Here is a 144,179-nt window from a genome sequence, read left to right as displayed (position 1 = left end):
TGGTGAACGTCATCTCGGGATATGCTCCGCAGGTTGGTCGAAGCGATGAAGAGAAGGACAAGTTCTGGTGTGCGATGGAGAAGCTGATTGAAAACATGAAAGATGAGGAAGTTGTTGTGGTAGGAGAAGACCTAAATGGACATGTGGGAAGGAGTATGGATGGTTTTGAGGGAGTTCATGGGGGTTACGGATATGGTGTGAGAAATGGAGAAGGTGAAAGGATTTTGGAGTTTGCTGATGGAGCTGATTTGTTGATTTGTAATACCCAGTTCCAGAAAGAGGATAATAAGCTTGTTACATACACGTCAGGTGGGTCGACGACAACCGTTGACTACCTGATGGTGCGTAGGCGAGATAGGGGGCACCTCCGGGACACAAAGGTGATCCCGGGGGAGGAGGCTGTTTCACAGCACCACTTGGTTGTCTGCGACATAAGGGTGAAAGGTGCGAGGAGAGCTCGGCGGGTGAAGTACCAACCGAGAATGAAGGTGTGGAGGTTGAAAGAGGTGACAGTAAGGGAGGAATTAAAAGAGAGGCTGAGTACGGTCGAGGATGATGTGGTTGAGCTTGAAAGTGGTTGGATGTCAATGAAAGCTAGTCTGTTGGGAGCCGTTGGTGCGGTATGTGGCTGGACAAAAGGACCACCGAGGCACTCGGAAACATGGTGGTGGGATGATGAAGTTGGAAAGAGGATTGACGAGAAGAGGAAGAAGTTCAAGGAGTCGCAGAAGGCGAAGGGTACAGGAGCAGAAACAGCAGAGCATGAAAGTTATAAGGCAGCCAGGAAGGCTGCAAAGAAAGAGGTAGCAAAGGCGCAGGAGGCATGTAGGAAAATGTTCGGAGAACGCTTGGATTCGGAAGAGGGTCAGAAAGCAGTATTCAGGATTGCAAAGCAGATAGCGGAAAAGAGGTGTGATGTGATGGGGGTGAGTTGCTTGAAGGATGAAGTGGGACAAATCGTTGTCAACCAAGATGGAATTAAAGGAAGATGGAAAAGATATATGGAAATGCTGTTGAATACAGAGAATGAATGGGATGGCAACATAGAGAGTAACCCAGTTTTAGGACCGGCAGAGAAGATAACTGAGAAGGAAGTTGAGGAAGCGATAAAAGCAATGAAGAGGAGAAAAGCGGGAGGGCCGACGGGAGTTGTGGGAGATATGTTGAAGGCAGCAGGAAGTTGGGGTGTGAAGAGAATGACAGAGATCTGTAATCTGGTGGTGAAAGAAGGCCGCATTCAAGTGGATTGGGAACTGAGTACCATCGTCCCTCTATACAAGGGGAAAGGTGACCCTCTGGAGTGTGGCTCGTACCGAGCGATAAAGTTATTGGAGCATGGAATGAAGGTATTGGAAAGGGTGTTGGAGAGGAGGATAAGGAAGAAAGTGAAGATCGACGAAATGCAGTTTGGATTTATGCCAGGAAGAGGAACGATAGATGCGCTTTTCATTGTGAGGCAGTTGCAGGAGAAGTACATGGAGAAGAGGAAGAAGTTGTTTCTTGGGTTTGTTGACCTGGAGAAAGCATTCGATAGGGTTTCACGCAAAGTATTGACATGGGCATTGAGGAAGTTTAGGAGTGGAGGAATTGTTGATCAGAGTAGTGATGGCAATGTACAAAAGAGCGTGCACAGCTGTAAGGACGAAGGACGGGAACAGTGGTGAGTTTGAGGTGAAGGTGGGAGTGCATCAGGGGTCGGTACTAAGTCCACTACTATTTGTAGCTGTGATGGAGGTGCTGGCTCAGAACGTAAAGGAGGGTTTACCGTGGGAGTTGTTGTATGCAGATGATCTGGTGTTGATTGCGGAAAGTATGGATGGACTGAAGGAAAAGATGAACAAGTGGAAGGAATGTATGGATACAAAAGGTCTGAAGGTGAATATCGGAAAGACGAAGGTGATGGCAAGTGGTAAAGCATGTGGTGAGGTGGAAAGTACTGGGAAGTGGCCCTGTGCTGTGTGTAGAAAGGGTGTCGGAGTGAACTCCATTCAATGTACAATGTGCGCTGAGTGGGTTCATCAAAAATGTAGTGGTCTGAGAGGGTCATTAACCAGTGTGGCAGCTTTTCTTTCTTTTTTTTCTTCTTTTTTTTTGTATACAGAATCGAGGCTCGTGAAAGAGCTAAAAGAGCTTCTTCTTTTTTTTGTATACTGAATCGAGGCTCGTGAAAGTGCTGACATTTACTTCACAAACAAATCAACCAGACAAACAAAATATATAAAAAGAGGGAGCGGAAGACAAGAGAATGGGAAGCACACAAACACTTGAGAGCACACAACATTTAAGAGCAGGGAGATGTGTGGGAGGGAGAGGGCTTGGGGGGAGGAGGCGTGGGAAGGGGGAGGGGGGGGGTGGGAGAAGTATAAACACAAGGACACCAAGGACTTCCAGGACAGAAGTTGGTATTTCAAAAAGTGGAATTGGGGTGAAATTATCGGGGATAGAAAAGATCAAGGTTTTTGTTTTATTTTTGGGGAACAACAAAATGTTGTTTTTTTATTGTTGTGTAATGAATTGTTGTAAAATGTCACCCTCCGTCCTGCATTTGTTGTTGTATAAAAGTCAAAGGGCGTTCCCGTAGTTAATTCCATAAAGCATACACGCAGGACACCATATCTCCCTGTTCAGTAGTTATATCCTTATTATGTGTATTAGTGTAAGGCTGTGTCTTCCATTAATATAAATACTCCATTGCACCAAGTGAAATAAGAGTAGATTCCCTTCACCTTCCCCTTCCAACAATTGCCAACTGTTCCCTCCGCGACTCCATTCGCCACGAGGTCGGCTCGGAGAAGAAGGGGGAGGAGCTGCCGAATCCTGGGCGTGCCCGCCCATCGTCATCAAGGGCGGAGCCAGAGGGCCGTGCCGACCAATCAGGGCCGAGGCGAACTCACCGATGGGCGTGTTCTAGAGGCCGGGGGCTTGATTTGCCCGCGGGGTTATAAAGAGCGCGCGCGGAAGCCGTGGAAAAGAAGTGCGCACGAGGGCGAAGCAAGAGAGGAACGTCCTGAGAGAGATACGTCCTAAGATATACGTCCAAAGAGATACATGCAGAGATACGTGCGACGATCAAGTGCAAGCGAGTCAGAGCGGCAAAGTGCGAAGTGCCAAGTAGGGCAAGTGCTGAGTGTGCAGTGCCAAGCGCAAGAGAGTTCTAAGGAGGAGCTTTGGAGAGCGCACGGTGCACCGGAGGGGCTTCACCGTGCAGTTTGGAACCGCGGCTGTTTGGCGATCCCAGCTCGGGTATTGACGGCGGCTATCCGCTCCCGGCCCGACCGATCCCCGCTGAACCTTCCTCCCCCGCCAAGCCATTCCTCCTTCCGATCCTTCCTGCCTGCAAATTCCCAATTCGTGTGAGTCCGTCTTTCGTTTGTTCTGTCCAGGGTTCTAAGTAAGACTGCCATAGATAAGCTAAGGTTCACTGTGTCCGCTTCTTCTTCTTCTGTTTTTATTTTATTATCCTTCCTTCTCCTTGGTTTCTTTGATTGTGTAAATAGTAGGAATAAATTTAGTAGCATTTCCAACCTTTTTGCTTTGGTGTTCTTCTTCTTCACATCCTTCGCTTTAGTCTTTTCCCCATTGAATATCTGTGGCGCGATTCGGCCAACGTTCAGGAATCTGGTTAGTCGGGGTAACTGTTCGGGCGCGGCGGCCATCCGCTCGGCAAACAACATCCTCGCCGCGGTCCCGTAACAATATATATATATATATATATATATATATTGTTACGGACGCGGTTTAGATGTTATTTACCGAGCGGTGGTATTGCCGCGACCGAACAGTTATTCCCCGACTAGACCCCGATTCCACCCAGACGTTGACCAAATCGCGCTATGCCAAATCAATGATAGAAAGGACACGACGACTGGGAAAGAGGAAACGACGCAAGGGGTACAGTTCTCAAGACCTCCGGAGGAGGGTATAATTACAGTGGTGGAGAAAAGGGGTAGATTACAAGGCAGTGAGGTAAAGACACAGAAGAGATGGGCACTTAATTACCGTCTTATCTTAACCCAGACAGACCACAGACAAACGGAACAAGGCGGACTTACACAGGGATTGATGGCAGGAAGGGACAGGTAGGTCGATAGCACAAGGTGCACCTTGGCTCGGGGACAGGATAAAGCACGGTCCAGAAGATGCGGGGAGGCCTCACAGCGCTCGGAGGTGACGTCTTTCTTTCTCCAAGCTCGGCGTGCATCTGACGTCACCTCCCTCTCCCTGCGCATGCTCAGCGGGGAGTGACACGCCCTCGGCTGGTTGGCTCCGCCCCACTGGGGCCGGTCCGCCGCTTCCATTGGGTGCGGGGGTTACCGGGCTCCGCCCTTGACGAGGAGCTGACAGGGAGCCCCTATTTGGTAACCCCGTCGAGCACATGTTCGATGGCGGCTCGTTGGGAAGGCCTGATGCCCTCCCAACACCCCCTACCAACCAAGCCGGAGTGAGGACGCGCACTCCCTGCGCTCGTTGTCGTTGTTGTTGTTGAACTGTGAGGAAGAGCTGCGGGGAGGTATTGGGAGGTCCTAAACTTCCTAACGGTGCCATACAATCACATTCTGGTGCAACGAAGGGTCAGAATTAATGGAAACGAGTCCTTAACTGACATAGACTAAGAATAACTAGCAAGATGTCCTATAGTTGTCTTACATGAGATGCGGTGAACCTGGGCACGACATTTAATGGGGGAAATAGGGGGAGGTCGGGTCTACAGAGTGTTGTTTACAGAAAATGGGACTAGGGAATGGGGGATTGGGGATAGTTGGGAAGTATTGAGGAAATAGGGGAATATTTACAAGTGGATATGGATGGATGCAAATCCCATATCCGCAACAATATGTATATATATATATATATATATATATATATATATATATATATATATATATATATATGTATATATACATATATATATATATATATATATTGTTGCGGATATGAGGACTGTATTTTTTTGATTGTGTGCTTTATTATTATTATTATTGTTTATTCTGCGCCCCCCTGCCTCCGGAGCTGTGTAAAGGTGAAAGGGCATCCCATAATTAGTCCACAAGCATACACGTCAGCCAATAATAGAATACCCCTGTTCGATAGTTATATCTTATTCTGTGTTTTAGAGTAAGGCTGTGTCTCCCATTAATTGAAGTACTCCATTGCACCAGTGAAAGAGAATAGATCCCCTTTCATTCCCATCCCCAAAATCTCCTTTCCTTTCACATCCCCTTTCGTCATTGCCGAGCCTCGATTGCCAATTACCTCCCCTCCAAAACCACCATTGAACAAGGGCTCGGGTCGGGGAAGAGGGGCGTGCCCGCCCGTCGTCATCAAGGGCGGAGCCAGAGGGTCGCATGACCAACCAGGGCCGAGGTGAGCACACCGATGGGCGTGTCCTGAAGGCCGGCGGCTTGATCGTTAGAGGCGCTATAAAGGCGCGCGCGCAAGTGGCGTGAGAGAGTCAGTCAGTGGAGTCGGTGGTCAGTTGGTTGCGTTGGTTGCGGTGAGGAGTCGGTGGTGGTGGTCAGTGGTTGCGTTGGTTGCGGTGAGGAGTCGGTGGTAAAGAGTGAGTGGACCAAGAAAGAGTTGAGGGTTTGGACCGGACGAGTCGGACAAGTCCTGGGAAAGCACGCGACGTCCACAGCAGCCACAACAGCAGCTTGGGGCCTGAACGGCGGTTTTGAGCAGGGCCGCAAAGGAACGGCGGCTGCTAAACGCGCCGATCGTGCTGCAGGACCCCCTTGGACCTTCCTCTCCCTCCAGCCATCCACCTCCTGCCTTTCCACCCTTCTTGTGTACGTGAGTTTGTTTTGTTTGTTCTGTCCCTGGGTTAATTAAGTCTGTATAAGCTAGTATTTGCACTGTGTCACCTGCGTCTTATGTGTTGTAAATAAACTTGATTGCTCCTTTTTGCTTGTGTGTGTACAATAAATCCAATTACTCTTCTGTCCGTCTTCTCGTCTTATTCCTTTTCCTCTTTGCATTTCGTCGTTTTAGTCTTTTCCCAGATTGGGCAGCTGCGGTGCGATACGGCCAAAGTTCTGGGTGAATCGGGTGAGTCGGGGAACAACTGTTCGGTCGCGGAGCCTTCGCTCGGCAAGTAACATCTAAACCGCGATCAGTAACAATATATATATATATATATATATATATATATATATATATATATATATGTGTGTGTGTGTGTGTGTGTGTGTGTGTGTGTATATATATGTGTATATGTGTGTGGATGTACATGTGTGTGTGTGCGTGTGTGTGTGTGTGTGTGTTAGTGTATATGTCTGTATATATATACACCAACCCCTAGCACCTAGCACCCCTAGCTAGGGGTTGGAGAGTGAGGGCCGATTGGAGCGGAGAGTGAGGGCCGATTGGACCGGAGAGGAGTGTGAGGATGTATTGGAGAGGAGTGTGAGGAGGTATTGGAGAGGAGTGTGAGGCTGTATTGGAGAGGAGTGTGAGGAGGTATTGGAGAGGAGTGTGAGGAGGTATTGGAGAGGAGTGTGAGGAGGTATTGGAGGGGAGTGTGAGGAGGAGTGGGATTGGAGAGGCGTGAGGGTGGACAGAGCAGAGTGTCAGGTGGAGAGGAGTGAGGGGTCACATATTTTGTGAAATAAATAAATTGTGTTCATTGCACCATTTCTGGATCTGATGAATTGCCAGTATAGTCAGGTTCACTATGTTAACAAATATAATTTCGTTCAAAATTTTGCGAGATTAGCAAACTTGTACATTTTTGGAATCATCAGAGCATGGAGAATCCGAAAATCAATGTTGGCATTTGCACAGACACCTGCATGGCCGCCATTTTTGATTTTCAAAATGGCCGCCATAAAATACATATTTTGCGCTATCTCGGCTTCTAGTCAACCTAGAAACTTAATTAAATATGCTAATCCTATGTTTTCTGGGTTAAGGAATCCAATAAAGGCCTCAAAATAGTGCTCAGGATTATAGAAAAGCAACAAACAAAGGTAATTGAAAACCATTGTCTTTATATTTGTGATATAACTGTATTACATAATACATTATATTGCAAGTCCTTTGAAGTTATAGGTATGGGTTTATAATAAAGCAAGAAAGCAGCCTTGTTAGTATCAGATTGAACTATAAGTCCTATACACAGGATCTACTAGGTCTACACCGTTCAGGATTATGCTTTTACAGATCTTCATCACTGTTCTGAGGGTCATTTTCGCAAAGGTGTCTATGCAAATGCAAACATTAATTTTTGGATTCCTCATGCTCTGAGTATTCCAGAAATGTATAGTTTTGCTAATCTACCAAAATTTTGAACGAAAAAACATAGTGAACCTGACTAGTAATCATTTTGTAAAATTTAATGTGCAGCATCTAAATCAAGATGTCCAAATGTCACACATGTCCACATGTCCATGACGTCCATGACACACACGTCCATGACGATTCCCACGGGTGACCCCACTGCACTGGCCTGAAAAAGGCCTGTAAAATAAAGCCCATTCATTGAGTCACCCTCACGATTTTATCAAATTCACCATCTGATTTAATTTTTATCGATGGTTTTAGACTCGGTGTCAGAAATAATTCAGAACATTCACGCACACACGGGAAAATGCAGAGATATATTTTTTTAAATCGTGCCATGATGATAAACGAAAATACACCGCCTAAAATAACAGTCGGGGAAAATGTCGACATATATTAAAAATTCGCTTTTTCTTTTCCGTTAAGATATAATACTTTTGATGACAGTCGTCACAAAAACGACATATATTTCTTCGTTCTTATTTCATTCAACATTATTATCCGGAAGTAAAATATGTTTCAGGAAATTACCGAGATATTTCTTTGTTTTTTTTATTTATTAGTTATTTGCGCATACACTTTAAATAGGTTTATTTGAAATCTTTAATTTTCACAATGTAATTTATTTGTCATTTGATGATGACGAGACACTTCCTCTTGAGGATCGTGACAATTCATGCGTTGCGTGGAAACTTCCATTTCCAAAATGAATGAGACGGTCGATGAAGAACGCAGACTTGAACAGGATGCAGCAAGAAAACGAATGAGACGGGCGAACGAGTCCGTCGACGAACGTGAACACAGACTCGCACAGGATGCTGCTGCAACAACGATGAGGTGTGAGAACGAGACCGTCGATGAACGTCAACACAGACTCGCATGGCATGCTGAGCAACAAAGACGTTGGAGGGCTCAGCAAACATATACAACCGCAGCCATAATGAATCCGGCCGTAGTATCCGATAATATTGTTCAAGAGCATAATTGTGGTCCAATGACGTCACCATGTGTGTACTATTCTGCACACCATTTCACAAATGAATCAACAGGACAAGGGGATGGATTTACACTGTGTTGTTCCAAGGGAAAAGTTAAATTGCCTCCACTATTTGCCGTACCTGCTCGACTGCAACAACTTTATCTTGGTGACGATGGAAAATGTCGCAACTTCCGAGACAATATCCGGAATTACAATTCAGCATTAGCTTTTGCATCAATGGGTGCTCAGATCTCATCTCCTCCAGGAAATGGACCGTACTGTTTCAAAATCCACGGTCAAATTTACCATCGCTGTGGTCCATTACATCCATCACATGTACATGAACAAGCACACTTTGCACAATTATTTATTTTGGATACAGCTCAAGCTACAAAGGAACGTATGAATCGACCTGAGAATCGCAGATGTTTGCAAGAATTGATGGCAGAACTGCACAACATACTATCTGATGTTAATCCTTATGTCACATGTTACAAGACTATGTTCGAGCGTGAACAGGAAGAAATCAGGAAAGCTGTCCTTGAAGATCGCCTCCCTTCTACCTTGGAAATGCATTTTCGTCGACTGTGTGCAGACGACCAAAGACGTTACAACATACCAACTGCTGATGAAATTGCTGCTGTCTTCGTTAGTGGGCAAGATGGTGAACCACCTGCAAACAGGGATTTCCAGGTTCATTTGCATGACCAGGGCTTACACAATCTCTCTCCACTTTCCTCTCACATTGATCCCATGACATATCCCATTCTCTTTCCACATGGCGAGCCTGCATGGATGATAAACATGCCTCACCAGCGACAGACTGCGGTTCGAAACAAGGTAACTCATCGTGAATTCTATGCCTACCGACTGGCTATTCGAAATGAATTCAGCACTATCCATTCTTCGGGGAAATTGTTCCAGCAGTATGTTGTCGACGGATATTGCAAGGCAGAAGCAAATCGACTGCAATACTTCAAACAAAATCAGGAAACCCTTAGAGCCATGGAATACAGAGGACTACTGGACCACGTCCAGAACGTTGCTGCTGATAACCAACGTCCTGTCGGTCGTATCGTCATTTTGCCGTCGAGTTTTGCAGGGAGTCCAAGAGCTATGCAGCAGAACTACCAAGATGCTATGGCCATTGTTCGCAAATTCGGAAAACCAGATCTTTTCATCACGTTCACGTGTAATCCAAAATGGACAGAGATACAAGAAAACATCGGACAACACCAACGAGCTGAAGGCAGACCAGATTTAGTGGCACGCGTGTTTCATCTGAAATTAAAAGAGTTAATCGACGATATAACGAAGAAGCACGTGTTGGGCAAAGTACGTGCATTTCTCTACGTCGTCGAGTATCAGAAGCGTGGTCTACCGCATGCCCACATACTACTCATGCTGTGCCAAGAAGATAAAATTTGTACCGCCGAAGACATTGACAGAATTGTTTCCGCACAAATTCCTAATTCAAATGAATCACCAGAGATCCATTCCTTGGTGAAGTCTCACATGATACATGGTCCGTGTGGCACTTTAAATCGCCATTCGATTTGTGTGAAAGATGGAGTGTGCAGTAAAGGCTTTCCAAAAGCGTATGCTGCAGAGACACTTGCGAACATAGATGGCTATGCCCTTTACAAGGGTCCCCCAAATGGACCCACCATAACCGTTCATGGAACCGATGTTGATTGCCAATTTGTGGTCCCATTCAATGCTTATTTACTGAAGAAGTACAGAGCACACATAAACATTGAGGTTTGCGCAAGCATAAGGAGTATAAAGTACTTATTTAAATATGTGTACAAGGGACATGACTGTGCCAGCATCGAAATTCGAGAGCGCGGGAGAGTGGAGGTGGATGAAATAAAGACCTATTTGGACTGCAGATATGTCAGTGCCCCAGAGGCAGCATGGAGATTGATGGAATTTGAAATGCACAAACAGTCCCATTCCATCACCAGACTTGCGGTACACTTACCTGAATTGCAGACTGTTGTGTTCAGGGATGGTAACGAGGAAGAAGCCATTGTACGACATAGGGGTACAACACTTACAGCTTGGTTTCAGTTAAACCAGAGAGACCCTGAGGAACGAAGTTATCTGTACCATGACATTCCAAAATATTACGTATTTGAAGATGGACGAAAGACATGGAAACTTCGACACCGGGGCGGCAACAAGGTTATCGGACGCATGGTTTTGGCAAGCCCTATGGACATTGAGCGCTTTCATCTTCGTGTACTCCTGCTGCACTGCCCTGGTAAAACATCATTTGAAGATCTCAGAACCGTAGATGGAGCAGTTTGTGAAACATACAAGGATGCAGCCAGGAAATTACATTTAACAGAAGATGATACAGAATGGGACAGGTCCTTAGCTGATGCAGTTATCTTTGCCATGCCACAACAATTGAGATCTCTTTTTGCAACCCTATGCATATTCTGCACACCAACAGATACGTCGGCACTGTGGGAAAAATATAAAAACGACCTTTGCGAATATTTTGTGCACAGCGGCCATATCTTGGAACAGAGTATTTTCATGGCATTGCGAGAAATACAGTCCTTCTTCTTGAGACATAGACAGACCTTGGAAGCATTTCAGTTACCAGTACCTCCAGACACTGTTGAAGATCATTCGAGCGATGATTATCAGTATGTACCGGGAGATGAACATGAAAAAGGTGAAAACAACAGACAACTACTAAATGATGACCAAATCCAAATTGTAGCTGAGGTCCTACAGGCCGTTCATTGTAGGGACCAGTACACAGGCAACCGGTTGTTTTTCGTTGATGGACCGAGCAGAAGTGGCAAGACCTTTCTCTATTATACGCTTCTGCACATCTTGCGAGGCCAGTGTCATTTGGTTCTTCCAATGGCGTACTCTGGCATTGCAGCAACATTGCTAGCAGGGGGCCGTACATCGCACCATCGATTTAAATTGCCAGTGCCCATTTTGGAAAATTCCACATGCAACATATCACCTATGAGTAAAGATGCAGATGCTCTAAGGAAGGCCAACCTATTCATTTGGGATGAAGCACCTATGGCTCCAGCATATGCTTTAGCGGCTGTTGATAGATGTCTCCGGGATGTAACCAGCAACAACATTCCTTTTGGTGGAAAGGTCTTACTTCTTGGTGGGGACTTCAGGCAGGTTTTGCCCGTTGTACCTCGCGCTGCACCTGCATCAATCATCGCCACATGCATCAAGCGTAGCAAGTTGTGGCCAAAGTTCAAACAGCTGAACTTAACATCAAACATGAGAGCTAATGATGACGAAGAATTCTCAAAATGGTTACTGTCGGTTGGAAATGGGACTGTGGAAACAATTCCTGACTCAGATTTAATACGACTGCCTGATCGTATCTGTGTAGAAGACAACATTTCTTTAGCAGAGGCTGTTTTCGGTAATTTGAACGAAATCCATTCAAACTATGATGCGCTGGCACAACGAGCCGTGTTGTGTCCAAAGAATGAATCCACATTTGTGATCAACGATGAGATACTGGATGCATTTCCTGGGGAAGAAAAGATGTACTTCAGCGCTGATTCCATTGTCTGTGATGACCATGAAGAGGCACTAAATTATCCTATGGAATTCCTAAATCAATTGACTCCTTCTGGAATGCCATTGCACAAACTTCGTCTCAAAGATGGTGCTGTCATCATGTTACTCCGTAACTTTGATCCGAAACAGGTACTGTGCAATGGTGCAAGATTGGATGTTAAAAGATTGTTGCCAAACATAATAGATGGAGAAATAATTTCTGGCAGTCACAAAGGAACACGCACATTTATACCCAGGATTAGTATTGCACCTTCCGATACAACACTACCATTCGTACTCAAACGCCATCAATTTCCAGTTCGTGTGGCATTCTCTTTCTCAATAAACAAGAGTCAAGGTCAAACATTACACAAAGTTGGGATTTACTTACCAGAAATCCTAGCAGGGGGCCGCACATCGCACCTGCCCTATCAGCGATGTACGGCCCCTATCAGCCATGGCCAATTATATGTTGCATTGTCGCATGCTAAACGATTTGAGGATGTCAAGGTAAAGGTAGTCAGTAATGGCCAACAGGGAAAAATTGATGTCCACAGTGGAATCTTCACCCGTAATGTTGTTTACCCGGAGGTCCTGCAGTGACACCATTCAGGCAACAAAAGGAAGGCACGAAGGAAAATAGTTAATTACTCAGACACATTTAGCTGCGTTGGTTGAAAAATCACCGGACCATTGTTGCTGTTTTGATGCTTTTTACTGCTGTTTTGATGCGTTTACATTGCTGTTTTGATGCTTTTTCACTGGCGTTTTGATGTTTTTCACTGCTGTTCTGATGCTTTTTCACTGCTGTTTTGATGCTTTTTCACTGCTGTTTTGACGCTTTCCACTGTTGTTTTGATAGTGTTTTGATGTTTTTTCACTGCTGTTTTGATGCTTTCCACTGTTGTTTTGATGCTTTTTCACTGCTGTTTTGATGATGTTTCACAGCTGTTCTGATGCTTTTTTGCCGTTTTTTTAAATATAAAAATCTCATTTCAAAAAAAAAAATCCAAAAAATCTCACAATGATGACATATAATTCACCGAAAACGTTGAAGCAACCGCGTAATATTACGGTGATGTTTAACTCTGAGTGAGAATAGTTCTAAATTTTAAACACTTTCATCTGATATTTGTGATTTATTTCAAACAAACTGTATTTCCCATCTACACGGGCATGTATTCCTATTAACGTTATGTAAAGTACATAAATTGTGTGGATTACATCATTTGTGGATGTGATCAATTGCCAGTAACCATTTTATATAACTGAATGTGTAGGTGCAGCATCTAAATCCAAATGAAGATGTCCAAATGTCACACACGTCCGTATATATATATATATATATGTATATACAGTATATATATATATATATATATATATATATATATATATATATATATATATATATATATATATATATATATATACATATATATATACATATATATACATATATATATATATATATATATATATATATATATATATATATATATATGTATATATATACAGTGGAACCTTGACTTACGAGTTTAATTCGTTCTGTGACCGAGCTCGTAACTCAAATTGCTCGTTTCTCAAATCAAATTTCCCCATTAAAATGCATTGAAATGCTATTAATCCGTTCCAGCCCGCCAAAAACCACACCAATTTTTTTTTAAATATGCAGTATAAATAAAAATATCTCGCGCTTTATATTTCACCTGTATGCAGCATACAAGTTGGCAGGATGGCCTGGACTGGAGGTACGCACACTTGACTCTAAAGTCTAAACTGTCCAGCCTGGGTTTGAATTCCGACCCAGCTATAACCTGTCATGGGTTAATCACAGGCAGGGTGATTCATCAATGTGTGTACCGCTAAACTGGGCGCCCCGTTTGCGTCCCATTAGTTGTTGGATGTTAAGGATCTCACCGTGTTTTCCACAAAGAGAAGGCGAGCTATCGCCGGCACTCTGAACAAGTTGTGGCCTGGCATGGCATGAACATGAAAACATGAACATGAACATGAAATGTTCGATATGAACATGAAATTTTCCAAAATAACCAAAATGCGAAAACAAAAATGCAGCGCTATACGACAGAGATACTGTACGTGCACGGCAAGATAACCACGTGACCGGAACCCACCTGGCGGCGTAAACTCAAAATAACCAACATGCGAAAACAAAAATGCAGCGCTATACGACAGAGATACTGTACGTGCACGGCAAGATAACCACGTGACCGGGTGGCGAAAGCTCGTAACTCAGATCTCGGCTCGCATCTCAAAGCAATAAACCGCCCGAGCGACGGCTCGTATCTCGAAAAACTCGTAAGTTGGGGCACTCGTAAGTCAAGGTTCCACTGTATATATATATATATATATGTATATATATATATATATATATATATATATATATATATATATATATATATATATATATATATATATATATATATATGTTGGAACCCATCTGTGGATCGGTCCCCCATCGGCCGATGGGTCTGACCCATCTGTGGATGCACGAGAAATGACAATGCAGACCTATCGGCCGATGGGTCTGCGCCATCTGCGGATGTGTTGTTCACCTTGAAGGTGAACCCATCTGTGTTTCCTATGCATCAATGGTGGATGAGTATGTTTATTTGAACCTAAAAATAAGCAATTGATGTCATAAATGTTTATAAAGCAGTCCGTGACATGTGGTTTAATCTGTTAAACATTTAAAAATCATCTCTGTTAAATTCCTGCCACATGTAATTCCAATGACTGTGTACCTGATTGAAGAGCACCATTCTGTCAACACATTCCTTCAAGGTGAACAACACATCCGCAGATGGCGCAGACCCATCGGCCGATGGGTCTGCATTGTCATTTCTCGTGCATCCACAGATGGGTCAGACCCATCGGCCGATGGGACCGATCCACAGATGGGTTCCAACATATATATATATATATATATATATATATATATATATATATATATATATATATATATATATATATATATATATATATATATATATATATATATACAGTCATCCCTCGTTTATCGCGGGGGTTACGTTCCAGAACCCCCCGTGATAGGTGAAAATCCACGAAGTAGAAACCATATATTAATTTTATTATTTTAATATATTTTAAGCCTTTAAAAACCCTCCCCATACTCTTATAAACCTTTCCCACGCTCTTATGAACCCTTTCTACACTCTTAAACACACTTTTGAGACCCATCCTTAGTCCTTACGTATTAGAAAAATATTTGTACGTGTATATATAGCTGTACAGTACATTGATGCAAGTTCTTTTATAATTGCAATTAATTAACAAACAAACATACACATATGATCATGGAACTACACAAGTACAGTACAACAAAGTATTTACATTGATGCAAGTTGTGTTTTTGAAAACAAAAGGCAATAATTGACAAAAGTGCCTTTAATCAAACCTGAGGCCTAAGCATAAAGAAGTCTTCATGAGCTATTCAAAATAGAGATGATGATTAATTTTGAAAATTAATAAGAAATGCATTAGCTTCCTCTTGCATATGCAGCAGCTTCCTGATGGTTAATTTGTAGGAAGCAGTGGGGGGTGGAGAGGAGGTGAGGGTGGTTATTCCTGATCTGATGCAGTGATGAAGCAGATATCTCATCTGTATCAAAAGGTAATGACCGAAAAATCCCATCCTCCACAACCTCGGTCATTCATGTTACTCAGCGACTTAATTTAATTGCAGCTTTAGACAACATCATCGAAATCGTCATCATGATCATGTGTCTCTAAGTTGTAAACATAAGTTATTGTAAATTAGAGGTTACCCAAAGTATGATGACTCTTAAAACCATATTGATCATTAAACTGCAGGACACAGTTTGGCATCAACCTTGCAAATTACTTAAAGTAGCGAAGAACCGTCCAAGAACCCTCCTTACGGATGGGTTAATTACCCCCAGAATCATGGACAAGTTAATTACCCCCAGAATACGGGACTTTCAAAATGTGCGATTCTTTGTCTACTCATTTATAATGCGTATTTTATTTCGATTTACTGTAATATTCTTTTAATATAGGTTTTAATTAATGTGTTATATTTTTATTTGTATTATTATTAATTTTTTAGGCTAGAAAATGCTTATTTTACCGCAAAAATATTTAAAATCTAAAAAAATAAAAATACCTATAGGCCGCAGAATCCCGCGATATAATGAAAAATCCGATATATAATTTTACATATACTAGCGAGAAAAACCCGCGATGTACCGAAGCTGAGAAAAGTGAAGCGCGATATAGCGAGGGATGACTGTATATATATATATATATATATATATATATATATATGTGTGTGTGTGTGTGTGTGTGTGTGTGTGTGTGTGTGTATGTGTGTGTGTATACATATATGTGTGTGTGTATACATATATGTGTGTGTGTATACATATATGTGTGTGTGTGTGTGTGTGTATATACATATATGTGTGTGTGTGTGTGTGCGTGTCTGTGAATAAGAGAGAGACCGAATTGTGAGGTACAGAAATGAAAAAACGAGGTGTGTGTGTGTGTGTGTGTGTGTGTGTGTGTGTGTGTGTGTGCGTGTGTGTTATTGTGAAACTGCATGTGCAGATGCAGCATCTAACTCAATATGTCGAAATGTCATACACGTCCATGCCCGTGGGATTCCCACGGGTGACCCCACTAGTAAATATATAATTCCTGAGCGCAGTGGGCTGTCGCCGCGAAAGTGATGGAGGCCCTTGGTTTGAGTCCTGTGTTGAGTCAGAGTTTTTCACACTTAACCCCACGCAGGAATTCAATTCCTGTTTATAAAATTATATATATATACTAGCCGAAAGCACCCGGCATTGACCGGGTTCTTTTTGAATGAATTTACAACTATAATTCAGCTTTTACTCGTGGCCGTAGAAGATTGACTACTATAATTCAGCTCACCTTTTAATTGTGAAATGGGCCCAGCTCGAACGAGGTGGGCCTCGACCGGCCTCGCCACCTAGCCTATAACCTTCCCGGGGCCTGTCCCGACATTTTTGGTTCTTTTTGAATGAATTTACGACTATAATTCAGCTTTTACTCGCGGCCGTAGACGATTAACTACTATAATTCAGCTCACCTTTTAATTGTGAAATGGGCCCAGCTCGAACGAGGTGGGCCTCGACCGGCCTCGCCACCTAGCCTATAACCTTCCCGGGGCCTGTCCCGACATTTTTGGTTCTTTTTGAATGCATTTACTACCATAATTCAACTTTTACTTGCGGCCGTAGACGATTAACTACTATAATTCAGCTCACCTTTTAATTGTGAAATGGCCCCAGCTCGAACGAGGTGGGCCTCGACCGGCCTCGACCGGCCTCGCCACCTAGCCTAAAACCTTCCCGGGGCCAGTCCCGACATTTTTTGTATTAGAGGTTTCCTCCTATCTTTCACCGTTCAGGAGATTAGCTTGCGCAGACAAACAAAAACTTTCTTTTATAATATAGAGAGAAGAGATAAATAATAATATATAAATATAAATAAATAAATAATAAAATAGAATATATAGTATATATAAAAATAAAATAAAAATAATAATAATAATAATAATATATATATTGTTACGGAATCCAACGTCGGCCTCTCTCCCCTTACCGAGGGGGGATTAATCCCCTCGTTTATGACTGACCGACGTGGTCCCGGGGGTATGATGCCATGCCCGGTCGGCGCTGGGTAGGGTATTAGGCCCAACCGTCCTATGACCTAAATACCAGCGCTTCCCGGTACGCGAGGAAATACTCCCCCGCTCACGGCCGCAGCGTAATGGATGGATAACGCCGAGCGAAGCGAACTGCGGCGTGAGCCGGTTACCAAAGACTAGACCCGATTTATGTGTGTCGGCCGAATCGCGCCACGTACCCTCAATCTGGAAATCACTAAAGCGACCGAATGTGAAGAAGAGAAGAAGAAGAAGTAGGAAGAACAAATATGATTTATTGCGAACTATTAACAAGACCAAAAATAACCAAGGAGAATGGAAAGGATAAGAAAATAACTGAACAGAAAGGAGCAAGGAGACACAGTGCAATATTAGCTTATATTAAACAGTCTTACTGATAAACCCAGGGACAAGACAAAAGACAGACTACGAGCACACTTACACGGGGGATGATGGCAGGAACGAATGCTGGAGGTGGATAGCTGGAGGGAGAGGAAGGTCCATGGGAACTGGGTCACGGCCGGGCCGCCGTCAACGCCCAAGCTGCGGTCGTGCGAGCCGCCGTGGTACGAGCTCCGCCGATTCAAGATATTGCTGCTGTTCGAGCTCCGCTGGTTCAAGCTGCTCCTGCGTACCGCTGCGCGCGTGCTCTCCAACGGCTTTGGTTCTCTCGTTTCCCTCTGTCCAGGACTCATCTCCTTTGGGGGCATCCCACCGCGGGTTATATATGCCACGCCCTCAAACCTTCGCGAACCTCCTCGACGGTTCTCTCCGTGCTCTCTCAAAGCCAAACCCCTCATCCTTGGTTGGTCGGCAAGGGCTGGCTCACTCCTCCCCTCTATGACGAGGTGGAGACACGCCTTTCTTCTCCGAGGTTACCTCGTGGTCAATGGAGGCAATTGCAGCAGACCTGGCAAACCTGGCACTTTGAAGATGCTTTACCTCATGGTCAATGGAGGCAATTGCAGCAAACCTGGCAGACCTGGCACTTTGAAGATGCTTTACCTCGTGGTCAATGGAGGCAATTGCAACAAACCTGGCAAACCTGGCACTTTGAAGATGCCATGGGGCGTCGGAGGGACCTGTCTTATTTAATTGATGCAACGTAATGAACTAGTGGATCACAGAACCTTATACTGACATTCATTAAGGACATAACTAGAGGGGAACTTAGGATTGGCTACGTGTGTGCGATGGCTTAACTAAGGACGACTTTTGATCTTTCTTTACACTACGGAGGGTGATATTTACACAACAAAACAACCACAATTCTCAAATCCGTTACAATATATATATATATATATATATATATATATATATATATAAATGTCGAGATCATGCATTTAGTTATGCCTTTTGACCTATGTAATCATTGTTTGCATTTAATTAGTGTTTGCTTTATAAAAGAAAATATAGAATTAAGCTTCCTATGATCCCTCATTGCTTCAAATGTGCTTTAAAACCAACTCACTGGCCTCATGGTTGAGAAATGTAAGTTAATTACACTTTCCCGAAACTGCTTGCTCTGTCAAACTCCCTCGTGAAAACACACCTCTCTGCCCTTGAAAGAAGGCCTGGTTTATATCTGCATCATGAGAAGATAAGTCTTGGGAATGTCTCTATGCTCTTCTCCTACATCTTTCCCTTGGCTCATGCCAAATAAGATAGGACAAAGTCGGAGGCTGTTAAGGCCCACTCTGTCCCTTTATTTCAGAACACATCTTTAGCGGAGACTTTTTCTATTTTCAAATGTATATAAGGACTGTCTTTTCCAAGCCATTTTCAGGAGTGTCTGGGTCTATGCTGTTCAGTTGAATTGTATATCCCTTTCACCCTCCACAGCGGCTGTGTAATTGGTTTTTCAATAAATGCTTGTTATTCCTTGAACTCAAGTTGTGGAACCTGGTTCGATTCCCGACATATCTGGTGTCAGAAGTGGGATCCAACTCGGAGCGATATTTGGGAGGCAGACCCTGTGGAGAGGCTGGCCAGCACTGATTTGATTAAGGTGAGGTTTCATGATGAGGGGTCATTCCAAATTGAGCTCCGTTCACTCACCCAGGTTGTCTGTCTCCCCTTTCGTCACTCCATGCTTGGATCACGAACAAATTGTAAGTGCAGGCCTATTTGGCTTGGAGTAACGAGTTGTTTTATTGATCTACCAAGGATAGGGGTCAGTTAGCAGGAAGGGGGAAGTGAGGCTAAGGCTGCCACAGGGCATCGCCGGTAAAGCCAAGAACTTCCCAGGCAGGGCAGTCTAGAGACAAGATGGGGTATGCCATTGCATACCAGGGAAAGTATAGGCTGCGGGCTAACGAAGAAGACCCAAGGAACATGGCCAGGAAAAAAGGAAGAGCGCAGGTACCAGGTAGGCTTGGCAGGAGGGATATTGGCAACTACAAAGTCAAGCCAGGAAGCTCTAGACAAAGCTCTAGACAAGAGAAACCTTCCCATCCGACTATTGGAAACTGCTCGGAGTGGTGGAAAGAGGAAGCGAGGAAGAGCCAGGCAGCGGTGAAACAGGCTAGCCTGGCAGGAGAAGTGCTGAAACTTCAAGGGCAGAGGAAGCAAGCAGATAAAGCACAGGAAAACAGAAATCCAGGTAGAAACAAACAGGACAGGTGAACCTGAAGAGAAAATAAATAGGCTCAAAGCAAGGGGCCAGGTAAAAGCACAGGTAGGAAGGATTGGAGTGGTTCTTGAAATATTGAAAATTGAAGCATTAAAGCTGTCGTATTGAAGCTACAAGGACAGAGGACAATTAAGTAAATAGTCAAGCAAGCGAACCAGTGACTGATGCCGCTGGCTCTGGATCAAGACCCTGTGGTAGGGGAGGTAGTTACCAGACGCCTACCCTCCCAAGACCTGGGCCCTGTCCCCGGGCTCCAGGCACCACCCTCCCTACCCCCACCCTTTCCACCCTGTCCTCAAATCCCCTTTCCTTTGAATGGTGTGAGAGGAACATGAATGAATGAATGAATGAATGTATATGTGGATATTAAAACTTGTATGGAAGCACGAAAGTGCGCACTGAATCAAAGACGGCATGATGTCATCGCGTTGAATTGCTTGTGTCAGGCTGATTGGCGATCTCATATTTGAATTTAAATCGAGTTTTTGGTTGGACGGCAAGGATGTATGTCATTGACGTGTGTATATGGCCGACTTATGGACGTCTGAATGATTGACAAAGGGCTTCTTGTATTGCCTGCATAAATTATGCAATGTCGATGAGTACTGGCTACTTGTGTATTGTATGTGTGTATTGGATGAGTATATCTCTGAGGCAGCTCACCCTAATGATGATGTTATGTCACGTGGGATGTCATTGGTTGCATTTTTGGGTCAGAGGTCAAGGGTCAGATATCCTGTTTTTTGTTTTTTGTTTTTTTTTTGTATACAAGATCGAGGCTCGTGAAAGAGTGAACATTAATCACACAGAAAGACAAACAGACACACGAAACAAATAACATCGGGAGCGGTAGACAAGATGGGGAGAGAGGGGGAAGGACACAAACACAACATTTGAGAGCAGGGACCGAGAGACATGGAGACATCGAGACATTGTTGCGATAATTTGCGAACTAGTGATGAGATTCTGACCAAATTGGGTATGATGAAATGATATTATATGATGTTATGGAATGATGTAAAGGTAAAAATTAAATTGAGTAAATTTGGGGCTAAGAAATAGATGGTGTCTGCGGTGTCTGTTATGGTGTCAAATGTCATTCCCTCTGTGTCTGCAGATGTGACTGAGTGTGACTATGATGGGGTGGTGTGTCCCTGCGGGAAGAATCATGGCAGCCTACAGTGTGGATCGAATGGGCCTCTGTGAGACCTTTCTGTTAGTACATTGGGGGTTCGTTTATCCATCTGTCTGTCTGTCTGCTTGATTGTCGGGTCACCTGTTGGTCAAATGGGTACCAGGTGGACGAGTTGTTGTGGTCACCTGCTGTGTATGGTTGTGGAGTCCCTGATTAGTGACGGGACGCAGTGAGTGGTAGGACTGGCAAGGTCCGGATTTGGATCCGGCCTATTGGTGAGCTTGTGCCCTCTGTCATACTGCCCCCCCCTTATTACACCTCCCGCTCCTATTGCCCCCACCCCCACTTTTTCCACTGGATGTGTTGACTGGTGTGCAGTCGAATCAGTCGCGATAGTTCCAGCCGTTAGGTCATGGTGACCCTGTGGGTGGATGGGGCCGCGTGAAGGGGGATGAGAGAGTGATAAGGGATGAATGTTGACAATATATTAATTGTTTGATTTATGGGAGTTTGTTGGGTTTAATCCCCACCAAATGTGAATGAAGGATATGGTTTCACCTGTTTGTCTGTCTGTAAACAAGACGTCTCATAGGGTTTGAAAATAATTGTTTCTTTAATATCACTTGAGTGAGATATGTGATTGGATGAGATGTGGAGGCGAGTTATGACTGCTCCAGGGAGCAGTCCTGGTGTTAAGTCTCATATAATCGTGGTTAAAGTACATGTGCAGACAAAAGTGTGCTTTGGTTTATATGACTCGAAAAGAAGAGACAACATGGGTTTGTTTTTTGGGAATGCTAGCTTGGTGGGGGTAGTGAAGGTCACGGCATGCTGGGATATCTTTGTGTACAGTTGCTGGCTTGGACTGGCTTGTGTGTGAGGAAAAAGAAAACAATTGGAGCTGTTTCGGAGAAGCGGTGACTGGGTTGGAGGTTAGAATCCAGTATTATACAATCCCGAGCAGAGTGGATTGCCAGTTGGGCATGTTAATGATTTTAACAGAATGGTGGCTCCTGAGCAGGGGAATGAGTTGTGGGGAAATGAATTCACTGTTTGAATGTTGTTGAATCTGTTTGTTTAAGAGCATTGGGATGCCGCCCAATGCCAAAAGGTAACGGGGGAAGTGAAATACTGATGTTTGCATGAGGATGGCAGAATTGGCCTTCGAGGGACAAATGATTTTGTTGACAAGCTAGTTGTTTGCATGTAGTTCGTGAAAGCGAGCGGACCAAGAGACTACACCAGTCTAATAAAGTAATGTCCTTCGGATGGAAATTGAAGCCTTGTGTATGGCCTCGATTGTCTGTCTGTCTGTCTGTGAATGGAAACTCAGAGAATTGGACTGGACTTGGACAGAAGGCAGGTAGAGTGATACTGCTCTTGCCTCTTGCTTGGCAGAAGGGAGTGGTGGTTGTGGCTGAGTCCACTCAACCCCCTGTTTGCCTGTCCGATGTGTGTTCATGAGGTCCATGGAGCGAGCTCATGGGCCAAAATTGAGCTCTCGGGAGCTGAAGTGTGAAAGATGGGGACGTTGTCTTGTGGACAATCCGTGAATGGCTAGACAGATGCGCCTGGAAGGGGAAATTGTATTTACAACTCATGTGGGTTGTGTCTGAAGGCAAGGTTCGGGAGGAAGTGTGAAGAAGGTTGTGGAAAGTGCGAAGATGATAAAGGAAAGTCGAATCAGATGGACCATTTGTCAGTGACAAGTGAATTTGCAAGGTTTGCTGAGAAGTGTGAAAAAGGTTTTAAAAAGGCTGATGGTAAAGGCAGGAAATAAAGGAAAATGGTTATGGACTGTTGTTTTTGAAGTGATAAAAGTGGTTAGTTTGCACTGGGGAAAAGTGCACCAATGGATGGAAAGTGGATTTGGTTTAACAAAATTGTGCTAGGTTTCTACATGCAGGTAGATCCCGATCAAAGAGGTGATTGGGTGTTGGTGAAGATCGGATCACAGCTCTGCAGACTAGGTGAGCAGGACTCCACCAGGTATTTTGGCATCACATCAATTAAATTATTGCTCATAAGGGGAGTGTATAGGGCAATTTCCCCTAGGAAAATGTGTAAAGAAATGTTTTACTTTACATGGTTGACTCTAGGTTATAGAACCTAGGGCAAAATGCACAGGAGGGTGGAGTTGGTGATTGCGGACGGAGATTAGCTAGAGAACTTGGAGACGATTTTGTAATTTTCAGATAATTTTCCAGCGATTTATACTGGTGTGAAATTTGCTTATCCAGGTATTGAAAAGGTCCGTGCAATGTCATTTTGGGGGGTAACCACGCTTCAGGTGGAGGAGCAGCCGGGATTCAAATGGGGGTCGCCTAATTTAAGGATACGGACGCGCACACACCTGGAACAAGGCATGTTCCTGGAGCTTAGGTGTAAAGGTTGGTTGAAAAGGGGAATGATAGATGGCCCATTGAAAGCAAACTTCGAAATCATACTCAAACCATACCCCGGGATAAAGCTCAAATGAGAAACGTGGAGAACACATTGGAAATTTGCAAGAGAGGTGGCGGCCATCCAGAATAGGACTCATTGCTGGTCATGCATGCACTTTCCCCAAGCAGGCACCACTGGGATACAGATGATAGTACTACCTTTGTCCCTTAACCATCTTTGCTCACAACCTATCGATTCCCCATGTTTAGTCACCATTCTGGAAAGAGAGGGGGATGGCAACGGCAAGAGTTGTAATCGGCAGTTTAATTATCGCCCTTCAATGATTGCCCATGTGGCCGAGAGGCCTGCCCCCCGTCTGGGTCAAACCACAGAAAGGGATGGTCTGCCTCCAGGGCTCCGGCCACTTTCTTATGGGGGAATCAGAATGTACCTACACTCTCCCCGGTAAGTTGGAAAAGGGAAGCACCGGGATTATTTTACCAAATAATTGGGGTGGCACACGTTATCTTGGCTCGGTTCTTCCCGACGTCGAGATAATGGACGATTTAGATTCAAAGTCTCTGAATACGCGAATCTTGTACGTGAGAAAGTATTTTTCAGGATGGACGACGAAGAAACCGCCGACGAAGACCATGATCTTGACCGCCGAGGCCGTCGACCTGAACGAGCCCTTGGGCGATGCTGATGTGTTCGTTGCTTCTGAAGATGGTCACGATTTTGCTGCTAAAACTGTGATGATTATGTTGTAAATCCCCTGCGGGAAATTGGCTAATGCTTCTTATGTATTACAAGCTCAAAGCTGCACAACCCTGATTGATCCAACTCTGGATTTGATTGCGACGCTGGGTCTGGCTGCCAAAGGACCTGACACTGATACTCTGGACCCTGACGCTGAGTACGCATCCATGGACGACTTTGACACAAAGGAAGTTTCCCTCTTTACTTTGAATTGTAATGCTCTGTACTCTGACCAGGAACACGTGACACAAGATACTGACAACATTATGTATTCCTCAGAACAACAGCATGGACCTCGATTAACTTCGAAGATCTGCAAGGACTGCGTTTGTGCGAGGACGGGGAGCCCTTCGATTGGGGGGAATTTCAGCTGCACCTACGCCGCTGCAAGGGTGGGTTGGGAGACCCCCGGGCACACATCCCCAGCCGGACCAGGCGCCTTCGTTGTGGATCTGAAACGTCAATGGATCTTCATATTCTGGCCCTTCATGTTCCAAAGCACGCACAATCATGACACACCTTTCAAGCGTGCATGCGTGGCGCTATGAGCGCGTGGCATGCCCTTGGAAGGACACACATATAACACTCAATAAAGCCCGATGTGGCCACATACAACACTATTCTCTTTTGCTTGCAAATAAAGCCCGATGTGGCCTTGTCTCTGTGATACGTAGTCTCGTTAGAGACAAAATGGGGGAAATGTCGAGATCATGCATTTAGTTATGCCTTTTGACTTATGTAATCATTGTTTGCATTTAATTAGTGTTTGCTTTATAAAAGAAAATATAGAATTAAGCTTCCTATGATCCCTCATTGCTTCAAATGTGCTTTAAAACCAACTCACTGGCCTCATGGTTGAGAAATGTAAGTTAATTACACTTTCCCGAAACTGCTTGCTCTGTTAAACTCCCTCGTGAAAACACACCTCTCTGCCCTTGAAAGAAGGCCTGGTTTATATCTGCATGAGAAGATAAGTCTTGGGAATGTCTTTATGCTCTTCTCCTACATCTTTCCCTTGGCTCATGCCAAATAAGATAGGACAAAGGTGAGGGCTGTTATGGCCCACTCTGTCCCTTTGTTTCAGAACACATCTTTAGCGGAGACTTTTTCTATTTTCAAATGTATATAAGGACTGTCTTTTCTAAGCCATTTTCAGGAGTGTCTGGGTCTCTGCTTCAATTGAATTGTATATCCCTTTCACCCTCCACAGCGGCTGTGTAATTGGTTTTTCAATAAATGCTTGTTATTCCTTGAACTCAAGTTGTGGAACCTGGTTCGATTCCCGACACATATACCGACTTGGCATTTAATATGGATTTTTTTTTTTCTTGACTTGGGTTTACTTTCTTAACTCAGTCTATCAATCTGGTGATTTTCTTTTACACTTTGGTGATTTATTTGTTAAAAGAACCATGTCACTGATTGTCTGTCGCAGCAAGAAGTCAACAACAGGATTATATCACAGGTGGCGTGGCAAAATGTACGGACAGGTGCATTTGATGATTGGCTTCACAGTTGGGTATACAAGGGTTGTTGCATTCTGTATTAGTGGAAAACAACTGCTGCACGTCTCCAAAAGTTATTGCCGCTTCCTCTGGAGATGGTCCGTCAACTCGACAATGCTGTTTGTCATGCAGTGGTGGCTTTACGAAATTACGGCATGAAACAGCGTGCTATTGCTCGGCAGTATGGCATCACTCAAGGTCAGGTGTCAAAGATCCTGAAACGAAATGCTCAGAGGGGTGTCCCTACTCCAATACCGAGGCCAGGACGTCCCCGCAGAACCACAAGGAGGGATGATCGCCAGCTGCACCGGTTAGTCCGCAATGGCCGTGCCAAGTCAGCTAATCGGCTTAGGGCTGAGTGGCAGCAACTGACAAATGTGCCTGTATCCAGAAGGCTAGTCAACCAACGACTGCTTCAAGCAGGCTATCGTGCCAGGCATCCCCTGAGAAAGCCACGCCTGACCAGACAACACCACCAGCGTCGACTGCAGTGGGCCAGAGAGCACCGTCAATGGCAGCCAGGACACTGGAATCACGTGATCTTGAGTGACGAGTCTAGATTTCTGGTCTATCGTCAAGATGGCCGCGTCCAAGTGCGCAGACAAGTGCATGAAGCCTACAACAAAGATTGTATAGTGCCAAGAGTCCAAGCTGGAGCTGGTGGGGTGACAGTTTGGGCTGCTTTTCATGCAGGGGGCAAAACTGACCTGGTTGTTCTGAATGGAAACCTGAACCAGTTCAAGTACAGGGCCATTCTGGAAGAAACATTGCTTCCATTTGCTCGTGCAGCCTTTCGAGGAAACTTTGTCTTCCAAGATGACAATGCACGGCCTCATTATGCTCACATGATCCAACATTTTCTTGCTGACCGTGGTGTAGAACATATGGAGTGGCCTGCCATGTCCCCGGATATGAATCCGATAGAGAACTTGTGGGCAGAATTAACGCGTCAAATCGACCACTTGGACCAGCAGCCGACCTCTGTGCGTGAATTGCAGCAGGCTATTGTCACTGCATGGCAAGCGATTCCTGTCCAAACCTTGGCAAATCTCGTGAACAGCATGCCTCAACATGTACGTGCTCTCCTGAATGCTCGTGGGGGTTACACGAAGTAATGAACTGTAATTTTACTGTCCGTAATCCCAGTCGTAATTTAACTTTTGTTTTTGTTAAAAATTTTTTTGGCTAATGTGCAAAATAAAGAGATACTTCTGGAAAACGTACAGAAGTTTAACACAGTACTGTCCATGAATTGAGTTCGATATCAGTTTACATCACTTTCAAGGATCAATTTATTTGTTTCGAAATGTCAAATGTGGTTTTTGTTTCTATTAAAGGTCACATTAACAAAATCTAGAATAATTTCAACCATAAGTCCAATGAACTTTTGGTTCTAAGACATCTTGAAAAGTAAGTTCACCCCCACAAAAAAATATTCCATATTAAATGCCAAGTCTGTGTGTGTGTGTGTATATATATATATATATATATATATATATATATATATATATATATATATAGATATATATATATATATATATATATATATATATATATATATATATATATATATATATATATATATATATATATATATATATATATTCACATATTGAATCCTGGTGTTGGGGAATCCTGGTGTTAGGCTAGCGGCTAGGGTGCCAGCCTTGGATCCTAGGATCCTGGGTTCCAATCCCGGTCGATCGCTGAATTAACGCCAGGGGGGGTTGACTCAGCCTGTCATCCTTCCGAGGTCAGCCAATTTGAGTACCAGTTCACTGGTAATTCCCTGTTTGTTGTAAAAATGCGACAAAAAGGGTTGGCAGCAGGAAGGGCATCCGGCCGTAAAACATTGCTCTCAAAAAAGGGGACCAACAAAAACAACAACAACCACGGTGCCCGAAAAAGGCCAACCCCCGCTTTGCGGGGAAAGAATGGCCTCTAAAGGTGGTTTATATATATATATATTGTTGCGGATATGGGACTTGGCCTCCATATCCGCTTGTAAATATTCCCCTATTTCCCCAATACTCCCCAACTATCCCCAATCCCCCATTCCCTAGTCCCATTGTCTGTAAACAACACTCTGTAGAACCGACCTTCCCCTTCTTCCCCCATTAAATGTCGTGCCCAGGTCCACCGCATCTCACGTAGACAACTTTCGGACCTCTTGCTAGTTATTCTTAGTCTATGTCAGTTAAGGACTCGTTTCCATTAATTCTGACTCTTCGTTGCACCAGAATGTGATCGTATGGCACCAGTAGTGAGTTTAGGACCTCCCCATACCTCCTCCCATGTTCCTCATGAAACAATAACAACAACTACAACCACAGCGGGGGCGGCGCGGCCGCGGTGCGGGGAGTGTGCGTCCTCACACCGGCTTGGTTAGCCGCCATTGCCATGTGCGCCCACGGGGTTACCACGAAGGGGCTGGCTGTCAGCTCCTCGTCAAGGGCGGAGCCCGGTAACCCCCGCACCCAATAAGAAGCAACGGGCCGATTCCAACTGGGGCGGAGCTAACGAGCCGAGGGCGTGTCACTCCCCGCCGGATATACGCAGCCACTTACCGGACGTGAGGTCAGATGCGCCTCAGCCACGAAAGAGAACCAGACGCCACCTCCGAGCGCTGTGAGACCTCCCGCATCTCTGGACCGGACCGGGTCGATTCTGTCCTTGAGCCAAGAGTGCACCTTGAGCCATCGAATACCCGCCTTCCTTGCCATCAATCCCCGTGTGAGTCAGTCTTGTCCCGTTTATCTGTCGTCTGTCGGGGCTAAGATAAGACCGTGTTTAAGTGCCCACCTTTCTATGCTGTCTCTCTTGTCTTTGTAATCTAACCTTCCGCAATATTATAACCTCCTCCGGAGGTCTTGAGAACTGGACCCCTGGTGTCGTGTCATTTAATCCAGCCGTTGTGTCCTTTCCATCATTGATTTAGCATAGCGCGACTTAGTCAACGTTCGAGTATAATCGGGTAACTTGTGCGAACACGGCGGCCATTCCGCTCGGCCCAGCATAACATCTTAATAAGTCGTGTCCGTAACAATTGGTGTCGAGAAGTGGAATTCGGACCTGGGACTAAATTTGTTAGGCCCAAATTTTGGAACACCAATTGTACCATTAGGGTAACAATTGGTGTTGGGAAGTAGAATTCGATCCGGAGCGCGTTTCCCGCGCTCGAAATTATAACGGCGAAATTTGATTGTGTTTTACAAAATATAAAAACCCGAATTTTGAAAGTCGCGCTATGGCAGACCAAGTCGGCTGGGGTCCGGTAGAGGAGAGTGAGGCAGGGTCGATCCAGGACCAAATTGAGGGACATGAGGAGAGCGAAGCAGTGAGGGTAGCAGACGCACAAAATAGCGTCGTTGCGCCCGACGTTGCGGGCGCGCAAAATGGCGCCTCGCAAGAGCGCGCGGTAGCCGAGCCCGCTGTATCAACGGGCTTTAACATGCAGCCGATTGACATGCAGGCCCTCATTGCGCAGCTACAGGCAGCTGTACAGATGAGTATGGGGAGCCAAATTGAGCGATTGGGTGAGCGGTTGGGAAACCAAATTGTGGGAATGAGGGCTGATAGTGAGCGATTAGAGGGCCAAATGGGGGCAATGAGGGACGAAGCGAGGGGTACCGGTGAGGGGTTAGACAAGAAATTTGGGAAGTTAGACAATAATTTTGAGGGGTTAGACAACGGGATAAAAGAGGTAAAGAATGGGTTAACGGGGGTGGAAAACAGAATGGCTGCCCAGGAGAATCAGTTAGAGGGGGTGAAAAATGGGTTAGAGGGGTTAGAAAACAGAATGGAAGGCAAATTGAGGGACATGAGGAACCAAGCGGAAAGGGAAGTTAAACAAATGGGGCAGCAGATAGAGGGGGTCAGAATGGGGGTAGAAACCAAACTGGATGCTCACAGGGAGGAAATGGAGCAGATGAGGGTGGCATCTGGGCAGGAGATGCAAGTGATGGGAGAGGAGATCAGAAGAGGTGTGAGTGAGGAGGTCGGAGGAGTGCGCGAGGAGGTGAGGCACTGTAAGGAGTGCATGGAGAAGGAGGTGAGAAAGGGGACTGTAAAATTGCAAGGGGGTATAGAGGAGTTGACGCTGGGAGTAGAACAACTGACAGTGGGACAAAAGGAGTTGGGGGACCAGGTAAAGAAGAACACAGCGGTAATAGAGGGTTTAAAATCGACACAGAAGGAGATGAAAAAGGACATAGGGGTAATTAAGAAAGAGTGTCAGACGGTACATGAGGACCTGACGAGGAAAATGAACAAAGTGGTAGAGGTGATGGAGGTTAAAGAGCGGGAGGTGCGGGAGCACATAGAAAAAAATAAAGTGGAGTTAGAGGAAGAACTTAAAGGGGCGCACGAGGAGATGAAGGAGGTGAAGCAGAAATTAGAAGAAGTGGAAGAGGGGGTGAGCGAAATTAAAAAGCGACGGAGAGAGGATAAGAAAGAGATAAAGGAGGAAGTAAAAGAATTGGTCCAAAGTCTGTGTTCGAATCGTGATGATGTGCTCATTAACCGGATGAGGGATTCGCAGGTGATGGAGGAGAAGCGAAGAGGAAGAGGACCCGGTGTAAGTGGTGACCAATATGGTCGTGCGTATGATGCGCCAGGTGATTTAAGAAGCTTGGGGGTCGAGATGGACCCGGGTGTTCATGAGAGGCCGTTGGTGAAGTGTGCGACAGGTCTGGTGTGCGAAAAAGGAGGTGTGCAAGAAAGTCCGACTCTGGGGTGTGTGAGGAAAAAGTGCGTGCCAAGGAGTGAAGGTGCTGGCGAGAGTGAGTCGGTCGTAGCGTGTGTGCGAGGGAGTACATGGAAGCGCGGTGTGGTAAGTGTTACAGAGGGTGTGATGGGAGAGTGTGCGCGAGAGTGTGCGTGAGAAAGGTGTGTGACGGACAGGTGCATGGGGAAAGAGTGCGCTGTCAAAGGCAGGGAAGAATGCACGCCTGTGGTGAGTGTTACAGAGGGTGTGACGGGAGAGTGTGCGCGAGAGAGGTGTGTAACGGACGGGTGCATGAGGAAAGAGTGCGCTGTCAAGAGTAAGGGTGAGTGCGCTGTCAAGAATGGAGGTGAGAGTAGTGAGAGTGACAAGGAGCGTGAGTTGGTTGTGACAGGTGAGAAAGGAAGCACACCTGGAATGGTAGAGCGTGAGTGGGAATGCACGCTGGAATTGGTAGTGAGGCACGTGGTTGGGTGTGCGAATGAGAGCACACCTGTGATTGTCACAGAGGAGGTGACCGAGGAGGGGGCGCGAAGAGGTGTATTGGTGAGGTGTGCGAGTGACGAATGTGTGCCAAGGTGTTCGGTGGTCAGGTGTGTGACCAAGTCTGTGAGTGGAATGAGAGTACCTGGGTGTGTAAGGAAAGGTACGAGGAGCATGGAGACGGCTGGATGTGTGAGTAAGGAACGGGCTGCGGGGTGTAAGCATGCAGGTGAGGCATCGAAGGTAACCGGGTTAGAGGTTAGAGTGACTTTTAGCCGAATCGGGCCCTCGGTGCGTGCCGGGCCTCGCTTTGAACGGCCGCGTCCGTGCTCCACTAGGCGGAGCGGGCAGCCCGATAGAAAGGGTCGTCATGGCGACCACTTTTTGTTGAGGCAGTCCGGCAGGTCGAGATCGGGACATTGGATGGCTCCACGCCGAGATGGTGCGTGGGATCTCGGCCCGGGTAAGCCCCCGTCCCTGCACCGAGTGCCGGACGCATCCAGCCGCTGGCACAGAACAACCCGCATTCATGGCTTGGCTTTACGAAGCCGGGCTTTGGACAGGAATTGGCGCACCGAGAGGCATTAGTGAGTAGACTGTGTGATGAGGTTAGTGTTTTGGACCCAAAATTAGAGAAAAACAAAATTTGATGATTGGCAAAGGATTGGCAGTAATGATTGGCAGATGATGGGCAGTGATTGGCAAATTTTTGATTTGTTGAAATTTGATATGCAAAATTGGTAGTGAGCGATGGGCCCGGTGGGTAAGGGTGGCATCCCTGCCACCCTTCCCATAACGTGGGGCAAAGGAGCAATAGATTATGGGGTGTATGGCAGTGAAAACTAGCCCGGGTGGGTTAGGTTATATTGTAGGGATCTAGCGAAGATGACAGTAGGTAACGTTAAGATTAGTTAGTGACTGATACCTGTAGTGGGGACGCAGGTAGATTAGTGTGGATTATAATGACGAGGGAGCGCAATAGTTTAAAGGGATGACTGGGAAGCGCAAGTTTCAGAAGGGAGTAGTTAGCTGAGATGATGCCGTGTGTGTGAGAATTGAACAGGTGTGATTGCACAGGTGTGCAACTGAACAGGTGTATGGAGCAGTGTATGAGTAGTAAGTGTTGTGGATCAGCGCGAATGCGCTTGGGGAGAGAAGGGTGCAGGCGGCACCAAGAATGAGAGCACAGGTGTGCAAGTACAGGTGTGTGGAATATATGGAGCAGAGAATGAGTGGTGTGGAGAGAGTTGGAGTAAGTGGTACGGAGTGGTGTGCATGGTGCGAAGGTGTGAATGGGGGAAGAGTGGACCCCCATCACGGATACCCGGGGCGGGTAGTGTAAGTGTAAGGTAGAGGGTACAGGTAAATTGTGGTTGGATATTGGCATCTGTGGTGCGGGTGACAGAATGGTATTGTGGACGGGTGCATTAGTGTTGTGGAAATGGCTGGGCGTGTAGCCTGTTAGTGCGTGTAGTTGGTTGGGCACTCCACCACTGTGAGGATGTCGGCCAGGTGAGGCCGCAGGTGGGCTCTGGGAACCGGTAGTTGTGAGTGGGTGCCTGAGGATCCCGGGTGTGGATCGGGCAGCCCAGTGCCAGAGAGGGCACCGAGTGGGGAGAGCGCCAGAGGGCCTTCCCCAGGTAGTTAGGTTAGGGTAAGGAGCAGGTAAGCTCGGAGGCAACTGCAGTGGTGGGGGTGTGCAGGTGGGTAGACCGGCTAGGAGAGTTACACGTCGCAGCCCCGAAATTGTGCGAGGGCACCGAGAGATGAATCGGGGGAGTGAGACCCCAAATTGAAAAGCACCACAGTTTGGCCAATGGGAATTGGTTTTTAGAACCCATAGTGTAAGAGGGCCAATGGTTTGGCAGGAGAAAGACCCCGGGTAATGTAAAGTTGTTAAAGTCATTTAGGAAATAGTTAGGATTGATGAACCTGTCGCACCATACGCAGCCACTTACCTGTGGTGATGATGATGACTCCACACCTGTGTTTTCTTTGTTTTGTGTTACAGGAAATGAGATTGCTGTGGATTGGTGAGACGCATCACGACGTGGATGAGACATTGGGGTGATTCCATCTCTCCCTCCTTAGGAGGGACTGATGATGAATTGGTAATGGCAAATTTTGATGTTGAGTTGGAGAGATCAAATTTTGATGAGAGTTGGAAATAGCAAATTTGATTGGTTAGGAGGGAGAGAAGACGAATTTGGTTTATGGGAGGAACGGGGAAGACAGTAGGGACGTTTGTTGATTGGTAAAGTAGATGTTTATGGGTAGTGTTGTGTTTTGTGGATGCAGTAAGGGAGGGGCCATGTAGGTTACCTGGTGGGGGGTGGGGGGGCGTACGGTAGGAACGTACCTGTCTCACCTGGTTCCCATGTGCCCCCAGTGTGCATTACCTTACATTGCGTGCACTTTTGCGCCCTTACCACCTTACTCACTTGTCTTTTCTTTTGTCTCCCACCTCCGAGGATCTGGCTTTGGGGCAGAGAGAGAGGAGAGAGAGGTGCTGGCTCCGCAGTTGTGGGCCTGCACTTTCGCTGCTTGCTGCCTGGATCGATACACCATATGGACCGCAATTTTGGTGGCCACCCACAATGGACCGCAGTTCTTTTGCGGCCAAGCACCACCCATTGATGGACCTCTGGGTCAACGTGGCACCTATGCCAAACAGGTGAACCACTAATAGTTGGCCCCCTTGACGGCCACAATAAAGAAATGGACGCGGTTGGCGCCTTTCTTTATTTCTAGGGAAGCAAGAAGGCCAAGTGCACCACACGAAGAGCAAGAGACACCTGCAGGGTTAGGGGTTGTTGTTTTTATTTTAATGAACAATGGTGACTGCACCGATTGGTGCTGGGGTGGTGCTTTTGGTGCTTGGATGGGGTGCTCTGCACATTATTAAAGGCCGTAAGGCCACAGAGCACTCGTGGGTTGGTGTATCGATGCTGGCATGCGTGCTCTCTCTATGCATAACATCTGCATGTGTTCCTCCAAAAACAGGTCCTGGATCGTAGTGTAAATATCAGCGTAGTCTTGTAAATAATGCTCCCTACCGGCTGTATGTTTAGTTTGAGAATTCTTTCCGCGATTCGGTTATCCTGTGGGTGTGTTTCTGTGAGGAGAAGGGTGCAACGTCGCAGGGGGACATATTTACTCATTTGTGAATATTTGTAAAACTGTCGCACTCAGGGTAGAGTTAATAGTAGAGGGAACTACATCTGAGTGCCACACTAAAATAGGTAAAAATTTATCGGGTCGGGACGCCCCGAGGGTAGAGAAGGGTGCAATGTTGCGGATATGGGACTTGGCCTCCATATCCGCTTGTAAATATTCCCCTATTTCCCCAATACTCCCCAACTATCCCCAATCCCCCATTCCCTAGTGCCATTGTCTGTAAACAACACTCTGTAGAACCGACCTTCCCCTTCTTCCCCCATTAAATGTCGTGCCCAGGTCCACCGCATCTCACGTAGACAACTTTCGGACCTCTTGCTAGTTATTCTTAGTCTATGTCAGTTAAGGACTCGTTTCCATTAATTCTGACTCTTCGTTGCACCAGAATGTGATCGTATGGCACCAGTAGTGAGTTTAGGACCTCCGCATACCTCCTCCCATCTTCCTCATGAAACAATAACAACAACTACAACCACAGCGGGGGCGGCGCGGCCGCGGTGCGGGGAGTGTGCGTCCTCACACCGGCTTGGTTAGCCGCCATTGCCATGTGCGCCCACGGGGTTACCACGAAGGGGCTGGCTGTCAGCTCCTCGTCAAGGGCGGAGCCCGGTAACCCCCGCACCCAATAAGAAGCAACGGGCCGATTCCAACTGGGGCGGAGCTAACGAGCCGAGGGCGTGTCACTCCCCGCCGGATATACGCAGCCACTTACCGGACGTGAGGTCAGATGCGCCTCAGCCACGAAAGAGAACCAGACGCCACCTCCGAGCGCTGTGAGACCTCCCGCATCTCTGGACCGGACCGGGTCGATTCTGTCCTTGAGCCAAGAGTGCACCTTGAGCCATCGACTACCCGCCTTCCTTGCCATCAATCCCCCTGTGAGTCAGTCTTGTCCCGTTTATCTGTCGTCTGTCGGGGCTAAGATAAGACCGTGTTTAAGTGCCCACCTTTCTATGCTGTCTCTCTTGTCTTTGTAATCTAACCTTCCGCAATATTATAACCTCCTCCGGAGGTCTTGAGAACTGGACCCCTGGTGTCGTGTCATTTAATCCAGCCGTTGTGTCCTTTCCATCATTGATTTAGCATAGCGCGACTTAGTCAACGTTCGAGTATAATCGGGTAACTTGTGCGAACACGGTGGCCATTCCGCTCGGCCCAGCATAACATCTTAATAAGTCGTGTCCGTAACAATATATATACAGACTTGGCATTTAATATGGAATTTTTTTTTTTTCTTGACTTGGGTTTACTTTCTGAACTCAGTATATCAATCTGGTGAGTTTATTTTACCCTTCGGTGATGTCTTTGTTGAAAGAACCATGTCACTGATTGTCTTTCGCAGCAAGAAGTCAATAACAGGCTTATATCACAGGTGGCGTGACAAAATGTAAGGACAGGTACATTTGACGATTGGCTTCACAATCGGGTATATAAAGGTTGTTGCGTTCTGTATTAGTGGAAAATAACTGCTGCACATCTACAAAAGTTATTGCCGCTTCCTCTGTGGATGGTCCGTCAACTTGACAATGCTGTTTGTCATGGAGTGGTGGCTTTACGAAATTCTGGCATGAAACAGCGTGCTATTGCTCGGCAGTATGGCATCACAGAAGGTCAGGTGTCAAAGATCCTGAAACGAAATGCTCAGAGGGGTGTCCCTACTCCAATACCGAGGCCAGGACATCCACGCAGAACCACAAGGAGAGATGATTGCCAGCTGCACCGGTTAGTCTGCAATGGCCGTACCAAGTCAGCTAATCGGCTTAGGGCTGAGTGGCAGCAACTGACAAATGTGCCTGTATCCAGAAGGCTAGTCAACCAACGACTGGTTCAAGCAGGCTATCGTGCCAGGTGTCCCCTGAGAAAGCCACGTCTGACCAGACAACACAGCCAGCGCCGATTGCAGTGGGCCAGAGAGCACCATCAATAGCAGCCAGGACACTGGAATCATGTGAACTTCAGTGACGAGTCTAGATTTCTGGTCTATCATCAAGATGGCCGCGTCCAAGGGCGCAGACAAGTGCATGAAGCCCACAACGAAGATTGTATAGTGCCAAGAGTCCAAGCTGGAGGTGGTGGGGTGACCGTTTGGGCTGCTTTTCATGCAGGGGGCAAAACTGACCTGGTTGTTCTGAATGGAAATCTGAACCAGTGCAAGTACAGGGCCATTCTGGAAGAAACATTGCTTCCATTTGCTCGTGCAGCCTTTCGAGGAAACTTTGTCTTCCAAGATGACAATGCACGGCCTCATCGTGCTCGCATGATCCAACACTTTCTTGCTGACCGTGGTGTAGAGCATATGGAGTGGCCTGCCATGTCCCCGGATATGAATCCGATAGAGAACTTGTGGGCAGAATTAACGCGTCAAATCGACAACTTGGACCAGCAGCCTACCTCTGTGCGTGAATTGCAGCAGACTATTGTCACTGCATGGCAAGCGATTCCTGTCCAAACCTTGGCAAATCTCGTGAACAGCATGCCTTGACATGTACGTGCTCTCCTGAATGCTCGTGGGGGTTACACGAAGTACTGAACTGTAATTTTATTGTCCGTTATCCCAGTCATAATTTTGCTTTTTATATTTGTTGAAATTTTTTTTGGCTCATGTGTGGAATAAAGAGATACTTCTGGAAAACGTACAGAAGTTTAACAGTACTGTCCGTGAATTGAGTTCGATATCAGTTTACATCACTTTCAAGGATCAATTTATTTGCTTCGAAATGTCGAATGTGGTTTTTGTTTCTTTTAAAGGTCACATTAACAAAATCTAGAATAATTTCAACATAATTCCAATGAACTTTTGGTTCTAAGTCATCTTGAAAAGTAAGTTCACCCCCCAAAAAAATATATTCCATATTAAATGCCAAGTCTGTATATATATATATATATATATATATATATATATATATATATATATATATATATATATATATATTGTTATGGATATGAGAATTGTGTTTGATTGTTGTAAAATCTCACCCTCCTTCCTCCATTTGTTGTGTATAAAGGTCAAAGGTCGTTCCCGTAGTTATTCCATATACAATCACGTAGCAAATATTAGAATTCCTTTGTTCTGTAGTTATCTCCTTATTATGTGTATTAGGTTAAGGTTCTGTCTTCCCACTAGTTAACACTGCATTGCACCAAATGAAATAAGGTAGAATCCCCTTTCAATTGCCACCAAAACGAAATTGCCGGCAGCGTTCGCTGCCCTTTGGCTGGGGCTCGCTCAAATCGCCCCAAAACCTCCATTAGCACATGGTTAAGCTGGAGAAGAAGGAGGAGGAGCTGTCGGATCATGGGCGTGGCACCACCTCGTCATCAAAGGTGGAGCCAGCGAGCCCCGACCAGCCAACCAGGGCAGATGAAATACCATCACGGGCATGGTGCGCATTGATCTTGAAGCGCGTTATATAAGCGCCCACGCAAGCCTTTTCGCGGCAGATGCGTGACCCAGCTGAGTTCTGCACAAGTGAGATTTCTGCAGAGAGCCGCTTCAACCAGCCCCGTTTCAACCTACCGCACGGAGCCCTGACGCGCTGCTGTGAACCAACCTGCCGGTGCGCGGTGTACAGCCAAATACTTGGAGCTGCCGGCTCCTCGCTTCCCGCCCGGAGTGGACCTGCTCGCTGTGCCCTGTGATTCCACCTGCTCATCCCTCCAAACCATTCCTGCCATTCCATCTTGTGTACGTGAGTTTGTTTTGTTTGTTCTGTCCTGGGGTTGTAAGTAAGACTGCCATAGGTAAGCTAGCGTTGCACTGTGTCCTTCTGGTCCGTCCCTCTTTCTGTAATTATTTTCTTATTCTTCCTTCTCCCTTGGTTTCTTTGAATTGTAAATAGTAGTAATAAATTATATTCGTATTTCCTACTTTTGTTCTGCTCTTCTTCACATCCGTTCGTCTTTGTCTTTTCCCCATTGAAAACCTGTGGCACGATTGGGCCAACGTTCAAGGATCGGGTCTAGTCCTTGTTAATAGTTCGTGCCGCGGTTGCTAAAACCGCTCGGCAATTAACATCTGTCCGCGGTACGAACGGGGCTGCACACCTGCCTTTCCGGAGGTAGCTGTGTAGCGTCAGGAGCGGAGACGGCCAGTGAAAATAGAAGCGGGGATTAACCCCCCCCCCCCCCCTTAAGGGGAGTGCCGTACCCCGGTTCCGCAACAATATATCCGGACTTCCGTTTCCGGTCTTGCTGGCGAGGGTTCGTTTATTCGCAGCTCTACACGCTCTCCATCGAAATCGAAGTTAAGTAATTGTTCCCATTTGTATTTTCGTTATAACTGTATTTATTTTATGGTGTATGTACGTATATTGTCCCGACGAAGATTTTCAGTGCAAATCTTTCATACCTGTATTGAAAATCGTGTTAATTCGTGTCGTGTCTTGAGGCCTTGTACAGTGTACACTGTACAACAATGAGGCTTTGTTTTTCTCTCAGCGGTCCGTCGTTTGTGATCCAATAACTTTCGTTCTCTGTTTTCCCAGTCTTTTCACCCCATAGCCTACTTCCTTATGTAAATCTCAACTCAAAAAAAAAAAAAAAAAAGACTACCTTCTCTGTGCTCATTCGTTTATTCATTCATATTCATTCGTTCGTTCTTCGACCACGTGTTTCTCCCCCATTTCCCCAGATAGATTGTCAAATTTCAACTCGTTATTTTATCGTCCATGCAATATTGTTTGATTATAGTTAGTTTTGGTTTGAATTTCCTGTAACTCATAATTAATTAATCGTGTTCTGCTCCTCGTGTGTGGCCTTGTAGTTGTACCCCCGTCGGTGTTTTGTTAACTTAAGCGTGTTTTGCTTGGCTCTTAGTTTTTTCCCTTCTACCCCGAACATAATACTCTGTCTAACATTCTAAATCCCCACCCCCCCCCCCCCCCCAAAAAACAAACAAACAAAAAAACAAACAAACAAAAAAAAACCAAAAACATTTATTTTCCTTTCTCCACGTGTACTGTTGTCTCATCCTGTATTTTCTGTCCAGGTGTGCTGTTCGCCCCGCCCCCATTATCTCCTTGCCATCCACCGTTTGCCCTGTTCACGTGACTCGTGGTGGTCCCTCTCGGCTCTCCCCCCGTTGGTATTTTGTGCATAGAAGATTGTTCACAGTTCTGTTTAAATATGATTTAAATATGTTTAACCTTTCCCCTTCTGTGTTTTATTCAGTGGTATATTACAACACGCTGTTTTTCTTCATATTTAAAAGGCTTTTCTCAATTTCCTCTCCAACTCATTCCACTTCAAAAAAAAGAAATTCAATATCTTATACGTCTCCCTCACTACATGGTCTAAATTCACATTCATTCCATCCCTCCTCCATCGTTCTGAATCGGATTGCTAACTTGAAAATCACAACAAACCCAATTTGTTATCAATGTTCGTCTTTCATTAATCATCCACTTTCTAAACTCCCCTCTTGCCCCTCCCATCCAAATCCCCCCCCCCTTGCACCTACACTCCTAAACTCCCCCCTTGCCCCTCCACTCCTGAACTCCCCCCTTGCCCTTCCCCTCCTAAACTCCCCCCTTGCCCCTCCCCTCCAAATCCCCCCCCTTGCCCCTACACTCCTAAACTCCCCCCTTGCCCCTCCACTTCTAAACTTTCCCCTTGCCCCTTCCCTCCAAAACTCCCCCCTTGCGCCTCCCCTCCTAAACTCCCCCCTCACTCCTCCCCTTCAAAACTCCCCCCCAACCCCTCCCATTCAATTCTCCCCCCATACCATTCCTCTCCAATTCTCCCTCCTCCCCCCTCCTCCTCCAAGCTGCCTCCTCCCCACTTCGTCTCCCTTCTATCTCATACCTCCACCCCCCCAAACCTTCTACTTTCCTCTGCCCCCCCTCATACAACCCCTCACTGTGCCTCATCCCTTCACCATCAAACCTTTCATCCTCCTCATCCTTCCCTTTCTTGGAACTCTTCTGCAATATCTGACACACTATGAACTGCTCTCCCTACCTCCCCCTCTAATCCTTCATCTTACCCTACTCCTCCCCTCCCCTGTCCTGTACCTGATGCTCCCCCTCTCTCTTCATTAACGGTATGGACCTCAAACATCCGGGGCCTTCGCTCAAACCTGACTGATCTCTCCATACAGGTTGCTTCTGACAATCCAGACTTGATCTGCTTAACAGAGACTTTCTTCCCTCAAGATGTCTCTGATTCCTTAATATCTCTTCCTGGTTACTCCCTCCTCCGGTATGATAGACCTGAGCCTCGGCCTGGTGGTGGGGTGGCTATCTTTATCAAAAACTCTCTTCCTCACTCTCCTTGCACTGCCCTCTTTCCTCCTCACCCACAGGAGTACCTCTGGCTACGGCTTCCTCTCCGCTCCCACCTTTTGTTCATATGTGTTCTGTACCGTCCCCCAAACAGTGATGACTCCATCTACATTTCACTGTCTGACAACATGGACCAACTTCTATCCACTCATCCCAACTCTCTCTTCCTCATATGTGGTGACTTCAACTGTCATCATGCCACCTGGTTGGGTGTGGGTTCCTCTCTCACCAGTCATGGCACCTCAGCAAAGGACTTCTGTGACTCACTGGGATTGACACAATCTGTCAATTTCCCGACCCGGATCTCAGCCAATGGAGTATCTTCTCTTCTAGACTTGGTTATGACAAACTTCCCTGCTAATGTCTGCTGCTCTTCTTCTGCTCCAATCGGTTCTTCTGATCATGTGCTTGTCAAAGTGGACATCTCTCTGGCCATTCTCAGAGAGCCTCCTCAGCGTCGACGAGTCTGGCATTTCACTCAGGCCGACTGGGACGGTCTTCAAGCAGCCATCAATCGTCTGGATTGGTCTCCCATCTCCACTGCCTTTGACATCAATTCTTCCTGGGAATTCTTCCAAAGCAAACTGATCTCTCTCATGCACAGATTTATCCCATCTCGCCTTCAGTTGTCTTACCCTTCCTCCCGTCCATGGTACACTGAATCTTGTGGTGAGGCAGTTGCCCTGAAACAACTTGCCTTTGCCTCTTGGACGGCTAATCCAACTGAAGACAATCTCAGTTCCTTCCACCAAGCTCGGAACAAGTGTGTGTCTACCCTCAGGAGTGCCAGGAAGCACTATCTCTCCTCACTCAAGAATGAACTCTCAAACCTGTCTCCTTCCTCCAAATCCTGGTGGCGTCTGGTCAAATCCGTTTCTGGTGTTTGTTCCCCCTCCATCCCCTCCCTTACCTCAAATGGCCACACAGTTGACATCGCATGTGACAAAGCCGAATGCCTCAACTCTGTGTTTGCCTCAAAATCCTTAGTCCCAAACCCATCTCTCTTTGTTCCCACCTTTCCCAGTCGAACCCAACTGCTCCTGAACTCTGTGTCCTTCTCTCCTGACAAGGTGGAGGAGTTTTTGTCAAACCTCGACTCTGATTCTGCAACTGGACCAGACGGCATCAGCCCACGGGTCCTAAAATCCTGCTCTGTCGCTCTATCTCACCCTCGCTCTGTTCTTTTCACCCTATCTTTTGCTCAAGGTCATCTGCCAGCATCCTGGAAATCAGCTAACATTACCGCTTTACACAAAAAAGGTGCAAAACAGATCCTTGCAACTACAGACCAATCAGCCTGCTCCCAATTATCAGCAAAGTCATGGAATCCATCATTGCTTCGGATATGAAATCTTTCCTCTTCTCCAATGGCTTGATCTCTGATCATCAATTTTGTTTCAGACCAGGTCACTCTACTCTGGACATGCTGCTTCTGCTGTCTCAACAATGGATGGAGGTCCTCAATGCCAAACAGGAAATCAGAGCTGTCTCCCTTGACATATCACGTGCCTTCGATACGGTCTGGCACCCAGCTCTGCTCACCAAACTCTCCTCCTATGGTATCCATGGAAATCTCCATGCATGGCTTGCGGACTTCCTCTCTGGTCGTAGTCAACGTGTGGCCCTGAATGGATTTCTCTCATCTCCCCTTCCTGTTCAGGCTGGAGTTCCCCAAGGCAGTGTGCTGGGCCCTGTGCTTTTTCTGGTCTTTATCAATGATCTCTCCGACTCTCTGGAAAATCCTCTGTATCTCTTTGCTGATGACTCCACTCTCTGCCGCTCCATTCCTCTTCCCTCAGATCGGCAGTCTGCAGCCTCCTCACTCTCTGAAGACCTGGACAAAATCACAGACTGGTCAAACAAGTGGAACATGTCTTTCAATCCTGACAAATCTCACTCTCTTACTATGTCTCTCCGAAAAGATCGACTGGACAACCCTCCCATCTACTTTCTCAACAATCCTCTCCAAGAAGTTCTGTCGCTCAAGCTTTTGGGTCTCACTATCTGCCATGATCTTTCTTGGGAAAACCACATTTCCAAGCTGGCCTCCAAAGCCAGTCGCTGACTGGACATCCTCCGTCGTGCGAAGTCCTTCCTCGGCACACCTGAGCTCCTCACCACATACAAGGCTTTCATCTGCAGCTCAATGGAATACTGTTCTCCCCTATGGGCTGGTGCTCCTGCCTCACACCTGGCTCGGCTTCACGCTGTTGAATCCAAAGCTTTCAAAATTATTGGAATCTCCCGCGATGAAGCTATCTCTGAGGGCCTTTCACTCACTCACCGCAGGCAGGTAGGTGGTCTTTCTGTCTTCTACCTACTCCTCTCCGGCCTTGCTCCCCCAGCTCTCTCTGTGCTCTGTCCCCCAAATATTCCTACAGGTCGCACAAGATCTGCCAGCAACCCTCTGATGGTTAAACTGCTGAAATCTCGGCTCTCTGCTCACCTTCACTCTTTCATTCCTCTTTTCTCCCGCCTCTGGAACAAACTCCCACACTCCCTTCAATCCCACTCCTCCCTCCAGGTCTTTAAAACAGCTGTTCACCACCATCTCTTATCTTCCCCCATCCAAAACCTTGATCTTTTCTACCCCCACTAATTCACCCCAGATCCATCTTGTTTGAAATTCCAACTTCTTTCCTGGAAGTCCTGGCAGTGTCCATATGTTTATACCTCTCCCACCCCCCCCCCCCCTTCACATGCCTCCCCCCCCAAAGCCCTCTCCCTCCCACAGATCTCTCGATGTCTCCATGTCTCTCGGTCCCTGCTCTCAAATGTTGTGTTTGTGTCCTTCCCCCTCTCTCCCCATCTTGTCTACTGCTCCCGATGTTATTTGTTTTATGTGTCTGTTTGTCTTTCTGTGTGACTAATGTTCGCTCTTTCACGAGCCTCGATCTTGTATACAAAAAAACAAACAAAAAACAAACCAAAAAAAACAATATATATATATATATATATATATATATATATATATATATATATATATATATATATATATATATATATATATATATATATATATATATATATACATATATATATATATATATATATATATATATATATATATATATATATATATATATATATATACATATATATATATATATATACATATATATATATATATATATATATATATATATATATATACATATATATATATATATATATATACATATATATATACATATATATATATATATATATATATATATATATATATATATATATATATATATATATATATATATATATATATATATACAGTATATATATATAAGAAGAAGAAGATAGAATATAGATAGATAGATTGTAAAATAGGTCATACTTCATTTTGTTTTTGCATGACCGTCATTCCCTCTGTTGGCCAGTGGACATGATTTTTATGCCTTCCCCAACGAAGTTGCCGGACGCATTATGTTTTCAGGTTGTCCGTCCGTCCGTTCGTTTGGGCTAAACCTCGTTTTTCTCAGCAACCATATGTCTGATTGAGACGAAACTTTAAGGGTAGGAGTGACACACATGCAGTATGTTTTTATGATAATTGTGATGTAATAGGTCACGTGGTATGGCAGCCATCTTGGAGTATAAGCAAATAATTAATAAATTATTTCTCGGAAACAGCTGAATGGAATTTTTTTTTAACTTGGCACATTGTCAAGTACGCCCAATGTGGAACAAGAGCATGATAATCATGACATCATCGGTGAAGTGGTACACCAGCCAAAAAATGTTTTAATCAAATTCCTTATCCTAAAAATCTGAAATTGCATGCACATATCAATGACTCATTTGTATTTAAATATTAAACTTATGACATCATAGGTCACATGGTTTGGCAGCCATATTGGATTGAAGGAAAATATTAAATAATTATATCTCTGAAACCGCTCACCCTATCGATGCGAAATTTTACAAATATCATCGAACAGCACTGTTGCATATAGTTTGAAAATGTTGATGTCGTAGGTCACATGGTTTGGCAGCCATATTATATAGAAAAACGAACCTTATCCGATCAACACGAAACTTCACAAACGTGATCCCCTACCCATACATATGCAGAGTATACATTTTTAAAGGTCATATGTCATGTGGTGTGGCAACCATATTAGCTTGAAAGCCGATATTTAAAAAAATACCTTCTCTGAAACTGCTTCACCGATTGATGTGAAACCTGTCACGTCTGGTAAAAATGTGATACTTGAGAACAGCTGAAGGGATTTAAACTTGTTTATTTTTAGGACACTGAACGATGGCATCTACACGTTGTGGGACTATGCGGAGGCATATTGGTGACACAGTCACATTGTTCTAGTTGGTCTTTACGAAGAGGTAAAGTGGACACATCGTAGTTTATTCTCAACGATCCAATCATGTATTAGCAGCAATTAGTACAATACAATACAACTAGCAATTACATGCAGGATCACTGCTAAATAATCCATCATACAGTACACGTGCGTGAGTGTAGTTAAAATTCATGCCGCTTTAAGTTATCTTACTATAATTCACCAAATGTCCGTCCGTCCATTCGAAGGTACCGCAAAAACAGCTCAACCGATCGCAACGATATTTTGGGTGGGTATTCCTGGGACCCCTGGGAGTAAAATAGGCTATATTGTTTTTCCAAGTTTTCCAATTTTTCCAAACACGATGGAATAATATTCACCAATATGAACAGTGATGTGGCTTTTGTTGAAATTCTATGTACCAGGAGAGAGTAGATCGACTCCTGAAGAACACTTCCTATAGAAACGTGCAGCTCTGAAGTAACACGGCAGCATGTGCAAAGCGACTGAGAAACAGGTGTAGCGGCTGCTTCCGTGTTACAGATTCGGCGCGCACTCTTCACACATAAACGTGTGACTGAGAAAGACGTGTAGCAGCCGCTTCCGTTTTGCAGAATTAAATCTTTTTTCAAAATGGGCGCCATGTACTGTTTAGATTTTGATGATTTGCGTGTGATATGATTCTACGGATGTTTATATGAATTGTTTAAAATAAAAAAAGCCTTCTGATATTTTGCCTTTTCATTTGGGCCTCCCAATTGAAGCCCCGCCCGTAGGGCGGGTACCATTGCTAGTTGTACTAATTTACTGTGCCAGGACTGCTAGGAAAACGGACAATGATTGGGTGTGATCAGGGGATAATGCTGATCCTACCGGTAGTAGGCTATGCATCGTGACTATCTGGAGTTTGGGCAGTTAGAAACACATGTCAATGTCACTTTGTCTTTTCTTTTGAAAGTAAATATGAACTTTTCTAGAGCATTATTTGGTTCCTCCTAAGAACACAAGGGTAGTCCAGCATGCACACAAGATTTTTCAATGTCCCTTATGTTCTATTGTTTGGCATTTTCTACAAGCCATCGAATGTCCCTTCTTTTCTATACTTTGCCACATGGCACACACCATATAAAGGGGCCTTTTCTATGCCCATAGTATTTTCCCTAATAATTTATATTACCCCTTCATCAAAGAAAGTAAGACAAAAAAACAATATCGCATTCCAAATCATGAGTCTAACTGCATGCAGTGGGGGCACGAACCAGGTTTTATGACCCTTTTTTTCACACACCACCATGCCAGTGAAAGTCTCCACCTTGACGGTATTCTCTACCCATCTCTTCCACAATGGCGAATCATGACCGCCTACGCTCCGACGGTGGAAAGAACTGGGAAGGGGCCGTGTGCTATGTGCAGGAAGGGTGTCGGAGTGAACTCCATTCAATGTACAATGTGTGCTGAGTGGGTTCATCAAAAATGTAGTGGTTTGAGAGGGTCTTCAACCAGTGTGGCAGCTACATTCAAGTGTAAGGTGTGCACAGAGGAAGCTGCAGATGGAGGAAATGTTGAGTTGGATCTTGGAAACGGCGTGAAGCTGGAAGGTGTGAAAACATTTTGCTACCTCAGAGATGTGTTGAATGGAGAAGGTGGATCAGACTCGGCAACGGTTGCTCGAGTGAGATGTGCATGGAAGAAGTTTCGGGAACTGAGTGGCGTGCTGACGAGGAGGGGAGTGCCGTTGAAGCTGAAGGGAAAGGTGTATGCTGCATGTGTGAGACGTGTTATGATTTATGGGAGCGAGACATGGGTAATGAACGTAGAGCAGCAACGAAGGCTGGAAAGGGTGGAAATGCGAATGGTTCGGTGGATGTGTGGAGTATCGTTGAGAGAGAGGAAGACAAATGATGAATTGCGAAAGATGATGGGAATAGAGCCTGTGATGGATGCTGTGAAGAGGAACAGATTGAGATGGTTTGGTCATGTGTTGAGGAAGGATGAAAGTGACTGGTTGAGAAGAGTGATGGAAATGAATGTTGAAGGAAGTAGAGGACGGGGAAGACCGAGAAAGACTTGGCTGAAGATGGTGGAAGAAGAAATGCGGGCAAGGGGGTTAACAAGGAGAGATGCAGAAACTAGGGCAAAATGGAGAAGATTGTCATGGGGACCGCAAGGCTAACCCCCGCTCTAGCAGGGACAATGGCCTTAACATGCCTGTTGTTGTTGTTGTGGAGGTTGGAGAGCATTTAAAAATGTTTTTTTTTTTTTTTTTAAAGAAAGAAAGGACCTTCCAACCAGAAAGTAAAACTATATCTACTCCGCGAGTTTGAGCAAATAAGCAAGAGCAGACCGGGTCGGGCTCAGGTGACGTTTCACCCACTTCACAGCAAGCTTCCTTCGCCCAACGGACCACCAGTTCTGGCACGTATTGGGTTTTTATTCACCATGTCCCCGCTTCTGGTCACGTGCCGGTGCTCGAGGTCAAATTGAAATGTATATATATATATATATATATATATATATATATATATATATATATATATATATATATATATATATATATATATATAACTGCCTTTTAAGGCCATTTTTCCCCACAGAGCGGTGTTTGGCCTTTTTTTTTGGGCACTGTGGTCCCCTTTTTGAAGCAATGTTTTATGGATGCCCTTCCTGCCACCAGCCCTTTTAGTCGCCTCTTGCGACACAGGGAATTACCAGTGGACTTGTACTCAATTTGCTGACCTCAGAAGGATGATAGGCTGAGTCAACTCCCCTGGTGTAAATTCAGCGATTGACTGGGATTCAAACCCAGGATCCTGGGATCCCAAGCCGGCACCCTAACTGCTAAGCCAACACCTGGCTGTCAGGGTCAGATGGAGGAGTTTTTATTTTATTTTTGCAAACCTCAAGCAAATGAACGTCAAAGTACATCATTTATGGTTTGCCCTGCTCTTTTTTTATTGTTACTTACACTTGATGTGTGGTGTTGTATGTGTGTGCGCTTGTTGTTGTGTTTCCGGTGCACGAACATGGGTTGTTTCATGTCTGGGTCGGCTGTGAAGAGGCGTGGATTGGGTGATTGTTGGAGTTTCTGTTGGGTGTTGTACATACGTGGGTTGGGGATCGAGTATTGTTGTTTGTTGCTCACCTTATCCAGCTGTTTGTACCATCCAGTTTTTTGCCATTGCTGCACTTCACAAATGTAGGCTTTAGGGGAGCGTGGCCAGGCGGAAGCCACTCTAGAGAAAAAGGCACATGAGCACGCCTGAAATTTGCAAAAAGTCACGTGAAAGACTCTCAGAGCATGAGGCAAAAGATTATGTGGTCGGATGAGATGAAAATTTAACTCTTTGGCCTGAATGTAAAGTGCTACGTCTGGCGGAAACAGAGCACAGCTCATCACCCATCTCACACCATCCCTACCATGAAGCATGCTATGGGAATGCTTTTCAGCAGCAAGGACTGGGGACTTGCAAGGATAGAGTGAACATGAATGGAGCCAAACACAGGCAAATATTTGAGGAGAACCTGCTTCAGAGTGCAAAAGACATTAGGCAGTCACGAAGATTTACATTTCAAAAGGACAATGATCACAGGCATGCAGCCAAAGCAACACAAAAAAAAATCACCTTTGACTTTATTGAGTATTGACATGTGCAAACCTGTGACAATAAATCTCAACTTAATGCATTTTAAATTCAGGCTGTAACAACAAAATGTGAAAAAGGTAAAGGGGTGTGAATACTTTCTGACGGCCCTGTAACTGTATATTTACAGGAGTCAGGCTCATCATGGAGAAAGGTAGAACTGACAGAGGGAAAACCATCAGGGGAATGAATGAACAGGAAAAGACGAGAGCGAGGGGAACGGAAAACAATAAAACTAGTAAGGAAGATGGTTGGTTAGGAAAGGTGAATGGGGTAGTAAAGATAAATAAATAAAAACACCTTTAGAGGCCATTTTTCCCCGCAAAGCGGGGGTTGGCCTTTTTCGGGCACCGTGGTTGTTGTTGTTTTTGTTGGTCCCCTTTTTGAAGCAATGTTTTACGGCCGGATGCCCTTCCTGCCGCCAACCCTTTTTGTCGCCTTTTTACGACAAACAGGGCATTACCAGTGAACTGGTACTCAATTAGCCGGGGTAGTAAAGATTGTTGGTTAGAATTTCGGATGACAATAAATGGTGGTGCACTGGTTGCTTGAAGCCCTGAAAGGAAAAGCAAGACAAACCAGCCTCTAAAACATGGTTCCATAGATGGGAGAACAGAGAAATAAGAGTTGAGGTGTGCAGTCAGACTGGATTTGGAAAGTTTAAGCAGGAGAGGGTAACTGTAAGAATGCATGCATCCTGGAACAGATAGGGGAGTTTGGGGGGCGTGGGGTCAAGGACTGGGAGAGCAGAGGGAGAATATCAGAAAATAGACGGATGAAAACAGAGAGGCAACCGACTTACCTGTGACGTAAGAGCACCCTGTGTTTGGGCCTCATCACAGGACATTACAATAATTTGGAGTTTAAGATTCCACAGCATCCACGAGAAACAGAGGTGATGCTGGGGTACCAGCCGATAGCGAAGAGCAGTACTACACTGAGCTACGGAGATCGGTCTTGCAGACTGAGAGTTCGGAGGAGAGATTTTTTATCAATGGAGGATGCACAGTTTGTGACTGGCTTTGGAGACAAGTTTTGCTATGTCGTCAGCCCAGGAAAGGTCATGGCTGATAGTGAGGTCAAAAAGTGCAAGAGATTGAAGCTCTTCCAGTGGATGATCAAGGAAATTGATAGGTGGGTTCATTTAGCAATCCCTCCGGAGCGACAGAGTTAGACTGAGATTTGTGTGGATTGAAGGATAGGTTCCATTTATCAGACTAGTGTCTGATCATTTCCAGGCAAACAGAGATAGATTTAACTGCTGTCTGTGTAGCAGAGATGAGGGTAATATTTGCTGCAATGTGGAGTCGTCTGCAACAATTGAGAGGGATTGCCAGAGCATCGGAGAGTATTTGGGGACAAATGGCCAGAAGACAACTTGTGCAAGGATTCTGTTAAGTTCGACGATTACATTTCAGGAAGGCAAACTTGAGGTTATACGGAGAGGGTTTCGTGCTGTATATTTATATACGGAATGGGAAACCGTCAAGGAACAAATGTACAGAAGATTTGGGACGTGAGAGTGAGTGAGACATGATTTGTGGCTAATGCTTTCCTTTGAGGTCAGGTGCATGTGTGTCCGACTGCTAAGGCCTTGCTTTGATTTCCATACAACTCCACAACCCTTGACCGATCCGCAGATCCTTGACCGATCCACAGATTAACTTTTGCTTTGGCTTTAAACATCAACCTTCGTTATGGCCTCCTAAAGGCAAAATAACCCCATCTTCAAACCCACTGTATTTCCGAAGTTAGAAGCAGGTAAAATCAAATCAAATGATGCTTTTCAGCAAGGTGTGCAAAACCAAGGCTGTGCCATCTGGGACATCCATTATTAACTGCAATCATGGCAAGTCTTCCCACTGCGTTTGCAGTTGGGAACGTTGAAGCAATTACCCAGCTCAGTGTAGTTGCATTTGTGTTCACAAAAGGCCCACAAAGTAGCTCTCCAGCAGTCCATTGACGTCATATTCAGATGCTCGTGTCTCTGAGGCATTCGCTGGAGTGTTTGTACAATGCAACTCTAGATTTGGTGTCTTTTATTATGAGCCTTGATGTTGCGGAAAGAAACAACCAGCATCAACTCTGATCATCAGCTTGGATTCCGTTTGAAGCCATCAACTTTGACAATGCTGCTACTTCTCTCTCAACAACGAATGGAGGCAATGAATCTTCAACAAAAAGTTAGAGTTCCCTCTCTGGCCACATCTAGGGTATAGTGCTCGGTTTGCCAAGCTTTCTGCCTGTGACATCAAAGGCTACCTTCGTTCTCTGCTTGCCAACTTCTTCCACTTATGCAGTCATGAGTCACAGCCCTCAATGAAGCCGTCATGTAGGGCCTTCAGAAAGTATTCACACCCCTGGACGTTTTTCACATTTTGTTGTGTTACAGCCTGAATTAAAAATGGATTAAATTGAGATTATTTGTCACTGATCTACACATAATACCCCGTAATGTCAAAGTGGATGTTTCATAGAAATTTTTCCAAAATAATTAAAAATGAAAAGCTGAAATGTCTTGAGTAATTAAGTATTCAACCCCTTTGCTATCACACTCCAAATTGAGCTCAGGTGCATTCAATTCCCTCTGATCATCCTTGAGATGTATCTACAACCTGATTGGAGTCCACCTGTGGCCATTTCAATTGATTGGACATGATTTAGAAAGAAACACACCTTTCTACATAAGGTCCCACAGTTGACAGAGCATGTCAGAGCAGAAACTCTACCACAGAGTCCAAGGAACTGTCAGTAGAACACCGAGATAGAATTGTGATGAGGCATCAATCTGGGGAAGGGTATAAACCAATTTCTAAAGTGTTGAATGTTCCCAAGAGCACAGGGAGCTCCATCATTAGGAAATGGAAAGAAGATGGAACTACCCAGACTCTTCCTAGAGCTGGCTGTCCAACCAAACTGAGCAACTGGGTAAGAAGGACCTTGGTCAGGGAGGTGACCAAGAACCCAATGACTACTCTGACAGAACTACAGAGTTCATTGGTTGAGATGGGAGAACCTGCCGGAAGGACAACAGTCTCTGCAGCGTTTCACAAATCTTGGCTTCATGGAAGAGTGGCCAGACGGAAGCCACTCCTGAGAAAAAGTCACATGACAGCACACCTGGAGTTCACAAAAAGGCAGATGAAAGATTCTGAGAGCATGAGGCAAAATATTGTTATTAATTTTGGGGTAGAGTGATATAGACCAGGTAGATCTGTGTAGGTATCATGCTCCGACTGTCGTGAAGAAGAAGAATCACCCCATATAATAAGTATAGGACCTGTTTAGCCCGGATGTTGGATTAAGTGTGTATTCGTCCCCGCCACAAGGAGGCGGGGCTTGTAAACTAGATTAGGGCATAAGGGTAAAATTCCCTTGTACGTCGTTCCCTCTGTGATCATCCATGTGTCTCTTATGGCATCGCATTAGACACTAGTTAGGAATCCATCCCCATTAGCACACACACACTAATTAAATTCCACTCCCACAATACAACTCACCGGAAGAGCAGGAAGGAAGCGCCCGCGCATGGCCAATGATGCCAGAAGAACATTCTAGAGGTCGAGAGGCGACAGACTGATTGGTAGGGAGGATCGGTGACATCAGACCACGAGCGATAAAACAACTCGCTGGCCGGCATTTCCTTCTTCTGGCCCTGGACTTCCTTTGCGTTCTTGCGCTTGCACCTTCTGCTCAACCTGGTCTATCTCCCTGCTTGATTTTGTTCCGAACATTGGCGAGCGACTGTGTGCGGGACGTGACCGGTCGTCGGAACGAAGGGAGTTGCAGGGAGCTGCCGATCTGCAGAAGGGAGCTGCAGATCATTCACTCTCACGCAACCTGCCTGGAGGGGGGTGCGGACGGGCCGCGCAGGAGACCTTATCGAGGCCTGGTGAACAAGGGCGTGTCGAGGCCTTTCTTCCCGTCAACCGGAGCCGTGTTCAGACGACGAGCTTGGGGCCTGACGATTCTTGACACTCCAGCCATTAGAGCTAAGCCCAGCACACACCCACACGACGCGGTTCTTTTCGTAAATTCTCCCTTGTGTTTGTTTTAGACGTCTGGTGTGAGGGATTTAGGACATTTATTTACCGGCGCGTTTCATTGTTCTCGGGTTCCGTAAATAAACCTATTATTTTTGTACATTCGATAACGGCTTTCGTTCGAGTAAATTTGCAGGGTTGAAGACTGCTCGACCATCCGCATCAGGTAAAAGCTTCCCGTCTCTTCTTCTTTCTTCCTCCCGCGCATATATAGTGAAGTCCGTTTTTGAATAACACCTCAAAGTAAGCTCAATTGGTCATTCGTGATGTGCTCCATCTTAATAGAGCCGTCCACACGACAATATTCTGTGGTCTGATGAGATGAAAATTGAATGTTTTGGCCTGAATGCAAAGTGCTACATCTAGCAGACACCGAGCACAGCTCATCATACATTTAACACCATCCCTACAGTGAAACATGGTGGTGGCAGCATCATGCTATGGGAATGCTTTGCAGTGGCAGAGACTGGGAAACTTGTAAGGATAGAGGGAACAATGAATGGAGCCAAATTCAAGCAAATCTTTGAGGAGAACCTGCTTCAGAGTGCAAAAGACCTTAGACTGTGGCAAATATTTACATTCCAACAGGGCAATGACCCCAAGCATACAGCCAAAGCAACACAGGCTTCAGAAAAACACCCTGAAAGTCCTTGAGTGGTCCAGCCAATGCGCAGACTTGAATCCCATTGAGAAACTGTGGAAATACTAGAAGATTGCTGTTCACCGACACTCCGCACCCAATTTGACGGAGCTTGGGTAAATCTGCAAGGAAGAATGGGAGAAACTCCACAAATCCAGATGTGCAAAGCTGATACAGACATACCCAAGAAGACTCAAAGCTATAATCACTGCCAAAGGCGCTTCTACGAAGTATTGACTCAGGGGGTTGAATACGTATGTAAATTCTATATTTCTGCGTTTCATTTTCAATGAATTCGTAAGAAATTCAAAAAACCAAAAAAAACATTATGGGGTATTATGTGTAGATCGGTGACAAAAAAAATCTTAATTTCATCCATTTTAAATTCAGGCTGTAACACAACAAAATATGGAAAAGTCAAAGGGTTTGAATACTTTCTGAAGGTACTGTAACTACTCCCAGGAGAGTAGAGGCTGGAGTTCCCCAAGGTGGCATCCAGGGCCAAGTCATGATGCTCATATACTTAAATGATCTCTCTGATGACTAGGATAACCCCCTTTACAGATTATCACTTTATATCATACTGTACCCCCCATGCCAATGAGAGAATGGCAGCAGGATTCTGCTGACCTACAAGGCTTCGGATGCTGGTCTGACAAATGGAATGCCAGTCTATTCAAGCAAATCTCATACTCTCAACCTGTCTCTCGGGAGGAATTGTCCAATGAATCCACCCATTTATATTCCCACAATCAATCACTGGCAGAGGTTCATTCTCTTGAGGGCCTGGATAGACGATGTATCCAAACCGGTCTACAAGCCGCAGTGTGGGCATCTCCTGTCATGCCAAGTTCATCCTTGACCAATCTGAAACTCTCACAGCCTACAAGGCCTTTGGCCATAGCTCATTGGGAAACTGTGTATGTGTTGCTGCTTCTCACGTCTCTCTCCTGGACTCTGTGTAATCCAAAGTTTATGAGACTGTATTCCTGAGGAAGCACAATGCCACTCCACCCCACTTCAAAGTCACAGTGCACAATAATCTCGTATCACCCTCCATTTATACCTGTCATCTTTTCTACCCGCATTGCCCCCAAGCTCTTTTTACTCACAGGATGTTGTCTTTGTTAGACCGTCAATTTCCTCGAGTGCTCTTTTAGTTGCCTTTCTTCCATTAAAACAACGGCCAAAAGTGTCTAAGCCATATTTCCTGCTGGAAAGGAACAATGGAGGCACACCCAACACATCACTGAGATGCACTTTCAATAGTCGCTAAGAAACCAAAGACTTCACTTGTGAAGTCTCTAGTTGTCCGCAGCACCACCGAAATGTACTTGGTAGCTGGAACAGATAGATTTAGATTTGTGTCCACTCCTCTCTCCATCCCATTAATTTAAGGGGATTTTTTTGAGGGGCAAGTTGCACTATCAAAGGTTTCTTTTCTAGCTGCCCTAAGAGCACAGACTCGACTGCAGTGTTTTCTGGTATTACATGTGGAGCACACCTTGGACCTTTCATCATTTATTCATTTCCATGCTTTTGATGTTAGAGTTGCGGGGAGACTACCTCCTTCTTGGTGATCATCAATAAGCACTCCAGCCAAATTTTGGCAGCTATAGCTACATGACAAGTTAAACTAGTTCAGTTTCAAGAAGTTTAGAATCAGAATCCTCAACATGGTGGCCTTCTCCCAAATTTGAATCCGTGACCTCTGGGATGACAGTTCATTGTCCGTAAGCTTTGGCCACCGCTGCACGTGAGGAACCACCACCATCCCTGAGTTCCATCTGTTCATCAATATAGCATCAGGTTATGACATAATTGTAGAAAAGTGCAATATTATTATGCATTTGTAATAAGCTGACATGATGGTCTGGAGGTACGCACACTCGCCTCTAAGATGTCTAGCCCGGGTTTCAATCCCGACCCAACTATAAACTGTCATCTACAAGCTGGGTGATCCATCAATGTGTGCTGTCCCTTGGTTGGACGTTGAACGTGGGGATCCTGTCTCTCAGCATTGATCCTGCGGTGTCCTTCCCGAAGAGTCGGTGAGTTATCGCCGGAACAATGAACAAATTCCAACCCTGACTTCCTGTGTCAGAATGGCGACACATCAACAACAACACAACAACATGCATTTTAAAGGCCATTTTCCCTGCTAGAGCAGGGGTTAGCCTTGCGGTCCCCATGACAATCTTCTCCATTTTGCCCTATTTTCTGCATCTCTCCTTGTTAACCCCCTTGCCCGCATTTCTTCTTCCACCATCTTTAGCCAAGTCTTTCTCGGTCTTCCCCGTCTTCTACTTCCTTCTACATTCATTTCCATCACTCTTCTCACCAGTCACTTTCATCCTTCCTCAACACATGACCAAACCATCTCAACCTGTTCCTCTTCACAGCATCAATCACAGGCTCGATTCCCATCATCTTTCGCAATTCATCACTTGTCTTCCTCTCTCTCAACGATACTCCGCACATCCGTCGAACCATTCGCATTTCCACCCTTTCCAACCTTCGTTGCTGCTCTACGTTCATTACCCATGTCTCGCTCCCATAAATCATAACACTTCTCACACATGCAGCATACACCTTTCCCTTCAGCTTCAACGACACTCCCCTCATCATCAGCAAGCCACTCAATTCCCGAAACTTCTTCCATGCACATCTCACTCGAGCAACCGTTGCCGAGTCTGATCCACCTTCTCCATTCAGCATGTCTCCGAGGTAGCAAAATGTTTTCACACCTTCCAGCTTCATGCCGTCTCCAAGATCCAACTCAACATTTCCTCCATCTGCAGCTCCCTCTGTGCACACCTTACATTTGAATGTAGCTGCCACACTGGTTAATGACCCTCTCAGACCACTACATTTTTGATGAACCCACTCAGCGCACATTGTACACTGAATGGAGTTCACTCCGACACCCTTCCGAAACACAGCACAGGGCCACTTCCCAGTTCTTTCCACCTCACCACATGCTTTACCACTTGCCATCACCTTCGTCTTTCCGATATTCACCTTCAGACCTTTTGTCTCCATACATTCCTTCCACGTGTTCATATTTTCCTTCAGTCCATCCATACTTTCCGCAATCAACACCAGGTCATCTGCATACAACAACTCCCACGGTAAACCCTCCTTTACGTTCTGAGCCAGCACCTCCATCACAGCTACAAATAGTAGTGGACTTAGTACCGACCCCTGATGCACTCCCACCTTCACCTCAAACTCACCACTGTTCCCGTCCTTCGTCCTTACAGTTGTGCACGCTCTTTTGTACATTGCCATCACTACTCTGATCAACCATTCCTCCACTCCTAACTTCCTCAATGCCCATGTCAATACTTTGCGTGGAACCCGATCGAATGCTTTCTCCAGATCAACAAACCCAAGAAACAACTTCTTCCTCTTCTCCATGTACTTCTCCCTCACAATGAAAAGCGCGTCTGTCGTTCCTCTTCCTGGCATAAATCCAAACTGCATTTCGTCGATCTTCACTTTCTTCCTTATCCTCCTCTCCAACACCCTTTCCAATACCTTCATTCCATGCTCCAATAACTTTATCGCTCGGTACGAGCCACACTCCAGAGGGTCACCTTTCCCCTTGTATAGAGGGACGAGGGTACTCAGTTCCCAATCCACTGGAATGCGGCCTTCTTTCACCACCAGATTACAGATCTCTGTCATTCTCTTCACACCCCAACTTCCTGCTGCCTTCAACATATCTCCCACAACTCTCGTCGGCCCTCCCGCTTTTGTACCCTTCATTGCTTTTATCGCTTCCTCAACTTCCTTCTCAGTTATCTTCTCTGCCGGTCCTAAAACTGGGTTACTCTCTATGTTGCCATCCCATTCATTCTCTGTATTCAACAGCATTTCCATATATCTTTTCCATCTTCCTTTAATTCCATCTGGGTCGACAACGATTTGTCCCACTTCATCCTTCAAGCAGCTCACCCCCATCACATCACACCTCTCTTTCGCTATCTGCTTTGCAATCCTGAATACTGCTTTCTGACCCTCTTCCGAATCCAAGCGTTCTCCAAACATTTTCCTACATGCCTCCTGCGCCTTTGCTACCTCTTTCTTTGCAGCCTTCCTGGCTGCCTTATAACTTTCATGCTCTGCTGTTTCTGCTCCCGTACCCTTCGCCTTCTGCCACTCCTTGAACTTCTTCCTCTTCTCGTCAATCCTCTTTCCAACTTCATCATCCCACCACCATGTTTCCGAGTGCCTCGGTGGTCCTTTTGTCCATCCACATACCTCACCAACGGCTCCCAACAGACTAGCTTTCATTGACATCCAACCACTTTCAAGCTCAACCACATCATCCTCGACCCTACTCAGCCTCTCTTTTAATGCCTCCCTTACTGTCACCTCTTTCAACCTCCACACCTTCATTCTCGGTTGGTACTTCACCCGCCGAGCTCTCCTCGCACCTTTCACCCTTACGTCGCAGACAACCAAGTGGTGCTGTGAAACAGCCTCCTCCCCTCCCCGATGTGAAACAGCGACACATCCAGGATTGTAACTCTCGCCAAGGAAACGTGTAGAGCACGGTTCATGATGTCATCTGATTTGTAATAAGAGAATATATTTGAAATATAAAAACCAGGATATAAGCTTCCACACTGAGAAGTGTCCAAAACTCTAATTGTCCTCTTTTTACATTTCAAATCTACGTCATGATCTTCATGTAATCAATGTGCAAATTTTTGTAAAATCTTACGGGGTAAAAGAACCGACATCCTATTGGAAGAATTGGAAGATATAATTGATTGGAAGAAAATTGGTTGGATTGATTTGATTGAAAAAAAAATTGAAAAAATTTGGATTGAAATTGGATTGAAAACATTGATTGGAATATCAATTGGAAGAAAATCGATTCTTTACTCCCCCTCCACAACACCACTGCAGATGCAATTTCCTTACTTGATAAGATGTCCTGTCTCAACTCATGTGGTCAAATCACAGCACAGATTGAAATCATTCCCATTTCAAATGGTAACTATAAAACATCTGAAAATGCAAAGCCCAACCGCATCCGCTTTGTATTCAGACTTTGTCTTCCATATGCCAAACATGACGAAAACAGCTGAAAGAAATATAAAAAAATTGACGATATCAAGTGACCATGACCTTTTGAAGCAATAGGCTTCAGTGATCCAATATGTAAAGCCTGCTCAAATTTCCAGTTTAAAATTTCAAAGCGGATTAAAATTGACGATTTTATGCAACCGTGACCTTTTGATCGGCTTCTAGCTTTTGATTGGTGACCCAATTAAGTGAGAGCTAATATGCAAATTCATTAAATTTCAGGTCAATAGGATGAAAATTGACGATTTTATGTGATTCGGACATTTGACCTTTTTACCAAATTATTAATTTGTCCTCCATGTTCTCGTAATAAAGCTTTCTTGAAAATGTGATGGCAAAACTCAAATGATAATTAAATATCAGGTCAATTGGAAGAAAATTGATGATTTTATATGATTCTGACCTTTGACCTTTTTACCAAATTATTAATTTGTCCTCCATGTTCTCATAATAAAGCTTTCTTGAAAATGTGATGGCAAAACTCAAATGATAATTAAATATCAGGTCAATTGGAAGAAAATTGATAATTTTAAGTGATTCTGACCTTTGACCTTTTGACCAAATTATTAATTTCTCTTTTCCATATTCACATAATAAAACTTTGTTAGAAATTTAATGGCAAAAAGCTCAAAAAAAGTAATGGCCCGAACAGAACAGAACAGTTCGCTCTTTCACGAGCCTCGATCTTGTATACAAAAAAAAAAAAAAAAAAAAAAAAAAAAAGACACACAGAAGTCATTGCAAAATCCCATTTCCTGCTGCGTGGGGGACGGGCTAACCAGAACGGCACTCACTCTGTAGAGTGCATACCTCCGCGAGGCTGAACAGTTTACGTTTTGTATGTCACTGATAGGCCGGATCTGGATTCTGACCTGAACCAAAATCTAATCGACTTGTTCTTGTCACCTAACCAACTCATACACCAAGTTTTGTCATATCCGTCCATAGATTTTTGAAATATCATGTTTTATATATATATATATATATATATATATATCGTTTTTTTTGGCCTTATTTCTCAATGGTGAAGCATCACTTAAAAGATTCTCAGATCCGGATCTTCACCAAAATCTAATCATTTCGTCCTTGTCAAACACCCAACCTCTCCACGAAATTTCGTCCGAATCCGTCCCCAACTTTTTTGAGATATCCTGCTGACAGACAGACAGGGACGAAAAGATAACCTCCGTCCACCTTCGGTGGCAGAGGTAAAAAGGAAGTGTCTACCTGATTAATATCACCTGCAGAACATTGTGGCCATGTAACAATTTGTAAAAGTATCAAACACCGTGCGGTGAAGAAATCAGACACACAACATCATGTAAGTTGTAATACTCTATATATTGTTTTGGAAATAAACAGATGAACACATACATGGGCAGAGATTAAAGTTAAACTTCACAAGTACGTAACTTTATGCTAAACAAGTTAAAATACCTTATGTGCTTCTTTGACTGTGTTATGTTTTCTAGGTACCTTGGAGGCAAATTTCACTTAAGTTATCAATAATATAGACGAATGAGCACTCAAAGCCAAAACAAAATTGTATATGCTACAAGATGAAAATCCAATATGCAAAAACATACTTTCGGTTGAGAACAAAACGACGGAGCCAAAAGGAGAAACCGAAAAACTTCGAAACACAAAAACAAAAACTTCTGGCAAACGATGGACTCTTCAGTCTTTTGGAACGGGGAACGGAATAAAGTGCTGAAAACATTACAAAGCTCTGCACACAAGGCACAACCAACACAAGTAAATAGTAAATGACGCTAACATGTCACACAAAATGCCAAAAAAAACAAAAAAAAACATTGGGAACATGAAAGTAACACGTAAAAACAAAATGTGGTCAAACTTCACATTCATTGATCGGACTATATGTCTACAGTATTATTTGAAGTTGCTCGTCGTCACGAGGTGTCACGTTTATCGGACGCGTGACATCGTTAAACGAGGTGCTGTCGGGAAAGTCCCGTTTACCTAGAGGAGCTTTCAGGGCACAGCTCGACTTTAGTACAAGAGCATCGGACATCGTAAAACGTCGAAATGACAACATGCACATAGTGTGTACATATGCAGTGTAAATGGTTTTGTTGTTCTAAGGCTACATGTTAAGGCACATATAAAGCGTTATCGATGCTAAAATTTCTCTTACAAATCGTCTCACAGGAATCGAGATCATTGTCTTTGGTTGAAGACCCTCACCCGCAGACCTCGCACTCGAAGGAAATGTACATGCTCTGGATCTGAGACGCGTCCCGGCTTCCACAAACTTCGAGGCTTCAGATCTGGGACGCGTCCCGGCTTCCACAAACTTTGAGGCTCCGGATCCGGGATGCGTCCCGGCTTCCACAAACTTCAAGGCTCCGGATCCGGGACATGTCCCGGCTTCCACAAACTCCGAGGCTCCGGATCCGGGATGCGTCCCAGCTTCCACAAACTTCGCGGCTTCCGATCCGGGACGCGTCCTAGCTTCCACTAACTTCGAGGCTTCAGATCCGGGACGTGTCCCAGCTTCCACAAACTTTGAGGCTCTGGATCTGGGATGCATCCCGGCTTCCACAAACTTCAAGGCTCCGGATCCAGGACGCGTCCCGGCTTCCATAAACTTTGAGGCTCCGGATCCAGGACGCGTCCCGGCTTCCGCAAACCTCGAGGCCCCGGATCCAAGACGTGTCCCGGCTTCCACAAACTTCGAGGCTCCAATTCCGGGACGCGTCCCGGCTTCCACAAACCTCGAGGCTCCGGATCTGGGATGCGTCCCAGCTTCCACAAACTTCGAGGCTTCCGATCCGGGACACGTCCTAGCTTCCACTAACTTTAAGGCTTCAGATCCGGGACGTGTCCCAGCTTCCACAAACTTTGAGGGCTCTCGGAAGAGTATCCAGTCAATGCTTGCATCTGCATTTATGAAACGAAACTTCAATGACCGCGTTCGACTCGCACATCACACCTGCTTCCCCGATACACAACGGCACTCCGCATCGTTCATTTGCTCATCGTACGCCGGTTGACGAACAGAAATCGGGACCATTCACGGACCAAAAAACATTGTGGTCTTCTCTTGCTGTGGATATTAAATAGGTTAAAGGATATTTCCGTCCATCTTCAAACGCCTACGCAATAATAACCCGAGTCACTTTCAGACAACAACTTTGCAAAAAACATTCGGAAGCAAACACCAGGAAATCGAAAGCGACAAAATAAAAACAAGGACTTGCGGTGCACCCCAGCGAGAGGCAGTAAAGTTAAATAAGTGCCTTACCTGTGCTTCTGTATATCTACTACGTGTAACACTGACTTCCTGCCATGCTCATGGTGTTGATAGCAAATATAGAAATATTATTTTCTTTCCACGTACACGGAAACGGACATTAAACAACTATTGTTTTTTATTTTGTCTGTTCCCTTTATCTGGGTGAAGCTTCAAGAATAGCTCGATTAGTCCGAGGCCTACATGTAGTCTGCGCCCATGTGTGTCACACATAAAGTGAGCCGTGCAAGCCACGACACTACTTGGAGCGATTCTTTAAAACTGAGCAGCACATGAATCATTGAATATAAACCTAGCAGAAAGACCAGCATCTGCATTATCTAATCTTTGCCAAAGGAAAACAAGCGACGGGGACTGATAGTGCTGGTGTAACGATGAAATGAAAAAATTGTTTTTTGGAACAAGTGCGACGTTACTTTCTCGTTTGGGAACATTTGCTGATAATGTGCGAGGTGGTCATGTCTCTCACGTACACACCTGGAGTTTCAATGCGAATCCCACATCGCTGTTATTACAGATGGCGAGTACTGTTATCGGGATAGCAACAAGGGATGTCTTTCAATTGTACTTCGGCGTAACATATGCTGCTGATTTTGGTGGTAGCGACGAAATACACTTTGTGTCACGAAAAAGAAAAAGTGCTGTGCAACCTTTTCCAGCATAGTCTAACGCTTTATCTGGTAATATCTCGACAGCCAACGGAATCGTGGGTTTGCGTCCACTAGTTAGTTCCATTGCGATGGAGTGCTTACCAGGCATGACATGAGAATGCAGAGATGAAACTGCCTCTCGCCATGAAAGCCATTTTCTTTTCACTCGCACGTCTTCATTTGGGACGCTTCAGGTCACTTGGAAGTCAATGCAACTTGATCATCATACGATGCAAACACCGTGGTATTTGCGACGATACCTACGCTAGATTACCGAGAGCAATGGGATGGCAAGTCTAGAATCGAAACGAACACTCCCAAACCCACAAGTGCATAATTTACCCCCATGCTCTACGAAGCGGCACGCGCTTCCTAAAGGTGTCCATGACACCTTGGACTACGCGGTGAGGCTGGCTTTAACGCAATAATACACAAGTGCAGTTCTGTCTACCACCACGACAACGCACCTTGCCATCCTGCTGTCTGCAAGAAGTAATTTTGAGGAACGCAAACACGATGAAAATCTACGACGGCCGAACGATAGCGTCGACTTCGATCCAAATGGGCCGCTCTAGCAGGGCTTGGAATGCTCATCGAAGGCGAAAGCGACCGGACCACGACCCCCTAACTAAACTCGCACTTACTCCAAATCAGACACGACAGAACCCGATGCCCGATATCTGCCAAATTTGGGTATGAAGTGTTAGTAAACGTGACATGTTAGGATTGGATGACAACTGGGCAGAAAGGAGTGGCAGACATCATTTGCCATCAAAGCTCCGACTGTAAGACAGGCTCCGACGTTGTCTTGGGCAGGCCGCTCGTGGACCATTCCGCTGCCGCCACGCATTCAATAAACGCTTGCATCACCCTGCACATTTCCTTACTGTCCCAATACTTTTGATAATATAGGGGATGTCCACAGCTACGATTGACTCCCTCAAGACATTCTAAGCTACAGTTTAAATCTGAGAACGATATGGCACTACGTGTAGCACACTCGGCAAGAGGCCATTCCGAACCAAGCGACGCGTACTCGGAAAGACTCGCACACCGGAGTAAAAAAATAAAACGAAAAAAAGGCTTGAGCTTACGTCAGTCCAAGAAACTTAAAGAATGAAATTTGTAGAACCTTTGTGCTGAAACTGCTCTGCTGCTTGAAGTGTCGACTGCAATAAAATTACTTGGATGAATAATCGATGATGTTCATAAGCTTCGGAGTGTGGTCAAGTGCTTCTTTCAAAGGGAGGCAGGTGGTCTGGAAGGACTGATGATAATGGGAAAGAATTAGCATCAGACGCAACGTAACGCACGCACTCTGATAATTTAGGTACCGTGCCCACCACATGTTAAAATACAAAATACCAAACATGAAGAAACCGTTTTCCACTTGGACAGAAAACGGTTATCCTGTGTTTCCTTTAAATCAGTTTTGCTACATTTTGTAAATAAGAAAGTGCAAGAACAAAACTTAAAACAACTCTAACGTCACAACAACAATTAAAATACCAAAACCAAACTAATTAAGTGGCAGCGCAGGTCTGCACAAAGATGAGCAGCAGGTTTGTAGGCTGTTTTCTTCGCATGGTGTTGAAGATTTGTGGAACCTTCAAGATGGAGAAGAGGGGGGAGGAAGAAGCAGACAAACGGGGGGCCAGGGGCGTGGAGGGCCGAATAGATGCCGTTGGACGACAACCGGGCAGAAAGGTTCCCAGGAGTGGCGGACATCATTTGTGAGCCATCAAAGCTCCGACCGTGAGACAGGCTCCGACGGCAGCAAGGCCGAGCACAGCCTGTAAGGAGGGCCACATGTTGTCTTGGGCAGGCTGCTCGTGGGCCATTCCGCTGCCATACAATTCCACAAACGCCTCCTGCGGTTCATCAGCAAGAGAGAAGGAGAGACAGAGTGCATTTGAGTCTCTGATGCGAATGTAGTTCAATCAAAACACGACTATCCACTTCGATCACGAACCCACACAGGCTACAAAGGATTGGTGCGTTTCTCACAAATGCTCGCAGACCACGTCGTGAAGTTTAACAGGGAATGTGAAAGGCTAACAGGAAGCGAGTGATCCACATTAAAACTTCCTGGCTTTGTGTGGCTGCATGAAAGCACCTAAGAATACCATTACATCATCAGTGAGGTCAAATCATAAGTAACAAAGGCTGGGTTATCCTGGAAAGAATCAACCTGGGCTGGGCTTTGGGGCAGCGGGCAAAGGAGGAAATTCCAGAAACACAATCTTCATTTGGAAGTCGCATTATAATAATAAATACAGTTAAACTTTGGCTCACCGGGAAACAATTACCCAGAAAACCGACTTAGACACATCGTGTCCGGCCGAATAAAACTGGAATTCCGAGAGTAGAATTCCTAAAGTATTCCAAGTGTGTATGGCAAACATGGGGGAGGGGATGAGACCCTATATAATGTGAACTTTATTCATTTTTGGGGTAGGGTGGGTTCAGGAGATGAGACACTATATAATGTGAACTTTATTCATTTTTGGGGTAGGGTGGGTTCAGGAGATGAGACCCTATATAATGTGAACTTTATTAATTTTTGGGGTAGGGTGGGTTCAGGGGGCGAGACGCTATATAATGTGAACTTTATTAATTTTGGGGGTAGGGTGGGTTCAGGGGGTGAGACCCTATCTAATGTGATCTTTATTAATTTTTGGGGTAGGGTGGGTTCAGGGGGCGAGACCCTATATAATGTGAACTTTATTAATTTTTGGGGTAGGGTGGGTTCAGGGGATGAGACCCTATATAATATGACCTTTATTAATTTTTGGGGTAGGGTGGGTTCAGGGGATGAGACCCTATATAATATGACATTTATTAATTTTTGGGGTAGGGTGGGTTCAGGGAATGAGACCCTATATAATATGAACTTTATTAATTTTTGGGGTAGGGTAGGTTCAGGGGATGAGACCCTATATAATGTGAACTTTATTCATTTTTGGGGTAGGGTGGGTTCAGGAGATGAGACCCTATATAATGTGAACTTTATTAATTTTTGGGGTAGGGTGGGTTCAGGGGGCGAGACCCTATATAATGTGATCTTTATTAATTTTTGGGGTAGGGTGGGTTCAGGGGGCGAGACCCTATATAATGTGAACTTTATTAATTTTTGGGGTAGGGTGGGTTCAGGGGATGAGACCCTATATAATGTGAACTTTATTCATTTTTGGGGTCGGGTGGGTTCAGGGGGCGAGACCCTATATAATGTGAACTTTATTAATTTTTGGGGTAGGGTGGGTTCAGGGGGCGAGACCCTATATAATGTGATCTTTATTAATTTTTGGGGTAGGGTGGGTTCAGGGGGCGAGACCCTATATAATGTGAACTTTATTAATTTTTGGGGTAGGGTGGGTTCAGGGGATGAGACCCTATATAATGTGAACTTTATTCATTTTTGGGGTAGGGTGGGTTCAGGAGATGAGACACTATATAATGTGAACTTTATTAATTTTTGGGGTAGGGTGGGTTCAGGGAATGAGACCCTATATAATATGAACTTTATTAATTTTTGGGGTCGGGTGGGTTCAGGAGATGAGACCCTATATAATGTGAACTTTATTAATTTTTGGGGTAGGGTGGGTTCAGGGGGCGAGACGCTATATAATGTGAACTTTATTAATTTTGGGGGTAGGGTGGGTTCAGGGGATGAGACCCTATATAATGTGAACTTTATTCATTTTTGGGGTAGGGTGGGTTCAGGAGATGAGACACTATATAATGTGAACTTTATTAATTTTTGGGGTAGGGTGGGTTCAGGGAATGAGACCCTATATAATATGAACTTTATTAATTTTTGGGGTCGGGTGGGTTCAGGAGATGAGACCCTATATAATGTGAACTTTATTAATTTTGGGGGTAGGGTGGGTTCAGGGGGTGAGACCCTATCTAATGTGATCTTTATTAATTTTTGGGGTAGGGTGGGTTCAGGGGGCGAGACCCTATATAATGTGAACTTTATTAATTTTTGGGGTAGGGTGGGTTCAGGGGATGAGACCCTATATAATGTGAACTTTATTCATTTTTGGGGTAGGGTGGGTTCAGGGGGCGAGACCCTATATAATGTGAACTTTATTCATTTTTGGGGTAGAGTGGGTTCAGGGGGCGAGACGCTATATAATGTGAACTTTATTAATTTTGGGGGTAGGGTGGGTTCAGGGGGTGAGACCCTATCTAATGTGATCTTTATTAATTTTTGGGTTAGGGTGGGTTCAGGGGATGCGACCCTATATAATATGACCTTTATTAATTTTTGGGGTAGGGTGGGTTCAGGGGATGAGACCCTATATAATGACATTTATTAATTTTTGGGGTAGGGTGGGTTCAGGGGATGAGACCCTATATAATATGACCTTTATTAATTTTTGGGGTAGGGTGGGTTCAGGGGATGAGACCCTATATAATATGACATTTATTAATTTTTGGGGTAGGGTGGGTTCAGGGAATGAGACCCTATATAATATGAACTTTATTAATTTTTGGGGTAGGGTAGGTTCAGGGGATGAGACCCTATATAATGTGAACTTTATTAATTTTTGGGGTAGGGTGGGTTCAGGAGATGAGACCCTATATAATGTGAACTTTATTAATTTTTGGGGTAGGGTGGGTTCAGGGGGCGAGACCCTATATAATGTGATCTTTATTAATTTTTGGGGTAGGGTGGGTTCAGGGGATGAGACCCTATATAATGTGAACTTTATTCATTTTTGGGGTAGGGTGGGTTCAGGGGGCGAGAATGTGATCTTTATTCATTTTTGGGGTAGGGTGGGTTCAGGGGGCGAGACTCTATATAATGTGAACTTTATTAATTTTTGGGGTAGGGTGGGTTCAGGGGGCGAGACCCTATATAATATGACCTTTATTAATTTTTGGGGTAGGGTGGGTTCAGGGGGCGAGACCCTATATAATGTGATCTTTATTAATTTTTGGGGTAGAGTGGGTTCAGGGGGCGAGACGCTATATAATGTGAACTTTATTAATTTTGGGGGTAGGGTGGGTTCAGGGGGCGAGACCCTATATAATGTGATCTTTATTAATTTTTGGGGTAGAGTGGCTTCAGGGGGCGAGACACTATATCTATCTATAATTCCAGTAATCTCTGTACGTTTGTACGTCTGTACGTTTGTTTGTCTGTGACCGCTGTTTCTCGACAACCACGGGTCCGATATACTTTTAACTTGCCAGGTATATTGCTGGGGACCCGAGGATGTGCCTTTTCAAGGTTTCATATTAATCGGACAATTACTTACCGAGCTATGTCCAAAAAACGATTCAACCAATCAGAGAGCAGCGAACGATCGCGTGTGCCGAACGTGGAGGACACACTCTGCCTCGGATGGCACATTTGAGAGCGTATTCATTTATTTCACGTTTGCAAACTATGTTGGCGTTAAACTATGTTTTAAAACTAATAAAACCGAATTTGCGATTCATTCGCTTTCCTGCGCGTTTGTGCACGCGATGGCGATTTCTTTACCAAACTCCGGAAGCCGTTCGCTTTGGACCAAACCATTTCATGTAAATAGAGGGGGGGGATATAATTTTAGATATAGATATAGTACGGGCAATGCCCTAGTAATGTGAACTTTATTAATTTTTGGGGTAGGGTGGGTTCAGGGGATGAGACCCTATATAATATGACCTTTATTAATTTTTGGGGTAGGGTGGGTTCAGGGGATGAGACCCTATATAATATGATATTTATTAATTTTTGGGGTAGGGTGGGTTCAGGGAATGAGACCCTATATAATATGAACTTTATTCATTTTTGGGGTAGGGTAGGTTCAGGGAATGAGACCCTATATAATGTGAACTTTATTCATTTTTGGGGTAGGGTGGGTTCAGGAGATGAGACCCTATATAATGTGAACTTTATTAATTTTTGGGGTAGGGTGGGTTCAGGGGGCGAGACCCTATATAATGTGATCTTTGTTAATTTTTGGGGTAGGGTGGGTTCAGGGGGCGAGACCCTATATAATGTGAACTTTATTCATTTTTGGAGTAGGGTGGGTTCAGGGGGCGAGACCCTATATAATGTGATCTTTATTAATTTTTGGGGTAGGGTGGGTTCAGGGGGCGAGATGCTATATAATGTGAACTTTATTCATTTTTGGGGTAGGGTGGGTTCAGGAGATGAGACCCTATATAATGTGAACTTTATTCATTTTTGGGGTAGGGTGGGTTCAGGGGGCGAGACCCTATATAATGTGAACTTTATTCATTTTTGGAGTAGGGTGGGTTCAGGGGATGAGACCCTATATAATGTGAACTTTATTCATTTTTGGGGTAGGGTGGGTTCAGGGGGCGAGACCCTATATAATGTGAACTTTATTCATTTTTGGGGTAGGGTGGGTTCAGGAGATGAGACCCTATATAATGTGAACTTTATTAATTTTTGGGGTAGGGTGGGTTCAGGGGGCGAGACCCTATATAATGTGATCTTTATTAATTTTTGGGGTAGGGTGGGTTCAGGGGGCGAGACCCTATATAATGTGATCTTTATTCATTTTTGGGGTAGGGTGGGTTCAGGGGGCGAGACCCTATATAATGTGAACTTTATTCATTTTTGGAGTAGGGTGGGTTCAGGGGATGAGACCCTATATAATGTGAACTTTATTCATTTTTGGAGTAGGGTGGGTTCAGGGGGCGAGACCCTATATAATGTGAACTATATTCATTTTTGGGGTAGGGTGGGTTCAGGGGATGAGACCCTATATAATGTGAACTTTATTCATTTTTGGAGTAGGGTGGGTTCAGGGGGCGAGACCCTATATAATGTGAACTTTATTCATTTTTGGGGTAGGGTGGGTTCAGGGGGCGAGACCCTATATAATGTGAACTTTATTCATTTTTGGGGTAGGGTGGGTTCAGGGGATGAGACCCTATATAATATGACCTTTATTAATTTTTGGGGTAGGGTGGGTTCAGGGGATGAGACCCTATATAATATGACATTTATTAATTTTTGGGGTAGGGTGGGTTCAGGGAATGAGACCCTATATAATATGAACTTTATTCATTTTTGGGGTAGGGTGGGTTCAGGAGATGAGACACTATATAATGTGAACTTTATTAATTTTTGGGGTAGGGTGGGTTCAGGGGGCGAGACCCTATATAATGTGAACTTTATTAATTTTTGGGGTAGGGTGGGTTCAGGGGATGAGACCCTATATAATATGAACTTTATTCATTTTTGGGGTAGGGTGGGTTCAGGAGATGAGACCCTATATAATGTGAACTTTATTAATTTTTGGGGTAGGGTGGGTTCAGGGGGCGAGACGCTATATAATATGAACTTTATTCATTTTTGGGGTAGGGTGGGTTCAGGAGATGAGACACTATATAATGTGAACTTTATTAATTTTTGGGGTAGGGTGGGTTCAGGGGGCGAGACGCTATATAATATGAACTTTATTCATTTTTGGGGTAGGGTGGGTTCAGGAGATGAGACACTATATAATGTGAACTTTATTAATTTTTGGGGTAGAGTGGGTTCAGGGGGCGAGACGCTATATAATGTGAACTTTATTAATTTTGGGGGTAGGGTGGGTTCAGGGGGTGAGACCCTATCTAATGTGATCTTTATTAATTTTTGGGGTAGGGTGGGTTCAGGGGGCGAGGCCCTATATAATGTGAACTTTATTAATTTTTGGGGTAGGGTGGGTTCAGGAGGTGAGACCCTATATAATGTGAACTTTATTAATTTTTGGGGTAGGGTGGGTTCAGGGGGCGAGACCCTATATAATGTGAACTTTATTAATTTTTGGGGTAGGGTGGGTTCAGGGGGCGAGACCCTATATAATGTGATCTTTATTAATTTTTGGGGTAGGGTGGGTTCAGGGGGCGAGACCCTATATAATGTGAACTTTATTAATTTTTGGGGTAGGGTGGGTTCAGGGGGCGAGACGCTATATAATGTGAATTTTATTCATTTTTGGGGTAGGGTGGTCGTATATAATGTGAATTACCGAGAGGCCGATCAGTCCACTTTACGGATTGCTCATCATAACGCGACTCTACGCAACTACCTCGATGTTATCCCTTGGACCTTGTTCGACGAGCAATCATAAAACTTGTTACCAAAGTCACCGTTATAATCTGAAATTGGTGAACAGTTTTGTTTTTAGTATTTAAAGGTTAATCTATCAGTGACGATACTAGAGATCTCTCCAATAACAAAAAAGGTAAGGAATAAGGAATCAGAGAATCCAATTATTGGAATGCCAAGCTCAATTTGAGGAAGGAAAAGCTGGGAAATGGATGACGGGTAAGGAACAAGTGTCCAAGACATTCACAAACACCCATAAGCCTCGCACTGGACTTGTGAGCAATACTTGTCCCTTTGGACGGAAACCAACAGGAGCTGCGAAGGCGAGTGAGTGTTTTGTTGGCAGTGAACACAACATCACATGAACAAAGTAGGCATTGATTCCAGACCAGGCCTAGCTATGAGGCCCATAAACCCCAATAACAGACAAATTCCAGGGTGAAGGAGCCTCTCGACGTGGACTTGGTGGTGCATGACAGGAATGCCAATGGCATGATCTATCGGGCAACACAAACTGTGCCCATTTACAATGAAGCACATACTACCTGCTGGTACTAACAGGAATTGTACACACTCAAACACCACACAAAATCAGTGTTTTATACTCCGTGACAAATCACTTCTGTTATATAATGTACAAGGAATAACCTTTTCAGGTTACGGACCGTGATGCGGACATGTTGGTGGAAAATAGAACAGAGAAAGCGAACGGAATGTCTTTTCACACATATTTCACGTCTTGGACCATAAAATATCAGGGTTTTTAACACTTATAAAATTACTCATATATTGGTAGGTGTGTGTGTGTGTGTATGTGTGTCTGTCGGTGTGTGTGTATGTGCGTCTCTGTGTGTGTGTGTGTGTGTGTGTATGTGTGTATGTGTGTATGTGTGTGTGTGTGTGTGTGTGTACGTGTGTGTACGTGTGTGTGTGTGTGTGTATGTGTGTATGTGTGTGTATGTATGTGTCTGTGTGTATGGGTGTGTGTCTGTATGTGTATGTGTGTGTATGTATGTCTGTGTGTATGGGTGTGTGTGTGTGTATGTGTGTATGTGTGTGCATGTATGTGTCTGTGTGTATGGGTGTGTGTTTGTGTGTATGGGTGTCTGTGTGTCTGTATATGTGTATGTATGTATGTGTGTATGTATGTGTGTATGTATCTATGTGTGTATGTATGTATGTGTGTATGTATGTGTGAATGTATGTATGTGTGTATGTATGTATGTGCGTGTATGTATGTGTATGTATGTATGTATCTATGTGTGTATGTATGTATGTATGTATGTATATGTATATGTATGTATGTATCTATGTGTGTTTGTATGTGTGTGTATGTATGTGTGTATGTATGTGTGTATGTATGTGTGTATGTATGTATGTTTGTATGTATGTATGTGTGTGTATCTATGTGTGTATGTATGTATGTATGTATGTATGTTTCTATGTATGTATGTATGTGTGTGTATGTATGTGTGTATGTATGTGTGTGTATGTATGTGTGTGTATGTATGTATGTATGTATGTATGTATGTATGTACGTGTGTATGTATGTTTGTTTCTATGTATGTATGTATGTGTGTGTAAACCCACACAACGCATCTACCCCGTTACCCTTTAGACAACGGGTGGGGACCTACTGGGCACATATACTAACGGTGTAACTGACTAGGAAGCTCTATGTGTCATGGATGTTCGTTCAACCAGGTGCCGGTTACACACCCCTCATAATATTAGGCTGTTATCATCAGTGTTGTTATTACTTTTCTTTATAGAAGCGGCCTTGGAAAAAAGTCACAATAAACGATCTATTACACCTTAATGCGGATTTCACCCAAGGTGGAAAACCACCTTGAAGAGGGAGTAAAATTAAGTCCCGACAACCTCCATCATAGGACCTCCATCATGTGACCTCCATCATGTGACCTCCATCATGGGACCTTTGGCCCTGTCAAGTTTGGTTGAGATTGGATAAGTAACGACCGAATGTATCGCGGTCAGACAGACAGACACCAAATTGTGTGTTTTAGTATGACGATGATGATGACGATAGTTACGTTCACCAGGCTTTCTTCGTGTAATACTTGTATATCACACACACAATGGTGAAATGCCAGTTTGGGTATCTCCCTTCATTACATCCATTTGGTGGTTCCGCTGCTGTACCACTTTCACATTTAAGAATGATGGTCTGATTACAACAAAACTGTCTAATGGTAAGTTTAATGAAGCACTACCCACTCGAGAAGCAACAGAGAACAAGACACTGCAGGGTCCTGGAGAGAGTGGAGCTCATATATTGGTAGGTGTGTGTGTGTGTGTGTGTGTCTGTCGGTGTGTGTGTGTGTGTGTGTGTGTGTGTCTGTGTGTGTGTGTGTGTGTGTGTCTGTCGGTGTGTGTGTGTGTGTCTGTCTGTCGGTGTGTGTGTGTATGTGTGTCTGTCGGTGTGTGTGTGTGTGTGTCTGTCTGTCTGTCGGTGTGTGTGTGTGTGTGTCGGTGTGTGTGTGTGTATGTGTGTGTGTGTGTGTGTGTGTGTACGTGTGTGTGTGTGTGTGTGTGTGTGTGTGTGTACGTGTGGTGCAAGTTAAACCGGGGGTCACTTGGGATTGACACTGCAAAGGCCTGAAACATATCAAAGAGTACAATGTATGGATGTTCTAAGCAGCAACAGTTTACTCAAGGCCTCCACTTGTGAGACCTGGGCAGAGGTAGGGGTGATCTTTGTAGAAGCTTGGGCGATCGTACCCAATCTTCACACCCACGATGCGGACCAATGGGGAGTAAAATAGAGGGGTTTTCTATATTGGTGTCTGCATGTTGATGTCAGGCCCTATGGGGCCCAATGCTACCAAACGTGGATTGAATAATGGGGAATTTATGGTGAAAAAATATATAATTAGGTTTTGAGTTTTTCATTGTTTTTTCAATTTATGGGGGTTTGGAATATGGAGGATAGCGGATAAAATTATATTAAGTTCTCGAATGATCACCACAAAACTTGGTAGAGATAGTGTAGGCCTCAATGAGTTATTGATGAAAACATGAAGTTATTAGCTGGAATAGATTTTGAGATTTATGGGGGAGGGGCGGGGGTGGGGGGGGGGGTTGGGGAGGAGCATTTGGAATAGGGGGAAGGGTAATCTTACTATAATTCACCAAATGTCCGTCCGTCTGTCTGTCTGTCTGTCCGTCCGTCTGTTCCCAGGTACCGCAAAAACGGCTGAACCGATCGCAACGATATTTTGGGTGGGTAATCCTGGGACCCCATGGAGTAAAATAGGCCATATTGTTTTTACAATTTCAGCTTTGGTCTCCAGCATTTTCAGGTTTGGACTCCCGCCTAACGTTATTGTCCCGGGTACCGCAAAACGGCTGCACCGATTGCAACGATACACCTCCATGCCCGTGGGATTCCCATGGGTGATCCCAAGAGTCTATTTAATCCGTTTATTTGATCCGGACAAAACTTTTCAAGGATAGAGTAGGCCCCATTGGGCATAGAATAAGGGTGAGGGGGAGATAGGGGTCCATTGTTTGATGTCTTGAGAACAGTGCGGATGTAGCATATGGACACCTGTAGGACTTGGCACATGTTTTTCATCAAGAATGTCCTTCGACCTCAATACGCTCAGTCCATTTGTCATTCAAACTATCTATTCCAGTGACAAATAAGTTTTCCGATGGCTCCTTCAGCCACGTCTTGGTTGCTTTAATCACAAGTTCTCCATAGCCATAAATTGACAGCCACACAAGACTTCAAATGACGAAACCGAAAAGTGAACGGTCCAAACTTCATGGGGGACGCCCATCAGGCCACAGGCAAACATGGCCACAGGTCAATGCAGAACATGCCTTGTGCATGTTGTCATGTACGAGGAACACACTTCTGGTCAAGATCCCTCGGCCTTGATGACCCGACACATTTTTTTGCATGAGGGGAGGGTGATAGTCTCCTGCGATTGTACTGTGTAACTAGTACATGATTGTACGTAGTTTTGTGCGACGTGTAGGTCATCAACAGGATTCCCTTGGCATTTCAGAAAATCCAGGCCTTAACCTTGGCAGCTGAGACTTGGGTGGAAAATGTAGACGGTGGCGATGATCCCCGGTTCCTCTATCACATGAATTGGTTTCAGGAACACAGAGGTGAGGCAACATTTCCTCACCAGTTACCAGAAGAGCAAAGTCGGTTGGATGTACCTTGAGTCACTTGCGACATGAAGCCAGCTGTTGCTGTCAATCGTACGAGTCGGGGTTTCTGGAGGCCCATCGTGCTCAGACATTGGGCATTCCTAAGTGTCCATGGACAATTGTGAAAAGCTTGCCTTGAGAAATTCCAACTTTTATGGATATTTTGGTGATCTTCCGTGATCAACGCCTCTACCTGCAGAATAGTTTGTGTGTCGGTTGCATCTATCAGCCGTCCTCATCTGGTGTCATCGTCAAGCGATGCACAGTCGTGCTCCAAGTCAGCCACATGTTTCTGTACTGGAGTGCAAGAGTTCACACATTCGCCAAACATGGCCACCATGCATTTGTGGATTTTCTGGACACCTGACTCCTTCGTTGAAAAAAAAAACGTGATGACAGCCATGCTCGATTTTAGTTGGAATCATAATTTGTTAAGTTCCATTTTGGACCCTGAAACAATGTCGGGTTAATGAAACTCATGGCGTAACACAAGCATACCTGTATATGTATGACGAGCAAAGAGCAATGGCTCTAATGTGGCGAGAAATACTGTTCCCCGAACCTTTTGAACACCCCTCGTAGTTACTTCCACTACCAAAGGTGGATGGAGGTTATGTTTTCACCCGTCTGTCTGTCTGTCTGTTTGTCTGTCTGTTTGTCTGTCCGTCCGTTTGTGAACATATCTCAAAAAGTTGTGGACGGATTCGGACGAAATTTGGCAGAGATGTACAGTATGTAACAAGGATGAAATGGTTAGATTTTGGTGAGGATCCGGCTTTGGATCCGGCTAATAGAATTTTAAAAAGTGATTGTTCACCATTGGGAGATCGGGCCAAAAACGATACATAGCAGGATATCTCAAAAAGTTGTGGATGGATTTGGACGAAACTTGGTGGACATGTTGTGTGTCTGACAAGGACTAATCGATTCAATTTTGGTGAAGATCTGAATATGGATTCGGATATGGGAATTATTTAATTTTTTTAGTGATTCTTCACCATTGAGAGATAGGGCTAAAACCAACATATAGCAGGATATGTCAAAAAGTTATGGATAGATTTGGACGAAACTTGGTGGACCGGTTGTGTGTCTGACAAGGACTAATCGATTCAATTTTAGTGAAGATCTGAATATGGATTCGGATATGATAATTATTTAATTTTTTAAGTGATTCTTCACCATTGGGAGATAGGGCTAAAACCAACATATAGCAGGATATCTCAAAAAGTTATGGATGGATTTGGACGAAACTTGTTCAACAGGTTGTGTGTGTGACAAGGACGTAATGATTACATTTTGAAGGATCCGGATATGAGAATTTTTGAATTTCTTCAGTGATTCTTCACCAATGAGTGATAGGGCCAAAAACAATATACAGCATGATATTTCAAAAAGTTATGGACGAATTATGACAGAATTAGGTGGACGAGTTGGTTAGGTGACAAAATCAAGCCGATTAGATTTTGGTTCAGGTCCGAATCCAGATGCGGCCTATCATTGGGATACAAAACGTAGACTGTTCAACCTGGCGGAGGTATGCGCTCCACCGAGTGCCGTTCTAGTTTAAACCGTTTTTGTTATGTTTAGCATACGGAAGAGGAAGAAGTCTGAATACAAAAGCAGACACGGACGGGCTTTGCATTTTCAGATGCTTTCTAGTTTTTCTTGCAAACAGATCTTGGGCCTGTGATCATGTCAGAATTTCTGTCTGATGACATTAGTAAAACTAGTTTAAACAGTTATTTAATTTTCAAATTTCTTTACAGTTCTTTACAATGAGCTTTACAGTTCTTTAAAAGAGAGTTCTTTACAATGAGCCATGTCTCAATTTTTTTTTCTATTCAGCACTTTCAGAGATATAGAGGTGCAAAGTTTTTCGATTTTCCCAAGATGGCGGCCGAACCACGTGACCTATGACGCCATAATTATCATTAAAAATTACACAGGTGGAATTGCACCAATGGTGAAAATTTCCTGTCAAGCGGACCAACGGTTGCAGAGAAAATTATATTTATTCTGTGCGGACAAACAGACAAACAAACAGACAAACAAACAAACGGACTCAAATCCAATACCCGCTCCTCTGGCGAGGGGTAATAAAAAAACATGGTACCTCATGCAGGTAAGTTCGGTATTTCTCTCAAAATGTTAGTATTTCTAATTATTCGTATTTCTAGTGACCTTTCCTTATTTCTCTCAAAAGAAACCTGTTTGAAGAGGTTGTGCAAACTGAAACTGGGTTCAACCCAGGGCTGGTAGCTCAGTGTGACCTTCGCTAGTTGGTAACTTAACACCTTTGTCTTTTTCACTTCAGGTGTGTTCACGCAGGTTAGTCCGGAGTAAATCCGGAGGTTCGAGGGTTGAGGTTGGTGTTGCAAAAATTGCAAAACCTCACAAACATGCTCTTCCATGAGCTTCGCTTTTTAAGAGAAAAAACAAACAAACGAACCAAAAAACCTCAGAGGAGTTCATGCATCCGGAACCAGGGATTGGTGGAAAAGAGTAAATCTGTGGGAACATAGTACTGTACAAGGATTTGATCTGAGGGCATATCTCTCTAATGGCAAGACTCGCTGTCTGAGGGCGTGGCCAGCTGTCTGAGGGTGTGGCTCGCTGTCTGAGGGTGTGGCTCGCTATCTGAGGGTGTGGCTCGCTGCCTGAGGGCATGGCTCGCTATCTGAGGGCGTGACTCACTGCCTGAGGGCGTGGCGTGCTCTCTGAGGGCGTGGCTCACTGTCAGAGGGTGTGGATCGCTGTCTGAGGACGTGGCTCACTGCCTGAGGACACGGCTTGCTATCTGAGGATGTGGCTCGCTGCATGAAGGCGTGGCTTGCTCTCTGAGGGCGTGGCTCACTGTCAGAGGGTGTGGATCGCTGTCTGAGGGCGTGGCTCACTGCCTGAGGGCGTGGCTTGCTGTCTGAGGGCGTGGCTTGCTGTCTGAGGGCGTGGCTTGCTTTCTGAGGGCGTGGCTCACTGTCAGAGGGTGTGGATCGCTGTCTGAGGACGTGGCTCACTGCCTGAGGACACGGCTTGCTATCTGAGGGTGTGGCTCGCTGCATGAAGGCGTGGCTTGCTCTCTGAGGGCGTGGCTCACTGTCAGAGGGTGTGGATCGCTGTCTGAGGGTGTGGATCGCTGTCTGAGGGTGTGGATCGAGGGTGTGAATCGCTGTCTGAGGGTGTGGTTCGCTGTCTGAGGGTGTGGTTCGCTGTCTGAGGGTGTGGTTCGCTGTCTGAGGGCGTGACTCGCTGTCTGATGGCGTGGCTCGCTGTCTGAGGGTGTGATTTGCTCACAAGTCATGACTCGAGCTCCAAGGGTGTTGGCCCTCTGAGGGTGTAGCTGGCTCTCCCAGATCACCCCACTGGATCGTAGCTGGCTCCAGGAAACGCCTCAGGAAATAATATTCAAAAAGACTGAAATAAACGAGAGAAATTGAAGATAAAATTGAAAGAGGAGAGAAAAAAAGGAAAAGGATGGCACGAGAGAGGAGATGAAAAGTAAAGGAGAGGAAGGATAGAAAAAATGGAAGGACGGAAATATGGGAGATGGAGCGGTTGCATGATGAAAAGCGCTCGTTGATCCCATAGGGAGCCAACGTGCCGATCCTGTAGAATAGGCTTTGCTCTTTACGCTAGCGACTGTTCGTGGTACTGAAATATTTTGGGTTTCATTGACAAACAAATTTTCGACCAGTTTGACCACCCCAGAATTATTTGACCATCAGTGCCGCTTCCTGTAGCAGAGAGGATCTTGAATGGTTTATTGACTTTGTCAATTTCTTCCCTCCTGCCCTCAATTTCACAAAGGACATTTTGAGAACCTCTGTCACCTTCCTCAACATTAATATTTCAGCCAAAGACAACGGACTTGCAACCATTGTCCATTACAAACCGACATATTCACACAGTTACTTTCTCTCTATTCATCCTCCAACTGCTCCAAGGTCAAAAATAAAATGGCGTATTCCTCATTTCTCAGGCTTCGTCATTTGTGCAGCAATGTTTCCAACTTCAAATCAAATGAGATGTGCATGTTGTTCACTGAGCGAGCCCTCCCACCTCCATTGTGGCCGGTGCACTGGAGCGCGTCCACAACACCGACAGACATATAACTTTACAACCTTTAGAAAAAACAAGACCGAAAGTCTAACAGCGGCGTAGCCAGGCTTGTTTGATACTGTTGTGGAAATGAGGATTGTTTTTTTTTATTGTGTTTTTTATTATTATTGCTTTATTCTGGACCCTCCTTACTCCAGTTATGTATAAAGGTCAAAGGGCGTCCCATAATTAGGTCATAAACAATAACGTCAGCCAATCATAGATTTCCCCCTTGTTTATAGTTATATCTTTATTATGTGTATTAGGGTAAGGCCTTGTCTTCCATTAAGATGACACTCCATTGCACCAAGTGAAACAAGATAGATTCCCTTTCATTCCCATTCCCAAAATCTCCATTTCCAGCTACATCCCCTCCAAGTCTCCATTGCCAACCGCACTGGGCAGTTTGCCAGGTTTGTTACAGCGGTGGGTTGCTGATTTCGCCCCAAAGCCGCCATTAAGCATGTGCTCAGCTCGGGGAAGAAGGGCGTGCCCGCCCATCGTCATCAAGGGCGGAGCCAGAGGGCCGTGCCGAACAATCAGGGCCGAGGCGAGCTGACCGATTGGCATGTCCTGCAGGCCGGCGGCTTGATCGCCTGAGGCGCTATAAAAGCGCGCCCGCAAGAACCGAGTAGTAGTTGGACAGGGAGACGTGGAGTTGTTGAGTTGAGTGGTTGGACCAGATGAGCTTTTACAGAAGCAGATGAGCTTTTACAGAAGTGGTTGGACCAGATGAGCTTTTACAGAAGTGGTTGTTGTTGAGTTGTTGAGTTGAGTGGTTGGACCAGATGAGCTTTGACAAGACGAGAGAGACGAGTCCTGAAAAGAGCACGCGACATCCACACAGCTGCAGCAGCAGCAGCCACAGCAGCAACAACTGCAGCTTGGGGCCTGGACGGCAGTTTTGAGCAGGGCCGTGAAGGAACGGCGGCTGCTAAACACGCCGATCGTGCTGCAGTATCCGTTGGACCTTCCTCTCCCTGCAGCCATCCACCTCCTGCCTTTCCATCCTTTTGTGTACGTGAGTTTGTTCTGTGTGTCTTGTCCCTGGGTTAATTAAGACTGTAGGTAAGCTAGCGTTGCACTGTGTCTCTGAATTCTTCTGTAAATTATTTTCTTATCTTTCCTTCTTCCTTGGTTACTTTTGGTTGTAAATAGTAAATAAATTATATTCATATTCCCTACTTTTGTCTTCTTCTTCTTCTTCTTCTTCTTCACATCCGTGTCGCCTTTGTCTTTTCCATATTGAATATCTGTGGCACGATCCGGCCAACGTTCGGGTATCGGGTGTCGGGGTAACTGTTCGGCCGTGGTGCCATCCGCTCGGCAAACCAACATCCTTATCTGCGGTCCGTAACAATTGGTGCCAGGAGTGGGATTCGAACCTGGGACTAAATTTATTTAGCCCAAATTTTGGAACACCAATTGTACTATTGGCAGTAACAATTGGTGTCGGGAGCGGGAACGGACTCGAAGCGCGCTTAACGCGCTCAAAATTACGAGCTGCCGAAATTTGTTTTGTTTTACAAAACCCGAATTTTGAAATCGCGCCATTGCTAGTCAAGGCGATCGGATGCCGGTGGGGGAACTAGAAGAGGGGTTAGGAGTAACCCAGGATCAGAGGGAGGAGAACAATGGCAATGTGGTTGAGGGAGTATCAGGCGCACAAAATGGCGCTTCACACATGGTTGCGGCAGTCGAGCCCGCGTTGTCAGCGGTCTGGGATCCATTTTTTGCAAATTTGTCGAAATTTTGGACCCAATGGAATGAGGAAAACGAAATGTATGCCCAGGGGCTCATATCCACCAGGAAAATTAACGACATGGGTGTTCAAATGACGAAGGAACTAAAAGAAATGAATGCAGAGTCAAAAAGGAAGATGGGGACCAATTTGGCAGTGGGGGAGAACCTTGGGGGCAGATCGGGCGAGCAGGTCCCACGGGTGCACGAGGAGGTAACGCGGGTCGAGAAGCGCTGGTTGAGCGAAGCGGAGGAAAGCGCGGGTAAAATGACGGGTGTAGAGATCGCGACCCGGGGTTTGGGGCAGCCGGCGACCGCTGAGGTAGGAGAGAAAATTTTATTAAAGCCAGCGGTCATTGAGGCGAATAAAGAAAAAGAAAAAGTAGTGGTGGGTATAGTTGAAATTGGAAAGACGGCGGAGGTAGCCTGGGAATTGCAGGGAGAAATGGATTATGTACAAAGTCCGTGCTCACATCACGATGCTGTGCTTAATAATCCTTATAAAGATTTGCAGGTGCGCGTGGAGAAGGGAATCCCCCAGGTGAGTCGTGCTGTGTATTGTGCGGGGAGATTTTGCAGGAGGATGTTTGACGACAAGAGAATTGTCGCACGATTGGGATCGATATGGCACCCGGGCGTTGGTGAAGGGTCCCGTGTGAGTGGCAATGGCACGCGTGTGAAAAAAAAGTGTGCGTCGGCGAGTGGGTGTGTTATAAAGTGTGGGAGTGAAACAAAGTGCGAGCAAGAATGCACGTCGGGGTGTACGGAGTGTGACAAGAGGAGTGAGTTGGTGGTGGAGCGGGTGCGAGGATGCACGTATGGGATGAACGGCGAGGGTGTGCGAGAAAGCACACCTGAGTTGGTAGTAGCGCGAGTGCGAGGGAGCACATCGGAGCGCGGTAGTGGGTGGATGCAAGAGTGCCGCCCATGGTGAGTGTTACGGAGGACGTAACGGAGGAGGTGTGGACCGAAGTGTGCGAACGGCGAGTGTGCGCAAGAGTGTGCGCGAGAGGTGTGGTGTGTAACAGGGAGTGCGTTGGTGGAATGTATGGACGGCGTTGGAACGCTGGGTTTTGTGAGGGTCAAAAGGGTCGCGTGTGCGTGTGGGCATGCGAGTAAAGCATCGACGTTGGACGGGTTAGCGTTTAGGGCGACGGATAGCCGATGCGAGCACTCGGGGCGCGGTGCGCTTTGTTGGATGCCAGGCCCGGCGCGGATCGATGCTGCGTCGCTTCTCTTCGGAGCGTCGTTGCCGATTCGGGCTTGGCCCCGCCCCGCACGGTCGAGTCCGGGCCTTGTCGGGCGAGGCGACCGGTCCGGTTCAAGGGCGAGTAGGAGGAGGCGGAACGGTGCCCCCTGGTGGGGACGGGGTTCCGACCGGGCGAGCCTCAGTCATCGGGCCCGGGACCGCAAGGTACCGAGCCGCGATGATGCGTGGAACCTCGGCCCGAGCATGCCTTCTCCCCAGAGTCGTGAAAGCCGGACGGATTCAACCTGCAGGCGACCAAACCACCCGAATTCATTGCTCGGCTTTGCGAAGCCGAGTTTAATGATGTCATGACGCACCGAGGCTAGGATATAGCGGACTGTGATGATGATGATGATGAGGATAGTGTTTTGGCCCCGAAATTAGAAAAACAAAATTTGATGATTGGCAAAGGATTGGCAAAGTGATTGGCAAATTTTTGATTGGCTGGAATTTGGTGAGCAAAATTGATAGTAGAAGATGCCAGATGTGGTGGGATGGCAACTCTGCCATCTCTCACAGCGGGGGCAAAGGAGCACTAGATTTATGGGGTTTATGGCAGTGAAAACTAGCCCGGGAGGGTTAGGATATAATGATAGGGACCTAGAGAAGATGACCGTAGGTAACGTTAAGGTTAGGTAGTGATAATGATACCTGTAGTGGGGACGCAGGTAGATTAGAGTGGATGATAATGATGTGGTATGTGCTGAGTTTAAAGGGAAGACGGGGAGCACTAAGTTAGCAGGACAACAGGTAGTTTAGATGATGCCGTGTGAGTGTTGGAAGTGTATTCAGAAGTGTATTGTGAAAAGTGTGTGAGGAACAGGTGTGATTGCACAGGTGTGCAACTGAACAGGTGGATGGAGCAGTGTATGAGTGAGTGATGGTGATGTGTGTTGTGTTGACCAAATGGTCCAGGAAGGAAGGAGGGTGCAGGTGCAACCAGGTGTGATTGCACAGGTGTGCAACAACAGGTGTATGGAGAATGGTTGTGTGAAATACGTGGAGTGTGGAATACCTGGAGTGTGGAATATATGGAGTATTGGAATGGATGGTCGTGGAGTGAGTATGGTGGAAACTATGGAGTGGAGTGGATGGTGCGAAGGTGTGAATGGGGGAAGGATGGACCCCCATCACGAATACCCGGGGCGGGTAGTGTAAGTGTTAGGTAGAGGGTACAGGTAAATTGTGGTTGGATATTGGCATCTGTGGTGCGGGTAGTTGCACAGGAGTGTAGTGATGGGTGCATTAGTGTTGTGGAAATGGCTGGGCGTGTAGCCTGTTAGTGTGTGTAGTTGGTTTGGGCACTCCACCACTGTGAGGATGTCGGCCAGGTGAGGCCGCAGGTGGGCTCTGGGAGCCGGTAGAGTTGTTGTGGATGGGGCCCGAGGATCCGGAGGACGGACCCGGGTAGCCCAGTGCCAGAGGGCACCGAGGGGTGATAGAGCCAGGAGAGGCCTTCCCCAGTTAGATAGGTTAGGTAAGGAGCAGGTAAGCTCGGGTGGCAACTACAGTGGTGGAGGTGTGCAGGTGGGTAGGCCTGCTGGGAGAGCTACACGCCCCAGTCCTGAAATTGTGCAAGGGCACAGGGAGATGAATCGGGGGAGTGAGACCCCAAATTGAGAAGCACCACAGTTTGGTCAATGGGAATTGGTTTTTAAAACCACATAGAGTAAGATTGCCAATGGTTTTGCAGGGAAAGACCCCGGGTAGTGTAAAGTGTGTTAAAGTCATTTAGAGGATAGTTAGGATTGAAGTCTCCTCACACCATCTGCATCCACTCACCTGAGATGACGTACCTCCACACCATGCCAGGTGGTTTTTATTATTTTGATGCAAATGTTTGGAATGTGAGACGCATCATGACGTGGGTGTGACATTGTGCTTGATGTTCCATCTCTCCCTCCTTATGAGGATTGATGATGAATTGGTGATGGCAAATTATGGTTAGAGGGATTGTGGAGACGAATTTGGTATAGGGGAAATATGGGGAAGACGTGACATTAGCGACGAATTTGTAAATGTGTAGATTTTTGTAAATATGGGGTAAGGGCAAGGGTAGAGTAGGTGACGGGGGGGTGACGTACGGTAGGGACGAGCTTTCTCACTTCGCTCTCCGTACGCACTTCGCCTTGCATTGCCTTGATTGATGTGTACCCTTGTGACCTTACCCCTCGCTCATCTGTCTTTCCCCCCTTTGTCTCCCACATGAGGACCTGTGCGCCACTGGGCGCCGAGGGGAGCGTGCGTGAGTCCGCCATTGTGCGCCCGGAACTCCCAGAACCAGCTGTCTGCATCGATGCACCACATTATGGACCACATGTCTGTGGCCGAGCACCACTTATGGACCCCATGGGTTGGGGCATGGCCCCTCTGCTGGAACCGGCCATGAAGGCCGCCACTAGGAAAAAATGAAAGAAAATAACAACATCTGGAAGAAAGCAAATAGCCAGCAGAGGGAGCCGAAGAGCAAGAGACCACCTGCAGGGTTAGGGGTTGTTGGTTTATTTTTTATTGATGACAGTGATGACTGTGCACCGATTGGTGCTTGAGGGTGTGTTGGTGCGTTTTGGGTGCTTTCATGGTGCGTCGATGCAGAGCAGACTGTCTCTCCCCCCCAAAAGAACAATCACAGGTCCTGGGTTAGTTTTGTAAATAAAAGCAGAACCATTGTAAATAATGCTCCCCACCGTCAGTGTATAGTTTGAAGACCATTCCGCAATTCGGTTAGCTGTGGGCGTGAATCTGTTAGGCAGGGTGCAATGGAGCAGCGGGACATATTTATTCATGTTTTAAAACTGTCGCACTCAGGGTCAGGTTAAAAGTAGAGGGAACTACACCTACGTGTCACACTAAGTTAAAGTTATAGGCCCGGGACGTGCCTAAGAGGAGGAGGGTGCAGTGTTGTGGATATGAGGATTGTTTTTTTTTATTGTGTTTTTTATTATTATTGCTTTATTCTGGACCCTCCTTACTCCAGTTATGTATAAAGGTCAAAGGGCGTCCCATAATTAAGTCATAAACAATCACGTCAGCCAATCATAGATTTCCCCCTTGTTGATAGTTATATCTTTATTATGTGTATTAGGGTAAGGCCTTGTCTTCCATTAAGATGACACTCCATTGCACCAAGTGAAACAAGATAGATTCCCTTTCATTCCCATTCCCAAAATCTCCATTTCCAGCTACATCCCCTCCAAGTCTCCATTGCCAACCGCACTGGGCAGTTTGCCAGGTTTGTTACAGCGGTGGGTTGCTGATTTCGCCCCAAAGCCGCCATTAAGCATGTGCTCAGCTTGGGGAAGAAGGGCGTGCCCGCCCATCGTCATCAAGGGCGGAGCCAGAGGGCCGTGCCATCCAATCAGGGCCGAGGCGAGCTGACCGATGGGCGTGTCCTGCAGGCCGGCGGCTTGATCGCCTGAGGCGCTATAAAAGAGCGCGCGCAAGAACCGAGTAGTAGTTGGACAGGGAGACGTGGAGTTGTTGAGTTGAGTGGTTGGACCAGATGAGCTTTTACAGAAGCAGATGAGCTTTTACAGAAGTGGTTGGACCAGATGAGCTTTTACAGAAGTGGTTGTTGTTGAGTTGTTGAGTTGAGTGGTTGGACCAGATGAGCTTTGACAAGACGAGAGAGACGAGTCCTGAAAAGAGCACGCGACGTCCACACAGCCGCAGCAGCAGCAGCCACAGCAGCAACAACAGCAGCTTGGGGCCTGGACGGCAGTTTTGAGCAGGGCCGCGAAGGAACGGCGGCTGCTAAACGCGCCGATCATGCTGCAGTATCCGTTGGACCTTCCTCTCCCTCCAGCCATCCACCTCCTGCCTTTCCATCCTTTTGTGTACGTGAGTTTGTTCTGTGTGTCTTGTCCCTGGGTTAATTAAGACTGTAGGTAAGCTAGCGTTGCACTGTGTCTCTGAATTCTTCTGTAAATTATTTTCTTATCTTTCCTTCTTCCTTGGTTACTTTTGGTTGTAAATAGTAAATAAATTATATTCGTATTCCCTACTTTTGTCTTCTTCTTCTTCTTCTTCTTCACATCCGTGTCGCCTTTGTCTTTTCCATATTGAATATCTGTGGCGCGATCCGGCCAACGTTCGGGAATCGGGTTAGTCGGGGTAACTGTTCGGCCGCGGTGCCATCCGCTCGGCAAACCAACATCCTTATCCACGGTCCGTAACAATACTTTAGTTGAAGAGGATATTATGACCTGGGTGGAGATACCAGTTAGCAAATAATGTAAGTATTAAATCTGTTTGAAGTACTCTAAGTCTCTAAGCTGTCTGTCACCATGGAAGCGAAGAGACTGCATTGAGATGCTGGTTTATTCTATATGTTGGTCAGTTAGTCAACCCTATCAAGGTGACCTCCACACCATCCCGACACACACCACTGTGTGTGTTATGGAATGAGGTGTTTTACGGCGGCCGCAGAGCAAATCCTGCCACCAACCTCCTTGAGAGAGGACCCAGCGAGTTGGTACTCATTTTGCCGACCTCAGAAGGATGACAGGCTGAGTCAACCCCACCTGGTGTTCATTGAACACCTGACCGGGATTCAAACTCAGGACCCGATGATCCCAAGCCCTCCACCCTAACCGTTATGCCAGCACCAGGCCTAGGGTGGGTAGAGGCATTCATAAGAAATGCTTCAATGCTTGAAGAGCCCTTAATCAAAGATTTAATTATATATGATCTGGGGGGCATCCTCCCCCGTCCCCCCCAACCACCTCCATCATATATCGTCACCACGTTGTCATAATTTCAGTTCCACCCAATCATCAAGTGTGATAATTTGCCCCAACCAGGTATATGACATAATATATGAACGTTCCCCTAAAGGGTGTTGAAAGAAACATATTACTAGCAAAGCCAAATGGCATTACATTCTAACTTTCAGAAGAGTAATTGTCGGCTGTTCAACTCAAACATATATGTAGAATAAATATGTGAGGGATGTACAATACATACGGAGAGACAAACACTGTAAACACAGGAACAACACATCTAGGCCGTAAAAAATAGTTTGTTTAATCACGAATTTGTCAGTTCTAAAAGCCTCTTTGCGAGTTTGAAGAAGAGGAAGAAGCGCTAATGTATGGTTTATTCACATCGCAGTTTGAACGGAAATATTTAATATTCTACGATAGTAGAAACCCTTTAGAAGGACACGGAACGAGCATACAAACTTATATATAATATCGTGATATTTTGCGAAGCAATTGAAAAATATATATAACTACACAGAATGACCCACAAACCACAACAAGCACAGCCATGATAACAATCGAGTGTTATTAGAAGATCCTTATTTTCACATGTTTTACTTCATGTATTTCACGTGTTTGTTTGTGTTTCACACTGAATGAAAATCGTAAAGGTAGAGCATGCAGATTATGAAAATTGACAGGTTCAACGATATGTCCGGCCAGAACGGCATAGGAATCAAAATGGCGGTGTAAGGAGTCAGCCGTCGTATTGCCGTAATGACATCACATCACACATGTCATGTGACCAGATCCTCAGCTCTGATTGGTGTATGTTCGAGGGGATGACATACATACTACATACATGCGGACAGACAAACATTGTTCTAGACGGCTTTACCCTATGGGCTACGCTATAACAAAAACTGAAGAAACTAGAACGGCACTCAGTGGAGAGCATACCTCCACCTGGTTGGCTAAATCACTCAATGGTGAAGAATCACATAAAAAATTGGAAATAATTCTCATATCTGAATCCATATTCAGATCTTCACCAAAATCGAATCGATTCTTCCTTGTCAGACACCCAACCGGTCCACCAATTTTCGTCCAAACCCGTCCACAATTTATTGAGATATCCTGCTATGTATCGTTTTTGGCCCTATCTCGCAATGGTGAAGAATCGCTTTTAAAATTCTAGTGCCGGATCCAAATCCTGATCTTCACCAAAATCTAATCATTTCGTCCTTGTCACATAAGCTACATCTCTGCCAAATTTCATCCGAATCCGTCCACAACTTTTTGAGATATTTTGTTCACAAACAAACAAACAAACAGACGGGGGTGAAAACATAACCTCCATCCACCTTTGGTGGCGAAGGTAAAGAACCCGGTCACATTGACCTCCCATTCCAGCAGACTTTGCGGCAAGATCATCATCCAGAAGTACTTCAAGCTTTTACAGAATGATCCTCAAACAATTGCTTCTCATCTACTTTAAGATAGACAGAAATTTGGGAAATTCCCTGGTTAAAGGACCATTACCCTCTAACCTCTTAACCAGGAACGTTCAAGTGTCACAGAGTTGCCTTTTCATCAAGATGATGCTTTCGCTCTCAGGATCCAAAAGCAGTATTAAACTTGGCATCCACGGGGAGGAGGAAACTTTTCCTGAGGAAATGCCTCGCTGAGTATGGAGTTAATGCGATGCCATTGTTGTGACGTCGCCCAGCGTGAAGTGACGGCACATTCTCCAAGCTCAATGGCTGTGTTTGTCTCATATAATAGTTTTGTGTTGCGTCGTGTATGTCTGTCTGCATGTCCATGTGTGTGTTTGGCAGCTCCACTATGAGCTTTACTAAAATCATGTAAAAAAAAAAAAAGTTAAAAATAAAAAAAATTCACATATCACTTTGACTGCTCCTCCATAAATGTTATCTTATGGAAACTACAAGAAGATCTACATTGGTGAAATGGGCAAAGGCCGGGCAATCACTTCCGTGAACACTTGCCCGGTTACTCGGCACTTCAATCTTCCCTGACATTTGTTCAGTCACATGGCAGTCACTCGTATTATTGTACATTTCAGCACCACAGACAGTGACAAGTGCGAAGGGCAAAGCCTCATCTTCAGGATCGACACATTGGCCTCCTATGGAATCAACAAACGCTTTTCATTCATTTAGCCATTACTAATATAGAGGTTACCCTAACAGCTGGTAACACAAAATAACAATGCTGAATGACTTGTCGAATGAGTGAATTTAGTATTATGTTTTAAAATTTGTGCCACTTTTAAAAGTTTGTTCCGTTTATCGAATGTCCTACCATTTCTTTCCTTTTCCCTATTATTTCCACTTTCTCTCAGTCACTTTTGCCTCGACTCTTAACCCCTGAACTCTGACCCTCCCTATCAAAAGCAGTCATTTCCCCTACATAACCCCTGAATTTCCCCCACATACTTCCTGACACCGGACCCTGCTCTGACTCAGTCCGACCCTATATCGGCCCTCGCCCCTATCCCATTCAATCGTATCTCTATTTTGCTCTGACTAAGCGTTAACGCCCAAAATATCAGCTTCCCATTGGTTGAGGTATGCACACCGCTGTGGGAAGCAATGCCCTATTCATTTCATAAATTGTTCTTACATTTACATACTTTTGCTAAAGAAAAACATATTTCGTACCCATACACTGGCAGGTAATCCATCTACTCTCAGGCACAATGGAGTTAAACTGCAACATATCTGGATCCAAATTGTATCCCTGCAACTGCGATGACAACTTTGTTTGAAAAAAACATGAAGAATTCGTAATTCTTGATATTGACGCTGTTTGTCTGACTGATGGGTACAACCTGAGGAAGTCCTCCAACCCTAGTTAATGAGGAACCCTTATTCACAGCGAGCTGCACCATTTGACAACAGTATGTGCCAAGTCTATTTATTTATTTTTTACTTTATGGACCGACTTGGAATTGCTAATTAATGTTGGTACATTAAATAAGTCATGTATGTCGTCAATAATTCAAGCAGAATAGCTACCTGTTCATTGTATTCCCAAAAAATGTTTTACCATTGTCGCAACGTGCACAAGTATCAAGAACGAACCTTCACCGTTTACCTCGTCGTCTCGTGCGTCCCAGCCTCTTACAGTATTGTTGCTACGAAGGAAATTCCTCTCGTTGTTTTGCATACCTCTCTCGGCCTGGAACACAGAGCACATTTTCGAATTTGGAGGGTGGTGGGGAGGGGGTTTAGAGGGATGAGCTAAATCTCTCCAATCGTAAACCAGTACAGCTGACATGCAGCATCACAATCCGAGTGGGAAATGGTATGCGGAATACAAACAAGAGTTTAATTAATTGTCTGCATGCAAGCGCAGCGCCATCAACACCCCGCCGGCTGGCATGGAATTTGGGGCCAAGTTGGGGGCTGTGCAGGAGCCATTTGATCACAGCTGGAATGGCGGCAAATAGGCAGAGCGTGAGGAGGGTGAGGGTGAGTGGGCGTCTGCAAAAACAAAAATCCTAAAATTTCGGCAAATAAGGCTGGGGCCCCACAAATAAAATAAAATCCATAATGGGACCAGATGTGTGTATATATACACACATATATATATATATATGATTTGAAGCAGCTACAGTTGTAAGGTTCAAAAGCCAAGTTAATATTTAAATAAAAAGAAAGCTGAAAAACAACACGTAATGAATGACCGTTCTGATGAATCATTTGACAATATGTAAAACTATAACTACATCAAAATTAGAACAATGTCATTGTCATCATCAGCATTGTCAACAACAAGCAGCACAAAGAGGAAGACAACGAGGAAAATTATTAGACTCGTCGAGCACAAGCACAGCTGAGGCTCGAGCAAGGAATGTGCCGAATCGTAGCCGTGGCTGCAAAGAGCGGCTAAACTCGAACAGGATGTACGCCGCCTACACAGGCCCGCCAGCAGCTCCACCGCTCCTGTGGCCCTTCTTTGCCTCCCTGCTCACGTGCAAGCGACAAATCATATCCGTCTCCACCAAAGCATGCAGCAATGGCCGACATCACGTTCGTGACAACTAGTTACAAGTGAAACGAGATGAATTAGTACAATTTCATCTCCCCAACCCATGAGGGCATCGACAGTGCAAATTTGCATGGGTGGCAGATGATGCCACCTCAAATGAGGTGAACGCTGCACCTTTTCAGCTTGCTGATGATAAATACGCAAAATGAGGAAAGACAATGTGTGAAAACTAAAATCAGAGAAAGCTGTCAGAGTAAGAAAGTGTAACGAAGACGTTCTGTCGTTTATAAGTCTCAAAACATAAACAGTTGATCAATTGCTTTGTTGTTGTTCAGTTGCTCAAACAATTGCTCAGGCGACAAAAGATCATGGTGCAACGCAACGGTGATCGGAAAATAATTAAAGTTCAACTTTCTATTGATACATAAGCAGACGTGAGAACACAAAGGCCTACAGACACCACCGAGCAACAACTAAGTTAGCCTTTCTAGGAAGGCTGGCTGGTTGTAGTGCTGGTGGTGGGGGTGGGTGGATTGTGGTCTTTTTCGGGGAAACGAGCACCCGCGACTTCCTGAGCTAAATAGAACCAAAAGAAGCGGATTCCGCATTGCCACATAAGCTCTAACTTAACTATGATTAAACTTTAGGGCTCTTTTTGGGAGCCAGTGGGAGTTTTTTAAAATTTAAATTCATCAGAAAATAATTCCATGCATAAGAACATGCAAAAAAAGAAATAAATGATATAACGTAAAATAAATATTAGATGTTTTGAACAAAACATTATATTAATCATTCGAATAAAACTTACCCCAAAACAGATTGGGTAGTTATCAACATGACTCATGGAGGAGGGGGGAAAGGAGGTAGAGAATAAATAATTATTTATTATTTATTATTTATTTAATAATTATTATAGTTTTATGTAAACCTTATTTTAAACTACTACCGTACTCTAATTTACTAATTCTACTCTAACTCTACTAATTTAAGTTATTAAAATTTTAATTCTAGTTTATTACTATTTTAAAGTTTAAAGTATCAAAAGTTTTATTTTATTTCTCCCTCCCACAGATCTCCCGATGTCCCTGCTCTCCATCTTGTTCTCCCGCTCCCTTTATCATATGTTTTATATGTCAGTTTGTCTTTTTGTGATCAATGTTAGCTCTTACATGAGCCTCGATCTTGTATACAAAAAAAACAAAAAACAAACAAACAATAAACTCCGTGAGTCGTGTATACACCGCTGCGCTGTATTGATCCTGGATTTATTCCACTTTACTCAAATCATATATAGTACGGTACTGCCATCCTGGTACTTTGCCAGTGGGGGGCACAGTACCCCCAAGGCCGATGACCTTCAGATCCGATTACACAGCAGGCTATCCTACCTACATCATGATGTGAGAGTTCAGAGATCCCAGTGCATCATGTGAATGAGGAAATACAATGATATTGGACATGCCTCTGTCCGGGTTACATGTCACCCCACTGTTACGTTTGATCTCAATTAAAGGACAAAATGGAGATTTAAAGCCACATGAAGGAGCACGAGAGAGAGAAGAGATAAGAGAGATAATATCAGAGGCTTCAAACTTGGGTTATGATCCACAAAATGATTTTCTTTACTTGATCAACCCAGAATCGAATCAATACATCTTTGTCTGACAGTCCATACATGTGGCAAGATTGGTTAAAATCATTTCAGTTGTTCATAAGTTATTGCGCAAGTAAAATTATTTTCAATTAAAGTGAACATGCCCTTTGACCTTTCGAACACCAAAATAAAAGAGTTCATCTTTGTATTGCAGTCTACACTTGTGCCAAGTTTGGTTGAAATCCCTTCAGTGATTCACAAGTTACCATGGTAACACAGATTTTCAATTCAAGGTCACATAATTTCAGGCAAAGAAAAAAAAACATCCATAAATACGTACATACATACATACATACATACACACATACGTACATGCACAGCCTACAATAAGATAACCTAACTGTATGTATGACAAATTGTGTCCCATCAGTTGGTGGGTGCTGAGAGCACCAGACTCACAGTGGGAATCGGTGAGGGCCCCACATTTAGGTCGGCAGCGTGGGAGGACGCTCCAGGAGGGTCGCCATGGCTTCGGTGCCACAGAGTTAAGGTTAGGCTGGTAAGCCAAATTAGAGCCACAGTGTAAATATATATATATAACCACCTTTAGAGGCTATTTTTCCCCGCAAAGCGGGGGTTGGCCTTTTTCGGGAACCGTGGTTGTTGTTGTTTTTTGGTCCCCTTTTTTGGTGTCCAGCCGGGAAATTGTGCTAAAGCACAGGGTTGAAAACTTGCGGACGAGGCCCACCATTTTTAAAAGGTAGTTTATGAGCACGCAGATGGCAAAGGATGGATACAGCATGTGGAGCGGCGGTTAAATTGGTTATTAGAACCACAATAGAGGGGTGTTTTCATCCAATTGACCTGAAATTTTAATTTACCATTTCAGCTTTGTCATCAAATTTTCAACATAGCTTTATTATGAGAATAAGGACAAGGCAAATTATTAATTTGGTCAAAAGGTCAAAGGTCAGCGTCACATAAAATCGGCAATTCTCATCCGATTGAACTGAAATTTTAAGAATTTGCATATTGGGTCACTGAGGTGGTTCACCAATAAAAAGCTAGAAGCTGATTGTGTTTTTTTAGATCCAAAGGTCAACAGTCAAGGTTGCATAAAATCATCAATTTTCATCCGATTGACTTGAAATTTGAGCAGGGTTTGCATATTGGGTCACTGAAGCACATTGCATTTGAGGTTGAAAGTTCAGGGTCTTCTAAAAGCATCAATTTTTTTTTTTGCTGTTTTCACCATGTTTACAATATGGAAGAAGAAGAAGACGTCTAATTACAAAGCGGAGGCGGACGGGCTTTGCATTTTCAGCTGCTTTCTAGTTACTTTAGGTTAGCTTAGGTTAAAGCCAGCCATCATGCCTGTGCTGACTACGATCACCTGACAACAGCTGCTACCTATCTCCCTCACAACACCTGTAACACCTGCATGCTTGCCTGCAACCTGGCTATCCTTCTGCATGGACCACTACTGTGAGGGGAATAAATAACTCTTGGACGTTGCGGACTCCATTCACTTTTTAAATGTGGAATGAGATGCCCCGGTCCTCCACAGACCGAAGGCCCACCCTTTTGTAAATAATTGCTTTAAATTATTTCAGAGTTTTCACTGTATATATACATTATGTATGTATATGCACAAGTTGGGACACATAATCAATATCGGGTTATTTAGACTTTAGTAAACCATCGTAGTTATTAAACGTTGTGAGTAAACCATGAAGAGGAGTGATCTTTAAACCTGCACCATATAAATTAACATGGGAGTGCACCACGGCAATGTTGGGCCAAATGGCCATATTGAGGTCCATTTCTCTTCAGCCTCATGTTGTCGGTCTTTATTCCAAAAACATGTCTTTGGACATTTCATCTTGATGTCATTTATGCAAGCAATCTGATGTCTCTTTATTCTGTTGATATGTTTTGGCATGTTTCTTAGTCTCATGGTGGTGAAGAGTCCGATGTTTCTTTATTTATTCAATGCATGCATTTCTTTGTTTTATTGGATGGAGATGTATATGTGCCAAATAAACTTGTTTTCTTTTGCGGAATTGTTTCTGGAAAATAATTGAAGACAATAAATCTATACATGCAATTCAACTTGAACAAGGAAGGGCCAAGGCGCAAATCATTAGTTCGCCTCTCTAACGGAATGGGGAGGAGCTTGTGCTCCACATTGATGAGAGCCAACAAGCCCCAAAAACGTGTCTGTGGATGTTCCATCTCTGGGGTGGACTGATCTTTTAAATTGAGAATTAGACAGACTATGAAACAAAACCCAAAACAACTGTCAGTGACATCACCAACAACCTCCAGAGTGCAAGGGTGAAAGTATCACAATCTACTGTTCGCAGAAGACTTCGAGAAGCAGAATTACAAAGGCTACACCGCAAGATGCAAACCTCTCATCAGCACCAAAAATAGAAAGGCCAGGTTAGAATTTACCAAGAAGTACAGAGGTGAGTCAGTGAGCTTTGGAACAAAGTTTTATGGACAAAGTAGACCAAGATAAACCTTTACCAAAGTGATGGAAATGAGAAGGTGTGGATAAAGGAAGGAACTGCATATGATCCAAAGCGTACTACCTCATCTGTGAAGCATGGTGGAGTGTTGTGGCTTGGGCCTGCATGGCTACCTCTGGAACTGGCTCACACACTCAGAAGTGTACAGAAACATTTTGTCTGCCCATGTACAAGAAAATGCCTCCAAACTCATTGGGCGGCACTTCACCATGCAGCAAGACAATGACCCAAAACACACTGTCAACGCAACCAAGGAGTTCATCAGGGGAAAATTGGAAGGTTTTAGACTGGCCTAGTCAATCTCCTGATATAAATCCAATGGAGAATTAATTTCACTTGATGAAGAGGAGACTAAAGTCAGAAACCTCCAAAACAAACAACAACTGAAAATGGCTGCAGTAAAGGCTTGGAGAAGCATCTTGAAGGAAGACATAAAGAGGTCATAGGCTCGATGCAGTTATTGCATGTAAGGGATATGCAACCAAATACTAACTATTACACTACTTTTATTTACTTTGTTAAACTGTTCCAATACTTATGCTTACCTAAAATGGAGGGACTGCACATAAAAAGTGATTTTGTTCTACAATGGTAAAACATATGTGCATCGAAATACCAAGAAACAAAAGCTCACCTTCTGTACTCTAACCTCATATTCATTTTTTAAATTTATCTCAAATCATAATTTCATGAGTATATAGCAATAATACCAAATTTGACTTCACTGTTCCAATACTTATGGATGCACTGTACATGTATGCATGTATGTAGGTATATACACACATGTACAGTGCGTATGTGAGTACAGTTGTGGCCAAAAATATTGGCACCCTTGCACTTTTTTCAAATAACTCACAATTTTCTCTAAAAATAAGTTGAAATTGACAAAAGTATTTGGTCTCTGCAATTCGATATTTCACTGTTAATATTACAGAACCTTTGTTTTTGATTCAGAACTTAATATATCCTTTTAAATTAGAAAATAAAAAGAAATGGCATTGACAAAATTATTCACACCCAAGACTTAATATTTGGTATCACCACCTTGAGACAAAATAATTGTAGTCAAGCGCTTCCCATAGCCATGAATGAGCTTCCTACGCCTCTCTACTGGCAGTTTGGCCCACCCTTCTTGTGCAAGCTGCTCCAGTTCTCCCAAAGAAATACATATGTGGATACCAAAAGATTTTTCATTTTCAACAATTTTCTGGAAGAAATTGTGCATTACTTGAAAAAAAGTGCAAGGGTGCCAATATACAGACTTGGCATTTAATATGGAATATTTTTTTTGTGGGGGTGAACTTACTTTTCAAGATGTCTTAGAACCAAAAGTTCATTGGAATTATGTTGAAATTATTCGAGATTTTGTTAATGTGACCTTTAAAAGAAACAAAAACCACATTTGACATTTCGAAGCAAATAAATTAATCCTTGAAAGTGATGTAAACTGATATCGAACTCAATTCACGGACAGTACTGTGTTAAACTTCTCTACGTTTTCCAGAAGTGTCCCTTTATTTTGCACATTAGCCAAAAAAAATTTCAACAAAAACAAAAGCTAAATTATGACTGGGATTACGGACAGTAAAATTACAGTTCAGTACTTCGTGTAACCCCCACGAGCATTCAGGAGAGCACGTACACGTCGATGCATGCTGCTCACGAGATTTGCCAAGGTTTGGACAGGAATCGCTTGCCATGCAGTGACAATAGTCTGCTGCAATTCACGCACAGAGGTAGGCTGCTGGTCCACATTGTCGATTTGATGCGTTCAGTCTGCCCACAAGTTCTCTATCGGATTCATATCCGGGGACATGGCAGGCCACTCCATATGCTCTACACCACGGTCAGCAAGAAAGTGTTGGATCATGCGAGCACGATGAGGCCGTGCATTGTCATCTTGGAGACAAAGTTTCCTCGAAAGGCTGCACGAGCAAATGGAAGCAATGTTTCTTCCAGAATGACCCTGTACTTGAACTGGTTCAGGTTTCCATTCAGAACAACCAGGTCAGTTTTGCCCCCTGCATGAAAAGCAGCCCAAACGGTCACCCCACCACCTCCAGCTTGGACTCTTGGCACTATACAATCTTCGTTGTGGGCTTCATGCACTTGTCTGCGCACTCGGACACGGCCATCTTGACGATAGACCAGAAATCTAGACTCGTCACTGAAGGTCACGTGATTCCAGTGTCCTGGCTGCTATTGATGGTGCTCTCTGGCCCACTGCAATCGGCGCTGGCGGTGTTGTCTTGTCAAGCGTGGCTTTCTCAGGGGACACCTGGCACGATAGCCTGCTTGAACCAGTCGTTGGTTGACTAGCCTTCTGGATACAGGCACATTTGTCAGTTGCTGCCACTCAGCCCTAAGCCGATTAGCTGACTTGGTACGGCCATTGCAGACTAACTGGTGCAGCTGGCGATCATCTCTCCTTGTGGTTCTGCGTGGACGTCCTGGCCTCGGTATTGGAGTAGGGACACCCCTCTGAGCATTTCGTTTCAGGATCTTTGACACCTGACCTTGAGTGATGCCATACTGCCGAGCATTAGCACGCTGTTTCATGCCAGATCTTCGTAAAGCCACCACTCCATGACAAACAGCATTGTCAAGTTGACGGACCATCTCCAGAGGAAGCGGCAATAACTTTTGTAGACGTGCAGCAGTTGTTTTCCACTAATACAGAACGCAACAACCCTTATATACCCGATTGTCAAGCCAATCGTCAAATGTACCTGTCCTTACATTTTGTCACACCACCTGTGATATAATCCTGTTATTGACTTCTTGCTGCGAAAGACAATCAGTGACATGGTTCTTTCAACAAAGACATCACCGAAGGGTAAAATAAACTCACCAGATTGATATACTGAGTTCAGAAAGTAAACCCGTCAAGAAAAAAAATAAATTCCATATTAAATGCCAAGTCTGTATTTTGCCACGACTGTATATACAGTGTATATATATATATATACACCACATGGCCAAAAGTATGAGGACACCCCTTATAATTTGTGGATTTGGCTATTTCAGCCACACCCATTGTATGTATAATCAAGCACACAGCCATGCAATTTAAATAGACAAACATTGGCAGTATAATGCGCCGTACTGAAGAGCTCAGTGACTTTCAACGTGGCACTGTCATAGGATGCCACCTTTCCAACAAGTCAGTTCGTCAAATTTCTGCCATGCTAGAGCTGCCCTGGTCAACCGCAAGTGCTGTTATTGTGAAGTGGAACCGTCTAGGGGCAACAACAGCTCAGCAGCAAAGTGGTAGGCCACACAAGCTCACAGAACGGGACCGACGAGTGCTGAAGCGTGTAAAAATTGTCAGTCCTTTGTTGCAACACACTACCGAGTTCCAAACTGTCTCTGGAAGTGACGGCAGCACAACAACTGTTCGTCGGGAGCTTCATGAAATGGGTTTCCATGGCCGAGCAGCCACACACAAGCCGAAGATCACCATGAGCAATGCCAAGCGTCGGCTGGAGTGGTGTAAAGCTCGCCGCCATTGGAATCTAGAGCATTGTAAATGTGTTATCTGGAGTGATGAATCACATTTCACCATTTGGCAGTCCGACGGACTAATCTGGGTTTGGCGGATGCCAGGAGAACACTACCTGCCTGAATGATTAGTGCCAACTGTAAATTTGGTGGAGGAGGAATAATGGTCTGGGGCTGTTCTTAATGGTTCGGGCTAGGCCCCTTAGCTCCAGTGAAGGGAAATTCTAACACTAATGCATACAATGACATTCTAGACGATTGTGTGCTTCCAACTTGGTGGCAACAGCTTGGGGAAGGCCCCTTTCCTGTTTCAGCATGACAATTCCCCCATGCACAAAGCAAAGTCCATACAGAAATGGTTTATCGAGATCGGTGTGGAAGAACTTGACTGGCCTGCACAGAGCCCTGATCTCAACCCCATCGAACACCTTTGGGATGAATTGGAACGCCGACTGCGAGTCAGGCCTAATCGCCCAACATCAATGCCCGACCTCACCAATGCTCTTGTGGCTGAATGGAAGCAAATCCAGGCAGCAATATTCCAACATCGTGGAAAGCCTTCCCAGAAGAGTGGAGGCTGTTATAGCAGCAATGGGGGGGGACCAACTCCATGTTAATGCCCATGATTTTGGAATGAGATGTTCGACGAGTACATGGGGGTGTGATGTTCGGCTGTCCACATACCTTTGGCCATGTAGTATATATAAATATATATATATATATACTAGCTTGGCTCAGCTCGCGCATCGTTATTGAAGAACGGGCTTATTTTAGCTGAGGATAATTGACTGTACCTGAGTTGCTGTGTTGTCATGATTGACAGCAATCATAATACAAACAATTATTTTGCACAAATTTATTTGTAGTGTTTGTGATATTACATTTGTAAAAGCAATTTAGTTTGAAAAAATATATAAAATTCAAAAAAGAACCCCTCAGCACATACATACGGGAGGGGTAGACTGGAAGTTTGGGACGATTACACCTCACCACCACGTAATTCAAAACACCTCACCACCACGAAATTCAAAACACCTCACCCACAAGTAATTTAAAACACGTCACCCCCGTGTAATTTAAAACACCTCATCCCCACCAAAATTAAAACACCTCACCACCACGTAATCCAAAACACCTCACCCCCATGTAATTCAAAACACCTCACCACCACGTAATTCACAACACCTCACCACCACATAATTTAAAACACCTCACCAACACGTAATTCAAAACACCTTACAACCACATAATTTAAAAACACCTCACCACCATGTCATTTAAAAACATCTCACCCCCATGTAATTCAAAGCACCTCACCACCATGTAAATCAAAACACCTCACCACCACGTAATTCACAACACCTCACCACCACATAATTTAAAACACCTCACCACCACGTAATTCAAAACACCTTACCACCATGTAATTCAAAACACCTCACCACCACGTAATTTTAAAAACCCCACCACAAAGTAATTCAAAACACCTCATCACCAACTAATTCAAAACACCTCACCACCATATAATTAAAAACCTCACCACCACATCATTTAAAAACACCTCACCACCACATCATTTAAAAACACCTCACCACCACGTAATTATAAATACCTCACCACCACATGATTCAAAACCACCACCACATTATTAAAAACACCACATCCACGGAAACAAAAGTTTGAGGGAGTAGTTAAGTGACAACACAGACACTGCCCAGATGTGTCGATATATAGTTAAATGACCGTACCCGAGTTGCCGTTTTGTCATGGTTTACACCAATCATAATTCAAACAATTATTTTGAACAAATGTATTTGTAATATACGTGATATCACATTTTATAAACAATTGAAGTTGAAAACTTAAGTTGAAAAAAAAAAAAATTTATTGGAAATCTTTTCTAAAAAAAATACCCTTAGGACATACCAGCGGGAGAGGTATGTGCATACCAGAAGTTTGGTACGATTTTACAAAAGTTTGAGGGAGTAGTTCAGTGACAACACAGACACTGCACAGATATATATATATATATATATATATAATTGGCCGGAGGAAGCACATTGGGAAGCGGCTGAAACGTGACGTAAGACTAGACCTGCCCTTTCTGGTTTATACCTAGACTGGTAGGGTAGATATAGTTACTTTTTTTAGTTTAGATCGAGTTCTTTACCGCCCCCCCCCCCCCCCCAACTCCTTTCTGATTTCGTGCTTGACACACATATGTGCACAAAGTCTCATACATATCTGCACAAAGTCTCATACTCATACATTAAGGTTCTGCAATGACTGCGATGACCTGAATGGAATTGATAAGATGTTCAGGAAACACCCACCCTGAGTATAAAGAGGATCAAAGCTCAAAGAGAATTCAGAGCTCATTTCACGGTGGCAGCTTTAAGAGGACCATCTCACCACACACAATGACAGAATGTGCCTGCTTTGATGTGCAAACCCCAAAAATATTACCCCATTGTATTAGCGTTGCTACTGCCTAGCCCTTCTCTAGTTTGTTGGTGCAACCGTCTCGATGCACCCACCCAGCCGCACGGTGCAGCCGGCCTTGCCAAGCATACCAGACAAGCCAATTCAATGAGATTATGACTGTGAGCCGGAAAGAGTGGGAGGCAGCAAGGAGGGAAGGGGGAAGCAAGATTCAAGGTTGGAAGGAAAAAAAGAAGAAAATGATATACCCAGAATACAGTCTTTGGAGCAGGAAATACTTAAATACTCTGGGAAAAAGCATAAAGGCAGTTTGCGGTTACTTTCTGCCATCTTTGCACGCCTGCATGATTTTGAGGAAAGAAAATCTAAAATAGGCCTTATGCCGGACCAACTGGTAATCAAGTCACATTTTGGTAAATAATGGTCAGAGGAGATCAGTAAGCCACCTGTACAGTGTACACCCCTCCACCCCCCATATCAACACCCCAGGAAGAGCCACAAATATAAACACTACATATGTATGCAAATTGACCGGATATGAAGAGAGACATTTGATTAGGGTCCAGATATCTAGAACAGCAATGACTTCTAGAAAGTGCCGAGGAGGTTTCAGGGCCTTTAGACAGGGAATGGGAAAGCGCTTTACCCAGGAAAGGAAAGCAAAACTCGCAAGCTAAGCACTGCGAGATGTTCCCCAATGTACAATTTGGAAAACGAAGATGAAAATAACATGGAGGCCCAAAAATAGCAACAAGTTGTCTTGGATTTCCCTCAGGGGTTTTCCCAGGCTGGAACCTTGGGGCAGCCCCTGTGGATGGGCCAGATGGAGCGCCTGCTGCAAAAGCCGCAATTCTCATAGGAAGGTGGATGCAATAGCTGCTCATGCGACACAGGAAAATTTTGGACTGCTTCGTATCTTTTGTCCGTCATGTCAAACGTGGTATACCCACAGGTAATCCACCAACGAGGAAGCTTGGTTTCAAAATCACCCGTTTGGTACACACCACTTTACCAATAACAATGTCGAGTTACCGCCTACACTTGAGTCTCAGTTTAGTGGCTAATTGGATCCTAATAACAACCCTAAATTGCTTTAATCCATGTCCCAAAGTACCCAATAAAATATAACTCTTGGCAATAAAATTGGCATTTACTATTTGTACCAAAGCAGGAAACTTTCTCACTTTTGGAAATTGTAGTCTTGTAATCTGTGATCTTAAACTGAATAGGAAGCAAACCTCGAGCTATAAGTAACACACACTCACACCTACGTACCCCGGCAATACAATCGAGTGCGGTTACACATCAACCGAGGAGGCAGATTAATAACCGCACGGCCTGTGAGCATTTTTTGCACTATTTCTGGGACGAAAATGGGTGGAGATTAAAAAAAAAAAAAAGGATTATTTTGGGAGAGATATTTAGATACAATGATTTATGATGCTGGGGGTGCGTTCACAATCAAAAATATGCAAATAAGAGCATGTTATAATAATGGGTTTAGTGGGTTTTTGGTTTCAAAGTGGGTTTTGTGGGCCGCACTCCCCATGTGAACCCCTTCCGGGCTGGTGTGCTCCAGAAAATTGTGCCATCACATGCCATGGGTCCTGCCCCCATGCGTGCCGTGACATCAATGGGAGAGGACAATGAAACAATCACAAAGAAAGAAGAGAACACGATGGTACCCACTCCAAGTGCACAACTACAGCTGGCAGGTACTTACACAGATCTTAAGGATACAGATTCTCACAGAAATACAGGACATAGGAGCAAGGAGGGAGAAGTGAGATGGGAGGGGGGTGGGTATGGGAGGGTAGGCGGACTGAGGCACGGTGGACTGGCGCAATGTCCATCAGGCACAGACAGCAGACTCATTTTAGCGCAACTCCCAAACCGACTGAACTCTCCCGACTGTTCAACTCTGGTGACTCACTGTATTCTCCACACTGGAACAGACGGCCTCAGACCCATGACGCATGCCGAAGGACAACACGCAGGGGTGTCGGGCTTTATGACACCCAGCATGTGACGGCACTGTGGCTCTCCTATTGAGAGACTCACACTCACAGAGTTCACACTCCCCATATGAACCCCACCCAGGCTGGGGTGCTCCAGAAAATTGTGCCAGAACACGCCATGGGCCCTACCCCCATGTGTGCCGTGACATCAAGCACGTGGTCGTTGATACAACAAAGTAGAGGAAACGAAAGCACATATAAGAGAGGGAAGTAAAATGGAGAGCTGGGAAGACGTGGAAGTATCAAAACGATCGATCCTGACCGCTAATTGGAATAATTATGAGTTGCCTTTTTCTAACGTAACTAAATACGTTGGAGATAACTATTTAATTAATGAATCCCTCATCCAACATGATATTTTCCTCACACTGCCCCCTCCCCCTCTCCTACAATTGCCACTAGTCTCGCCTCAATACGACAACGAATATGAATGAAAATGGCTACTTTAAGAGTGAAAATGCATAAGAGGGACACGAGAAAAATGTCTATTTACCGACTAACACAAATGTCCTAAACTAATCCCAGAACATTCCTTTTTGTATACTAAGTCGAGGCTCGTATATAAGCTAACACGGAGCAGACACAGTTGCCAACTACCATCTTTCTTCCAGGGCTCTCTGGCCCAAGAGCAGTCGCCTACACCTGCCCCCACACTTCCTACACCAACAAATCGTCTGTCGAGCCCAGGGCTGCTGCAAATGTCGAGGTCTTTGCAGCCTGTCACCTTTCCTGCTCAGCCTTCACTGAGCCGAGGCCAGCACCCTCAGTGTCTGTGGTGTCCAATCCTGCTGGAGCAACTAGCCTGTCAGTTCTTACCCTGACTGGCAGCGTTCCTCCTCTCACCTTCGACTCACACAACCCACCCACAACATTAGACCCACATGCATACACTATGACACACTCCACTGGGAGGAGCCTCAACACAGGAATCCTCTTCCTGGCTAGTCTCCTCCGTCTCACCATGTATGTGTGCATCCACACATCTGGCTAACACCACCTGCTTCCAAGCAGTCATGCCTCACCAACAGGTTGCTGCACCTGTTCACCACTTTCAGCTTTCCACTCTTGGCCTATAGACACTCACCCACATCAGGCTTTATTTCACCCAGACATTCCCTCCTTTGATCCAGGAGTGGGGGCCAAACACTCGACTACCAGTGAGAATCTCCACTACACTCCCCATGCTTTCAACGCTCCATGGTCTCTACACTTCTGCACACCGTATGCTCCTCTAATAACACCTCAACACTGCCCATCCATGAGGCCTACAGCTCTACTCCATGGAATTTATACTTCTCTTTGCAATTTGCCCATGCTACTCTTTACCATGGGAGTTTTCCTATTTTCTCCCTCTGGGGTCATTCTGTTCTCTACTATTGGGTGGTGTAGAGATGTAGTCTATTCTCCACTTTTTCTCTCTCTTCAAACCCCACCTCCTTCCCCCACCCCCAGGGCATTTCCACCTCCAGAGTGTCCATTTTTTTGCTGGTTGACCCAGCTGACTTTCAGCTCGGCCACCACATTATCTTGCTTGGCTCCCCTGGCCACTAGATTGGCTACTATTTCCTGCTGGTCAGTCCTGTTGGCCTCTATGTTGGCCCCAAGCTCAGCTTTCAGCTACTGTTGGTCAGCCGCTATTTGCCACAACTTGACCATTATTTGCCGATCTCTGCACCCTCTAATCTAATGGCCCCTCTACCTCCATTGCCTGACATCTAAAAATTGTCCATCCACAATCGTTTAGGCCACAATCATCCTCCAATTCATTTCATTTAACCAAAAAAAATGTTAAAATTAATCCCTATTGCCCTATTAACAAAATTAATTTGACGCTAAAATTGGCCGAATTTAAAATCCAAATGAAAACTTCATACCAACTCAGGCAAAATTTAAATGGGTCTATTATCCCAAACTCCTGAAACGTTCCTTCAATTTGCGACACTGGAATGGCCCTTTGTCCATCGGGTATGCCAGATCTTGTCGGCGGGTATGAGGCGGGCTCGTCAAGAGGAGAGGAGAGACTTGTTCTGGAGCAATTCCTAAACCGGCTGAACACTCTCGACTCGCTGCATTTTCCGGACTGGACCAGACGACTTCAGACAGGTGCAGCATGCACTTCCTTTTCATGGACTTCCTTCCCAGACTCGTGCAGCACGCAAACTGACTCGGCACACGTGAACATCTGGCTTTATAATCCCTGGCGTGTGACGTTACTGCAGCACCATTATTGGTCATGCTCTCCTCAAGGACCAACCCTCCCTTGGGCTCCGGGCATCATGACGTCATACACCAGGCGCCCCACCCCATGTGCATCATGGCACCAAACACATGGTCGTTAATCAAATAGGGTAGAGGAAATGAAAGCACATACAGTATAACAGAGGGAAGTAGATGAATAGTGGGAAGACGAGGAGCTGTTTAAACATAGACCATGACAGCGCTAATTTTGATAATTACCAGACAGTTAAGTTTATATTCGAACATGAGATAATTATCTAATTAATTATTTCCCTAACCCACAAGGCATTTTTGTGTGGATATGTATATATAATATATGTATATATATATATATATATATATATATATATATATATATATATATATATATATATATATATATATATGATACTAGTAGTAGTCTGGCAGATATGTGAAGAATTGTGGTAGAATTGTGCCTTTGATGATACAAGCATGAAACTTGGCACACAGTTAGGGCATACCCTTACAGTGAAATTTGGATGTAGGGGCATTCCAGATTTCTCCTTGGCCCAAAATGGCGGCCATTTTACAAAATGGCGGCTAAGAAGGACATATTTACCTATTATTTCAGACTTGTCATTTGTGCTGCTATTGAAACACAATGTAATGAGCATATTATAAATTGTCATGTACATGCTATGCAATACCTTCATACTGGGTTCAAAATTGGAATCTACGGTGGCCTATAAGGGGCAGAACAAATGGTTTACCATTGCAATAGACAGGACTGGTCTAGCGGTTTAATTATTTAACTTTGCATGACTATCTGATTTCTCCTGGGTGTAATTTTGGTTCAATACCTTTATATGAACAACTTTGATGTAGCTTTATGAACTTTCCTATCATAGACTAGGTGACTATAAGGAACAATGCAAGGCTAGTGAAAAGTTACGAAAGCGAATTACTATATTTATGATAATAATGTATGTATTTCTTTTTCAGATGATAACTCGACTGCACTGCACCTTCGCTCATTGACTGTAGTAGCTACCTAGATTTGGTTCCCAATTTGTATATTGATTGGATGGTGGTGGTGGATAATGCTTAATTGACAATGGCCAACAAAAATTTCAAGCTATCAGACCCCCAAAGCCCTAGTACATCTGGAACAAACATGCCTTATCTGACAGATTGGGAGAAGTGTGTGTTATGTCAGGAGGTCACCGATGAGGCCCTTGCCTGTCCAGCTGATTCCAAGCGAACCACAGGGTCCGGATACCAAACTCTTGCAGATTATCTCCTCACCTTCAGCCAGATGGGCTGCCTGCCAAAATCTCTAGAACTGTCCCGCCTGGACGATGGTGAAGGTATCCAGTCAACCTTCCAGAGCCACAAGGCTAAGTGGCATGATTCATGCAGACTGAAATACAACAAAACTGAACTGCATCGGGCACAAAAAAGAGAAACGTCTAGTGAAGAAACCGCAAGTGTCTCAAGAAAGTACACCCGTCACAGAGTACATGTAGACCACACACAGCCACAGCCTGAAAAGTGTTTCTTTTGTGACAAACCAGCGGGTACTAATTCTCTGCGAAAAGCTTCCACCTTCGACCTCGATAAACATGTCAGGACAGCTGCCCTGAAACTAGGAGATCAGGCACTTCTTGCTAAACTGAGTGCAGGTGACCTTATAGCACAAGATGCACAGTACCACGTGAAGTGTCTGGTGTCACTTTATAACAAAGCAAGGGCCACAAGCACAACACTGAATGAACAAGATGATATCAATCACGGTATAGCACTTGGAGAGCTAGTGTCCTACATCGATGATGCCCGCACAGATGCTCTTGTGACACCAGTGTTCAAGCTGGTAGACCTAGCAAGACTATACACCACCAGGCTGGAACAGCTTGGAACAGTCTTGACCAGGCGTGTCCACTCCACCAAACTCAAAGATCGAATCATGACATATTTTCCAGACCTAGAGGAGCACATGTCCGGTCGAGATATTCTGCTTGCTTTCAACCAGGATGTTGGCTCAGCCCTTCAGAAGGCATGTGATCACGACACTGACAGTGATGGAGTTTGTCTTGCTAGAGCCGCAAATATAGTTCGTAGAGACATGTTGAAAATGAACTCAACATTTAGTGGTTCATTTGAAGCCCACTGCCAAGAACATTCGGTACCTAATTCGCTTGTATCACTAGTTTCTATGATCTTGAATGGTCCTAACATCCAAGAGCAGTCAAGCCACTCGTCGGTATCAACACCTACTCTCACAATCTCACAACTCCTTATGTTCAACAGTTACTCACGCCGCAGAGAGAGTAGCAGTACTACCACGTCCACGAGGCACAGTCACAATCGGGAGACTCCCCTGCCTGTGTACCTGGGCACCCTTATCCACACAAAGACTCGAAAAAGAGACCTGGTTGATACTATGTTCAACCTGGGTCTCTCGATCTCCTATGACAGGGTGCTTAGCATCTCCACGGACTTGGGGAACAGAATCTGCCGTTTCTTCCAAAATGAGGGTACAGTTTGCCCCCCTGAGCTAAAAAGTGACCTCTTCACAACTGGGGCAGTGGATAACATTGATCATAACCCCAGTTCAACAAGTGCCCACGACTCCTTCCATGGCACTGGCATTTCACTTTTCCAGCACCCAAATAGCGATAGCCGTGGAGTTCAACGGGTAAACCCAGATGACACATCAACAACAGATGCACACCTGCCACAGTCATACACCATCGTACCTCCTGTTGTTCTGGGTAAATGTGACCCACCTGTACCCAAGCTAGCGGGTCCCAACAAAAGCAACTGCCAACTCATCCCTGAAGCAATGCAGATTGAGTACAGGTAACTGATTATTGTGTTTGAACTGTGGACAGTTATATGTGTACCTAAATAACCAAGACTTGTTAACTTGTGTGGACTTGTTTGTTCTTAATTGTGTTCATTATCTTGCATTTTGACAGGTGGCTGGAGCAGATGGAGAAGACAGTGCTATCTGACACACCACTTAAGGGAGACGAGACAGTATCATGGGCTGGATACCATGCCAGCAAGCAGTCTATTCCAGAAGAACCAGAGTGTAGTGTGGCCTTAACTTCATTGCTGCCTCTCTTCTATGACCAGGCAAAATCTGTGGCAATGATTCGTCACTCCATGGATGTCATCAAGAAAGCAATCGATATTCTGAATCCAGGTCAGATCCCTGTAATCACACTTGATCAGCCACTGTACACACTTGCCAAACAGATCCAATGGAGATGGCCAGAAACACACGGAGAAGATCACTTCGTCATGGTCTTTGGTGGACTCCATATTGAGATGGCAGCATGGAAAACCCTCGGTGACCTTCTGGATAGCAGTGGGTGGACAGGCGTTCTGATGCTTGCAGGGGTTGCTACAAGTGGTACTGCTGATTCCTTCCTGAAAGTGACCCATGTGACACGCACACGACGAGCACACCAAGTCACAGCCAGTACTCTCTATCTTCTCCTGAAGGAAGCCTACAGCCAGTACACCAGTGGACTAGATGAGGGACAGGATACGATACCACTAGATGACTGGTGCGGTGAACAAGCCAATGCAAGTCCACAGTTTCAGTTCTGGTTCCTAATTATGCAGCTAGAACTGGCAGTCCTGATCTATGTGAGATCCGTCCGTGAAGGAAACTTCCAACTGTACACTGATGCTCTGACCAAGCTTGTACCATGGTTCTTCGCCTTGGGACATACAAACTATGCCAGGTGGATCCCAGTTCACTTGCGCGACATGGTGACACTTGCAACAAAGCATCCAACTGTATACGCACAGTTTCTGGCAGGAAACTTCACCATGAAGAAGACTACACGTGCATTCTCTGCCATAGCCTTAGACCAGGCACACGAGCAAAATAATGCATTGGTGAAAGGTGATGGAGGGGCTGTATGTCTTACGGAGAATGCTGCAGCTTTGCGCCGATGGATGGTGTCTGGTCCAGAGATGGCCAAACTGATCTATAAGTTCGAGGCCACAACAGAAAAAAGAATTAGGAAAACTGAACTAAAACACCATGAACAGACAAAGCACACGCAGGTAGCCTTTGCTCGAGATGTGAGAGCACTCACCCGTGTCATAGGAGAGATGGGGAACCCATTCTGTGACGACAGCAAAGATCTCTTGGTGCTAGACAGCAGAGACCTGGCAGACCCAGCAGTCATCAACACCCTTTACCAGATCGAGAAGCTGGGAAAAGAACAGTATGACACATATGTGAACGAGAGGCTTGTACATCAGACAAAGCCTATCACTGACCCAATAAAAAGAAACAATCTCCCTCTCTTCAGCCGACCCCCAGTCAGAGAGAAGTCAAGAACAGAGTTGAAGGTGGTATCTCTGAAGAATGACTGCGTTCTGTTCTCCAGGCTGTTTATTGCATCCCAGACACGGAATGGAGATCTTGATGAATTATTTGCACATGAAAACCAAGCTTGTCCCCCTGCATTGTCACAAATGGGCAAAATCCGGCTTGGAACCAAGTCTGATCTGGTTGGGTGCTTAGAAGATCTGATCACCTCACGGGAAAATGATGATGTAAGCCCCCCTGTTGAAGTCATGATCCTGGATGGAGCAGCCATCGTGAACATGCTGGCACCTCGTAATGCGAAGACCTTCTCTGAGTATGCATCACTAGTATTCTTGCCATACATCACATCTCAGATACAAAATAAGAGCAGGGTTGATATTATCTGGGATGAATATTTCCCAGACAGTTTGAAAGCCGACACCAGGAAGACGAGGGGTAAAGGCACCAGGAGACGAGTTGAGCCATCTAGTTCCATCCCTCGAAACTGGCAGGCCTTCCTTCGCATAGACGAGAACAAGGTGGAGTTGTTTGACTTTCTAGCAACGAGGATAGCAAACATTGAGACTGACAAGCAAATCGTCACCACAAACCACAAAGAAGTTTTTTGTACACAGCCACGAGATGTTACTGGTCTTTCCCCGTGTAGTCACGAGGAGGCAGATACAAGGATACTACTCCATGTCCAAGATGCAGTCAGACAGGGCTATACCAAGGTGTCAATCCGCACAGTGGACACAGATGTTTTGATCCTTGCAGTGGCAGCAACTGGATATCTTGACATCGATGAACTCTGGGTTGCTTTTGGCACAGGGAAGAATTTCAGGCACTTGGCAGCTCACGAGATGGCTGTGGCACTGGGACCAAACAAGTGCCGAGGGTTGCCATTCTTCCACGCCTTCACTGGGTGTGACACCGTGTCCTGCTTCGGCGGAAGGGGGAAGAAAACAGCATGGGAAACATGGAAAGCCTATGATGAGGTCACCTCAGCTTTCTGCGCACTGGCTGCCACACCAACCATTTCAACTGCAAATGACAACATGGATCCACTGGAGCGTTTTGTTGTTCTGCTCTACGATCGAACAAGCAGCCAGGAACATGTTAACGATGCCCGCAAGCATCTCTTCACCCAGACTGGTAGATCAATAGAGGCTATCCCACCAACGCAAGAAGCCCTCAGACAACACATCAAGAGAGCTGCCTACCAAGCCGGCTTTTGTTGGGGCCAGATGATGATTTGCGCACCTGAGCTCCCATCGCCAAGTGAATGGGGTTGGAAACAGAGTAATAACGGCTGGGGGATATATTGGACAACCCTCACAGAGGCAACTGAGGCATGCCGACAATTGATTAGATGTGGATGCAAGAAGGGTTGCAGGAAACAGTGCAAGTGTGTTAAGGCCGCACTCCAGTGCTCAGCTCTGTGGTACTGTGCAGGGGAGTGCACACGATAGTATACAGGAGGAATAACACACCTGTTACATATACACAAACATGTGGAAGACTGTTTTGTAGACTGTTTTATAGTGAAAGTCACTTCCACAGCGTTAATGTGGCATTTTCACTTCATTTCCATTGTGTTTCTGGAGTTTGCTCAAAATAGCTCAAAAAGTAATTATTTTTGTAAAGAATAAGGACCAAATAAATGTTATGTGAGTTTGTTGACATTTAATTATGATCTTACAACCTGTTTACGTGAAAAAAACATCATAGGTGTGCTTGAGCAATAAGTAAATCTAGTTTTATAGACATCGGTACTGTGTATCTTATTATCCGTAAACGGCCATTTTTAAAATGGCCGCCATTTTGTCCCTAGGAAAAGATTTGAATGCCCCTATATCCAAAAATCTTCCTAGTAGTATGCTCTATCAGTGTTCAAAATTTCATGCTTGTATCACCAAAAGCACAATTTTTTCACATATCTGCTGGGCTATAGGCCAAATTTACAGAATGGAAGCAAATACATGGGTGCACCCAAAGTGCAGGCATAATAAATATAAGCTTTATATATTTTCTGTAAGCAGATATTGCATTCCGAAAGCAGATAAATAACTCAAATAAATGAAGAATTCGTGATTAGAATGAGCTCTTTGTTTTAAAGTTTACAGCTATAGCTATTTTGAATGAAAATACGGCAAAGGTTTAAAATAAGAGACAGAAGAGGTGCGTGTTAGCGTTGCCCAGCAACCAGTTTGATGGTAAGCTCCATTGTGTTGGGTCACGTGACCTACTGTGACCAGAGCGAGGCTGCACTGGCCAACTTTTATCCATGGATATTTTCGTTTATGGCCATTTTCCCTACGGTTTTGGGATTTTTCCTGGGATATTGGATTTGAGTTGCATCAGCATGAGAAATTTCAAGCATTATAGTGTACACAGAAAGTACTAAACTTTTACATCAGTGAGTGAGTGAGTCAGTCAGTGGTTAGAAAGTACCACACAGCTTCAATTATATTGAGATCTGAAAGACGAAGTTTGGATGAATAAGTCCAATATATCAATATATCCAAGTTTGGACCAATATTGGTCTTGCACCCACTGCTCTTTCCATGCCTTGTCTAACCAACTCTCTTCCCCTCAACCCTAAGCTTCTGCAGGACGTGCAAGGTCTGCCAACAACCCCCTTCTGGTGAAACTCCCAAAGTCCATGCTCATCACCACTTATTCGCTCTTCTTTTCTCCTGCCTGTAGAATGAACTTCCACGTTCTCTTCAATCTCGTTCTTCCCTCTAGGTTTTCAAGACAGCTGTTCACCACCATCTCAGATCGTTCCCCATCAAATCTCCGCAAGCCCATCTCTTACCAGTTTTCCTGAGAGTTTGCTTCTGTATTCATCTTGTCAACCCCCCCGTGTCCTCCCCAAGTCCTCATTCTTACTCACATCCATAATCTTCAGTCTCTCTGTTTTTTGTACCTCAAGCCCACTGTCATGCGTTTCATCCTATCCTTCCAATGTTTGTGTTGTTCTGTTGAGTTATAATCCACTTTATGTTCTAGCTTGCATCACTGGGGATGGCAGTCAATATACAGAACTATCAATTTGCTGGCTTCAAGCAAGGCTCTGTATAACTTTCAGGTTTTTGTCTCACATAGTCTTTGATGAGATCTTGTTTTTATGGGAAAAGGGGATTATGTTTAAAGGTCAGACAGAACCGAGGCAGGAAATGGTAAATGTTTAAAACAATGATAAAAAAAAATATATATAATATTAAATAAATTAGATTTTAAATTTTTTTAATTTTAAATAAATTAAACTAATATATAATAAATAAATTACAGGATACACTATGCAGAACTGTGCATGTTTTTATTTACGCTTGACGATGATGATGATGATGATGCAATGATGACGTAGTTGGTGTGTGGTAGGGGATGTCCTCAGGATGATTCATGCCCACTGGAGACGCCCTGTCTAACACGTTCATCTTTTCACGCAAACTCACCACGTTCTTCTGCCTCTTTCCAGCAGACTCAACTTCTCTACACATATTGCACTTAGATTAGAGGCTGAAGGAACTGCGCTCCAACGCGAGTCGAAAGAATTGACGCGACCAAAGACGGAATTCGTCCGAGTTGCTTTATTGAAACAAAACAGCTCAGGTATTCTGACAAGCCCGTTTATCGGGCAGCAATATATATACACATTTATGTCGGGAAGTTTGCCCGGCAAAAGCTATACCGGGCATGCCCGGGTGTCAAGGGCGAGCCTTGGAAAGGCAAGTCTGGACCTGCCCGGGCGTGTTTGGCTGCGGCCTGGCAAGTCGAGGCTGGGCGTGCCCGGGCGCTCTGGACGAGCCCTGGAAAGGCGATAGCGGGCATGCCCGGACGCTCTGGGCGAGCCCTGGAAAGGCGATAGCGGGCATGCCCGGACGCTCTGGGCGAGCCCTGAAAAGGCGATAGCGGGCATGCCCGGACGCTCTGGGCGAGCCCTGGAAAGGCGAGAGCGGGCATGCCTGGGAAAGACGAGACCGGGCGTGCCCGGGAGGTTCGGGCGTGCCCGGGAACAGTGAGTCCGGGCATGCCCGGGAGAGTCGCGTCTGGCCGTGTTCTGGCCGGTGCAAGGCGATTGTGTGCATCCAGCGGTAACCGCTACACACGCCCCTCCAGAATCGACCTGCACCGGCAGGGTCAATTTAAGGGTGGTCCGGATGACCCGGCCGAAGCGACCCCTGGAGGGTTGTGGGGAGGGGTCCGACATGGTGATGGGTGGTCGAGCGGGGGGAACTGTGGACGGGGGGTGGCCTCGCCGCGGAGGAAGGGCCAACCGTGGTGGTCGGTCGACGTCCATGTGCGCCGGTTTGAGGCGGTCCACAGAAATCTGGTCCGGCCGGCCGCCGAAGTCGACGATGAAAGACTTGTCGCCCCGTCGCAGGACCCGGAAGGGCCCGTCGTACGGCGGCCGGAGTGGCCCCCGGTGCGCGTCATGACGCACAAAGACGTACTCCGCTGTGCGAAGCGCCGGGGGGACGTAGGACTGGGGGCCACCGTGGCGGGACGTCGGCACGGGGGCAAATCGTCGGGCGGCCTCCTGGAGGTCCGAGCGCTGGCGAGCGGCGGACCAGGGACTGGTAGCGTCGGGCACGAATTCGCCCGGGACGCGGAGCGGCTGGCCGTAGACGAGCTCGGCGGCGGACGCCTGGAGGTCTTCCTTGGGGGCCGTGCGAAGGCCCAAAAGGACCCACGGCAGCCGGTCGGCCCAACTGTCGTCCTGAAGGCCGGCCATGAGTGCGGCCTTCATGGAGCGGTGAAACCGCTCGCACAACCCGTTGGCTTGGGGGTGGTAGGCCGTGGTGCGGTGCAGCGTGACCCCCAACGAACGGGCGACCGCGCCCCAAAGCTCAGACGTGAACTGTGGGCCGCGGTCGGACGAGATGTCCGCTGGTGCGCCGAAGCGCGCGACCCAGGTGGCGATGAACGCCTGCGCCACGTCGGCGGTGGTGGTGGAGGCGAGGGGCACGGCCTCCGGCCACCTGGTGGTCCTGTCCACCATGGTGAGCAGGTGGGTGAACCCCCGCGAGGGGGGCAGGGGACCCACCAGGTCCACGTGGACGTGGTCGAAACGCCGTTCAGGCACGGCGAAAGGTGCCAGCGGGGCCTGGGTGCGGCGGTGGACCTTGAACCGCTGGCAGGCCGTGCAGGCGTTGGCCCAGTCGCGGATGTTTCGTCGAAGGCCGTGCCAGACGAAACGCGCCGACACCAGCTTCTGAGAAGCTTTCTGGCCCGGGTGAGAAAGGCCGTGGATGGAGGCGAAGATGCGGCGCTGCCAGGAAACGGGCACGATGGGGCAAGGCTGGCCCTGGGAGACGTCGCAGAGCAGGACGGTGCCCGCGAAGGGAATGTCGACCAGGCGGAGGCCCGTGTCCGCCGCACGGAGTGCCTGCACCGAGGCGTCGGTGGTCTGGTCGGCCGCCATGAGCGCGAAGTCCACGCCGAGGTGGACCGCGTTCGCGCTGGCCCGAGAAAGACAGTCGGCCACGGCGTTGTCTTTGCCGGCGACGTGCCGGATGTCCGTGGTGAACTCCGACACGGCGGACAGGTGGCGCTGCTGGCGGGCCGACCACGGCTCCGTGACCTTAGCCATTGCGTAGACCAACGGCTTGTGGTCGACGAAAGCCGTGAATGGGCGGCCCTCCAGGAGGTGTCGGAAATGGCGAACGGCCAGGAATAGCCCGAGCAGCTCGCGGTCGAACGTGCTGTAGTTTAACTCGTTCGGCCGGAGTTGCCGGCTGAAAAAAGCGAGTGGCTGCCAAACCCCGTCCACCCATTGCTCATGGACGGCGCCCACCGCGTAGTTGGAGGCGTCCGTAGTGAGGGCGATGGGCGCGTTGAGCACCGGGTGAGCCAGCAGCGTTGCGTCGGCGAGGGCCCGTTTGGCGCTGGCGAAGGCCGCGTCCATGGCCGCGGACCAAACAATGTCATGCTTGGCCGGCTTGCCCCGGAGGGCCTCGTAAAGGGGCCGCATGAGCTGAGCAGCGCGGGGCACGAATCGGTGATAAAAATTCACCATGCCGAGGAACTCTTGGAGGGCCTTGATGGAACGGGGACGCGGGAACGTGGTGATGGCCTCGACCTTGGTCGGCAGCGGCACGGCCCCGGTCTTGGTGATGCGGTGGCCCAAAAAGTCAACGGTCGTCGCGCCGAAGTGGCATTTGACCGGGTTGACAATTAAGCCGTGCTCGCTGAGGCGACCGAACAGTGTTCGGAGGTGGAGGAGGTGCTCGGCGCGGGACGTGCTGGCGACGAGGATATCGTCCAGATAGACGAAAAGAAACGGCAGGTCGCGCAGCACGCCGTCCATCAAGCGCTGGAACGCCTGGGCCGCGTTCTTGAGGCCAAACGGCATCCGCAAAAATTCGAACAGGCCGAACGGCGTGATGACGGCCGTCTTCGGGACGTCGGCCGCCCGGACAGGTACCTGGTGGTAGCCCCGTATCAGGTCAATTTTCGAAAAGATGACCCGTCCCGCCAAACGGGCGGAAAAGTCCTGAATATGCGGGATCGGGTACCTGTCGGGGGTGGTAGCGTCGTTGAGACGGCGGTAGTCGCCACACGGGTGCCATCCACCCCCCGGCTTTGGCACGATGTGCAGTGGCGAGGCCCACGCGCTATCGGAGCGCCGCATGATGCCGAGGTGCTCCAACGCGTCGAACTCGGCCTTCGCCACGGCGAGCTTGGCCGGGTCGAGGCGGCGGGCCCTGGCGTAGACCGGCGGGCCCGTAGTGGGTATGTGGTGCTCGATCCCGTGCCGCACCGCGACGGCCGAAAACGTCAGCCGCGTGAGGGCCGGGAATTCCGCGAGCAGGCGAGCGAACTCGTTCGCTGCCGGGAGGGCGCACGCCAGTTCGGTCGGCGCGGAGCTGCTCATCGTGCACGCCAGGGAGCTGAAGGTCTCGGCGTTGACAAGGCGACGACGTTTGACGTCGACCAGCAGCCCGTGCGCGCAGAGGAAGTCGGCGCCCAGCAAAGCCATGGGGACGCAGGCGGTCACAAAAGTCCATTGAAAACGCTGGCTGCCGAAGCAGAGGGTGACGACGCGTGGGCCGAAAGTGCGTATGGCCGAGCCATTAGCAGCGACCAAAGAGGGGCCGCAAACGGCGTCCCGCCTGTCCTGCTCGGAGGTGGGTATGACGCTCAGTTGGGCGCCGGTGTCACACAGGAAACGCCGCCCAGACGCTTTGTCCCGAATAAACAGCAAGTTGCCCGAGTGGCCGGCGCTCATGGCTGGGAATGAACGCCAGCCCGGCCGTTTCCCGACCTGCCGAAAGTGCACGGTGGCCGGCACGTCCGAGCCTTGTGTCCGAACCTGGCGTGGTAATAACACCACGCCCGGTCAGGTGGAGGCCCCGGCCGTCGTGTCGGAAGCGGGCGGTGCGGCGTGGCGGCCACCAGTTGCACCGGCAGTTCGGCCTCCAACCGCGCAGGGCGCTCGGGTGTTGTGGGCATCGCCTCGGACGGCGGCGGGCTCCAGGTAACCGCGCCGATGTGCTGGCCCGCCGAGGAGATCTTATCGGCTTCCCTGGCGAGGGCGCGGGAATCCGTGATCAACGTGCCAGCCAGGGCGAGGCGTACCGGGTGAGGCAGCTGGCGAAGGAACAGCTCGCGGAACAGAAAATCCGGAGAGTGCTCACCGAGCAACGAGAGCATGTAGTCCATGCGCTCGGACGGGCGCGTGTCACCGAGCTCGGGCAGAGCGAGCAGGCGCCGTGCGCGTGCTGCCGGTGAGAGGGCGAAAGCGTCGAGGAGGAGTGTCTTCAGCGCGTCGTATTTGTCAGCAGCCGGCGGGTGCTCGAGGAGGCTCAAGGCGCGGGCCGCGGTGGCGGAACCGAGCGCCGCCACAACATGGTGGAAGCGGGTGTCGTCCGCCGTGATGCCTCGCAGGGCGAACTGAGAGTCCGCCTGAGCGAACCAAACAGCCGCGTGAGCCTCCCAGAAGGTAGGCAGTTTAAGCGTCACTGCCGTATCCATGTCGGTAGGTCACCAATGAAGGAACTGCGCTCCAACGCGAGTCGAAAGAATTGACGCGACCAAAGACGGAATTCGTCCGAGTTGCTTTATTGAAACAAAACAGCTCAGGTATTCTGACAAGCCCGTTTATCGGGCAGCAATATATATACACATTTATGTCGGGAAGTTTGCCCGGCAAAAGCTATACCGGGCATGCCCGGGTGTCAAGGGCGAGCCTTGGAAAGGCGAGTCTGGACCTGCCCGGGCGTGTTTGGCTGCGGCCTGGCAAGTCGAGGCTGGGCGTGCCCGGGCGCTCTGGACGAGCCCTGGAAAGGCGATAGCGGGCATGCCCGGATGCTCTGGGCGAGCCCTGGAAAGGCGATAGCGGGCATGCCGGGACGCTCTGGGCGAGCCCTGAAAAGGCGATAGCGGGCATGCCCGGACGCTCTGGGCGAGCCCTGGAAAGGCGAGAGCGGGCGTGCCCGAGAGGTTCGGGCGTGCCCGGGAACAGTGAGTCCGGGCATGCCCGGGAGAGGCGCGTCTGACCGTGTTCTGGCCGGTGCAAGGCGATTGTGTGCATCCAGCGGTAACCGCTACAAGGCCATGATTAGAGGTAATCAATAAACGAAAAATAGCAGTCGAAGTTCACGATAGTAAGGCGAGAGGAGCAGCGGAGTATATGCAGTTCGGGAACGTTGCGCAGGTAAACCAAATATGATGTACCATTGTAGAACAATACTTCCCACGCGGGGTGGTTATACCACGGATACGACCATCAAACTCCGAAAAGCCTCGTAGACCAGAGCTGAGTGCCGGCCGATACAAATACAAAGAACATCATATTATTTCTTATTCATTCCCTTGTGTTGTATACGATACTCAATCTCAGCGCGGGAAGGTTCAACTCGACCCTCGTCAGTCTTCCTTTCATCGTCATCAGCTAAACAAGCGAGGAAAGGACAAGACAAGGCTTCCTGAGGCTCGTTTGCACGACGTGCTTGAGGCCTCCTTTCCTGCTTCCTGGGGCTCGTTTGCACGACGTGCTTGAGGCCTCCTTTCCTGCTTCCAGGGGGCTTGTTTGCACGACGTGCTTGAGGCCTCCTTTCCTGCTTCCTGAGGCTCGTTTGCACGACGTGCTTGAGGCCTCCTTTCCTGCTTCCTGAGGCTCGTTTGCACGACGTGCTTGAGGCCTCCTTTCCTGCTTCCTGAGGCTCGTTTGCACGACGTGCTTGAGGCCTCCTTTCCTGCTTCCTGAGGCTCGTTTACACGACGTGCTTGAGGCCTCCTTTCCTGCTTCCTGAGGCTCGTTTGCACGACGTGCTTGAGGCCTCCTTTCCTGCTTCCAGAGGCTCGTTTGCACGACGTGCTTGAGGCCTCCTTTCCTGCTTCCTGAGGCTCGTTTGCACGACGTGCTTGAAGGCCTCCTTTCCTGCTTCCTGAGGCTCGTTTGCACGATGTGCTTGAGGCCTCATTTCCTTCTTCCTGAGGCTCGTTTGCACGACGTGCTTGAGGCCTCCTTTCCTGCTTCCTGAGGCTCGTTTGCACGACGTGCTTGAGGGCTCCGAGTGCTTCTGCTCACTGAGGATCTCACCTTCAAAAGTGTTGCGTTTACATTCTGTACGCCTGGCCATCTTAGCTACTTAACGTGCAGTGCAAACGAACCTTTTCTTTGTTATCAATGGTGATCTCAAGCTTGTGGAGGAGCTTGTATGTGTAATGTATTTGGGAGGACGACTCGGTCATCCTTGTGCCTTTACATGAATTGACTTGGACCGGTGTGTACGGTGTGTACCCTGGTTAGAATAGGTACACCGTATCCCTGCGTGTCGTAAGAGGTGACTAAGAGGGTTGGCGTCAGGAAGGGCATCCGGCCATAAAAAAACATTGCCTCAAAAAGAGAACCATGACAATTATAACTACATATGGGCAGGGTACAGCCTGAAGTGGAGATCGGTTTCTGAGGTTTGGGACATGGAATGTAGGGACAATGACAGGGAGATCAGGAGAAGTGGTGGAAGCATTGATCAGAAGAAGAGTGGACATATGTTGTGTGCAGGAGATGAGATGGAAGGGTAGTGGTGTGAGAATGGTGAAGGGTAGGCCGGGACAGAAATACAAGTTTGTGTGGCAAGGGTGCCCAGAGGGCGCCGGTGTCCTGTTTTCTGAGGGGTTTGTAGACAGTGTGGTGAGTGTGACTAGAGTGAGTGATAGGTTGATGATGGTGAAAATGATGATTGGAAAGCTCTTGGTGAACGTCATCTCGGGATATGCTCCGCAGGTTGGTCGGAGCGATGAAGAGAAGGACAGGTTCTGGTGTGCGATAGAGAAGCTGATGGAAAACGTGAAAGATGAGGAAGTTGTTGTGGTAGGAGGAGACCTAAATGGACATGTGGGAAGGAGTATGGACGATTTTGAGGGAGTTCATGGGGGTTACGGATATGGTGTGAGAAATGGAGAAGGTGAAAGGATTTTGGAGTTTGCTGATGGAGCTGATTTGTTGATTTGTAATACTCAGTTCCAGAAAGAGGATAACAAGCTTGTTACATACACGTCAGGTGGGTCGACAACAACTGTTGACTACGTGATGGTGCGTAGGCGAGATAGGGGGCACCTCCGGGACACAAAGGTGATCCCGGGGGAGGAGGCTGTTAATGTGAAAAAATAACTTTTTTCACATTTTGTTGTGTTACAGCCTGAATTTAAAATTGAGATTTTTTTGTCACCGATCCACACAAAATACCCCATAATGGCAAGGTGAAAACTTGTTTTTAGAAATATTTACGAAATAACTAAAAATGAAACACAGAAATATCTAATTTACATAAGTATTCAGCCCCCTGAGTCAATATAGAGTCTTCTTGGGTATGTCTGTATCAGCTTTGCACATCTGGATTTGGGAAGATTCTCCCATTCTTCCTTGCAGATTTGCTCAAGCTCTGTCAAGTTGGATGGTGAGTGTCGGTGAACAGCAATCTTCAAGTGTTTCCACAGATTATCAATAGGATTCAAGTCTGGACTTTGACTGGGCCACTCAAGGACTTTCAGGGTGTTGTTCTGAAGCCATTTAATGGTTGCTTTTGGTCATTGTCCTATTGAACGTAAATATTCGCCACAGTTTAAGGTCTTTTTGCACTCTGAAGCAGGTTCTCCTCAAAGATTTGCCTGAATTTGGCTCCATTCATTGTTCCCTCTATCCTCCAAGCCTCCCAGTTCCTGCCACTGAAAAGCATCCCCATAGCATGATGCTGCCACCACCATGTTTTACGGTAGGGATGGTGTTAAATGTATGATGAGCTGTGTTTGGTGTCCTCAGATGTAGCACTTTGCATTCAGGCCAAAACATTCAATTTTAATCTCATCAGACCACAGAATATTTTGCCTCATCTTGAGGTGTATCCTTTGTAATTCTGCTGTTGAAATCTTCTGCGAACGGTTGATTGTGATACTTTCGCCCCTGCACTCTGGAGGTTGTTGATGATGTCACTGACAGTTGTTTTAGGGTTTGCTTCACATCTCTGATTATTTTTCTGTCATCAACTGCAGTCGTTTTCCTTGGTCGACATGGCCGTTGTCTATTGCTGACACGAGTGGTTTCTTTTTATTTTTCCAAGATATTCCAAATTGTTGTCTTTGCTATTCCAAATTTTGTGCTGTGGTTCGAATTGAATTTTTCTGTTCTTTCAGCTTCCAAATTTCTTGCTTTTCGTTCATAGACAGATCTCTTGTCTTCATGTTGGTTTATGCCTCCTGACTCCAAGGGCAGACTCCCAAGGCTAAAACCAAGACTAGACATTCACAGCTCTTTTATGTGTGAACAATCAATGCAACAAGGAACACCTGTCAAACATCTGTTCCAATACTTATGCTTACCTAAAATTGGGGACTGCACATAAAAAGTACTATTGTTATGCAATGGTAAAACATGTATCTATAGAAATACCGTGAAATAAAAGCTGACCTTCTGTACTCTTGCCTCTTATTCACATTCTGATCTTAAATTCAAATTTATTGAGTATATAGCAATAATAACAAAATTTGACTTCACTGTTCCAATACTTATGGACAGCACTGTGGGTGTCAACATATATATATATATATATTACATGCAAACACACACACACACACACACACACACACACACACACACACACACACACACACACACACACACACACACACACACACACGGGCATTCCTTCAGACCTTCCAAAGTCACCTCAGCATCCAACAGCCACCTGCATACAGGTTGTGCTATCAGCATTAGAATATCCCAATATTCACAGCTTTTTTAACTCAACTGGACGAGTCCATCACATACTGAACCCTCCGGCGTCCGTCGTCTGTCGTCGTCTGTCAACTTTTCGACGTTAACACTCCAGCGTCCACAAATATCAACCGATTCTGATCAAACTTGACATGCAGCATCCTTACCCCAAGGACCAGGTTTGTATTACATTTCAGCCCGATCCGTTTAAAAATGGCGGACTTAGGCGACCATTTTGTTTTTGGTCATGAAAACGACGTTAACACTCTAGCGTCCACAAATATTAACAGATTTTGATCAAACTTAGAATGTTTAACCCTTACCACACGAGGTAGGTTGCTATTGCATTCCAACCCGATCCGTCACAAAATGGCCGCCATATTGTTTTCAGCTCCAAAACGACGTTAAGACTTTAACGTCCACAAATATTTATGGATTTTAATCAAACTTGGTGTGTGAGACTCTTACCACACAAGGTAGGTTGCTATCGCATGTCAACCTGATCTGTCACAAAATGGCCACCATAGGCCAGCATATTTTTTTCAGCTCTTAAGAAAAGCACAAGAATTTAAGACTTTAAAGTTGTCCAGTCAGTTCAGTTGAGTTCTGCTTCCCTGGAAGCTCGTTTATTTTCTTTCCAAGAGCAAAGATCATGGAAGAGCAAGGTAGAAGTGACAGTGGGACATCAAGGGAACAAATGAACAGGAAAAGAGGAGACGGAGGAAACATTGAAACTCGTGAGTAAAATGGTTGAGTTAGGAAAGTTAATGGAGTAATAAATCATTTTGGATGACAAGACATGGCGGCGCAATGCATCCTTGAAGCCGTAGAGGAATAGCGAGACAGAACAGCCTCCGAACAAAAGAGTTGAGGTGTCCACTCAGCCTCGCTTGTCTAGTTTCTCACGATTCTTTTGTTTTCTGGTTTATTGCTGTCATTATGATTTGTAAAATATAACCAAACGTCATGGTGCTCAATTCTATGGAAACAACTACTTTTGAGAGTCGGCATACCATGCACGCACCAGTGTGAAGAGGAGGCAGACACGGTTCTGCATGAATGAGTGAACTTTTACAACGACATGAGCATTATTTTGATTCGCAATACTAACTACAGTACCTACTACTACTACAACGACTTCAATGGTCTAATGATTCCCACTTCGTGATGCTAGCTCGGGAAGGTTTCTGCTCCAGGTTTTTGATGAACCAGCTGGCCAGGCCCAATGCTCGACTGGAACTGCTAGGATAGGAAGATGGAATCTTCTTCCAGGGCGTCTGCAATGATTCACCTATTCTTCGCAAAAAGGAAACTGAATTATGTCACCTCCACAAACTAATTCCAGAAGACAGAACACCAAGCATAATGCCCATTCAAGGGAATTCATCCCAGACTAGACAGCTGAAAGGTAAATGCGCTACCTCTGCATCCACCTGTCAGAGTGTAACGACAACTCTTGAAGACAAAATGGTGCCATTGCTATATCAGTCAATTCAAGCCCAGAATAGATCGGTAAGCGGTTGTGTTTGAGCAAAGCAATGTGATATGCCAATGTTTCCTTTTCCTGCTTGTCTTCTTCAAAATGTTCAACTTTATCGAATGTTGAAAGCTCACTTCCATCTGCAGAGCTTCGAATGTTAATTTAAAAAATCAACAAGATTATACAACAACAACAGGCATTTTAAGGCCATTTTCCCTGCTAGAGCGGGGGTTAGCCTTGCGGTCCCCATGACAATCTTCTCCATTTTGCCCTATTTTCTGCATCTCTCCTTGTTAACCCCCTTGCCCGCATTTCTTCTTCCACCATCTTCAGCCAAGTCTTTCTCGGTCTTCCCCGTCCTCTACTTCCTTCAACATTCATTTCCAACACTCTTCTCAACCAGTCACTTTCATCCTTCCTCAACACATGACCAAACTATCTCAAACGGTTTCTCTTCACAGCATCCATCACAGGCTCTATTCCCATAATCTTTCGCAATTCATAATTTGTCTTCCTCTCTCTCAACGATACTCCGCACATCCACCAAACCATTCGCATTTCCACCCTTTCCAGCCTTCATTGCTGATTATACAGGCCCAAATTATACAGATTATACAAATCAACAAGATTATACAGGCCCAAAAAGACAAAAATGGTGTATTGATTGATATTGAAACCTTTGAAAAGGTAGAAAAAGTCTGTTTCCATTAAATAACCCGCAATAAACAGATTTTTTTTTACTGTTTTTGATATCAGACCAGTGGCTGGCAGGATATCCGAGCGATATGTGCGCTCCACTCTGAGCTGTCTAGCCTGGGTGTGAATCTCGGCCCAGCTATAGACTGTCATCCTGGTGTTTCACAGGCAGGGGAGTGAGCATACCATCCCTCGGGTGGACGTCAAACTGGGCGTCCTGTCTGCCGGCATTAGTTGGTGGACATTATAGATCCCCACGGTGTCCTCCGCACGAATCCCTTGTGTTGGCTTAGCGGTTAGGGTGCCGGCTTGGGATCCTAGGATCCTGGGATCCTGGGTTTGAATCCTGGTCGATCGCTGAATTAACGCCAGGGGGGTTGACTCAGCCTGTCATCCTTCCGAGGTCGGCAAATTGAGTACCAGCTTGCTGGGATGACTGATCACGGTGTGTACCCCGATTTAGAATAGGTACACCGTATCCCTGCGCATCGTAAGAGGCGACCAAGGGTTGGCGTCAGGAAGGGCATCCGGCCATAAAACATTGCCTCAAACAGGGAACCATGATTGTCATGGGGCCCGCAAGGCTAACCCCTGCCCTAGCGGGGAAAATGGCCTTAAAACGATCATTCATATTTTTTTTATTCTCTCAACGATACTCCGCACATCCACCAAACCATTCGCATTACCACCCTTTCCAGTCTTCATTGCTGATTATACAGGCCCAAATTATACAGATTATACAAATCAACAAGATTATACAGGCCCAAAAAGACAAAAATGGTGTATTGATTGATATTGAAACCTTTGAAAAGGTAGAAAAAGTCTGTTTCCATTAAATAACCCGCAATAAACAGATTTTTTTTTACTGTTTTTGATATCAGACCAGTGGCTGGCAGGATATCCGAGCGATATGTGCGCTCCCCTCTGAGCTGTCTAGCCTGGGTGTGAATCTCGGCCCAGCTATAGACTGTCATCCTGGTGTTTCACAGGCAGGGGAGTGAGCATACCGCCCCTCGGGTGGACGTTAAACTGGGCGTCCTGTCTGCCGGCATTAGTTGGTGGACATTATAGATCCCCACGGTGTCCTCCGCGAGAAGTAAGCGAGCTAATGCCGGCATGCTGGCAAACTTTCAAATTCCTGCTCCAACCTTCGGGGGGGGGGGGGGGGGGGGGCACTGCATCAGCGACACCACGCGCAACCGCAAAAAACAATTAGCTATAGCCACATACTGCATATGAATGGTCAGCAATATAAAAGCATGCCGGTCTATGTAATAAGTACTGCCTGATCTTTCAAAGGAAAAAGGATTGGTTTGACATGTCTTTTTTCACAATACGTTTGACACCAAAAATAATCTGTATTTGTGGGACAAAGAAGATGCGGATTCATTGGAATGTGACACTCCTCCAGGGAGCACATGATGGGATTAGAGAGGCCGTGCTCTGTGCTTTCACTGAATTGTGTATTTTCATTACCAGCTTGCACAAGGCCGACATCAGAAAATGTGATGGACTTTGCGGTTTGTTGGTTTGCTGGAATGGCCAAGAGGTTTATGGCCATCTGCATCCTACATACAAAATTTATTTGGGAGAATTTGAAAATAAAATTGAGAAAAAGAAACGAAAGGGAATAGAGGAGATAAGGGAGAGAGGGGAATTGTAGGAGGGAAGGTTAGGAAGAGATAAGAGAAAAAGAAATGAGGGAATGCAAAAGTGTGTGGCAGAGAGAGGAATGCCGGGTTCAAAATGTGGGAATTTGGGATGACAAGAGATGACCCTTTATTGGAGGTAGTGAGGGCCATTCCCAATTTGTAACTGCAAATTTAGCCAAATTATTAGGGAGTCGCTAAATTATACGAAATTATGAACAGCAGCCAACAAAAGCCATGGTTTTTCAGGAGAAACCAGACTTAGTGGGAGAAATCAAACACAACTTGAACGGCACTCGGTAGGTCGGTAGGACGCATACCTCCGCCATACTGAACAGTTTATAGGCCGAACATGCATCCGGACATGAAACAAAATTTTTAAAATTCTCGTATCAGGATCCGGATCTTCACCAAATTCAAATCAATTCGTCCTTGTCACACAACCAACCTGTCCACCAAATTTTGTCTGAATCTGTCCACAACGTTATGAGATATCGTGCTATTATATCGTCATTGGCCCTATCTCTCAACGATGAAGAATGACTTAAAATTCCAGTATATGGATCCGGATCTTCACCAAAATCGAACCACTTCGTCCTTGTCATACACCCAGGCTGTACACGAAATTCCGTCCGATTCCGTCCTCAACTTTTTCAGATATCCTACTCACAGACAGACAAGCAGACATGGATGAAAACAAACTGCGACCACCAAACTTAGAAACTCAGACTTCTTAGACTCGGTGGCATTGTGGTACAAGCACTGACTCACTCTGAGTCTGGGATGTCTGCGGTTCGATTCCGACCCTGTCTGAGTCATACGAAAGATCTTTAAAAGGGTGCATGTTGCTTCCACGCTCGATGCTTGCAGCATTTGAAGGAAAGCGGCGCACTAGATCCCCGAAACGTAGAGTTCCCCCCACTCCCTCACCCAAGGTCAATGGATGCACTTGTCTAATGATAAAAGTATGTCTTCTCCTCTCCCCTTCCTCCACCCCCGTGTTGTCTGTGCCTTTGTCTTCGTGTCAACGTGCGCAATTTGTATATGACAGCTTTTGCATTGCGAAAAAAGCACCACAACCAAAATAATCTTACTATAATTCACCAAATGTCCGTCTGTCTGTTCGAAGGTACCGTAAAAACTGCTGAACCGATCTCAACGATATTTTGGGTGGGTAATTCTGGGATCTCCAGGAGTAAAATAGGCTATTTAGTTTTCCCAATTTCAGCTTTGGTCTCCAGCATTCTCAGGTTTGGACTCACACATAACATTCGCGTTCGCATAACGTTCATTGTGACGATGGTCTCATTGTGACGATGTATGTGTTCACGGTAGTGTTTGACGTGACGGGGTGAACGTAATTTCGTAATGTTTTTCGTTTCGTAATCCTTTAATGAACGTTTAATGTTTAATGAATGTTTAATGCCTTTCGATGTCCTCAAAAGTTAGCATTTGGTGCTCAAGGTGGTGATTCCCACACGCGCTACACTGGACAGGCCAACGTGTACCTTGCCCTTCGCCGTCAGGCTCGGGTAAACCGCTGAGCCCCATCCGTGATGGGGACTGGGGCTTGAGACAGTGTCCCAAGAACGAGGAATTCCCAGTAAGCGCGAGTCATCAGCTCGCGTTGATTAAGTCCCTGCCTTTTGTACACACCGCCCGTCGCTACTACCGATCGGACGGTTTGATGAGATCCTCGGATCAGCCCCTGCACGGGCCGTTCTCAGCTCATGCCGGTGCACCGAAAAGATGAGCGAACTTGACTGTCTAGAGGAAGTAAAAGTCGTAACAAGGTTTCCGTCGGTGAACCTGCGGAAGGATCATTATCGGGACAACATGAGAGCAAGCGAGACGCGAGACATACGTGGTACGTGATCGTCCATGTACTGTTTAGCCATGTACTGTTTAGATTTTGATGATTTGCGTGTGATATGATTCAACGGATGTTTATATGAATCGTTTAAAATAAAAAAGCCTTCAATTTCTGATATTTTACCTTTTCATTTGGGCTTCCCAATTGAAGCCCCGCCCGTAGGGCGGGTACTGTTGCTAGTATATGACAATCTGAAGTCCTCCCTTTCACTGAATGTAACCATCCATATGATCCCGATCTCCAGTGACACAAGCGGTTGAGTATGTGAATAATAAAATAACACTTTCATGAAGGCTTCGTGACTCTATTAACTGTAAAGCCAGTTTTATATACGAGCCAGTTTTATATATGAGCCAGGTATATACACGAGCCAGGTTTATATATGAGCCAGGTTTTTATATTAGCCAGGTTTATATACGAGGCAGGTTTATATATGAGCCAGGCCTATATATGAGCCAGGTTTTTATATGAGCCAGGTTTATATACGAGCCAGGTTCATATACGAGCAAGGTTTATATACGAGCCAGGTTTATATATGAGCCAGGTTTATATATGAGCCAGGTTTATATACGAGCCAGGTTTATATACGAGCCAGGTTTTTATATTAGCCAGGTTTATACACGAGGCAGGGTTATATATTAGCCAGGTTTATATACGAGGCAAGTTTATATATGAGCCAGGTTTATGTACGAGTCAGGTTTATATATTAGCCAGGTTTATATACGAGCCAGGTTTATATATGAGCCAGGTTTATATACGAGCCAGGTTTATATACGAGCCATGTTTATATATGAGCCATGTTTATACATGAGCCAGGTTTATACAAGAGCCAGGTTTATACAAGAGCCAGGTTTATACAAGAGCCAGGTTTATATACAAGCCAGGTTTATACACCAGCCAGGTTTATACAAGAGCCAGGTTTATACAAGAGCCAGGTTTATATACAAGCCAGGTTTATACACGAGCCAGGTTTATACAAGAGCCAGGTTTATACAAGAGCCAGGTTTATATACGAGCCAGGTTTATATAAGAGCCAGGTATATATACGAGCCAGGTTTATATACGAGCCAGGTTTATATACGAGCCGGTTTGTATATGAGCCAGATTTATATATGAGCCAGGTTCATATACGAGCCAAGTTTATATATGAGCCAGGTTCATATACGAGCAAGGTTTATATACAAGCCAGGTTTATATATGAGCCAGGTTTATATATGAGCCAGGTTTATATACGAGCCAGGTTTATATACGAGCCAGGTTTTTATATTAGCCAGGTTTATACACGAGGCAGGGTTATATATTAGCCAGGTTTATATACGAGGCAAGTTTATACATGAGCCAGGTTTATGTACGAGTCAGGTTTATATATTAGCCAGGTTTATATACGAGCCAGGTTTATATACGAGCCAGGTTTATATACGAGTCAGGTTTATATATGAGCCATGTTTATACATGAGCCAGGTTTATACAAGAGCCAGGTTTATACAAGAGCCAGGTTTATATACAAGCCAGGTTTATACACCAGCCAGGTTTATACAAGAGCCAGGTTTATACAAGAGCCAGGTTTATATACAAGCCAGGTTCATACACCAGCCAGGTTTATACAAGAGCCAGGTTTATACAAGAGCCAGGTTTATACAAGAGCCAGGTTTATATACAAGCCAGGTTTATACACCAGCCAGGTTTATACAAGAGCCAGGTTTATATAAGAGCCAGGTTTATATACGAGCCAGGTTTATATAAGAGCCAGGTTTATATAAGAGCCAGGTATATATACGAGCCAGGTTTATATACGAGCCAGGTTTATATACGAGCCGGTTTGTATATGAGCCAGATTTATATATGAGCCAGGTTCATATACGAGCCAAGTTTATATATGAGCCAGGTTCGCCTAACCAACTCATCCACCAGGGTTTGTCATAATCCATCCACAACTTTTTGATATATCATGTTATGCAGTATATCATATTTAGCCCTATCATGCTACTTAGCAATATCATGCTATAACTATACACTCAATGGTGAAGATTCACTTGAAAAGATTATAGTATCCGGATCTTCACCAAAATCGAACCAATTCGTCCTTGTCAAACACCCGAATTTCAATGTCCATCAAATTTCAACCAAATCTGTCCATAACTTTTTCAGATATCGTGCTCATCGACAGACAAATAGACCGAGATGGGCAGACAAACGGGTGAAAAATAAACCCTCCGTCCACCTTCGGTTGGTGGTCTGTGAATGGCAAGAAGACTACAGCTGTTTGTGTGGTGTGCGTCCTAAGGGGTCTACAGGTCTAAGGTGTCTATGGGGTCTAAGCGGTGTAAAGGTCTAAGTGTTTCAAAGGGTCTTTCAGGCTCTTCAAGGGTAAGTTCTAACAGGTCTAAATATGTTTTTTTTTTAATTATTATTTTGTATACTTAGGCTAGGCTCATATGAGAGCTAAAAATGAGAATTAGCAGGAAATCTAAGGGGTACTTGGGAAAAATACCACGGGCATAGAAAAGACCCCTTTATATGGTACGTGCCATGTGGCAAAGTATGGAAAAGAAGGGACATTCCATAGCTTGTAGAAAATGGCAAACAATAGAACATAAGGGCCATTCAAAAAAAATATTCTAAGGAGGAACCAAGGAGCATCCGCAAACAAGTGCAGAGCAAACACATCTCATCGATGGTAAGATGCGCGACTCCCGAATCATCTAACCTAGAATTGATGCTCAAAGCAAATCGGATCAAATCATCAAAAGGATTTTCACAGTGCTGCCTGAAGACTGTTTCAACGTTGAGAGGATGATACTGCCTGGTAATGTTGCCATTGAATGGGACGTTAAGCCAGGTGGGTACATTTTGAGCAATTCATCCAGGACATTACACATTTCGTTTTAACATGCTAGTGTGGAAGTCCATTTGGACTTCCAAGTGTTCGTGAGATGTCTATCTTCAAGAGTAGGCAAGTCATTGCCGGCATCTCAATTGAAATTTGTCCCTCATGCTTTTAATTGGCAAAATAGTTAAACAACATGCGTTATAATGACAAATCTCCTTGATGGTCTCTTATCAAAATCCTCACGAAAGCACCAATCTCCAATGTATTGCTCGGACCACTAATACTGCATGTGATTAGAGAAATGTTTCAGTAATAATTATTTGATGAATCTAAAAGATGCTGTATTACGGTTTATAAGAATATTGGAGAAGACGGGGTCATTGTGTATATATATATTATTGTAATAGAGCAAACGTATATGGTTATGTCGGTTTGTTTGTTTGTATGTATGTATGTTTATACGCAACAAAAACGTCTTCTTCTTGTTCAAATAAAATTAACACCCTCTTAATTACGTTTAGACTGCTGAGACCCCTCAGTCCTTTGATGATCCTTTAAGTCCCCCAAGACCCTTAAGACCACCAAGACCCCTGAATATCCAAAATACCCTTAAAGACCCAAAAGACCCCGAAGACCCAAAATACCCTTGAAGGCCCTGAGGCTCAAAAATACCCTGAAGACACAAATGGCCCTGAAGAGCCAAAAGACCCTGAAGAGCCAAAAGACCCCGAAGACCCAAAACACCCCGAAGACCCAAAATACCCAAAAAAACCCTGAAGACCCCAAAGACCATGAAGACCCCAAAGACCACGAAGACCCCAAAGACCATGAAGACCCCAAAGACCATGAAGACCCCAAAGACACCGAAATGGTAAAAGGTGCCTATCCCTCTGAAACGACGTGTGGTGAGGAGCATGGAGCGCGCCGAGTCACACTAATATGTATTAAAAACATATACATTTCAATCGAGTTCAGGGGTTTGAAAGTACAACTTGCAGACTTTGTTTGGCACCAGAGAGGTGGACGAGTTGCCTTTGTAATGGATAGACATCTGCATATCTCTCTCTTCGCAGTGATGTGTAAATACCAACTTGGGGAATAGGATCTGTGAATGCTTTGTCTTACAAAACAGACATCTTCTGGCACCCCTGCTCTCTGTGATTCAATTGTGTTTCTTGTTGTCCTTCTAGTAAAAGAATGTCCGGCTCGGTGTTATCCGACCAGAAGTCTGCAAAATCAATGTTCTCCCAGAAGCTCCTCGTCACACTTTCTCCCTCCTCACTACTTCCTGCCACTTCAAAGACAGCCCGACCCTGCTTCTTCCTTTGTCCTCAATCACTATAAAGGGAGTGAATTCGGCCGAATTGACAGAAGATTTACTATAAACGTTCTGTGTCCGTGGTTGCATATGCCGGCATAGTACTATTACTGTTAACTTTGTTGTATTTTAGTAAATCTTCTCCTGATAATAAATCTTCAACAAAATCGTTGCTAATGTGTACGGATATTCGATTTGTATACATTTTTCTTTGACAGTAGGAAGGCAATATCAAAAATCCGAATCCATCTACCTTTCATGTACCTGACCAAATTGTATGTGCGTGGTGTCAGAGGACGCGTGTTGCACGGACATCTTGAGTGCACCTGCACGGTATAAACCACCACACTTGGGCCTATGGTTCATTCAATAAATGACATTTAAAACGAGCACTCAGCAATGAACACAACCCAATCTCGATGAATGTGATGAAGCTCGTGGAATGTTTGAGAGTCGAATGCCCCAACCAGATGATGCGAGGATGTTTCATACACGGTACCACAGGTACTACAGGTATTGGTGCCCAAGAAAGGCATGACCAGCACCATGATGTCGGAGATCGGCCACGTTCAGGACGTCCACGTGTGATAGGAGCGAGTCCATGTTTTCAATCAGTGATCGGAAGGTCACATGTGACCGGAACAAGACCCACCTCTGTCAATAATTCCATACGTCAGGTTCGTGAATGTAGAAAGGTTCGTGCCACCGGGTCCACCAACAGAGTTATTAGGATTATCCTCGTCTCGTTTATTTTTGCACATAATCTGAATGTACAATTTCTTTCTTTTGGGCTAGGAAGCGCAATAGGGGGGCTTTGGATAGGAATAGGTGTTTGGGTGATAAAATAGATGATATCTTCAGTGTCATGCTCCGACACGTGTCATGAGTCTACCTACCGATCCCAGCCCCGATAAAGACCAGTTTTCCGAAGGGTTCATCGATTTGAACGATGCGGTATATATATAGAACGAGTTGCTGAGAATGACCCTCAGGTCTCAGGTGAACAAAAACGACAATAACTACAGGACATGGTTTCCTACCGTGATGTGCAGGGAGCGATGAATGCGTGCATACTACGACGACCACCACGACTACGTCTTTAATGACCACATATATTCCCATTTCCCACCTCCTTGTGGTGTAGGCCAGGGAACGTCGTTGGCCCAAGTCTTTCACGAACCTGACGTTCACATGAAGGTGCAGAAAATTCTAATTCTGACATCTCTGAGGTCCACCAGCTAATGCTAGCAGACTGGACACCCGGCTTAATGGGAGCACTTCGCGATGCCTGCCTCTCAGAGGTATCCGACACTTTATACTGTAGTCTGCAGGTGGGTCGGGAATCGAACCTTGATTGAACAATGTTACATCTGCACCAACCTGTTGCACTGCATAGATGAAGGCAATAAAAACAAAGGTAGGGTTATACCTGCAAAGCGCGTGCTCGAAAGGATTCACACGGGCAGGGCGCGGTGACGTCATGACGTCCACGACCTGTACACATAAGGGGTGGGGGAGGAAGGAAAACCTGCGCTAAAAGGGAATAATTGCATACATAGGACGACGGGCCATGTCTGCCTGCACAGCACTGTCTTTGGGAATTAAAAACAGCACCGGATCGGAAAATGTGCACCTGAGGGGAACACACCTGGTTTGCAAGAACTACAAAGGTTTCCATTGAATACCTGTAACAGGATGACTCGCAAAGGCCGCCGGTACCGCTAATTGACGCCAGGTTGCTCCCCGAACCGGGGGTCGAGACAGCGCGGTCGTGCCGAACATCCCAAAGGAAGCCCCCCCCCCCCCCCGGTAACTCACCCATCCGCCGTTAGCATCGATCCAGGGCTGAAGCTCGTTCTCCAGGTAGTCGCACATGCACGAAGCGAGCGAGTCCACGTGCGCAGGTGCGGCCTTCTCAGCGCTCTCTGCGCACAGCGCGGCTCCGAACACGAAGAAGGCGACCACGCGGCCCCAGTTGACCCCTTCGGCGAACAGCTCGGAGAGCACGTGGACCAGGCGACCCCGGAGCGCCGCCGGACTCGCGGGACCCAACTGCGGCGGCAGCGCCGAGAAGGCCCGTCGGTATCGGCGCTCGAACTCGGCGGCGGCGACGCGGACGCAGCGCTGAGCGGTCCCGGGCTGCGAGCTGCGGCGTCCGCTCCGAACCAGGGGCTCGGGCTCGTCCGAGTCCGGGGACGCGGGCCGCGGCCACGAGTAGCCGGCCTGGGCCAGACGGAACGCGATGAACTCCCGCACCATGTCCCTGGCGCTGGGCCCGGCCGACATCGCCTCCTCCCTGTCGAGCTTCAAGGCGCCGTTACTCGTACGAGCGCGGACAGGCGACGCGGACAAACACGGGACGGGAGGGAATATGTCCGGCGTGGCGAACCGGTGCTCCGGGCCAGGTTGCCTCGGTCTCGGCCCGGGAGCTGAATATCGTGCAGGCCGCCTCGCAGTGCCCGCACCCCCCCCTCCTCCTCCTCCTCCTCCTCCTCCTCCTCCCGACCCGTTATGGAGCAATTTCTCTAACCCCGCCTGCTTCCTCTTCCGTCCGTTACTCCCTTCCCTTACCCGGGGCTTCTGCGTTCTGCGCGGCACATTGACCTCCCCGAGGCACCAATGACGGTCGAGGTCGAGCGATGTATCGATTATGGAAGCGGAACCGATGGATGACGATGAGGAGGCAAAATGAACGATCGACGGCAACGACTAAAGGTCGTGATCACCTTGTCGTGGTGTCTGCAGATTACATCAAGTGACAAATCAAAATAGTCAACACACTACAAATCATTAAATTGTTGTTGTTTAAATAAACATTCAATTCATCATGTTCTGAACAAACATCCACCATTACGGTCATGCATGCCCGTAGCCATGACAACGAGGGGTTTCTCGCCCCTCCAACCTTCCCACACAAAGCTCAGGTTCGACCCGTTCGCAACCCTGGTGGTGGCTCGCAGGTTGCTAGGCAACGCAACAACAGCGTGCGCAACACTGGTGGTGGCTCGCAGGTTGCTAGGCAACGCAACAACAGCGGACATTCCGCGCAGCTTCTAAAGCTTTGAAAGGCTTTCCCAGGACGCGCTCTCGTTACGTCACGATCCCGCATTCCGTCTCTGCGCGAGCCAATGGGAGGGGCCTGTCTTACGTCACGGTCCCCCAGATTCCGTCCACTGTACGGGCCAATGGGAGGGGGCGGGCGTTGTTATCTCCGGTCGAGGCGCGGCACGTGCTCTCCTCGTACATCAACGGTGGTGATGCTCTTCTCCATTGGGTGATGCCCAATAACAATGGTGGACAAGATAATTGATCATAACAAAGTATTTGGCGAACGATAGTGATGATGTCTGTGAACGACGTGTTTCGTTTCATCGTCCGTTATTGGAGGGAAAAACGTCACGAGTTTACCAACATCGCTCCACGTGACATGAGGTAGCGTCAGGGGTTCGTTCTGCAACAAGGTAAATATTACTCGAAGCTTGAAACGACGAGGTGGTTCATCTTATTGAACCACCGAGTGTTTCGGATTCGCAAGAAACCATCAAAATGCCTTCATCCTCCACGTCGTCAGAAAATCAGGTAAACACGAAAACAAAGGTAATGCAGGTAACTCCCCTCGTCTGCTTAACCAGTCGTGGTGATGCTCTTCTCCAATAACAATGGTGATGCTACTCTTCTCCAATAACAATGGTGATGATGCTCTTCTCCAATAACAATGGTGGTGGTGCTCTTCCACAATAACAATAGTGATGCTCTTCTCCAATAACAATGGTGGTGGTGCTCTTCCACAATAACAATAGTGATGCACTTCTCCAATAACAATGGTGATGATGCTCTTCTCCAATAACAATGGTGGTGGTGCTCTTCCACAATAACAATAGTGATGCACTTCTCCAATAACAATGCTGATGATGCTCTTCTCCAATAACAATGGTGGTGGTGCTCTTCCACAATAACAATAGTGATGCACTTCTCCAATAACAATGGTGATGATGCTCTTCTCCAATAACAATGGTGGTGGTGCTCTTCCACAATAACAATAGTGATGCACTTCTCCAATAACAATGGTGATGATGCTCTTCTCCAATAACAATGGTGATGATGCACTTCTCCAATAACAATGGTGATGATGCTCTTCTCCAATAACAATGGTGATGATGCTCTTCCACAATAACAATAGTGATGCACTTTTCCAATAACAATGGTGATGATGCTCTTCCCCAATAACATTGGTGATGATGCTCTTCCCCAATAACAATGGTGATGATTCTCTTCTCCAATAACAATGGTGATGCTCTTCCCCAATAACAATGGTGGTGATGCTCTTCTCCAATAACAATGGTGGTGGTGCTCATCCACAATAACAATAGTGATGCACTTCTCCAATAACAATGGTGATGATGCTCTTCTCCAATAACAATGGTGGTGGTGCTCTTCCACAATAACAATAGTGATGCACTTCTCCAATAACAATGGTGATGATGCTCTTCTCCAATAACAATGGTGCCAGATGCTCTTCTCCAATAACAATGGTGATGCTACTCTTCTCCAATAACAATGTTGCCAGATGCTCTTCTCCAATAACAATGGTAATGCTACTCTTCTCCAATAACAATGGTGATGCTACTCTTCTCCAATAACAATGGTGATGATGCTCTTCACCAATAACAATGGTGATGATGCTCTTCCCCAATAACAATGGTGATGATGCTCTTCCCCAATAACAATGGTGATGATGCTCTTCCCCAATAACAATGGTGATGATGCTCTTCCCCAATAACAATGGTGATGATGCTCTTCACCAATAACAATGGTGATGATGCTCTTCTCCAATAACAATGGTGATGCTACTCTTCTCCAATAACAATGGTGATGATGCTCTTCACCAATAATAATGGTGATGATGCTCTTCCCCAATAACAATGGTGATGATGCTCTTCCCCAATAACAATGGTGATGATGCTCTTCACCAGTAACAATGGTGATGATGCTCTTCCCCAATAACAATGGTGATGATGCGCTTCCCCAATAACAATGGTGATGATGCTCTTCACCAATAACAATGGTGATGATGCTCTTCCCCAATAACAATGGTGATGATGCTCTTCCCCAATAACAATGGTGATGATGCTCTTCCCCAATAACAATGGTGATGATGCTCTTCCCCAATAACAATGGTGATGATGCTCTTCACCAATAACAATGGTGATGATGCTCTTCCCCAATAACAATGGTGATGATGCTCTTCCCCAATAACAATGGTGATGATGATCTTCACCAATAACAATGGTGATGATGATCTTCCCCAATAACAATGGTGATGATGCTCTTCCCCAATAACAATGGTGATGATGCTCTTCCCCAATAACAATGGTGATGATGCTCTTCACCAATAACAATGGTGATGCTACTCTTCTCCAATAACAATGGTGATGATGCTCTTCCCCAATAACAATGGTGATGATGCTCTCCCCCAATAACAATGGTGATGATGCTCTTCACCAATAACAATGGTGATGATGCTCTTCCCCAATAACAATGGTGATGATGCTCTTCCCCAATAACAGTGGTGATGATTCTCTTCACCAATAACAATGGTGGTGGTTCTCTTCTCCAATAACAATGGTGGTGATGCTCTTCTCCAATAACAATGGTGATGCTCTTCCCCAATAACAATGGTGGTGATGCTCTTCTCCAATAACAATGGTGATGATGCTCTTCCCCAATAACAATGGTGATGCTACTCTTCTCCAATAACAATGGTGCCAGATGCTCTTCTCCAATAACAATGGTGATGCTACTCTTCTCCAATAACAATGGTGATGATGCTCTTCCCCAATAACAATGGTGATGATGCTCTTCACCAATAACAATGGTGATGATGCTCTTCCCCAATAACAATGGTGATGATGCTCTTCCCCAATAACAGTGGTGATGATTCTCTTCACCAATAACAATGGTGGTGGTTCTCTTCTCCAATAACAATGGTGGTGATGCTCTTCTCCAATAACAATGGTGATGATGCTCTTCCCCTATAACAATGGTGATGATGCTCTTCCCCAATAACAATGGTGATGATGCTCTTCACCAATAACAATGGTGATGATGCTCTTCCCCAATAACAATGGTGGTGGTTCTCTTCCCCAATAACAATGGTGATGATGCACTTCACCAATAACAATGGTGATGATGCTCTTCCCCAATAACAATGGTGATGATGCTCTTCCCCAATAACAATGGTGATGATGCTCTTCACCAATAACAATGGTGATGATGCTCTTCCCCAATAGCAATGGTGGTGGTTCTCTTCCCCAATAAGAATGGTGATGATGCTCTTCACCAATAACAATGGTGATGATGCTCTTCCCCAATAACATTGGTGATGATGCTCTTCCCCAATAACAATGGTGATGATTCTCTTCTCCAATAACAATGGTGATGCTCTTCCCCAATAACAATGGTGGTGATGCTCTTCTCCAATAACAATGGTGATGATGCTCTTCCCCAATAACAATGGTGATGATGCTCTTCCCCAATAACAATGGTGATGATGCTCTTCACCAATAACAATGGTGATGATGCTCTTCCCCAATAACAATGGTGATGATGCTCTTCCCCAATAACAATGGTGATGATTCTCTTCTCCAATAACAATGGTGGTGGTTCTCTTCTCCAATAACAATGGTGGTGATGTTCTTCTCCAATAACAATGGTGGTGATGTTCTTCTCCAATAACAATGGTGGTGATTCTCTTCTCCAATAACAATGGTGATGATGCTCTGCTCCAATAACAATGGTGGTGGTTCTCTTCTCCAATAACAATGGTGGTGATGTTCTTCTCCAATAACAATGGTGGTGATTCTCTTCCCCAATAACAATGGTGATGCTCTTCCACAATAACAATGGTGATGCTCTTCCCCAATAACAATGGTGGTGATGCTCTTCTCCAATAACAATGGTGGTGATGCTCTTCTCCAATACCAATGGTGGTGATGCTCTTCTCCAATAACAATGGTGGTGATGCCCTTCTCCAATAACAATGGTGGTGATGCTCTTCTCCAATACCAATGGTGATGATGCTCTTCTCCAATAACAATGGTGATGCTCTTCTCCAATAACAATGGTGGTGATGCTCTTCTCCAATAACAATGGTGGTGATGCTCTTCACCAATAACAATGGTGGTGATGCTCTTCTCCAATAACAATGGTGGTGATGCTCTTCTCCAATAACAATGGTGGTGATGCTCTTCTCCAATAACAATGGTAGTGATGCTCTTCTCCAATAACAATGGTGGTGATGCTCTTCTCCAATAATAACAATGGTGGTGATGCTCTTCGCCAATAACAATGGTGGTGATGCTCTTCTCCAATAACAATGGTGGTGATGCTCTTCTCCAATAACAATGGTGGTGATGCTCTTCTCCAATAACAATGGTGGCGATGCTCTTCTCCAATAACAATGGTGGTGATGTTCTTCTCTAATAACAATGGTGGTGATGCTCTTCTCAAATAACAATGGTGGTGATGCTCTTCTCAAATAACAATGGTGGTGATGCTCTTCTCCAATAACAATGGTGGTGATGCTCTTCTCCAATAACAATGGTGGTGATGCTCTTCTCCAATAACAATGGTGGTGATGCTCTTCTCCAATAACAATTGTGGCGATGCTCTTCTCCAATAACAATGGTGGTGATGTTCTTCTCTAATAACAATGGTGGTGATGCTCTTCTCAAATAACAATGGTGGTGATGCTCTTCTCCAATAACAATGGTGGTGATGCTCTTCTCCAATAACAATGGTGGTGATGCGCTTCTCTAATAACAATGGTGTTGGTGTTCTTTGAGATAGTTGTCAGCAACTTGAAAGTATCAGAAGCCATCGTCCCCGTTGCGGCAACGCTGCTGATGAAGTTGATGGGCCGATCGAGCCGGCGGCGAAAAAGCAAAGCTTCAATAATACCGCAAGGTTGAAAAATACAGAACCTAAAGACTGCATACCTCATTACCTCATGATGAGGAAAATAACTCTGTTGTCTTCTGCAGTCTGCGATTGTAAGCTGAAAGATGTTAATCGGTCAGCTTATATGACACATAAGTCAAGTGCTAAGCATGTTAATATGATCGAAGGCAAGAAACAACAAGTTGATCTCGGATCTTTCTTAAAGAAGTAAAAAGAGCCAAATATGCAGGAGAGAACAGCGAAGGTAGAATTCCTGCTCTCTGGTTTTATGGCAAAGCATCACCCGCCATTCCGTCAGTCCGATCATTCGACAGACTTGATGCAAGTTGTATGCGCAAATCATGCAAGTCAACGACTGCCATCATGGGTTGAGACCCCAGTCAAGAACATCTGTTGTCACTTTTCGAGAAGAAGCAAATGCATGCACGAATTTCAATTCATTCAAGAGGTGCTGGATGCTCCCGTCACCAGATACTCAAGTTATCCCAGACCAGGTGGCTATCTTGGGGCAAGGTAATCACCAGGATCGTCGAGCAGTGGGATGTACTGCTGTTATTAGTCCCCTACCTGTGTACACTGGAGGGGACTATAGGTTTGCACGCCGTCCCTCCGACCGTCCGTCAGTCCGTCAGTCCGTCACACAAAGAACAGTTTTCCGGACTTGTTTTCTAAACGCTTAACGCTAATGATTTCAAACTTTGCACATGGTTTCCTCATGATAAGTTACAGATCAAGTTCGAACTTCACGACGTTTCGATCATTTTTGACAAAGTTATGGCACTTTGAACTTTGGTAATTCTGATCATTCTGATGATCCTTAACTCAGTGCCATTTTAAGTTTTAATTTCCTTTAAAAAAGATTTTCTCTGCAATAATAGGACCGATTGAGTTCAAAGTTTCACCGTAGGTGGGACTCGGTCTGTAGAATATTTTAATGGTAATTGTGACGTCACTGGTCACGTGGTTCGGCCGCCATATTGTTTTTCGTGAAAACACGAAAACCCATTTTTCTCTGCAACGGCTGAACAGATCGAGGCCAAACTTTGCAGGAAGAATCGCATACCCATGACGAACAAAAAAGTCAACGAGCATGACGTCATGCGTCACATGGTTTCAGAGTTATGACGTTTTTAAGCATGAACCTTTAAAACCGAGCTCCTCTGTCAATTTTCATCCAATCGAGGGGAAACTTCACAGATCTGTTCAGCATGTCAGTCTAGTAAAATGTCCTTTTGGAATTTGCGATAGGGCACGTGGTTTGGCAGATATCGTTAATTAAACGAAAATATTTTTTTAAAATGGATATCTCTTGTTTATTCTAGAGTTCTCCTCAAGCCGCACCGCGCGCCCTCAGCCTCGGCTCACGAACGTCAACAGCGCGACACAGCGCGCGCTTTCGGGAGGGGTGGAGCCAAGCCGAGCAACATATATATATACACATCGATCATTGATCGTGAACCGGAAAATATAATAAATTACTGATATTTAGCGACTCGAAAGGTTCTTTATCAACAACTTATTTTCTCGTGCTTCTGCTGACCTGTCTGCAAGGTGTATAAATCGAAGTCCCGAGTGCGAATCACAGGTGAGCCCGTCCTGAGGTAATTAGCGATTGGGAGCGATTCAGAACCTGTGGGTAAATAACCCTTGGCAATTTCCCCAACAGTTTTCCGGACGACAGACTGCCGGTAGGGGACATGTATTGCAGCGCAATACTCAGAATGCTTGTTTTTCCTGTCCCAGTCGCCGGTCAACAACGTAAACTCCTGGATGTTAGACAGACCGACCCTCAGTGGACTTCAAGTACATATCAAAATGCACTGCATTACTGGATGAAGTGCTACTCCAGAATGCAGAAACTCGTTTCAAGGACTTCCGAATGGACCTGTGCCCGCAGGTCAAGAAGACGTTTCCACTGGAGTCAGATTGTGTATTGTCCCTTCTACCATGCCTTGTGCTACTCCAGAATGGAGAAACTCGTTTCAAGAAGGACTTCTGAATGGACCTGTGGGACCTCTGTGCTCAGGACCTCTGTGCCCGCAGATCAAGAAGACGTTTCCACTGGAGTCAGATTGTGTATTCTCCCTTCTACCATGCCTTGACCTGAAGGTGATGTCAAAATGTCGCTGATTTATCAATCGGATGCCTAAGTAACACGTTCCCAAGTTTGATCACCGAGGGAGAAATTAATAACCTCGATGATCAATGGAGAGCTATTTTTCTTATGTGCGGGCCAGTGTCTCGGACATCAGTGAATCACCCTTGGAATTCTGGGACCAGCTGAAAACCGTCAAACATGGTAATGGCAGACACTCATCTGCTTGTGTCGAGCATGGTTTTCCTGAAGTAAATATAGTGAAAATGCCGAGAATCAACAGACTGCACTAATGCTACACCTGGAAACCGTCACACCAGCTCGTGCAAGATCTTCAGTTCGGCAAATGCTTCCGTTGGTATCAGGAGAGGCTCAACAAGGAGGGACAAGGAGTCTCCCCCTATGATGTCGTGGGAGATGATGATTGGGTTATGTAGATCATGTGACATTGTTAAATTTTCATTGTGTTCCTTTTGAGCGACCCTTGGAATTGTTTGCTTTGCGCTAATAAATAGTTATGGGGCCTACTGAATATCAGACCTCGTTATACGTATTGTACCTGGGTTGGTAGGAGATTAGCATTCTTGGGATTCCAACATTCGGAATCTGGGGATTTCCAGAATCAGCGAGTGACCAGTGATTGAATTGGAATTGGAGCAATGAACGTGTCTGTCTACAAGGTAGTGAGGTCTAAACCAGAAGAGACCGATGGTGGGTGGTTCGTGTGCAGCCACGCGGCTGCTGGTTGCATCATTTTCTGTGGGCGAGTCTACCGCTGATGCAATGCCTTTCTATAACCAGTCATCTGGTACTCATTTCGCCGACCTCAGAAGGATGACAGGCTGAGTCAACCCCACCTGGCATTAATTCAACGGGATTCAAACTCAGGACCTTAGGATCCCAAGCCCACCACCATAACCATGAGGCCAACACCAGGTATAGAGAGATCTAACTCGGGACCTTAGGATCCCAAGCTCGCCACCCTAACCATGAGGCCAACACCAGGTACAGAGAGATCTAACTCGGGACCTTAGGATCCCAAGCTCGCCACCCTAACCATGAGGCCAACACCAGGTATAGAGAGATCTAACTCGGGACCTTAGGATCCCAAGCTCGCCACCCTAACCATGAGGCCAACACCAGGTATAGAGAGATCTAACTCGGGACCTTAGGATCCCAAGCTCGCCACCCTAACCATGAGGCCAACACCAGGTATAGAGAGACATGCTAAACTCTGCAAAAAAAACCTTAGAGGAACTGAAAAGTGGGCTGAGACATATGTCACATGATTTCAGAGCTAACATAGTCATCGGAATGTGAGGAAAAAGCTCAGGGATGAAATGTAACAAAGGAGTGAAGAAGAAAACCCGATTATACTATTGCCTTCACAATCCCACACAACAACCACTTATTATAAGTCAGGTGTGGAGTCGTAGCCGCAGACAGTCACTTCGCTGATATCTGAATTTACAAGAGGCATGCCAAGCAGTTTGCACCACCCAGTGACTCCGAACCCAGTCCGACACCATGTCGGTTATCCTTAAAAGTTATTCAACCCACATTGGGTCAGAGATTATCGAAACTTGGAAAAGATTTACGTCAGCGCGGCAAGATGCGTAACGGGGAGGAGCCATGACGCACGCACGCGCATGGCCAATGGGAGGCCGCCTTACAGGCATGCTCCCCTCCTCCACCAAGTGTGAGCGTCAGGAGCCATCAGGGAACCGATCGCTGGGCCCGATGTATTTGCTCATACCAGAGCCCGTCGAATGACACCAGTAATTGAGTTACTTTGTAGTACGTGATCAGGAAGCGACTCACGTCATCATAAGGGGATATCTGAACTATCCAGATAGTGACTGGAAAATGTAGCATAAAACTACTTCACCTGAGCACTGGCACCCCCACCTCCAGAATTTAATTGCTGAGCCTAAACAATCCCATGGTGTCCTTTCATGAAGTTGTTCTGCGGCACCCTTGCAAAATTGCTGCTTCACATACAGCAGTGGAGGGGAGGAGGCACTTCATCAGCCTCTCACATTTTAAAACGCTTTTGGGTCAATGTGTAAAACTTCCTGTTCCTGACCTAATGGTGTAACCTGACCTAAAGACTGATACCTGCCTTTTAAGGTTGTTTTTTTTAAAATCCTGGGTGTCCTCTTTTTACACTTCTCAGCTTTCCATTTTACTTCCTCTTTAAAAAAAATTCATAAACAAGTAAAGAACCCCCAAAAAGCATCACCCTGACATTTCCTTCCTTCACCCATTCTTTATCTTTCATTCTCAATTACCTCCAAAGAAAACAAATTTAAACAGATGTTTGGTACTCCAGAACTTTAAAATACAAGAAAACAAAATAAGAATAACCAAAGCTTTACGTGCTGTACCCCTCAAGGTAATTCACAGCAAGAGACCTGAACAGGTGAGAGATCGTGCTTTTATAAGCATGTCGATGTAACAGCAACACCGATTGGTTCATCAGTCATGATGTAATAATTGGTATTCTGAACACCCATTGGTTGGCTCAGTCACCACTATCCCTGGCTCAGATTGGCTGGAGCGGACTTAAGAGCGATGACACCATTTGCATCAATACCTAGGAGGGAGGGGGGTGGGGGGAATGGGATTCCCCCTTGAGACTCAATATTTGCTGACATACCATGGACACCTTTAATCTTTCCGTGTTAAAAGAGCATGAGAGAATGTACAAATTCCTTTTGACGTCACAGTATAGTGTAGATTTGATAATCCGTTTATTGATGAAGACAGGAATAGCCTTGTGTCTAAAACAAGCTTTGGGGGAACCCCATCCCCCTCCCTCTGAGCTTTCTTCTTACTTTAAAAGCGTTCATGGACTTTTTTTTTGTCTATGACTATTTTTGTCTTTTTCTTTTTGTCTTTCATGGACTTTTAAAAGCTTTCATGAAAAATGTGTCCTTTTTCCAAATTTATCCTCAATACTGGACTCTTTAAATGACATATGAAAGGAAACGAGGCCTTTTGGCGAAGATGAGAGGACTCAAAACTTTTGCAAGGACTCAAAAGGGGACTCAATCCTTTTGACGAGAAGTCCAAATATGACCATGCAATGCATCCTAGCCCTTCGGGGTTGGGGTGTATGTGTTTGTTGTGAGCGTGTACT

The 144,179-nt window shown here is 45.6% G+C and overlaps 1 protein-coding gene and 1 pseudogene across 3 annotated transcripts; both read right to left on the bottom strand.

Moving 5' to 3' along the window:
* LOC144890791 (outer mitochondrial transmembrane helix translocase pseudogene) overlaps positions 1-49,357 on the bottom strand; it is a 52,715-nt pseudogene extending 3,358 nt beyond the window's left edge.
* Positions 49,358-59,625: 10,268 nt separating this feature from the next.
* On the bottom strand, positions 59,626-133,454 carry LOC137421431 (apoptosis regulator Bcl-2). 3 transcript variants are annotated; one of them, XM_068107484.2, is made up of 3 exons: positions 132,802-133,450; positions 89,381-89,477; positions 59,626-64,101 (listed from the first exon to the last, which is right to left on the bottom strand). In XM_068107484.2, the coding sequence occupies exons 1-3, from the start codon at positions 133,267-133,269 to the stop codon at positions 63,731-63,733; spliced, it is 936 nt and encodes a 311-aa protein (XP_067963585.1). In that variant the 5' UTR covers positions 133,270-133,450; the 3' UTR covers positions 59,626-63,730. The 3 variants fall into 3 exon arrangements, with proteins under 3 accessions (XP_067963585.1, XP_067963586.1, XP_067963587.1); XM_068107485.2 differs by having other exon boundaries at positions 89,394-89,477; positions 132,802-133,440; XM_068107486.2 differs by lacking the exon at positions 89,381-89,477 and having other exon boundaries at positions 132,802-133,454.
* Positions 133,455-144,179: the final 10,725 nt, after the last annotated feature.

The sequence above is a fragment of the Myxine glutinosa genome, chromosome 2, assembly GCF_964187855.1.
Source record: "Myxine glutinosa chromosome 2, kmMyxGlut1.1, whole genome shotgun sequence".
Taxonomy (NCBI): Eukaryota; Metazoa; Chordata; class Myxini; order Myxiniformes; family Myxinidae; genus Myxine; species Myxine glutinosa.
The sequence above is the reverse complement of the archived record's forward strand: the minus strand, read 5'-3'. Positions and strand labels throughout refer to the sequence as shown.

What these genes read in the sequence shown, in the direction of transcription:
- LOC137421431 (XM_068107484.2), bottom strand. Translation starts at nt 133,269, where the DNA reads ATGTCGGCCGGGCCCAGCGCCAGGGACATGGTGCGGGAGTTCATCGCG. An exon ending in TCGATGCTAACGGCGGATGG is followed by an intron (nt 89,478 to 132,801) that starts GTGAGTTACCGG and finishes TCTGTGTTCCAG; the next exon opens with GCCGAGAGAGGTATGCAAAA. An exon ending in CGACGAGGTAAACGGTGAAG is followed by an intron (nt 64,102 to 89,380) that starts GTTCGTTCTTGA and finishes GATGAACCGCAG; the next exon opens with GAGGCGTTTGTGGAATTGTA.